Raw genomic sequence first — 144,179 nt, 5'->3', positions numbered from 1 at the left:
TTCATAAATTGATTGAGAAAAACAAATTCGGACTACAAACTAAAACTGAGGAAAACACATCAAATAAAAGAGGAAACTACGACACAATAGAAACACAAGTTAACATTAAACTTTAACACACACATTTGGCACAGGACATTTTAAGAAAAAATGGTGGGATGAACCCGGTTTTGTGGCATGCCAAACCTCCCACTTCTATGGCAATGGTAAATGTATCATTTAAAGACAACATTACATGACAGGACTACAATACAAATATATGAGAGAACATATAGGACAGAGAAACACGCCAATCATAGCTAACAAAAGGTACCAGGTAAAAAAAAAAACTTATACGTCAGACGCGTCTTTCGTCCACACAAGGCTTACCAGAGGTGCGCAGATGAAAAAAGTTCGAAAGCCAAGACAAGTACATTGAGGAACAAAAGTTCCAAAAAAGGTGTGCCTAATACGACTAGGGTTTCTGCCTGGAATAAGAACATCTTTGTTATTTCGAATAATTCATAATTTTGCAACCAGTGAAGTTTAAAAAAATGACTATATAATAGATATACATGATAAAATCGAAGTGGCGACTAACTACACAATAAAAACGGATACATAAAACAACCTAAACCAGCACAGCCAAGTTAGCCATACTATCAACGCACAAAGTGACGTCACATGTATTTCTTAAACAATATTCCAAAAATAGGACAGACAAAATTCAGGATTAGATTTGCAATACTGATATAACAATGAAAATTACAACATTAATTAATATCAAATTGTGGTGGTAAACTATACCGATTATTTGCCCAAATCTACGAATTTGGAGACATATTTGAAATTTATTGGTTAGATTTTTATTCATAAAAAGAAAACTTGGTGATTTATTGTTATTTCAAAATTCTATCTCATAATTTTTATTTATGCACACAAAGGAGTAGGTCCAGTAAGACCCCTTTTTGGCCCCGAAATAAAACAGTTTTACAAAATTGTTAAAATGTTAACTTATAGTTATTTATTGGATAGAAGAATGCTTCTGCTTCATGAATATGGGCTGTTTTTGACAATACAATGCACATGTATTGGGTAGTAACACCATTAAGTCATGCTAAATTACTGAAATCTCCACAATTCTAGCATTTTAGTTAAATTTTTGACGGTTTCCATGTAAAACGAAAGTGGCCGCATTCGGGTTTATCCTTAATATTGAAATGTAAGTTGTATTTGATGATAATACATAACATATATAAAGGTTGTGGATGAACACGGATGCGGCCACTTTCATTTTTCACCACAAACATCTGAAAAGTGACATTTTTCGGCATATTTGGTAGTTTTTCATATTTGAGCTTGAGTCGGATCGTTTCTTATGAATAAATCAGTTAAAATCCTTCACATTAACTAATTGAATCAAATGAAATAGACACTTAATAGTTTAAAAAGTGGTCAAAATCTTTCAAAAGATGAACCTGAAATTAGAGGCTAAAATAGGTCCTTACCGGACCTACTCCTTTGTTTTTTCATAAACAATCTAACCATATCAAGGCAACTTTCAACGACTGATAGCTTATATATAAAGATATAATTCCAAGTCCCCTCACGCATTCACGATGTCCTCAATCAGAACCGATCCCCTCACGCATGACAAAATGAAAATATGAGGTTTTTAGATTTATTAAGTTGTCTATCAACACAGGACAGCGTCCACGCCGCCTTAAACGACATTCATACCCATTGATCGACTAAATAGCAAATTTGAACTTGTAGGTCTGTTAATAGAACCATTTCAAAATCTAAATGTCACTTTTTTCGGCAAATTTTCGTGCGGCAACTGATTTTGTAGGAGTTCAACTCCACGTACAACAGTAAATGATACATGTATCTCTTCGTTCAAGTATTCACCACAGCATAGCATTCTCCGATTTTCAATATTTTGATCAGTCGAATAAGAAAATTGCGATTTAGAAATGTCTATACCCTTTGAAGCGGTGACAATTGATCCACTCAAGCACAACCGGAAAATCCTCTCACGGTTTTCATTGCAGAACCAAATATTCTGCGTGTGTAGATTACCAGCCGTGACTTCACTAAACTAATTGTAAACATGTTTACTCTACACGGCGTTTGGTGTGAACACGGCCTTAGTCTTCTGTGCACGAATTTATCATTTTTTTGTGTAAATTTCGTACAATCGTCATTTTTTTTTCAATCGGTCAGTGTTGTTGTGAAAATATGGAAGGTAATTAAAGTTCGTGTTTTGAAGCCGAAGTATAACGATGGTCACCTGTTTGTCAACAATCGACAAAAAATTAAAAAAAAGCATGGAAAGAGAGCACGTGTTTAACATGTAAATTCAGATAATAGTTTATTTTAAGGACATGCATGCGTATTGTGATCACCGGATTTTTACGAGATGGGTCACACTGAGGTCACTTTGCATACGGAAAATATGTCGGGGGAATTGCTTGCTGGAAGGAAGCAATTAAAATAAAGACTTCTTCTAAATACGAATATATTAAAGAATTTTCTTCAGAAAAAAGTATATGTACATAAGTTTTATAATGAAAACTATCCATTTAGATATAAAAAAAACATATGCATTATTTTTTTTTATTTGAGGTTTCTTATGACTTTAACCACATGGTGAATGTTATGTTTCCCCGCAGAAAAAACTAAGTCTATTTATAAGTAAAATATGGAAAAATGGAACTTTATTTTTACAAATTTTACCTCTGGATACTATCTTATGATCATATACAAGCTTCTGTCCAAGTTTGGTAGAAATCCAGTATAGTTTAAGAAAGTTATTAAAATTTCAAAAACTTTAACCACAGAGTGAATATTTGTGGACGACACCGACGACGACGGAATGTAGTATCGCTTAGTCTCGCTTTTTCGACTTAAGTCGAAGGCTCGACAAAAAAGGACAAGTAAAAATGATTTGACATTTTGTAATAGGCAAACTGAGTTCTATGAGTTTGCCCAAGCTGCTAATATAACACTATTTGGCGATGTGCTGTGATTCCCAATGTAACAAACCTAGTTCACCTAAGACTGATTCCCAAAGTGACAAACCCATTTCATCTGCTACTGATTCCCAATGTGACAAACCTAGTTCACCTGAGACTGATTCCCAATGTGACAACCTAGTCCACATGAGACTTGATTCCCAATGTGACAAACCCAGTTCACCTAAAACTGATTCCCAAAGTGACAAACCCAGTTCACCTGAGACTGATTCCCAATGTTACAAACCCAGTCTACCTGAGACTGATTCCATTGTGACAAACCCAGTTCACCTGAGACTGATTCCCAATGTTACAAACACATTTCACCTGAGACTGATTCCCAATGTTACAAACACAGTTCACCTAAGACTGATTCCCAATTTGACAAACCCAGATCACCTGAGACTGATTCCCAATGTGACAACCTAGTCCACGTGAGACTGATTCTCAATGTGCAAACCAGGTTAAACTGAGACTGATTCCCAATGTGACAAACCAAGTTCACCTGAGACTGATTCCAAATGTGGACAACCTAGTCCACTTGAGACTGATTCCCAATGTGACAAACCCAGTTCACCTGAGACTGATTCCAAATGTGACAACCTAGTCCACGTGAGACTGATTCCCAATGTGACAAACCCAGTTCACCTAAGACTGATTCCCTATGTGACAAACCCTGTTCACCTGATACTGATTCCCAATGTGACAAACCCAGTCTACCTGAGACTGATTCCCAATGTGACAACCTAGTCCACATGAGACTGATTCCCAATGTGACAAACCCAGTTCACCTGAGACTGATTCCCAATGTGACAACCTAGTCCACGTGAGACTGATTCCCAATGTGACAAACCCAGTTCACCTGAGACTGATTCCCAATGTGACAACCTAGTCCACATGAGACTGATTCCCAATGTGACAACCCCAGTTCACCTGAGACTAATTCCCAATGTGACAAACCCAGTTCACCTGAGACTGATTCCCAATGTGACAAACCCAGTCCACCTGAGACTGATTCCCAGTGTGACAGCCTAGTTCATCTGAGACAGCTGATTCCCAATTTGACAACCTAGTCTACCTGTTGCAAATTTTTGAATTTTTATCTCAGGCATAGATAACCTTGGCTGTATTTTGGGGAAAATTTTAGGAATTTTGGTTTTAAATCCTCTTCTACTTCGTACTTTATTTGGCCCTTTTAACTTTTTTCGATTCGAGCGTCACTGATGAGTCTTTTGTAGACGAAACGTGCATCTGGTGTATATACTAAATTTAGTCCGGGTATTTATGATGTGTTTATTTACTTAAGTACTCCTCAAGGATTTTGTTCACACAAAAGATTATTTAATTAATACATTATTAAATACTCTTTGAAAATTGTCTTTTTTACCCTTTACACAAGTATTCCCCATTCTTAAAGGCAAGTTGAAACAGTTTTTCCTAGTACATAACAACATAGTGGCAAATGAAAATACAAGTACCCTGTATTAGGGAGGAACAGAAAATTCTCTGTAGCTGTCATCATAAAGATTCTTGATTTCATGCATATGATTGAAAGCATATTTTTTACGTTTGGAGCACGTGTTCAACACGTTCCAAAATATAGATGATGTTCTCTCATTAAATAATTCAAGAGAGTTGCTGCTTACAAGGAAGCTATTGGACCAAGATTGCCAAAATGAAGAAATTCAAATAAAATAGGAAACCAATACCAGTTGGTTTACTGATAGGAGTTTACCACAGATGTCCACCATAATTCTGTGACCTTGGAACTAGATAGGTCAATTGTTAATACTTGCATGATCAGCACCCTGGGTACAACATGAAGAGCAGAATTTACTCACGAAATCACCCCTGGGTTTTGGTGATCATTTCCCCGAGTCTTTTGTTTTCTATGTTGTGTTTTGTGTACTGTTGTTTGTTTTTTCATCGTTTTTCGTTTTTGACCATGGCTCTGTCAGGTTTTTTTTTTATATCATCATGAGTTTTGAATATCCCCTTGGTATCTTTTCACTCTCTTTTAAGTTCTTATTCTTCTTTGGAAGAACTACTACTTTCACTTTCAATAATACATTTTGGTCCACTTTTACTTTTCAAGAATAATCAGCAAACCCACTACATAATTATACATGCATAAACCAGGATCAAAGGGAATAATAAATCATCTGATGCCACAACTTTTCAAGTTCACATACTTTAAGCAATGTGTCAAAAAATTATGCCTTATCACTTATTTTATTTGATACCACTGCTGATGGACAGTTGGTCTAGTGTCAAAGCTGATTTGTAAAACTCTTTTGATTCAAGATTTCCATCTTTTTTTTATTACTTTGATTGTTTCCAAACTTTTCTATATGTTTGTGTCAGAGAAATTTTGTTAGTTTGATTTGATCATGGAATGAATAACAAAATGTATCTGGAGAAATTTGGTTAATCTGCAATTTGTGTGTGTTTGATTTTGATCAGTGATATTCTAGATGGCATAAGAACAATAAAATATAAATAGTAAAAAACAAATTTATTAACATGTACTAACAATGCCAATAGTTAGGAGATACAATTATTAAAACTTAACAATACATAACAATTATGTTTTAAACAGAATTTACATTGAGTTCTTTGTGGTAAAGAATAAGACTTTTCAGAAATACACCTTTTACTGTAACAGTTTCTAAATATTGAAAGTTTAGACTCCGAAATCCATGTCACACTGACAAAATATAATCAATACTACACTGATTTTTATCTAAACTTTATATATTAATAAAATGAATAAAATAATGACTTTTTTTGCTGGATGTCATCCATACCTGAGAGAGAAAGATTTTATCAGTCTTTTATAATAAATGTGAAACATGTTCTATCACATATAAAATTTTGTTACTTATATATGGCTTAAAGTACACATCATCCTATGTATATATATATATATATATATGTACAGAAGAAACACATGTGGCAATATTTAATTATTTTTTTTTAATTTCTGCAAGTTTTGATCCAACTTATGATTTGTCCTTTTTCCGTCTAGTTTAATGTATATAAGAGTTTCTTATTCATTATCACTTTTTCAAAGTTTGTTCTTTCAATTTTTGTCCTTTGTCTTTTAATGTGAAACAAATTTTGCTTGATGTTATTTCAAAATTCCACACCATTCTACTTACAACTATCACTGAAAACTTGTAAATCCACTTTGGACCATTTGTCTTACATTTCATCATCTCAACATCCTTGTTAATGATGTCTGAACTGTTAAAACAACAATAGCCTTCCCATAATGCAACAGCATATCTGAACAAGTTTATTACCCAGTCTGTATTCAGACTTGTGTTACTTGAAAACAGTCCAATCTAATTAAGACATGAGATTACAATGTTCAAAGGCTCTGAATAGTCCAAGTCTAAAACAAATTTAAATTTGTTTTCTATACATCACAAACAGTCTGAAAACCTGTCTTCTACTTACTAGCTAAGATAATAACATGCTTTACCTGTCAAATGATCACTTGCTTTCTAACTTTTTTACATATTTATTTCTTTTTTTTTTCTTTTTTTTTCATCATTTGTAATTTTTTATATTTTTTTTTTTTATTTATTTTTTATATTTTTTTTTATATTTTTTTTTCTTTATTTTCAAAAAAAGAATTTTCAATTTTTCTTCAAAAGATCAATTATATATATAACTACCACTAAACATTTCTGATTTTTTTTAAGAATCGTAATTAAACATTCATGTTCTCAGAACACAAAGCTATACAGATTCTCCTATTCTATCTTTAGAACAAACCATTATACGAATTTTCAAATTAACTTTTTAATATTATTTTCTTTTCTGATAAGAGTTCATAATTAAAACCATAGACAATAGTAATAAAGAATGAAAACATTGTGTTAGACAGAAATAAAATGAACATTATGTTATGAAATAAAAAGATTACAATGATGACATGATGAAAATGAGACAAAAAATAATGAAACATAAATATTTTACATCAATGAAAATATAGACAAATAGATTATTTTATATACAATTAAACATTTAATATTCTTTGTTAAAAATTTAGGATACTTTCTTATACTTTCAATAGATAAATCTCCATGTTTTAGTATCTTTTTTGGTCACCTACAAATACCAAAAGAATAAATGAAAAAAAAACCTGACAGAATCTATTTAAAATATAAGATATCCTTAAACTGAGGGATAAAATATAACTCGATAAAAAATTTCTAAATAAATCTAGATGTCCATGATTTTGAAATGTAAAAATAAAAAAAAAATACCCGTATAATATATCATGTACATGTCAACTTTCTATTCCATAATACAAGAAATGAAATGACACTTTTATTTCATAATTTGTAAATGATTCGATCAAATCTTGTAAAGAAAAAAACCTACTGTTTAACTTCCTTTTTGGTAAAAAATTTCAAAAGGAAAAAAAATAGCTGTATACCATATATTTGAAAATTCAACTTGAAATTTATGGTTTTATAGGATTGTTTATTATTTATTACAAATACATAACCTTTCAATTATTAGGTTTGAACAAAGTGTAATTACGAACAGTTCACTAACTTCTGTCAAAAAGTACCTTTAAAGAATGTAATATGAACCAAGTTACTTTACAAGCATAACGCTAACTTATAAATTCACAATACATTACATTTATACAATATACTCCATAAAAGTTTTGGTAAATAGATTTTAACTATCAAATTTTCCCTAATTTCATGATAAAATAGATGAAAAAAATGTAAAACTGCTAAGAAGGAGTCAGATTTTTAAAGCAAAGTTAACAAAGCCCTATTAAACAGCCTAAAGTGAAATATTGAATATCCGTGGACGACAATTATGTACTGAAAAAAAGTAAAACTTAGACTGGCCTCTTTTTCAAAAATGTCAATAATGACTTAAGGTGAAAGGAACAAGTTCAAGGTTGTTAACCTTTACTAGCTTTTAGGCCAAATAAAATATATAGATCTTTTTCCTGCCTCTCAACTAATCTGAGGTTAATCTCAAGACCTCTAAAGATTTTATAAACATTTAAAAAATAACTTTCGAGTCAATTGAGTAGACTTTTGACTCATGAGCCCAAAGATTATGTAAAAGAAATTACGACCTATAGCTACAGTGTTTTTAATGACTGTGGGCAGGGAACAGAATATATATTTTGTTGGCCTTAGTATTGTTAACCTATTTTACAATCTGTTCATTATACAAAATAAACCATTGAATAGGAATGCCCATTGAAATATTAACCATGATAATGTCTGCTGCAGGTTATGATCAATGTATTAAACAGTTCTCATGATGTGGAATTCAATTTTTTCTGGGCATCTTCTAGAGACTTCTTTAACTGTGCGTTTTCTTTCTTGAGTTTTTGAACTTCTGCTGTCAGTGTATTATTACATTTCTCTAGGTAAGATGCTCGCATAGCTATTTGATTTTCCTTCACGCGTCGTGCATCTCTTGAGCGTTTTGCAGCTACATTGTTCTTCTTCCTTCGACACCAATATTTGTCGTCTTTTTGTTCATCAGGAACAAATACCTAAAATGTAAACAGAAATTGTCAATATTCAATAAGGACTTAGTATAAATCAGGCTATGGGCTACTCCTTTTGAATTGTTCATATCTAATATATTTTGCTATTTGAGGCTTTTATTAACCCACAATCATGCCAATAAAGTTTTGCCCATTATTGAATACAGTACTGTATCTAATACTTAACATCCACATACTTTGGTTTCTGGTGGCAAATGATCTCATTGAATATCAGAACATATTACTGTTTTAATATTCACGAAGTTATAAAAGTACCTAAACAAATCAATATCTGATTCATTTATTCCTCTGATGTAATTTAAACCTGATTTCTTAAAAATTCTTTAATCGCATCATTGAATATTTCATTAATGGTCTTTCAATAATGCTTTTACCATTCATATGTAAATGTTTATGTTATTTGTTATTTCATTTTAACAAATCATGTCACATGTTCGATAGACCTCTCTTACATGTATCATCATACATGGAGTATAATTATCTCAATGATGTAGAAGAAAGTTATACCTGTTGCAAGGTGTGAACAATATGTGTAATGATAAACAAATATCAGGTAGCGTATACCTTTTGTGTAGGTAAATAATTGTAGCACCTGAGTAAGGTGTTATATATTCACCTGTCAGACTAACTAACAGAGGAGAAGTTTGATTGTAATATATACCCACCACTCCCTGATTTGTGGTTCATGGATAATTATTTCAACCAAAATATTGATTACCGGAAGTATCTTAATAAACAGCTGCCACATAGATATAATCAATTCACCAAAGTTTCATGATAATTTGTTGAAGCGTTTTATAAGTTATTGTCTGACATGTTGATGGCAGACGGACAACGGTACGCCATAATATATCCTTTAAACATGCGTATAAAAATGTAATCAAATATTTCACCTGCCATCAGTAAGTAATGTATAAGTGATTAACTCTTCTGTTAAACAGGGATTTTTATTTGAAGTGAATTATCAAATTTCATAAACTCGTGAACTCATTTGTATTATCGAACCGCAGGTGAATAATCATGTTGTGATTGGTTTAATGCCGACATGTGGTGACCCCCTCTGAGACCGTAGGGGGTAGTAAATTTCATAGGTGTGGTTCACGACGCGTTAATGGTGACGTTATCTATTAATGTTGTTGTGTTTCATTGTTTATTTTCCCACAAAATGCAGCAGAAAGTCTAGTGTGCAATAAATTTGTTATATGGTTAACTTCTAACCCCCTACAGATCCATAGAGGGTGATTAAAATCCATAGGTGAATGCCTCTGGCCACACCCCCTATGGATTTTACTAACACTCTATGGATCTGTAGGTTGTCAGTAGCGAACCATATAACTTATATCTTATAGTGCCGATATCTTTGCTTCTTATTGAATATAGAATTGCTTATCCTTGATCTTTGGTTAAGGAACTTGATACATGTTACCAGAAAAAAACATATATGTCTCATTGTTATAAATGAAAGTCAAATGTTGGTCCATCATCACATGATTTTTTGAAAACTGTCTCCAATTGACACCACCAATTGTTGCATGACGTCCGAGGAGTGAAATTATCAATTTATCCATCATGATGTTATCAATCAATAGACAACTTTCCAGTTCGATGCATTTCTGTCAAAAACTTTGGTTTTAGTGAACATCACTTGTACATTTAGGTGAGTTGTGACTTCCATTCAATATTGAGGGAGTGGTTGAAAAACCATAAAGCTATATTGCACGAATTATTCGGCAAATTAAATTCTCATAATTAACAATCTGCACCGCTGTCATTAGGGAATTGTGATTAAGTACCTACTGAACAAAGTTTATTTCTAGTTTATCCTGCACAATGGCGATCACTAAAATGCTTGATGAACGTTTAAAGGGCAGGGATACAGGTGAGCCCTGTGTCTGGTTAATGACATCACAAAGGCGCTTATAATTGACGATTTTTTCAGTGACGGATGAACTCGAAAGTGGTCTATTAAAAGAAACCCGTAGCTATTATGAGTGGACATTAATCGTACGCTAGCTCACCTTTCTTGATTTCTTAATCATTGGCTGTGGTTTAAGTTCATCTTCTGAAAATTTTCTTTCTTTTGGATTAAATGTTTCTTCTCCTAAAATTAAACACCATTTGATTATAGCAACAGCTATTAATGTTTCACTACTGATGATAGTGTTACACATGTAAAATCATGTCAATAGTTATAAAGCTGGAAATCAAACCTTTAAAGTATTTTTTTACATGTGTGAACGAAATGAAGTCCTGCACAAAATATTTACATAACATGTAATATGAAGTTAGTATGATGCATTAGATATTTTAAAAGATATTGAAAGGACAAAGTAAAAGACAGTTAAAATACAATGATATCAAATTCTTTTTCATTTTTGTCACAAAATTTACAAATGTAATAGTTCATTTCTCATTTTCTTAAAAGATAAACATTTGCTCTTAAAATGCATATTATCGCATGTATAGTTATATTACGGGTCAAGTTATTTTTTAATCTAAAAAGATATGATTACAAAATGATATGTTAAATTTGTGTGGACAGCAGGAGGATGTCCAAGATGGACAAGGGGAAATTTCAAAATGATATGTTAAATTTGTTTGGACAGCATAAGGATGTCCAAGATGGACAAGGGGAAATTATAAAATGTAATGTTAAGTTGTGAATACTAGTGGGATACTTATTGTGGAAAAGGGGAAATTACAAAAATCTATCAATCTTGTAATGTTATGGACTCAAGTCTGAAGCCAATACTCTATTTGCCAATTAATTTATTGATCCTGTTATTATAGACACAGTTTAACAAGCTGTTTCACTTTGGATGGCCATATGCTTTAAAATCAATAACTGGTGACCTTCTGCTGTTGTCTGTTCTATAGTCGGGTTGTTGTCTCTTTGACACATTCCCCATTTCCATTCTCAGTTTTACTGAGAGAGCAAATTTGTCTGTATGCTGACCTTAAGTTGCTTATATTAACTTTGGTTGTTACATGTAGAAGTCTCATTGGCACTCATACCAAAAATATTATTCCGATTGTGTCCAGTTTAAAACCAATCAATGTTTAACAATAGGAAACAGCAAAGTCTGTAATAACAGAATCAAGTCAGTAATTAGCAAATAGACTATTGATGTCCTTTAGCTAAATGTTGTTGTATGGAAGTTATTTCATATCTATGCATATATATCTTAACTTCCTCTTTTACCAGGAAAAATATTTTGACCAGTATATATATTGGTCAATAATGTTTTTACCTGGGACATTGACCAATTCTTGTTCCCCCTCCTCAACGCTAAAATCTATTTCTACTACAGGGGAACGCCTTTCACTATTCTGTATGACTACAACAAAGGAATATCATTTGGTTAACATCATTCTATAGTTTAATAAATGTGCTGCCCTCCAACCAGACAAGATGTCAATTTAGGAATCATACATTTATTGTACAATTACACAGAATTAAACGACATCTTGCTTTGTGAAGTTACTCAAACAAAAAGAGAAACATGCCTGAATAAGAAATCTTTTTTAAATTGACTTTCTAACCTATATTTCTTTGTAAAATTCATTTTTAAAAAGGTCAGACACATGGCCACTTAAATTCCAACTGGTTAACATCAGCAATTTAAATAAGACATCATTGGTTAATCTCTATATATATATAGCTACATGTATTTTAGGATTAAAATTGAAATTAATCCATAAAATCATTTATAACCAAAATTAAAATTCTAAGGTAAAAAGATTTTAGTTCTTAAATATTTAAATCTTTTCCATATCTACATGTATCATAGATGTTGATCAGCCATTAAAGACCATTGTCCTTCCTAAAGACACCTAATGAGTAAATCAATACAAACATGGTGTACGTGAGTATATGAACGTTCAGGCGATTTCTTATTCAGGCATAGTCATGATTATATATATAATGAGACAATAATGAGAGGATCAAATTTGTTTAGTTTCGTCTCTGATAAGTAATCCTTCATTATTGCTAGCAAAATCAAAAGTGAAAGCTAAAACAATCCAACTCAGATTTAAAAGATTTGGTTAATATAACCATATCTGTAGGGCCATCAATGTACGTATGTAAAAATGTATTAATTAAAAGAAACTGTGTTCATTTTACAATGCAAAATATAGAAATTTGAAAAAAATGGAAATTTACAATAAACAAAACATATCCATGTATGTTATTTAACATGTTAAATAAGGTATGTATTTTGAGCTTTCTGCATCTTTAACCTTCGATGGACTGTTTTAGCTACATATAACCAATGTATAGGAATGAGATAAAGGTTCAGTATAAGACCGACCTGGTACCGTTGATAAGATCACATCTTGTTCAGCGACATTGAATTCAATGTTTATATCTAACGGACAACCACTTTCTACAACATCTTTCTTTTTCTCTGAAATGCATAGCAAATCAACTGTTACTATGGAAACAGATTTATAGATTTAATATATTGTTTGTTTTCTTCAGCCTGTAGACTTTTAATCATTTATATCAATAAATGTATATTTACCCGGTCATTGCCTGTGTAATGTTTATTGTTTGTGAAAAACACAAATGCCTCGGTTTGATAAGTGTGAAAAACATGGTGTCTCCTTCTGTTTGCATTTAAATACGCTATTCATGGGGTTTTTTCCCCACTAAAGTTAGTTTTATCTTTATATTTACAACTGAGATCAGTTTGTTTTCAGTTTGCATTTATCTTCCATACATGTAATATTACATTTCTGTATGTGTACAAATTTAAAATTCATGTGGATATGCATGTACATACAAATGTTACTTTGTATTTAGAAGTAAATATGTGTACCCTTTCATACTATATTGATGTGTAAACATTTTTTTTTAGTAACGTGATCAGCAAGACTAATTACTTATAAGAGTGTATGTCAAATGCTGAACTGCTCAATCACATGACCAGATCCATTCACAATATGCTTCCTTGTCACACAACGTTCACAAATGTTCCAGTCAGATGACATTTACAAATGTTCCAGTCACAGGACATTCAAAAATGTTCCTATCACATGACATTCACAAATGTTCCAGTCACATGACATTCACAAATGTTCCAGTCACATGACGTTCACAAATGTTCCAGTCACACGACAATAACAATTGTTCTAGTCACATGAAGTTCACAAATGTTCCAGTCACATGACATTCACAAATGTTCCAGTCACATGACGTTCACAAATGTTCCAGTCAAATGATGTTCACAAATGTAACTTATATAAATACCTTCTTCACAAGATTCATCATCTGAATCTGAATCCTCCATGTCATCTTCTTGAGGACTTTGAATTTCCTTGATATTGACTGTGGATGTAGGTGCACAGTCTGACTCCTTGGGAGAAGAGACTTGGCTGTCTTTAGACTTACTGCTTCCATTAGAGGCCTCATTGAGATCTACAGGGATGCCGTTCTCAGATAAAAACTCATCTAAGTCCATATACTCTAAACTTATGTCCCCATCAGTGTAGTCAGCACTGCTCCATAAATTTGGACCCAGAAAAGCTGACGTTGGGTCAAATGTAGGTGACATACTACCCTTATCCTTTGGCTTGAAACTTCCTCCATCTGAAATTACAAAAGTTATGTACTACATGCAACATTATGGCTAACATACAAATATCTGAATTGTTAAAAACTTGAAATATCTTGTTTTGTAACAAACATTTTGTATGTTAGCCATAATGATAGAATTAATATATTAGGTTACTGGAACCAAATTTGATAGCAGTTATTTATTAATCTATAAGGTACCACATTTGATATCTTATGTAGCAATTGTTTGTTAAATTCAGTGTTATTCAAGAGGTCTACCTGTCTTGACGTTATCATACTGTTTATCAGTGACCATTGGAAGTACATGTGTACTCAGGACTGATATGATAGACAGTGTATACAGTTCATGTGTATTACAATTTACTTATATACGGCCTAAAGCCCTATATATATTCACATGAGGGTAACAGGGGATTAAATATACATGTACATATAGGTAGCAAGTTAAAGCATTTTTTGAAGACAACATAGAGTCACTGCAGTTAAAAAATATTCACTCAATTGATATGCTGAATCAATGATCCTGAATAATACATTTTGAAACATGATAAATTCATCTTTTGGTATGATTTTTGTCCATAAAATAAAAATTTACTGCTGAAATGGTAATATCCACAAAACCCTACTGTTTGACCCAAAGAAACCATTAAAACTGCTCATCTACAGGGCATATATAGCATGTATAGACTAAGAGAGATGCTCATCCACATACACTAGTAAATTATAAGAGCTGTGCATGCTGATCGACAGAACCCATATGATCTGTATACCTACAGAACCATGAGAGCTGCTGGTTGACAGAACCCATCTGATTATCCTCAATCTAACATGTCTTGCATGTCTAATGTCAATGAATATGTTTAATATTAATCTGTAGAATTCCTATCATCTTAAAATAAAATCAGAAAAGCATGAAAAGCAGGAAATTGTAATTTGTTTAATTCTTAGTGAAGATATATACATGTACATGTATATAGTTTTCTTTACGGATTATTATTAATCCTAATTAATATGAACATGAGGGATTTTGATATCAATACTACATGTATTGGGTCAAAATTCAACTTTTATTATTTGCTATGAAATTAATGAAAAATGGTGATTTTTCTCCTTTCCAACAAAATGTACAACGTGGGTCAAAATTCAACTTTTATTATTTGCTATGAAATTAATGAAAAATGGTGATTTTTCTCCTCTCTCAACAAAATGTACAACGTATGTTAAAATCTTAAATTGTCTGATGTAGAGAATATTGTATAACTCAAGATACATGTACATGTATTATATACGCCCTCAGGTCATTTGGTCTAAATGGAGACAAATACATTATACTGGTAAAAGGATATTATTCACATCATTTCAAAACAATGAAAAAGCCAGAACAACTACACATCATTCACTGTACTTCTTTAACAATGAGCAAATCTAACACTTTGAAGTATTTAAGTCTTTTACTCAAAGACCATATTAAAAGATATAATTATTGTCAATGAAGAATGATAAGTTTTCAATAATTTTGGAGGGAAGTCATTCACTGATTTGATCAGATTTTTTTTGAAAAGCATGATAAATGAGGAGTAACCAATTTCATTTCACACGTCTTGGTGTCAGTGTAAAGATACGAAAATGTGAAATAAAATTATACCAGACTCATTTCTATAAGTATAAAATATAACTTCAATTTGAATTATCTTTTAGAATAAATATTTTTGTAGTTTATTTCATTCCAAAACATACAATTTTACAAGTTGTATTGATAGTGAAAAATTCTGAACTTAAAAAGTACTTGCCAAATGACATTAATCAATGGTAATTTTTGGTGCATGACTATAAAATATCCACTTTCTATTGAACATTAAAAAAAATTACCAGCTTATGGTGAATCATGCTCAGCCTAATATTTTCCAAAAAAAATAAAAGGAAACAATAATTATTTGAGACGGCTGCAGAATCTCAATATAGATATACATGATGTATATAGATTCTACTACTGCACGGAGTGTGATACATTATTTACCCACCCCAGACAGTTAAATATTTAAATTTGACTGTTGATAAAGGATAAATATTGTTTCACACAACATTTGCTGGTGGAATCAGTTTCTCTGCTGATTTTTTAAACAATACATGTATGAAGACAATCATTATCCTTCTTTTCGAATGATCTGCCAAAAAATGTGTTTCTTATATGCGACGTCATCAGACATAGTTGCCCTTTTGCATGTCGACACAATAGGAAATTCAGAGGAAAGCAAGAAAATTTCAACTTCATAATCTGATTTTGACCAATGAAGAACCGAGATCAAACAAATAACATGTTGATAAAATAAAAATAATCAGCATGTCATGCAAAGGATAATTTGTGTAGGAATAAGAGAAAAAAATCAACCAATTTGACATGTTTGACACTAAATATAAATGTAGCCGAAAATGATCATTTGAAGTCTGATGGTATATGGCGATCCTACTCTTTATCCCTATCTATTTCTATACTGGTTTAAAAACACACAATATATCATTTTTATATGTTCATGTATAATTATCTCGAAAAACAAAAATAACAATATTATTAAATAATTGTGTATTCCAGTGTGTTCACAAAACACAACAGATCTCAACTAAGTTATATTTCGCCACATGATGGCACATCCAATGCCAAGGTTTTTTTGTTGCCTAGTAAATCTATATCAAATGCGTAGTATTGGGAGACTTTCGTTGGTATTGGCAATTTCTTTGAGAGTGGTATTTATCTTTTCAATAAATTTCGATAAATGCAATTTGTGTTGCAATTTCTAAACATTAGTTTATTGATTTAGATATGTGCTTTTGTACTGTTCTTTGCTTGTGGAACCACCAAAATCAAAAATTGTTATACAACACATAATTTGACCTTCGCCTCTGAGACTGAAATCGATTTAATCTTACCTTTATTAAATTGTGGCGGATTTTGGAGAACAGGGTTTTCTAGAAGTTCCTTAAGACTGTAGCTAGTGTGCCCTAATCCAAAAAGTGACATCTTACTATCGTTTCAATTCTAAAACTGTTAAATCCAAATGTTAGAAACCTGTGTTTACGTTAGCCGACCACACAAGTTTGACACCATGCAATAAAATGACTTCAGCCAATCAAAAGACGGGCACTTGTCAATAAGTACTGGTTACCTGTATGTGAAAACGAATTTAATTCGGAGCAAAGGGTAGAAGGAATATGGATAGATTTAATGCGGTTTGGATCGGACTGAGGATTATTTGCTCCTCGGAATAGAATGGAAAATTTTATTAAAAGTCGGGTTACATGAAATATTATTAACAGAAGCTCCTATAATACATTGTTTGTAAAATGTTTTTAAAATTTGTAATTTCAAGTTTTTAAACAAAACGAACGGTTATTAAGAAATAAATTGGCTTCAAATTTCTTATTTCAATCGTCCTGTCCAGCTACTGTACAAATTAAACGGCAATTATTTAGGTTTTTTTTAATAATTTGTAATTTTTTTACTTCTGAAAGTTTTGTATAATTTTAAAACAAGAGAAAAGCAATGAGATATCATAACTAAACAAAAAATGGAAATTATTAACCATCAGAGGTTTGTGACGTTTTTCGGCTACATTTGTAAAATGTGTGCCGCTCGGCTTGTTTTTCCCCTAGATATAAGCCTCTTATATTCCTAGTTTGAAAATATAATTCCATGATTTTGACAATTATAATGTAAATAATATATGACATATTGCCAGTGGACCCAATTATTTAAGTTCTTTTTTTTTTAATTCAGAAGATATACATTTTTCAGTAAAAAATACTTTATAGCTTCTTTTTTTTTTATATGGAAACGGTTAGAATATAATAAGAGGGCATATAAAACATAAACAATATCATATGCTATGCTTGGGTGAATCCAATACAGTCATTTCTAAATAGTTTTTTTTTAACCATAGTGTCCCGATTCAAAAGCATTGATCTTTTAAAAAAAAGGGGGGGAGGGGTCCACTCTTGTCGCGGTTTTACCACCGTGACATATCTTGTGCAATTGTACATGTCCACCGGTCCCAAACATATCAGCTAGTGTTCTTAATGTTATGCTAGTTGCTATCGTAAGTGTCGTCCTTGTAATTAGGAGACAGATTTAATAAAAGCAACTGCATGCATCTGAATTGTTTACCGGTATAAAATTGAGAATGGAAATAGGGAATGTGTCAAAGAGACAACAACCCGACCAAAGAGCAGACACCGACGGTCGAAGGCCACCAATAGATCTTAACGCAGCGAGAAAATCCCGCACCCAGAGGTGTGCGTCAGCTGGCTCCAAAAACAAAAAGTCCGAATCCGACGTCAGAATAGGTAACATAAGAAACTAAGATAAATGACAATGATACATAAATTGATAAAGGGTCCGACTCCTAGCAGCCAGTTACTGATATGTCAGTTCCAAACCTCAATTAAACTGTTTGAAATATTATGTCTTCTTAATATGAATATCAAGCACTATTCCTCCCGTTACGGGTTTAAGAAGAATAAAACCCCTATCCTGCCAACCGGCAACTTGTTGTAGTAATGCATCAATATTTAAGTCAACCTATGCAATCTTTAATGACGTGCCAACAGTATCGTAACTATATTCCTTCATTAAAAAGTCTGTAAAAAAAAATGAGTTGAATGCCGACATTTTTTGTGCCGTTGTAAAGCCAATAATACCATAACAAATGGATGTGAATTACAGAAATACGTGAACGTATAAGATGTCTGAATGTTGAATTATATTTACGTATGATGTTCTTGTACAGATGATAACATTTAATAAATGTTTTGACTAGTTTGTGAGATCGAAAACCCTGGTGTAATATTTTTTCAGTAATACATAAATTTCTCTATGTATATATTGACTAATCTGAATAAAACTATTGATGAAATAAAAATAGTGTACAAATCGTGTTTTATTTTTCCGTATTAAAAAAAAAGAAAAATAGTCAAATAGACACCCACTCTCCCGAGTACATTTAGAATAAAATTATCAAAATCATGTATCATGATATTGGAAAGTCCGTAAACCGAATCATGATTTTTTTTCTGTACGTGGTGAGTTACCGCCTCGCGTATTTGTGGTGTCCAAATCTGATCAATTCTATAAATACTTCACGTTCTTCAACATGTGTTTATCTCAGTCCATAAAGGTTACCGAATCTATTTTTAAAACACTTGATGTCACGGAATTATGAACTCTAACTTTACAAAGCGAACATGAAAAACAGTCCTGTTTAAGTGTCGATTTGGTATATTGACTTAACAGTGAATACAAACATATCTTATTAAATCCATTGATACTCTAAAAGTTTTAAAACTTCAGTTTGCGCGATCTATAAATTGCATCTATGACCGGGTCACGTGAATCGAATATCTCCCACGTTATTGGACACGTTTACAACTCACGTGATACAAGTACGGTTGTACTCAACAAATCGTTGTCTCAAATAAACCATGCACATGTTATCAAAATATTAGGGTGAATGACCCAAGGACGTATATAAGCTTGTTAGTAATACGTCATTGGAATGACCGCAGAGAAATAAATTCATCCGACAATCAATTTCGAAAAATAAAAGAGACTTTCATTATTGAAAACTTTTATAAAACATTTGATAATAATAGATATTTGGAAAATATGGCAACGTCCTGATTATTATTGGTGATCTAAATCAAGAATTTGTACAGTAAGACTTTGTAAGAGTCTTATTAAAAAGTAAAATCATAAAAATAATATGAGGAAGGCGCTACCTTAAATGCCAGCTTTATAATGTCCTAGATATTGATTGGTTGTTGGTGGTTTAATGTTCAGTGGCAAATATTTCATGCATGTTCAGAACGAATGTCCAAGGCTACAATAACGTTTTGTTTATATCTAAAATAAAATTATAAGTTCAGATGGAAAATGCTATTTTTCTTGAAAAAAATATTCTGATTCCAAAATTGATGAATAAAAAAGCATAGGACAAAAAAATATTTTGAATCCAGATCTTTGCCAAAAATGATTTTATCTTTCAGATATGCAAATTAAATTTAACTTTTATATATCTAAAAACATAAAAACTTCCCAAACCGCACATGTCAGTCTGTACACAGTATTTTTTAGGTGATAATAAGACTGTATTTGCCAATTTGTTATGATAAACCTTAATACTAGTGTTAAATTTTGACTAAATAATTTTAAATGATAGCGCTGAAGGGCTTCGTTAAAAAAAAATCTGACTCGAATAAAAACATTTGTATTTCTGATCATCTTCAGTTTGCGAGTTCTACATCAATATCTGACATGTACTATTTAACTAACTCAGAGTCAGTTTTATGTCATTTCTTGCATATATTTTTTTTGTTACATGTACATAATGTAGCTTACTTTTCAAGTTCTTATATGATAGCAAAAAAAAATTGAGAATGGAAATGGGAAATACAAGCATGTTAAAAAAAACACATTTGGTTTCAGACAATAACTTGAGTTAAGTAAATGGAATTCCATGAAATTTTACCAGGAGGTTCATACACAAAACTCAAAAGGAAGATAAGAATTGATTTTGGGGTTATAGTACATTATTGGAGGTATTTTTATTTTTATATTTTGGGTTTTTCTTCCATAAATTACCTTATTTACATCAATTATACTCATCTAGTACAGATTTGGCAGGAGATGCACTCAAAATATGGTGTTTTAAACATTTTATCTGTAGTCTGTGCATTTTTCCTATGATGAAAATGTACTTCTTGATAATGTTGATGTGAGTATCATGATAAAGAAAATATATTTGGTAACCGTAAGTATATATTCACAATTGACATGCACCAGAGCGAGAAAAGGATCATCTTTCCCTTTAATTCCAGAAATTGAACATGATTTTTTTTCTCTCACAGAAACACATGAGTTATTTGGTAAATAAAACATTTGTCAATGTTTGAAACTTTCAGTAATAAAAATTCAGTTTAGCTTGTTTGAATGTTTCACTGATTGTGTGAAAATTTATATTAACAGCAATGTACAAAACACTTGAATAAATTTCATTATCTGCAGAATTATTGATAACTTTCCTCACAATAAATTCACAAGGACATAGAACTAACACATTGTCTATGCTATTCTGATCTGAGTTTTATACATACATATACTGGCATGGCTGTGCTGTTTCAAGTTGTCTTCTTTTTCTGTTTCCTAAGAAGTATTTGTTTAACCTGTTCAGTCACTATAAAGTGTTACAATTCTTATTTAGACGCAACACATAAATAGTGACCAAAAAGGTTCTGCTTTCACACGAGAGGAGCTAGAAAAAAATTAAATGTACACATTTTCAATTGTTAGTAGGACTTACTATCATATGGAATTAAGGAGATATGTACATGTAGTTCGAGACTTCTGCTGAATAGAAATATGTGGGTCTACCTGTGCCTGTTTTCAAATTAGTCCATATTGATCTAAAGGATCTAAAATTAAAATATGTTTGATTTCAACTGACATAAAAAAAAAAATGGTGTTATTTATATGCTCAATATACATCTGCAGTCGTATCAGGCTGTGCATGGCAAAGCATTTTATTGCCTTTAGGTTTGCACTTTTTTTTTTGGTCATGAAAATAAATTTGCTATTAAACATGAGAATACCCTAATTTTACCTAAATTGTCAGTTTTTTTTAACAAACTTTTTTTTATGTACCAGACAAAAGTTTATTCTGTGCTTATTTTGTAGACTTCCCTTGTTTACAATAGAGTTATACCAATTTAATTTTGAGTCCATGTAGTCATTGAAAAATTAGTTTGAAATAACATCCCAACAATCCATGATCCTGTAATGAGACAGGAACCCAAATTACATACATCTTTACATGTATGGTTAATTTCAAATCCTTTAAACTGGGATATAAAAAGAGATTTTGTTTTATTTCATGCTGTAACTATTATTGGAAGAAAAGGATGTTCATGGTAACACATTTAATTTGCTAATTTTATTGGAACCCAATTGAACCTTTCCATAGATTCACCTGGTAGTTACCTGTCCATTTAAACTTTTTGCAGTTCTTTTGTCCCATTGAACAAATACAACAGGTATTGTTCTCTGTATAGTTTATAGTCACTCAGACCTTTAAATTTCTTCTAAGAAAATCTATCACTTATTAATTAATGTACCAGAGTAAAAAGATGATAATAAGATAATTTCACATGGTGAAACAAAACTTGTAAGTTTTTTGCAGGTATTTTTTGTTGAATAGGTGCAATTTGGTTACTGAGTACAATTTTTGTACTGTGATGTTATATCATAAGTGTGTATTGCTAAATAGGTTGAAATGTGAACCTGATAGTGATATAGTCATAAAGTACTTGGTAGAGTGAAAATGTTTTGATCAGGGATAAACTGATGCATAAAATATGCAGGTGACTGCTGCAGCTTGAATTTTAAAGGATGTAGCCCACATTCTTCCAAGTAACATGCCCTATATACACATCATGGTTTATTCTCATGGGTTATCATAATAACTCCATTTTCCCATAAAATTCAATTTTGGACAATATTGAAGCATACAATATATACAGTAGTCAGTTATAAATGTACTACTCAGACTCAAGTCTCCTTTTATGATTAAACTTAGAGAGAGAAAACAAAACAGTTTCCATTTCCTGGGACTGTATAAGGTTTGACATAATCAATGAAAAGATGTCTTGAGAGTTTGCCATTTAGAAAGTACAGAATAAGAAGATTGTGAATTATTTGAATGTTTTAACTTTTGTTAAGTTTTGAATTAGTCTGTGGACTACCAAAGGATCCAGAGGGAGACCCTTTTCTTTAGGGAAAAAATGATGATTATATAGGGATTCCGAATAACTGAAGCATGACTGGAGCGCACCGTCAGACCCCCATCCCCCCCTTTTTATGAAAAATGCTGGATTCGCCATTGACTACATGAATAACCGTGATCACATTCAACTGTATAATTATCACTATTCCTTGGTGTGGGGAATAATGATATGTGGCAGATGAACATAAGGAGTCATGGTCAACCAGTGCACCGGAGTTTACCCCGCATGCCCGACATGGTCAAATTGTAAAAAGAAATGCGAAATATATTGCTTGCAGAGTTTTTTTTCTGTGTTCCCATGGCTGGACGGAACTTTTACGCTAAATATGTTTTCGTTAACTATGATTTTGTGACTTTTGAATGAAGTACCTGTGATTATTTAGGACAGTTAATTTGCTTTGACCTCACTGATAATGGAATGTTGAAGCAGACGAAACATGGCGTCGGATGTTGTTGTCATTACTTCGGTAATTTCCGTGGTACAATAAAATTTAAATAAGGTACACAAGTAGCCAACATTTCTGAATTCTTGTTTTTGCAAACAAATAAAAATTCATGTCGTATTTAACATCGAATTTGTTCCGTTCTGCCTGTTTTTACAAGATCGCGATTAAACGAGAATTTTGGCAGCCATTAATAAAAAATAATCGTACGAGATTTAACGAGAGTGACGAAACTTTTCAGGTGGGTCGTCTAGCAAGAGTTATCGTTCTTTGTCCCAAAACGATGCTTCTACCATAAGTGCCAGCTAAAGCTGGCATACTAAAACAAATCCATGTTTAAAATAAGTTGTTTAAAAAGAAAACTGTATTATACAGTAATTTCTAATAAATATGTGTGCTAGCCTATTTTTGATTTTACATAATATACATGTACACATTTTTCAATAATAAATGCTATTCTAAAGTATGAGATGGCACCAAATTCTTCCAAAATTCGTCTTTTTCTAATATTTTCGGGAAAAACTTCCCTTTTGATTTTAATAATGAAAAGGCACGAGACGTTTTGTGCGGTGAATACATTTTCTTCATGTGCATTATACCTCAGCATTATACTTTAAAATTTGTTCAATATTGAATTCATATAGTTTATTTTCAAGAATTAAACTCAAACAAACTATAGTTTAAATTGGAATATACGGGAATAAACGGGCTAGTATATGATTCCCTTTTATGGGGAATACACTGACAACACGGAAATATCGTAATTTTTCTTTATAAAGTTGCAGAAAAAAAAACACTTCCAAACACATACCAATTTCTCTGCTTGTGGAGATATTCTCATGGGAAATTTTGAAACGTTCATTGTTTTTCGTTAATTCAGAATTTCTATTCGACTTTTATACGAAACTTTCCACATTTACACAGATTTCATTCTGAGCTTGAACTATTTATCTTAAGAAACGAACACCGTTAATATTGCTGGTTTTATATTTTTGTCACATTATCATATAATCCTTTTTTTCTTCAACTGTTTTTGACACATATTTTTTTCTTCGTCTGTTTTTGGCACACAACAATTATTAATCGCCTGTTTTCCGTCACGTAACCATTTTTCTTCAACTTAATAATCAATTGTTTATAGTATATATGTCACATGTTAAAAAATCGTCGTGTGAATCTTATATATATAATGATGTTTTTCCCATTTTTCTAACTCTTAGAAAATTGTATATGAAGTTTGATTTAAAGTACATTTTTAATATGTCATATATTACGAAATTCGTCGTGTGAATGTTATATACAATGATGTATCACCACTTTTCTGTTGAGGGTTATGCAAAAGACTGGACAAAAAGAGAAAAGGTTGAGGTTGACACTCTTTCGGAGTGGGTAAAATCAGTGAGGTCATTGATTCAGATAAGAGTAAGTAAGCTTAAAGGGTCAATGAGCACCAAAGCTCCTTCCATCTTTTAAGATCCTGAAGTCGTAGAGGAGTTGTCTTGCCTCCATGACAAATATGTTGTCGTTCCAGCTGACAAAGCCTCAAACAATAATTTGTTTGTTTGTAAGAAACACTACATTGACTGCCTGATTAAAGAACTCGGGATAAATAACACACTTGGAAATCCTATACATACACTAAGTACGCTTACAAAGCAGGAGATACTGGGAAAACACAAATCGGTTTCTAATCTCCTTTGGTGTTAATCCAAAGGATGAAGACCAGGATCTTCCATCTTATTTGGATTCCAAAGCTTCACAAGAATCCTTATAAGGAAAGGTATATTGCAGGTTCTTCCAAGTGTTCAACTAAACCCCTTTCTAAAGTTCTTACTGCCATATTCACTGCAGTCAAAGAAGGACTTCAGAAATATTCCGAAACGGCATATTCAAGAAGTGGTGTTAATCAGATGTGGACACTGAAAACTTCAAAAGAGTTATTGGTAAATTTACAATCTGAATCATTAAAACATTGTACCAACATTAAAATATTTGATTTTTCAACTCTTTATACCACAATTTCACATACTAAACTGAAAGTTCGACTGAAAGAACTCGTCAGCTTGTTTCTTTAACAAAAAGGGCACTAGGCGTTTTAAATATCTAGTTTTTGGGCAGAAATTCAGCTTACTCTGTTAAAAATAATACAGAGTCAAGGAAATTGACAACATATTTGTTGAATTTGGAGGTTTGGTCTTCCAACAGACTATTGGAATCCCAATGGGTATCAATTGCGCTCCTCTTCTTGCAGATTTGTTTTTGTATTCCTATCATGAAGCAGAATTTATCCAAGGGCTTGTACAGAAAGGAGAAAAGAAATTAGCATGTAGTCTTTTCATTTCACCTTTCGGTATATTGATAATGTACTGTCTCTTAAAAATAGATTCAGTGATCACTTACATTTAATATATCCAAGTGAACTTGATACTACCGACACAGATAAATCTGCTTCACATTTAGACCTTTTTTTCGAAATGACTACTGATGATATAGGTTGAATACCAAAATGTATGACAAACGCGATGATTTTAATTTCCTATTGTCAACTTTCAATTTCTGTGTAACAACATCCCAGCAGCACCAGCATATGGAGTATATGTGTCTCAATTGATGCGTTACTCTAGAGCTAGCACAAAGTACGTTGATTTTGTTGAACGAGGAATATTGCTTTCTCAAAGTTGCTTAGACAGGGCTATGAATCAATCAAATTAAGGTCATCACTCAAGAAATTTTACGGTCGCCACCATGAGCTGATTGCCTATTAGGACAAAAGTGTGTCAGAAATCATATCTGATATTCTTCCTCAGTCATAATTACCTTCCATCATTACCGAACTGAACAAAGAAATAACACGACGGGTGCCGTTATATACGGTGCAGGAAATGCTTACCCTTCCGCAGCACCTGTTTTTACTCCCGGTTTTTAGTGGCGTTAGTGTTGTTTCTTATTTATTATTTATAACTGTTGATGTAAGTGTCCTTTGATTTTTTGAGTCTTTTTTTACTCCTTGGTTTTGATTGTTATTATCTTTTAACTCTTGGGAAATATAAGCTGAAGATTTTAACTACAAACAATGTTCTTTTAGAAATGTAAATGAGTTGGTCCCGGTGCGTTAATTCGTACATTGGTAATAAATGATAAAAAGTTTAATACATGTCCTTTTACATATCGACCCTGGTATCATCCCATGAACCATATCAAACCTCGACTGACGTCTCGGGTTGATAACTGGCCGATACGATAAGCACATGCTTTACTCTATATATTACTCAAATGAAGTGATAATATAGAACAATGCATCTCAGACAAACATTGGTAGAGTGTAGACATATCGTATTATAGTTTGTAATGTTGCACTTGGATATCAAAAAGTGGACCAATACATGTACCACTAGTAAGATTCACACGACGAAAATTTGACGATGACAAACCCAAGACTGTCAATTAAAATTATGATACGTATGTATCCTCATACAAGGTCAGATTCTGTCATCAAAAAGATCTAAGTCTTGGTAAAACTGGCCTTGGAAACAGCTATACACCCAACGTCTAAAAAAAAGTGCATTTTGATAACTAAGGTTCAATCTGACATCCTTAGTTTACAAATCTTAATGGAAGCAAAGTAAGTCGTATTGTCATTGCTTTTTCGCGTCCCTCTTTGGCCAGGAACAACTCTCCTTTGTTAGGCATGTGTGTTTGTGTGCGTGTTTTAATTTGGGTTTATTATGTTTTGGAGTTAAGTGTGGCGTCCAATTTGCTGAACTTGTGTTATACAGTATTGTTAAGGGGACAGCTGAATCCCGTCTCCGGGTGGGGATATTCTCATTGCGTTGAAGACCCATTGAGTGCCTTGTGCTATTTGTATGTTCCACCGCAGGCACTTATTTCTGTCAATGTTGGGTTTACTATCGATACCCGTAAAAAAAAAACAGTGTTTTTTTTATTGTAACTTGGTATGGATAGTAAACCCCACATTGACAGAAACAAGTGCGTATGTGTCCCACCTAAGGGGATTATGTTTTAGGTCTGTGTGTCTGTTCGTTCATTTTGTCCATCCGGTCGTTCGTCCATTTGCCTGTCTCGCTTCAGATAAAAAAAGTTTGGTCATTGTAGTGTTCGATAAAGTTGAAGTCCAATCAAACTTAGTTTTATATTATATGATCTTTCTAATTCTAGTTCAAATTAAAATGTTGATCCCAATTTCACGGTCACCTGAAAATAGAAAATGATAGTCCGAGTGGGGCATCCATGTACTATGGACACATTCCTGTTCCTCTTTGGGTTGGGATGTTGTCTCTTTGACACATTGCATTGACCGTTTCCATTCTCTATTTTGTGGCTATGATACATAAATAATGATAGAAGGTAAACAACTAAGACCTTTTACAATAATTTTATTTGAGTAAGATGCCATTTTCAGTGAATATTCCATTATTCGATCACAGTTCTATATAGTAGAATAAAATGTTGTTTTGAAGGTCATACAGTAGAGATCATCATTTGGCATTACCTAAGGTCATGCTTTATCTGAGCTGTGAATGACGTCCTTACACATACACTGTTGGGTGATGACTCATATTTAAGTCTGGGAAACATGGTTTATTTACCAGTTGCTATTGGTTTTGAACTAAGATGATACTCCATGATTTGTCTCTTATGTATTTTTATTAGGAAACAGCAATTAACTGTAGTCATATAACTACCAAAAGCTGATGTTGCAATTATCCTATGTATCAGATACATATATACGTACGTCTGAGTCGGTGACAACCCTACAACAGATGTATCCATCGGATCGCCATCAATGATATATATATAGTTGTTCGACCTGTTAGTCAAATGCGTTTTGTTTAAATATACTTTTTCACTTTTTTGGTCTTTTGGAAAATGTTGTTTGTGCTGTTTTATACCCTTCTATAACGAAATTTGTTTTACATGCACACGTATAAAAATTGCGGTTTTTATCCAACGCAATCATAGGTTTGAACGTAGTTTTCAATTTAGACTCGTTTATATATATATATATATATATATCACATACAAGTCTGCATTTTTCGATTAAATGATAGAATGACCGACTTCTTCAGAACTAAAGAGGGAGTCAAAAGTAAAATAACAAAAATACCGAACATTAAGGAAAATTCAGATGGGAAAGCCTTGTTCTTATCAAATGGTCAAACACTTCAAACAAATGTCATATATATTCCTGACTTGCTGCAGGCATAATTTCCTTGTTTAGAAAATGGTGGATTAAACCTGATTTTATAGCTGGATAAACTATTGTCAGTTTTTCAACCTCATCAAAATGATTTCATAGTAAATTTGATTGATTAAGTACTTATTGTAAAGGTTGATGTTTGAAAATTAATTAAAATAAAAGTAAGGTGTTTGCATTTAATAAGACAGACTGGCATATCAAACATATTTGTAAGTAAATGACATACTTAAATTTAAAACAAGAATGTGTCCATAGTACATTGTGGCCAACTTGCATTATCATTTTCTATGTTCAGTGGACCGCGAAATTTGGGTTAGAGCTCAAATTTTGCATTAGAATTAGGATAAGGAAATGTGTAATCGGTTTAAAGTTGATCAGACTTCAACTTCAGCAAAAACTACCTTGACCAAAAACTTTAACTGTAAGCAGGACAGACGGACACAAAGACCAAAAAATCATGACCATGAATTACGCATAAAACAACCTTCATGTATTTGACAATACAATTAAACCCTTTCCTTTATATAGTTCAGAAATTGTGGGATATTTTAACACTTTTAAAAACATTTAACAATCTAGGATTAGTATATTACATTTATTAATTATTTTTTTTAGTACTATGTATATTAGGGCATCTAGCATAGTCCCTATGTGTCTTACAATATGTATCCATCCCTCTGCATCAGACACAAGAATGCTATTTCAAGTTTGTTGCATCTGCTCATAATATTCAAACCAAATCTATATGTGTGTGCAGTTCATATATGTTCAAACTGTGTTTCTTTTTTTTTTAATCATTCTTGATTATTGTCTTTTGTTACCTAAATTAAAATTTGTCTTAAATTGTAATATGCTCTTTCTTTATGAGCCCATTTAATGGAAATAAACTTTTTCTGTTTCTATATATAAAATCCCTTATTTTTACTTCAAACACCTCAAATAACAATCTGCTGAAACAGGGATATGTCAATTACAACACAGACCCATTCACTAATACATGTAAACTAAGCAAAAGTTTCAAAGTCAATATACCATGACTGAGGGGCAGGCTAAGACAAAATCTCCATGTGCCAATGCTTATACAACTGGAGTCGATTTCACAAAAAAACTTACGACTAAGATTGATCGTAAGTATACTGAATTGTTCATGACTTACAACAAATCTTAGTCGTCAGGTTTTTTTTGTGAAATTGACTCCAGCACACCAAATACAATAGACAAACCTTATCACAAACTGAAATGTACCAGTAAAGAATTGATTTTTCAACTTCATATACAAAAGACCAGCCCTAAATATTTTCTCAATTTTTGCTGCAGAGCATGTCTGGATGGAAATCATCGAGCAAAAGGTACAATAAAAACTCAATCAGTGTGAAGTAATAGATCTACTAGTTAAATAGATTTAATTAATGTTTTTCATTTTTAAAATTAAATTTATACATTATTCTGAAAAGTCCCTTAAAGATCATAATTTGGCCATTCAAATCATTTAGGCTCTTAAATTGATTACTGATATTTTTTTTTTTTTCTTAATTTCTGGATGAAGGCTTAAAGAAAGAGAGCATGAAGTGCTATATGTACCTTTCATCTGATGTTTGCCTGAAATGCTATAATCCAATTAAAGTATACTGCTGATTCATTATTATTCGTTGGATACCAATTTTCGTGGTTACAGGTGAACCCAGTATTCAAATTTCAACGAACTGCAAATTTTCTTTAGGTTTTGTATGTATTAATAAGAAAAACCACGAAATCTAATATCCACGAAAATGCAAGTTTTCCTCAATCCACGAAAAATTGATACCCACGAAAATAAATGAATCCACAGTATATAATATTTGTTATAAGTAGGCATTAAAAAGTAATATTGAATAACAAAGTTGCATTATAATGTATCATTTGATATAAATATGAATCCTTATAATCTATCATTTAAACATATGGCATTATAATAAAAAGAAAACATGATGGATACTTCTGTTTTAATTACGAGATAATTAAAAAAATTCCATTTTATTAACACAATGAGTAAAGACTACAGAAAATAACTAAGTCACCCAATCATTACAAGAAACATCTCTCAAGTAAATCAGGTTTATTTCTCAAAATTATAAAGTAAAACAGGAATTGCACTAAATGATATACAAAACAAAGCTGTTTATGTTTTAGCACTAAATCAAAGGCTAAGTAATGTAATGTTAATATAACCAAAGAAATATCTGTCCAAATATATTCATGATCTTATTTGTTTCCCATCGTCTCAATAATTAAGTTATTTTATAACCTTGGCAGCAGTGAAACACCAAAATTGTCAAGGTCATCATTATCTTGTATGTTATAAACAATATTTATTTATCTTTTGTTATTTTTCATTTTTTTTTATTAAAATGTACCCAATTTGTCATATATATATCAACAGATTCAATTTCAATATGAAAGATAACAATTTTTAATGTAAAATTTACCATCAAGTTTTGTAATTTTTATATCAAATTTTAAAGTGCATTATACAAGAATGATAACAAAGAAATGAAAAGAAAAACAACAGACATGACAGACAGACAGTGAAGCCTTGGCAACTCTGCTGCATGAAATATGTATCAATCCCTCTGCATCAGACACAAGGTTGACATGTCAAGTGTGTCTTACAATATGTATCAATCCCTCTGCATTAGACACAATGATGACATGTCAAGTGTGTCTTACAATATGTACCAATCCCTCTGTATCAGACACAAGGACGACATGTCAAGTGTGTCTTACAATATGTATCAATCCCTCTGCATTAGACACAATGATGACATGTCAAGTGTGTCTTACAATATGTATCAATCCCTCTGCATTAGACACAATGATGACATGTCAAGTGTGTCTTACAATATGTATCAATCCCTCTGTATCAGACACAAGGATGACATGTCAAGTGTGTCTTACAATATGTATCAATCCCTCTGCATCAGACACAATGATGACATGTCAAGTGTGTCTTACAATATGTATCAATCCCTCTGCATCAGACACAAGGATGACATGTCAAGTGTGTCTTACAATATGTATCAATCCCTCTGCATCAGACACAAGGATGACATGTCAAGTGTGTCTTACAATATGTATCAATCCCTCTGTATCAGACACAAGGATGACATGTCAAGTGTGTCTTACAATATGTATCAATCCCTCTGTATCAGACACAAGGATGACATGTCAAGTGTGTCTTACAATATGTATCAATCCCTCTGCATCAGACACAAGGATGACATGTCAAGTGTGTCTTACAATATGTATCAATCCCTCTGCATCAGACACAAGGATGACATGTCAAGTGTGTCTTACAATATGTATCAATCCCTCTGCATCAGACAAAATGATGACATGTCAAGTGTGTCTTACAATATGTATCAATCACTCTGCATCAGACACAAGGATGACATGTCAAGTGTGTCTTACAATATGTATCAATCCCTCTGCATCAGACACAAGGATGACATGTCAAGTGTGTCTTACAATATGTATCAATCCCTCTGCGAATCCCTCTGTATCAGACACAATGATGACATGTCAAGTGTGTCTTACAATATGTATCAACCCCTCTGCATTAGACACAAGGACGACATGTCAAGTGTGTCTTACAATATGTATCAATCCCTCTGCATCAGACACAAGGATGACATGTCAAGTGTCTTACAATATGTATCAATCCCTCTGCGTCAGACACAAGGATGACATGTCAAGTGTGTCTTACAATATGTATCAATCCCTCTGTATCAGACACAATGATGACATGTCAAGTGTGTCTTACAATATGTATCAACCCCTCTGCATTAGACACAAGGACGACATGTCAAGTGTGTCTTACAATATGTATCAATCCCTCTGCGTCAGACACAAGGATGCAATGTCAAGTTTGTTGCATCTACTCATAATATTAAAACCAAATCTATATGTGTGGGCAGTTCATTCATGTTCAAACTGTGTTTCTTTATTTTTGGAATCATTCTGGATTATCGTCTTTTGTAGCCTAAATCATGTCTTAGAGTGTAATATGCTCTTTAAGATGAGTCCATTTAATGGAAATAAACTTTTTGTTTCTATATATAAAATCCCTTAGTTTTACTTCAAGCACCTCAAATAACAATCTGCTGACACAGGGATATGTCAATTACAACACAGACCCATTCACTAATACATGTAAACTAAGCAAAAGTTTCAAAGTCAATAGACCATGACTGAGGGGCAGGCTAAGACAAAATCTCCATGTGCCAATGCTTATACAACTGGAGTCAATTTCACAAAAAAACTTACGACTAAGATTGATCATAAGTATACTGAATTGTTCATGACTTACAACAAATCTTAGTCGTCAGGTTTTTTTGTGAAATTGACTCCAGCACACCAAATACAATAGACTAACCTTATCACAAACTGAAATGTACCAGTAAAGAATTGATTTTTCAACTTCATATACAAAAGACCAAAACCTAAATATTTTCTCAATTTTTGCTGCAGAGCATGTCTGGCTGGAAATCATCGAGCAAAAGGTACAATAAAAACTCAATCAGTGTGAAGTAATAGGTCTACTAGTTAAATAGATTTAATTAATGTTTTTCATTTTTAAAATTAAATTTATACATTATTCTGAAAAGTCCCTCATAGATCATAATTTGGCCATTCAAATTATTTAGACTCTAAAATTGATTACTGGTATTATTTTTTGTTTAATTATTTCTTGATGAAGCCTATATGAAAGAGAGCATGTAGTACTACACCTTTCATCTGATGTTTGCCTGAAAGCTATAATCCAATTAAAATATACTGTGGATTTATTATTATTCATTGGATACCAATTTTCGTGGGTTTCATGGTTACAGGTAAGCCCTGAATTCAAATGTTTAACGAATTGCAAATTTTCTATAGGTTTTGTATGCATAAATTAGCAAAACTACGAAATCTAATATCCACGAAAATAAATGAATCCACAGTATATACTTCTTATAAGGCGGCATTAAAAAGTAACATTGAGGTTAGCACTATAGAACCAGGTTTAATCAACCATTTTCTACATTTGAAAATGCCTTTACCAAGTCAGGAATATGACAGTTTTTGTCCATTTGTTTTTGATGCATTTTATTATTTGATTTTGCCATGTGATTATGGACTTTCCAAATTTATTTTCCTCTAAGTTAAGTATTTTTGTGATTTTACTTTTTACAAAATGGCATTATAATGTATCATTTGATAATACAAAGGCCTTATAATCTATCATTTAAATATATGGCATTATAATAAAAAGAAAACATGATGGATACTTCTGTTTTAATGACGAGATAATTAAATATTCCATTTTATTAACACAATGAGTAAAGACTACAGAAAACAGAAAATAACCAAGTCACCCAATCATTACAAGAAACATCTCTCAAGTAAATCAGGTTTATTTCTCAAAAGTAAAAAAGGAAATGCACTAAATGATCTACAAAACAAAGTTGTCTATGTTTTAGCACTAAATCAAAGGTTAAGTAATGTAATGTTAACATAACCAAAGAAATATCTGTCCAAATATATTCATGATCTTATTTGTTTCAAATTGTTTCAATAATTAAGTTATTTTATAACCTTGGCAGCAGTGAAACACCAACATTTTCAAGGTCATCATTATTTGGTTTGTTATAAACAATATTTATTTATCTTTTATTAAAATGTACTCAATTTGTAAATATATCAACAGATTCAATTTCAATATGAAAGATAACAATTTCTAAAATTTACCATCAAGTTTTGTAATTTTTATATCCAAATTTTAAATTTTAAAGTGCATTATACAAGAATGATAACAAAGAATTGAAAAGAAAAACAAAAGACATGACAGACAGACATTGAAGCCTTGGCAACTCTGCTGCACGAAATATGACAACTGATTGATTCTGTAACCATGGTTACATTAGAAAGAACCAAGGTTTTGAAAATGATATCGGTCCTTTAAATTGACTCACTTAAAACAAAAGAGTTCCCATAGTGTTTTGAGATGTTGATAATTTGATATTATACTGGTATACAATGGGACAAGGTACCAGTTTACTATAACTTTACAATAATTAAATACTATGTACATTATGAAGCACCACACTTTATATAAAGCATCAAGCTTTACAATGGTAATAAAAAGACATAAAAATAAAAATTAAATACAATCTAACTAAAAATTTATCACCATGACGAAGTGTAAAAACATTTGTTTATTTAGATAATCATAGGAATAATATAATTAATAGATTGTTTGTCATCAGTCTCCCTCCCTATGACCCTCCCAACTGTCAGAGGGGGTATAAAGAGGTTACCAGATTGTTTGGAGTCTGGTGGATAGATGTCTCATTGGAAATCATACCACATCTTGTTACTTTTGTATAAATTAAAAGTCTCGTTTCTGCATTTTATACACAACAAATCTGCCTATCTGCAACACCTAACCCCAACAAATACAAACCCAAAACATGGCCAATAAAACCCTTCCTATACACAAACATTTGACCTAAAATTAACAATCGTCTTCAAAACTAACAAATGTTTACGGCAATGCCAGATCAATTTTTTTTTAGAATTCAGAACTTTTTTGTTTTGCCAGAAAGAATCTTAAGAATTTACAGTGAGTATGTTTACATTTGATCATTAACACAGAAAACATGAACATATGTAAGCTGCAAATTTCACCAATTATTTACATTCAGATTAACAGATTAATTCATTTAACATGTACTGAAAGACAAATATTTGATTTCATCTTTAATAAGTTGTATGTTTGTTTCAAATTAACAACTGAAAACATTGTTGGGAAGAATATCTGCTACTTTATAAAAATGGCATTGATAAATCCAGAACCTCATAATTTAAAACCGCTTTAACTCTAAATACAGATATGGACATTCTGGTATTATTTGTGAAGTAGAACTGTACAATATCAATGAAGTTCATCCTCCTTTTATGTTGAACATTAATAAGCATATTAAAAGCACAAACAATACAATAACACCTGTTGATCACAAAACAACTGAGATTTGACCGAAGCATAATGTTAGTTGGTCTTGATAACATTCATGATGATAATAAACAATGGTTAAAACCAACGTTACGATAATTCTCGTTTGCAATCTAAAAATTTGTACACTGAGACTTATATACAAGTACAATCTAGTAGCTTGTTGGACATGTTTCATCACAGTACTCAACAATCACACCATCTACTGTCCAATGTCAGTTTACAGCAATTATAGTCCCGAGATCTATGGTTCACCATCATCAACTCTTCTTCTTAGAAGTACTTGGTTGATTTTGTGGTTTCCCATTCATTAATGTGCTTGCTAACAATGATTGTGATGACGAGGCTGATGATGATGTCGGTGGCTGGATGCCACTGAGTGGCATGTTCATGCCACGTCCTGGCGCTTGTTGTTGCATTCTCAATTGGTTCTGCTGCATCATGATACGATTCTGTAGCTGTTGTAACTGTTGTTGTTGCTGAAGTTCTCTATGCTCTAACTGTAAACATATAACATTATTTATGAACACAAATACAAATATTTATAAACTATAGACACATGTTGATGTTTTGCCTTTATGTATCCTTGACTTGTCATAAGTGGTTCCCCTCAAACTGACCTAATCACAAACATTAACAAATTGTTGGTGCTTATCCCAGAAATATTATTTTTTTACTCTGTCAAGGCTAGACAAAAATAAAGATGAGAAGGTCAATCAATGGACCTAATAATCTGTGGACAAAGTATAGCCATTTCAAGAGATGACTAAAGATAGTAAAATCAACATGGATTAGGAAAATAGCTAAACATCAATAAAACTTCACATGATTCCAATAAATAGCTGAAAATATTAGTGTAAAATAAATGTTTGATGAGGGCTATTCCATTTAAACATACATCAACCCCCAGGAAGGCACTATGACAATAGGGCAGCCACCCAGAGAAGCATTTTTACAAATTTTGAAGGATTGTCCTCATCAAAACTTTGAAAAGGGCACCCACTACTAGAAGTGGTTTCAAAATGCCTTCCTGGGGGTTGATCTATGTTTAAATGGAATAGCCCTGAGTCTATATTTACCTGTCTACGCTGTTCCCATTGTTGTTGTTGTATTTGTCGTGAGATCATGTTCCTTATCACATTCTGGACCTGCATTGTCAACTGTTCCTGGGGTAGGTGGGGGAACTACAAAACATAGAATATAAAACTTGTCAATTATGATTTATTATTACCCAGTAATTATCCCTGTGGCAAGTGGGGGACTACAAAATATACAATTTGTTAATTATGATTTATTATTGAAAGGCGACTATTCTTGTGGTAAGATTATCAACTGGTAACTGTGATATCAAGTATATAATTTGAAAATAATGATTGATTATGTGGTAAGTGTAGGAACTACAAAATATAATTGTTAATTATGATTGATCATTGAAAGGTAACTGCTCCTGTGGTAGATTTGGGAACTACAAAACAAACAGGTCTTGTAGATTACACATGAAGTCAATGATTTTATCAACAAGACTTATTTTTCCTTACCTTAGACTTCATTTCCTGGACAATTCTCAGTAGGTTTTCTTGGTTTAGCTGAGGAGACATTCCTCCCATACCAGGCATACCAGCAGCACCAAATTGATACCCAAAGTTTGGATTAGGCATTCCTACAAAAAAGAACAGATAGTACATTGATAGATAAATCTGACAAGTACCTGTTTATTACTCATTAGGGAAAAACCAGGGACATAAATATCATGGTATACCAATAATCTAAAAGGGTTCTAAGGCTAAACATAACATTGTATACAGAATTGGAGGTCTTTACAATGAATTCTTAGTCCATTAATTAATGTGTTGGTGAAACAAGTATTATAAACAAAGGGAGATAACTCCAATTTCAAATTTTACTTAAGAGCTATTTTACACTTCTTCCCTGAACAGAAGTTTAAATGGACGTTCAAGTGTTGCAATTAAGATTGACACAGGAAGAATACACCTGAAAGGTGTATTTATTGTCTATTTAATAATGTACAAGGATTTAATTGAACAGTGAACTGTTTAATATCAGACTTGTGGGTGAAACAGTTAGTCAGACAGCGAATAAAGAATTGCATTTTTTGTGTTAACTAGTGAACTGGCGCATTAAAACCCCAGCTCAATGTGTAGTAACAACGTAAAGAAGGGTTCATCTTCATATCACATTCTTTCCCTAAAAAATGCATTTAATTTGCCAATATTATATTGATTTTATAGAGCCATTCATCATCATCATCTTACTCAAGCTCAGATACTAGAAGTGTATTCAAATTTAAACAGACTTAACAACTTCCAAAGGTTAAATAAAGTATGTTTTGACCACAATTCTGGTGAACTATGTTTTAACCAGTTATAAGAATAAATTATAAGATGTATTACCCATGACTCTCTGTTGTACTGTGTTGATAAGACCTTTCTTTTCATTCTCAAACTCCTCCCAGGCAGCTTTCCTTTCCTCCTCTGATAATTCCTGATCAATCTTGTTCTCCAGCAAGGAATCATGCTCATGATAACCTACTATCCAATCTTTCTTATTGGTCAATAATTCGGCCAATAATGTGTCCTGAAAGGGAAAGAATTAATAGTAATATTTATATTAAACCTATAAAACACGAAAAGCTACTGTTCACAGGTCTTTGAAAAACATATAAACATCAAAGGAACACTTAATGTTGAAAAGAAAAGAAATTGATAGAGAATGGTCAAATATTTCTTGCTTAAAGCAATCATATTTATAATGAAGTGTTTGTCTGATCATATTCTTTACAGACTGAACATATATATAAAAACCTGCTTTGGAATTTAAATTTATTAAATGTATAAACTCCTCCAACACACATATGTTTTGTCCAGGCAAAAGATATTATTATGCATAACAGAATTTTTCTGTTTAATCAGCAGATAACGAAATCAAAGAATTTAAAAAATAGTTAAAACAGATACAGTTATTACTGCATCTACATTGAGGATTGTTTTTTAAACAATTACAAGAGAATTTGAAACACAAGACAACAATTTTTTACTTTAAAATGACCAAACTTAAGTAAAATTAAACTTTCATTAAACCTGTAGTTATATGATATATAATATATGATTTTACATAAGGAATGAAGTTTTGCCCTGGATGTTTACCTTTGGCAGTGCAGGTGTTGGTCTTTCTGTACGGTTAGGATCATCTAGCCTATCTGGTTTGAAGATGTATAACTCTCTCAGATCATTAGAATCAAAGTGTCTATCTATCTGATGTTCGTCTATCACACGCTGGGCTAATGACTGCTTTGTTACTTGTCTTTCATAGATCTTTTCCTCCATTGTACCCTGACATTTGCAAACACAAAATAGAAATTATTGAATTTATGGATACAAAATATGTAATTAATGTTTTGACATTACTCTATAAAATGTAAAACACAAATTTGAATGTAACAGTTCTCCATCGCCACTTTAAGCAATGAAGTCAATAAAATTTGAAAGTGAACAAAACTCTTATTTTAAATGAATTTGTATTTACTGACCTGTGCAAGGAATCTATAAACATAGACTGGTTTGGTCTGACCAAATCGGTAAACTCTAAATATAGACTGGACATCATGTGATGGATTCCAAGATGCATCGAAAATAATAACACGATTGGCAGCTACAAGATTAATACCAAGTCCTCCAGCTTTTGTAGATATCAAAAACAGTCTTAACCTACAACACAAACACTTTAAATTGAATATCAAAAACAGTCTTAACCTACAACACAAACACTTTAAATTGAATATCAAAAACAGTCTTAACCTACAACACAAACACTTTAAATTGAATATCAAAAACAGTCTTAACCTACAACACAAACACTTTAAATTGAATATCAAAAACAGTCTTAACCTACAACACAAACACTTTAAATTGAATATTAAAAACAGTCTTAACCTACAACACAAACACTTTAATTAAATTGAACAAGGAACAGAAATTTGTATATATCAGAAAAAGGTTTTTTTATGTTTTGTGTTGTTCTTAATTTTTGTACTGACTTAAACCTCTGGTTTTATTGTTGAATTCTGTTTAAAAGTGCCTGTTTTTTTTGATAGTTTTTCTGTGAACTTCCACAAGTTATTGGTATGGGAATGTAATTTTGTTTCTGTCTTCTACAATGTATATTCACCAATCAATACATACATGGATACGACCTTCGGAATAACAAGGGCACACTTACTGGAATGTCTTGCTTGAACTACAGATTATGATGTTTGTATTTTGAAAAACTTATGTGTAAAGGTGAATAGTGGAATTTCGTGGAATTTTGCATTGATGGATTAATTGAAAGTTTGGAATAAGAGCTTTTCAATAGATAAATGTTTTTTAGTGACCTTTTTATATCTATATATATTCATATATATGATAAAGTTGGCTTGCTGTCTTAATATCATTAAGTTCATTTTAAAATAATATTCTTACCTATAATTATCTGGATTATTAAAGTTTTTTGCCATATCAGCCCTCAGTGGAGCTGATGTTGACCCATCCATCCTCAGATAATCCTGACCTTTCAGCCAGGTCTTCCCAAACATCTCATCCTAAATATAGTAACAAAATTATAAATTGACAAGAAAATACAATAGGTCTGATCCAGAGATATGGGGTGTGGCAGGGCATAGTTTCTCCTACAATATCCCACTGTGCATAAATCTCAATTTATCTGTTTAGGCTATCTTTAACCATATATTTGAGCTATTCAGCTACTACAAGTTGTTCTAATTAGGAAGTATCATATTATTACATTTTTTTAATAGTTGGTTTCAACTGGTCCAGCCATCATCATTATAACTTTGAAGTTTCATACAGTAAATCCTTTTGTTTAAGGTAATGGCAGTAGTGTTTTTCTTATGCCAAGTTGACAATGGAACAAATATATCCGTCAAGGCTGGTTGAATTTAACATTGATTTGTTAGTTGTCACTTATGAGTTGTCAATTTCATAAAAAACCACCCCTAAAATCATAATCAAGTTTTGGCCAAGTTATAGAACTGAAAGCCAAGGAAACATTGACTTAAAATGAGGCCCTTAGTTTTTTCATTTGAATTGTTTTACATTGCCGTATCAGGGCCTTTTATAGCTGACTATGCGGTATGGGCTTTGCTCATTGTTAAAGGCCGTACGGTGACCTATAGTTGTAAAGGTCTGTGTAATTTTGGTCTTTTGTGGATAGTGAGTTGTCTCATTGGCAATCATGCCACATCTTCTTTTTTATATTAAACACTGTTTGGTTAAAACTCACGGTATTGGCAGTTTCAGGTTTATCCTTTTCTTCTTTCTTGTCTTCCTTATCTTTATCATCGTCTTTTTTATCTTTATCTTTATTATTGAGTAGTTCATCATACTGTGAGTCTACATGATCTAAATAGGCCTCTATAAGGTCTAAGGATAGCAGACTCTGGCTAAATATCAACCTATAATTATGAAAATAAGGCAGCTATAATGTCTACAAGTGGCAATTCAACTATTGGGAAATGCATGAGGACAGTCATGGTACTTAATAATTAATCAGCATAATAGTCATAATGGCAAAAATATATACTGGGGATTCATTTATTTTAGTGGGTACCAATTTTTGTGGATTGTGGAAAACTTACATATTCGTGGATATTTAATTTCATGGTTTTGACAAAATCTACAATCATTCCTTTAGAAAATATGAAATTCATTGAATATTTTAATTCGTGGTTCTTTTGTTCCCACGAAAATTGGTATCCAACGAATATAAATGAATCCACAGTATATTGACAAAAAAAGCAAATTTCTGCCTACCTAAAATCTATTCTATATAGTGTGGATTTATCGAAGCCTAAACCATTTTTCTTTTTATATTGAGTAACAAAGTTTGCACCTTTTTGAGGTCATTGGATCCTGAAAAAACATCATTTCCAATGCCTTATAAGAAAGAAGTTACAATATCTATCCAACACTTACACTTTATCACCAATCTCTTCACACATTCTCAGGATTTCAAATAACAACATAAGTTTGCCTCCCAGCTCCATTTTAAACTGGTCCTCCTCCTTAACGTAGTCAGCCCACCACCCAGTAGAAAATGGAGTCTCTATTTTGTCCATTCTCTCAAAATCTTCTACAAAGGGAAAAAATCTTTCAATATCTAAAATAGTAGCAAAAGTAACATTTCATCAAACAGAAAATAGCTGCAAAACAATCTTAAACTTGACATTACCGAGCTCAAGACATGATTATAACATATAGTTCAGTTTTCAGTTTGAATGTACAAGAAAGTTATAGTTACCATCAACTCTATTTCTGAAAGATGTACTATTAAACCCATGACTGATTATTTGAAGCGGAACATTTAGTAGGATGACACCTGTGAAAAGTGTCAAATACTTTGTTACACTGATGCATTTTTAAATTACTGTAAAAATGTATATTCTATAAGCTGTATTGCCAATGAATAAAGTATTATTATTGCAGGAGTTACTGCTACTTTTGTCAATAGAAGATATGACAAACTAGCTAGTCTGAGACTCTGTACAAACTTGTAATGGTAGAGATATCAGGATTTGTTTCTACTTTCTTACCCTTAATTAAAATATTTATTTTATAAGAAAAGATGTGTGGCATGTGTTTAGTTTATATATAAACCAAATAAAACAAACCATCATTGTATTCTCCTCTGGATCTTGTTTTCCACTTCTTCACAATTTCCCCAGCAAATGATTCTCTATAATAAAATGATTTATATGAGTATAAGTACAAACATGTATAGCATGGATCAAAATCAATAACATAAACACATTTATCACATATTTCTTGCGAATACAAAGGGTTTGCATATGTAATAACCTCAAAATTGACCTGGGCAAAAAAGAGGTAATGGGTTTTATTGTGCCCCGATTTTAAATGACACCATGTCATTGCATCCTTAAAGAAATTTATAAGATTTTTAGCTGTTATGTTTCACTTAAATATTATGATTTATTTATTTTGCTCTTTTCTGCAGAGCTTAAATATGTGATAAATAGATTATAACATGGCCTTTTTCATATTGGCCCTGGTATCATACCTCAACCCATATCGACCCGCTCCTGAAGCCTCGGGCTGATATGGGTGTCTCTGGATGATACAAGGCCCAATATATAAAAGGGCATGTTATAATCTATAGGTATATCATCAAAACTTGTTATATTTTAAAAGAAATACTGAAATGGATCCAGTGTTAAAACGATATTAAAATGTTACAATCATTCCATATACTGAAAAATAGTTGACCTAAGTATAAAACATGTACACTGAACCTTGAAATAAGTTTAAAAGGTCATACAAGGATTATGGTATGGGCTTGGTTCATTGTTAAAAGCCGTACGGTGACCTATAGTTGTCAATGTCTGTGTCATTTTGGTCTTTTGTGGATAGTTGTCTCATTGGCAATCATACCACATCTTCTTTTTTTATATTACACCAGGTAACTGTTTAATAAGAATCATACTTAGCAGGTTCTTCTTCACTCTCCTTCTTTCCTTTTTTCTTTTTCTTACTCTCCTCCTCACTGCCACTATTAAATGAGTTATCTGATGCTGACCCTGCAGCTGACGTGGACTTGGCCTCAGACTCAGACTGAGATGTGTCTGTGTCATCAATGAAAGAAGATTCATCATCAAACATGTTCTAAAAATAGACATCAAACATGTTCTACAAATAGACACAATATAATGTCAGTTTATTACGTTTTTTAAGAAAGGGAGAGGCAACAGGAGTTGTTACAATTTTTCTTGTTGAAATATCTTTTTTCTTTATTTATAATTTTATCATTCTAAGATAGTTTTATTAAAGATCTATGTAATCTAGACTTGAGGAGTTTAGCTACTATCGTTAAGAATCCATTTGTTGTAATAAATTTTTTTTACAAGATGACAATGTTGCCTTACTGTCTCTGTGTTCAAAAGCATGTTCTTTATAAGTGAAATGATATAATACAACATCTTGGCTGATAAATTTGCAACATAGTACACAAATTAACATAACCCTCTTTATCAATTTTTTTTTTTTAAATATCATGCATAGTTAAACTTCTTTTAAATAATACATAATCAATGTTTTTTTGTTGAACACATGTAAAACGTAAGGCTGCTGCATTTAAACATACATGGAACCCAGAGAAGGCTTTTACATTCTATACTATGAGTGGAACAGTGAAAGTGGAAGAAAATTCAAAAATTGCCTCTAGAGGTGATTACCCCTTTTTCAAAGTTTCTTCCCCGAGTACAATGTATGTTTTAATGGAACAGCCCTAATTAATTCTTCATCAATATGGAATAAAAAGTAATATCTTCAAAAATGTTGCAAGGTAGATTGAAAGGTGCTCTCACCCTTACAGACATCTCTTCAATTTTTAGGTACTTTTTTATTCAAACATTTAAATAATCCACATACATTTCTATATAACACCTTTCAATCCTATTATACAAATTCTTTTAGAAATCAGCCTGAACAATTTCAATACTTCACCTTTGGGTCTCCCTTCCTCTATTAAAACAGGCTATATTATGTTTTGATTTTAAAAACCATGCAAACTTTTGACAAACCACTATTTCATTTGGTTATCCCTTTGAGTGCACTGGACAACAATTATCTGTTAAGCTTTAAAATGTATATTTTTAAGAATATTCTGTAATGAGGAAAATTGAAGTTTGAAAGATTTATTAACCAATAAAATTGCAAAAACTTTCAACCATGTAAATTTATCTTTTGCATCCAATTTGGTCATGTGTATTAATTGCATTAGGATGTTTTTCTATTCTTTAATGGGATATTTCTCCCAATGACTATCCTTTTAGTTATGGATTTTTCTCCCTTTTATACATAAAGGCAATAAGACAAAGTAAACCATGCACAAAGAATTAGAAAGTCTAAATCATTTTCAAAAAGCATTAACATGCACATATTATCTATGTTCTACTTTTTAACTAAAAGAAGATTTTTGGGAACTATAACCATTACCCTGTATGTGGTCAGACAGACTGACAGGCATGAATTAATTTGCCCTTTACTTTTCTTTACTTGGGAGTACAAAAATACTGATTACTTATTTTACTGAACATCTAGCATACCTTCATTTCTTGTCTAACTTCAGCCATCTTAAGAACCCACGGATGTGTCCATATTCTCATCAGAGCCTGGTAATCAGAGAATAGTTTGGCTCCTTTAGATTTGCCCATGTCACCAGGTCCAGAGTAACCACCTATTTCTAGATATTTACTGTACAGATCACACTGAACGTTAGCTAATCTCACAGCTATCACATACTCTTGTTTCGGTGGCAAGTATTTTGTTAATGCAGAGTAATCTTTCCTCTGAAAGAAATAATCAAGTTCAATATGTAGGACATCAAAAGGGACAGAATTGTTTATATATCATTTTTTCATTTTCTTTGTAACAATACAGACCAAAATGTCAACCAGATGCTTCGCAGGGCGTAGCTTTATACGACCGCAGAGGTTGAACCCTGAACGGTTGGGGCAAGTATGGACACAACATTCAAGCTGGATTCAGCTCTAAATTTGGATTGTGATTAAATAGTTGACACAGCATAGGTTTCTGACACAGAATGAATGTGTTCTAATGAACTTAAAATTTTTGTTTTCTCTTAGAGCAATTCACTATGCTGTTCAATATTAATCCTCTCAAAATAATGTTTGAAGAAATTTTCTTTTTATTTATGAAATTTCAAATGAGAAAAATTGAACCCAATTTTTTAATCACATCCCCTTTCCCTTATTCCAAAACTAATCTCAATTAAAATATTCTAATGGAGTTTGCAACAATAACTACTCATTTAAATACATCATAAAATAAACTGTAAATAAAATGTAAAAAAACTGCTTGTTATCACTGAATGGTAAAGATTATTTAAATTTATCAGTTGGTAGTAAAAAGTGAATATACATTGTATATTGTATATAACAAAGATTTAAGTTGATTCTAGACAAAGAAAGATAACTCCAATTAAAAAAAATTCTTGCAATAAGATATTTCTTGCTTACTATTTTGGACAAAGAAAGATAACTCTAATTAAAAAAATAAATTGCTATTTCACAATATTGTGAAATTAGATATTTCTTGCCATTGCACAATACTGTGCAATTGAAAAGACTTGCTATTCCACAATACTTAATATAATTATTTTAGATCCTGATTTGGACCAACTTGAAAACTGGGCCCATAATCAAAAATCTAAGTACATGTTTAGATTCAGCATATCAAAGAGGCCTAAAAATTTAATTTTTGTTAAAATCAAACTTAGTTTAATTTTGGACTCTTTGGACCTTAATGTAGGCCAATTTGAAAACAGGACCAAAAATGAAGAATCTACATACACAGTTAGATTTGGCATATCAAAGAACCCCATTTATTCAATTTTTGATGAAATCAAAAAAGTTTAATTTTGGACCCCGATTAGGGCCAACTTGAAAACTGGGCCAATAATAAAAAATCTAAGTTCATTTTTAGATTCAGCATATCAAAGAACCCCAAGGATTCAATTTTTGTTAAAATCAAACTAAGTTTAATTTTGGACCCTCTGGACCTTAATGTAGACCAATTTGAAAACGGGACCAAAAGTTAAGAATCTACATAAACAGTTAGATTCGGCATATCAAAGAACCCCAATTATTCAATTTTGATGAAATCAAACAAAGTTTAATTTTGGACCCTTTGGGCCCCTTTTTCCTAAACTGTTGGGACCAAAACTCCCAAAATCAATACCAACTTTCCTTTTATGGTCATTAACCTTGTGTTTAAATTTCATAGATTTCTATTTACTTATACTAACGTTATGGTGCGAAAACCAAGAAAAATGCGTATTTGGGTCCCTTTTTGGCCCCTAATTCCTAAACTGTTGGGACCTAAACTCCCAAAATCAATACCAATCTTCCTTTTGTGGTCATAAACATTATGTTTAAATTTCATTGATTTCTATTTACTTAAACTAAAGTTATTGTGCGAAAACCCAGAATAATGCTTATTTGGGCCCTTTTTTGGCCCCTAATTCCTTAACTGTTAAAACCAAAACTCCCAAAATCAATCCCAACCTTTCTTTTGTGGTCATCAACCTTGTGTCAAAATTTCATAGATTTCTATTAACTTAAACTAAAGTTGTAGTGCGAAAACCAAGAAAATGCTTATTTGGGCCCTTTTTGGCCCCTAATTCCTAAAATAAAGGGACCAAAACTCCCAAAATCAATACCAACCTTCCTTTTAAGGCCATCAACCTTGTGTTAAAATTTCATAGATTTCTATTCACTTTTACTAAAGTTAGAGTGCGAAAACTAAAAGTATTCGGACGACGACGACGACGCCGCCAACGTGATAGCAATATACGACGAAAATTTTTTCAAAATTTGCGGTCGTATAAAAATATATATTCAGGTAAAATAAGACTTTTTCATTTTAGTTTTGTATTGAATTGATAAGTAATGCCCGTTGGACACAGGTGCCCAGCTTCTAAATATACGAAATATGCCAGAGTCAAACCTATTGACAATGTATCTGATCAGTTTAACCATTGTTAAGTTGTCTGTAGATAAATCACTAGGCATAAATTATGAGAGAAATATTCTACAGTGTAAAATTGGAATTCAAAAATTATTATTATACCAGAGGTATGAAAAATCTTTTCTTTTGTGTTTAATCCTTTTTAAAGAGGAAGTTGAACTAAAATGAAATTATTGCCAAAAATGTGACAATAATTGCAATAATTTAAACTCACATTTTAGTCTAAATTGACAAAATTTCTTTGTAAATACACACCAAAATTTCTGAATTTACAGTTATATGATAGAGATCTTTTACCTGTACACATCCAGCTAATTTTTCATGAAGAATATGAGCTCTTCTCTTCATGAGTCTAACATCATGTGAACTAGAATCTGTACACTGGCCGTTAGTGATAGGATTAACGAAACGATTCAGAAACTCTTTCCTCGTTCCCAATAAGTTAGGTTTGACAAAGTTTACCATACAATGGTCTGCAAATAAAAAATGATCAGGAAAATATAAACTGTGGAAGGTTGATCATAAAAAAGAAATAGTCATGGAAATATTTAAAGCTGTGAAAGAATTTACAATTCTATGGAAAAAGAAAAAAGTTTTTTTCCTTGGTGTAAATTTTAAAATGTATTATTACAGGTTTTATATATTACAGTAACAGTTCATAACTCATAGCACAGAAACTGTTGGCACACTGGATTTTACAATTTCAATAACCATACTATCCCCCCTCAAAACAATAATGGCTACATAAGTGTAAATAAATATACCGGTTTACTTACATTCCACCAGATTATTTTGGAGTGGAGTACCAGTCAGTACGATTCTTCTCCTGGTTTTTATCTGCATCATAGCTTTAGACAGAGCTGATGCATCATTCTTTAGGATATGTCCTTCATCACATACAACAAAATCTGGACCTGCAAATATTACACATGTTAAAACTTTCATCCATATATTTCAACCAATATCATATTTAAACACATAACTTATATATATATATAATTAAGACATACAGAAAATTTATTAACCTTACATGGTCAATGTATACCTGTTTTTCTTTTTTTGTGAATTGTATTTATCTGTTCAAAGGAAGAATGGAGCAACATTTGGATAAAATGTCATTTTGATCTTTAAATTGGCAAACAAATAGTGTAAAAACTTTTTTTTTATGAAAGTAAATTTTAAGATGATTAGGAGCAAAAGCTTTTAAGAATCAAAACAATTTTCTTCTCCTGTAAAATCAAATTAAGTGATAGAAAATATAACTTTATTACAAGATATGCTTTAATAGTTTTGATTACTTAGAGATTATTTTTATAGTACTATATATGAGGGGGGTTGTCTCTCTTCCAGCAGTATATCTTTGTAAATAGCACCCTGCTATATCCAATCAGAGCTTTGTTTCACCAACTATTTGTGATTACTGTATAAACATCTCACCTGGATCCATCAGACACTTTTTAAAGGATGCCTTTATTCTTTTGTTTTTACAGTTACTTCCTTGTGACAAGTTACGGAACATTTCGTAGCCAATGATCATGATTCCACCATCTTCATGCCAGTCCTCCAACATTCTAGCACGGCTCTCATTTACCTTAACACTGGCAAGTTCATAAACCTACAATAGTTAATTAATTTTCAATCATTTTAAAATAATTTGCATATTTACAAATGCATTTCATATCAGATATTGAACTAAAATTTTGTTCCTTGGTTTACACTTGGACTGTGTTACAAAATAATTATTGTAACCTATTGGGATTTCACTATGATATATCATGCACAATATACATGAATGAATTCATGGCGTTCTAAAACAGATGAAATTGAAAGTAAGATATAACAATTGTTTGGGTTGATAAATTCAAGGATTAAGAACATTTTTATTAATGTGAAAACCAATGACTATCATATATGTACTTTTTTTTATATAAAGTTTGTGTTTTTCTAAGATTTCAAGGATGGTAAGTAACTAACAGTGTTACATCTAAATATAGAGGATTTTTTAAATGTATGATTGCAATTTTAAAGTATCATTAATCCTACCAAGTATGCAAACTTTCATGTCAAACAGTAACTGTGTATTGATATGTTACAGATGGGTAAATAGTAATAAAAAATACCAGGCTTATAATTTAATACGCCAGATGCATGTTTTGTCTACATAGGACTCATCAGAGACGCTCATATCAAATTGGTTATAAAGCCAAACAAGTACGAAGTTGAAGTGCATATTTATGTTACAGATGGGTAGACAAAGACCATTACATTGTCTTTGACATAACTCTCTATAAATATAAAAAGTACCTGCTTTCAGTTCAACTCGATTCTGATGTGAACTCTCTCTATACTAATTACATACCTCCAGTTTACCTATCTATTCTGATGTGAACTCTCTCTATACTATAGTCGCCGTCAGCTAAAATTCGTAGCGGTTATTGGTAAAAATAATCTAAACTATCAACCGCGTTCTCTCGAGATATCGTTTTTCTCATTCCATTCATAAATCGCATAAAGAAAAACCACTACTGACCTACCTTTTAAGTGATCGCACTGTAATAATCCTGACCTTCACATTTTCCAGAATGTTTTCCATTGTAATTCCGCCATCTTCGTTTCTATGAGGATCATTTGTTTACATGTGAAATTCGTCATTTACGCAGTTTCCTGAAATGTTCTTTTCATTGATGTGATACGATTTCCCGCGCTTTATGCAAATGTTATGAAATTGAACTCCAGGGGAACACTTCCGGAAAAAACAATGGCGGATTCCACCATTGAAAATAGTCTTGGAAAATGTGAAGGTCAGGATTATCACAGTGCAATCACTTAAAAGGTAGGTCAGTAGTGGTTTTTCTTTTTGCGATTTATGAATGGAATGTGAAAAACTATACCTCGAGTGAACGTGGTTGATAGTTTAGATTATTTTAATTGATAACCGCTACGAATTTCAGCTGACGGCGACTATAGGTACCTACCTCCAGTTTACCTATCTAAATCTGATGTGAACTCTCTCTATACTAGATACATACCTCCAGTTGAACTTCATTTTTTTCCAGCCACATTTTCACCTCACTTTGCCAGTTTAACACAGTATTCAATGGACAGACAATGAGGGCTGTACTGAATTCTGTTGTCTCATAATTACCCATCATGGTATGTAGGAATGCTATCACCTAAAGTACACAAAAATACACTATGAAGCATGCTTCAGATTTCATACATTGTGTTTGCATATTTCAATTCAGGTCTAGAGCTACCAGAGGAAAAGTTGCATGGCAGGGTTTGAAGGTGCTCCAAATCAATAATAAATGATTAATATATTGTTTACATTGTCCTTTAGTTTCCATTGCCAATCAAACCACTAAAACAAATATTGTCAACCATACATAGGTAAACTATCTGAATGACCTGACAAACTGTTCTTGTAACTAATAACTATGTTATAAAGTTGTTGGAATCTAATTTTCATTAATTTAATATTAATGGGTATTAAAAGTAAAGACAAATTTAAATGTTTAAAGAAGTACACCAGGGGTCACCATCAAACATGAAGGTTATGAAAAAAACATTATAGGAAAGTTGATTAAGTTCAATCCCTCTCTTTGTTTTTACCTTTTAAAGCAAGACAATCATACGAATCTGAGATGTTCCTTAATGTTTAGAATAAAACTATTGACATGAGGGCATACAGCCCAAACCCTCCACCCCTTTGTAAAACTGAACTTACAGATAGAGTTTTACCCAGCCCCATACAATGAGCCAGTATACAGCCAGCCCCTTCAGTCTTGTCTTCTTTAAGCATCTTTAAACTTTCTACAGTACAGTTCCATAAAAACTCAACAGCTGGAAAATAGCAAAAATAGATTTTATTTATAAATATCGTCATCAATTTTTAGTTTTTGTTCAAGCATTTAAAATTGCTGTTGACTACAAACAATTGCATAATCCACATGATATGACCAATGAAAAAGACAAATTGAAAATCATATCATACATTTGACATCTGTAACCTGACACACATTTCAGCCCTCATGGCCATTTACAGTGAAGCAACACAACAGGTGCTTCTAGTTTAGTGAGTTATGCTTACTCTTTCCACTTCCTTTTTAATGGTGTATGTTTTTTCGTAGTATTTAATTAGTTTTATGTGTAGAGTCTTGTAGACTGTTGTTTGTAATCTGTCTTTTTTCATTTGGCCATTGAATTGGCAATACCTTCTATTAAATTTTTTGAATGCCACTTTCATATCTTTTCACCTTATTATTTTGACAGAGATTCTGACACTAAGTTCATTACCTTCCACCTGATGTGGTTTCAGTTTACACACAAGGTCCTGGTCAACTTCTAGTATAGGATCATTTGTTTTGTCCTCTCTCTCTAGAATCAGTTGTTTTGTGATTGGACATTTGGTTGGTGAAGACTCATCCACTTCCTGTATTACGTTGTTATACTGAAAATAATATCAGTATTTGTCAATAAACCATGGAATACATTTTTACAGTACTACTCAATACTGTTCAACAATGTTTATATTATTCTAGAAAATGTGACCAAAATGGTTAGGCAGATATTAAAATATGATATTAATTCTATGTTGAATTTTATATAATAGCAATTATTGTTCCCATACTAATGTTCACTTTTTAATAATTGCAAAAATATACAATGACATGTTTTTTTCTAAATTTACAGTATTATATTCTGCTAAGAATGACCTTAAGTACCTATAAATTCCTCTGTATGCTTAATTAATGAGTCTATTGACAATAACAGACATGTTTTGAAACGTAATTAATTTTTGGGTCCTTTATAGCTTGTAGATCAGTGTGAGCCAAGGCACTGTGTCGAAGATGAATTTTAACCTATGATTGTTTACTTTCTACACATTGTGACTTAAATAGAGTTGTCTCATTGCCACTTACACCACATCTTCTTATATCTATGTCTAACCTTTTTCTGTTTTTCTCTGATCCTCTCCCTCCTATCCTCCTCAGCCCTAGAAGCAGCCTTAGTCGTATCTTTGAGTTTTTTGTTAGTTATTAACTTCCTGATGTCCTTCCTCTTCGCTTTACTTGGTGATCCGTCATCGTCTTCATCTTGGTCTTCTTCAGAATCTTCCTCTCCTTTCTTCTTCCTTTTTCTTTTTTTCTACAAAATTAATTTATACCTAATTCAATGTCAGATATAATTGCTTAACATAAATATTTACAAAATATCAAATAACAAGAGGCTGTCAGAGTGACAGCAAACCAGATTTTTTACACTTAATAGTGTCCTGGCAATTTCTAATATTACAAGGACCATAACTCCTATATGTTACACCATATTTTATTTCAAAAAGCTTTGCTTGAACAGATCATGAGTTAAAGCACAGACACTGTTTGGCAGCTGTCTACAGTATATCCCCAAATCAATATTAAGTCAAAATCGTTCTGAAATCCAATTACAAATAGCAGATCATGGACCTTACTTTCTTGAACAATAACCCAACGTTTAGAAAAAGCTATACACCAACCTTATTTTTCATCTCTTCTAATTCATCACTATCAGCGTCTGTTTCATTGGCAGAGTCATCCCCTCCTTCTTCAGAGGAATCGACTTTCTTTATCCGTTTTCTTTTCTTTCCTGTACCATCTTTCTTTTTCTGATTTTTCTTGTTTTTCCCTTTTCCCTTTTTGCCCAGAGCAATAAATTCATTATCAGAATCAGAACTGTTATCCGATTTGTCCTCTGAAGAACTTGCCTTCCTCTTCTTTCTACAGACATATAATGTTATCCATCAACACAAATAAAATCAGACTTGTCTACTTTGTTCTGCCAAGAAATTGATTTGTTATTATTTTTCGAAACTTAACAGAATCACACTAAGCACAAAACATTGCAAAATGGGATATAACAAGTTTGGGGAGAAATATTCCAAATCAAATATAAAGTTACAATGAAAATATATAGTAAAATGTGTGTTTGTTTAGATCAATAATAGCAACTTAAAAGTTTATGACTTTCCAAAAAAATCTGCAGAAGATATTAAGACCAATTTCGAAGGCTGAAATAGTATTTAATATCATTCAAATCAGACCTTCTTTTCCTCTTGAGATAAGACAAATATCCTTCATTAAGGAATATGATAGATAAAAATTTCAACTTACCGTTTTTTGACAGGTTGAAAATCTGATTCGCTGTCAGATAATTTAGCATCCAAAAGACTACTTCTCAATCTCTTTTTCTTTGATGAAATTACTTCTTCTTCCTCTGTGTTACTGCCTGATTCTGTCTTTCCTTTCTTTTTATCACCTTTTTTCTGTTTCCTTGGTGACAAAACTATTTCTAATCATAAATAATATAAATTAGTAAGCTTCCTTTTACTGTATCACAACGGTTAAAGCTACAATTTTGAGGGTTTTCATTACTTTTGCAATCAAAGACAACTGACTTTCCTGAATAACAGCTCAACATGATAGGAGTAAGGTAGTTATTGCATAGGGTTAAATATAGGAAATAAATGGTACTGTGTCCATGGGACGCAAATGATGCCCCAGCTTGCATAACATAATAAATAGGCATACCTCAAAAATAGTAAAAGTAAAACCATCCAAATTCATACTTAATGTGTGTATTTTAAGTAAATATGCATATAGTATACTTTTACTGAGCATTTGATTTGAGGCAAAACTAAAGTAAGAGAATAGAACCTTATTTTGGGAATTACTGACAAGATTAACACTTAAAACCCCCATTGCATTGACTGGTCATGAAAAATTCTAATGTCAGAGAATAATACACAAAAAATATTTTTTCACCCTTAGAAAGATCTTTTTGTTTTCTAAAACAAAGAGGGGCAAGTCTATTTTCATATCTAATGACATTCTTCAATTATTACTGGTCCAATTTATATCATAGTCTGTATGTAAAGATCTATTCAATAGTTATTACCTGAGTCACTGCTGTCGTCCACTACATCTTCATTTTCTGCTGCACTGAGATCTTCTGTTGCATCATCATCATCTGCATCCATAGGGACCTTAAACATACAAAATACATGATCAAATTAGGTCAAAGTATTCAACAAAAACCACAAAACAGTGAATAAAGCGGTTTTACCACAGATATGTCTGTACCTAGTCTGGAACACTTTACAGTATCTTTAAAAGTTTATTTCAAATTTATTAATGAACCTTTTTTTCCTTTTATTTTTAAGTTTGATTGTTGAAGACATAAAACGACTACTAGATATGATGATGTCTTAGGTTTGCCTTTTCTTTGAAGTATACACCTCCTTTTATTAATACTAAATATTTAAATTTTTACATATGCTATTGACCTTGATGTCTACATTACTTCGTTTTGATCCAGAGTCCAAACCTATAAGTCTGTATTGCTATCATATGATCTAAATATACATTTAAATATCTACAATATGATTAGGACCACCATGTTCTAGTATGTACAATTTTCACTGGACCTACATCTGTCACAGGTCAGAAGCCTCTGGCCTTGTGTGTTTTATAATTTTAGTTCATTTGAATGTTTTTGAGTTTTGTATAACATCATTTTCACTGAACTAGTACATATTTTTATTTAAGGAGCCAGTTGAGGCCAACCTCAGGTTGCAGGATTTTTCTTGCTGCATTGAAGACCCATTGGTGGCCTTCAGCTGTTATCTGATCTTTGGTTAGGTTGTTGTCTCTTTGACAAACTTCCCAATTCCATTCTCAATGTTATCTCTACCAGCTCTTACCTCTTCATTTTCCTTGTCCTCTTCATCATCATCTTCCTCCACATTGTCTTCCTCTGTTGAACTCAGATCATCTAAATCTGTGCCTTTCTTCTTCTCTGATAAAATATGTATGGGAATGTTAAAATCATAACTTTAATAAAGTGTTTATTGTTATTACTGAACACTAAGGTCTTAAATTTACATTTTTGGTAAATTCAAGCTGTTTTGTTCTCTATTGGAGATTTTCAGATCAAAAGATAGATAGGTTCCTTCATGGGGTGCAAATTAAAACAAACAAGTCTTGACTTTATATATGGTTGGTATCTATGACGATACTTTCCATACATGTAATATCAAATTCTAAACATGATTGGTATGTAACATACATGTACTAAATTATGAGTTTAATTGATAGACTTTTTTTTAACCTGTTTGTGTTTGTTTTGTTGTATTCACTAAGGGGAGTCCATGATTCCTGAACTCATGAAAATCTAACAAGACAAATCATTTTCAAAACTGGTGAATACAAATATTAATCAAGATTCAAAAATGTTTCATCACATTTCATAGAAGCTTAAAAAAGAATCTAAATTTGATGGTGTTTTTTCTTGCTATATGGAGGGTGAAATAAAAATTAATTTAGCAATACAATTTTTTTTACTGTTGGCCTCGACATGGCCAAAATAGGAATCACTTTCAAAAATCCCAAGGGAGAATCCTGTTTACATAATAAATCTCAGTCTATAATTTTTTTAAGCAAAGACTGACAATTTTACCTTTTGTAGATTTTTCATCTTTCTTTTTTTCTGTCTTTTTCTCCTTTTTTGACTTTCCTTTGTCCTCTTCCTCATTTTCTTTTTTCCCTTTTCCTTTCTTTATCACAGGATCTTTTTCCAACTTGTCAATTTCATCTTCAAGTTCATCATCAAAGTCAGATTCATCAGACCTCTTTCTCCTTTTCTCTTCTTTTGCTTTTTTCTTAGCAGATCTTTCTTTTTCCTTTCTTTTATTTCTAAGATCCTGGAATTTCTTTTTCTCTGACGCTACAAAAATAAATACAACATTTTTTTATGTGAATTCTTAACATATATTTTGAAAGTTAAGGTATATCTTATACCATGCACAATTTAAATTTATATTTTTTGATTTATTTTATTTGTAACTTATGTTTTGCTCTTACTATTCACACTTAAACGATCCTTTGGGTCTTTAGCTACTTCTTATTTTTGGTTATAAGATGGCTAACAGGTAAACTAGTACATCATTCAAAATATATTTCCCATGTCTAACCTGGTTTGCAGCAAATATGATTTACTTTGTCAAAATAATATCTAAGCCGATAAAAGTTTGAGAGCAAAAATTATACAGAATCATTTACATACAAAAAAAACAACTTCAGGACAATCATGACAATTGACAAAAACATACACATATATATTATGTATTATACTCCATTGAAATTTACAAATCCATAATCAAGATGCAAAAAACATGTTTTGTTTTTTATACCAAAAGTGCAGTTTCAGTCAATGTGATATTGCATTAATGAGGTTTTCTGACTGTATCACACTTCTAGGAATTCTCCGTCTGTTAACTGTTCTAAGTATGCGATAATCACTTTCATGTTTTGTGACAAAATGCAATCAACCAATGCTTGCATTGATTGCTTGAATGCCTTTAGTAACAATTATAAATATGTCCCACTGTCTCCATTTTTTTTAAAACCAGTATATTATTACCTTTCATATCAGATCTTCTTGTTCTTTTTTCTGATTTAACATTAAAATCTGAATCTTTCGAGTTATCAGAATTTTCATCATCACTTTCACTTCCACTGCTGGAGGAATCATCACTACTTTCATTATCATCTTTCTTTTTTTCATTCTTCTCAGAGCTATCTTTTCTTGCCCTTGATTTTTCATCTTCCTTTTTCTGCTTGCCCTCTTTTTTGTCTTTTGATTTATCATCTTCCTTATTTTGCTTTCCTTCTTTTTTATCTTCCTTTTTTTGCTTGCCCTCTTTTTTCTCTTTTGATTTTTCATCTTCCTTTTTCTGCTTGCCTTCTTTCTTGTCCTTTGATTTTTCATCTTCCTTTTCATTTTTTTGCTTGCCCTCTTTCTTATCCTTCGACTTTTCCTCCTCCTTTTCGTCCTTTTTCTCCTCTACAGTGCCTGAAAGTTCTTGTAATTCCTGCAGTAATTCTAGATGTGCTGCATCATTTTCCGCTTCTGTTGACGACTCATAGTCAGATTCTTTATCATTTTTCTTTTCAGGTTTCTTTGAGACATCAGACTTGGACTCGTCTGATTTAGATTTTTTCGAGGCTTCAGACTTGGACTCGTCTGATTTAGATTTTTTCGAAACATCAGACTTGGACTCGTCTGATTTAGATTTTTTCGAGACATCAGACTTGGACTCGTCTGATTTAGATTTTTTCGAAACATCAGACTTGGACTCGTCTGATTTAGATTTTTTAGTGTCCTCTGAATCTTTTGCTTCTTCAGAGGTTTTGTCTTCTGATATTTCAACGTTCTTATCTCCATTTACCAAAGAGTCCTTTTTTCTCTCATTCTTGTCCTTCTCACTTATTTTGTCTTCTTTTACTAAAGAATCTTCCTCTTTTTTGTCTTTATCATTTGATTTGTCTTCTTTAACAAGTTTATTAATATCTTTACTTTCAATACTGATTATATCACAACTTGCTGTATCTTTTTCAGAGTTATTGCCCTTGTCACTATCGGTTACGTCCTCCACTTCCATTCTGCTGTCGTCTGAATCTAACACAATCAAATCTTTTTCTGATGTACTCATTAATGAGCTGTTACCTCCAGTTAATTTAACTCCAGTAGATTGTGATGGCTGAGAAGGGACTGTAGGGGCAAGCATTTTAGACGCATTGGCCTGTACAATGTCAGTTCCAACAATACTTGATAACTGTCCAAGAAATAAATCTACTCCACTTTTCATACAATTGAGAGCAGTCATTCTTCCCTCAAAGGCAATATTAGATAAAGAACTGCTATTACCCTGTACGTTCATTCTGACAGATTTTAACAAGCTGAGTAATTCATTAGTTGACTGCATCAGCTGGTCAGTGATAAATGGAACATTTTTAGCCGTTACATTGGTCCAGTTCAATGGATTTCTAGCCTGCTGACTGGGAGGTACAGAACTCATCATGGGTACATTGTGAGGTTTAGGCTGGACATATACCAGCTGTTTAGCAGAACCCTTGGTAGGCTCTACAAAAATGATGTTTTGTTTAGATGTGTTATTGTACATTGGTGTCAGGCTCTGTTTTGGATAAGTCGCCTGCCTTACAAAGTTAGTATTTGAAGCATTTATATTGATAGCCGGGTATTTAATCATACCTGGTGCTGATAGAGAATTGGTGGATGGAATTTTAACCATGCCTGCTACTGAAGTAGACTTTGGAGTTGATGTTTTTGGTCCCATACCTGGTAATTTGATTACCAGTGATTTATTTGTTGTAGTCTTACTTTTATCCTCTTCTTTTGTTTTATCTTTACTGTCTGATTTACTCGTTGATTTTTGTTTCTCAGCATCTTTTTTCTTCTTTAACGATTCGTTGAGCTTTTCATATTCTTTGCTGATCATATCCAGCACAGAATTACATTGTTCTACCATTGCAGCCAGTGGAGCAGGATCACACACATAACACTTGAACTTATCAGCTACAAAATAAAGGTAATAATCATTTGATTTTTGTAGAACTAAACTCTTAACAAAGAGATAAGCTTGCCTTTTTTGTAATTTAAATAATGCAAATGTTGAAATTAATATAGCAATACTTTTTTGTGATGTTTTGAATATCTGGAATAGCCAATGTTTTGAATGACTGTGATAGTTTGTTTGTAAATGGTAGGTGCTGAGAATTCTTTTATTTTATTCTATTAAACTTTCAGCCCTATGTTTTATTCAATATACATGACATTAATAAGCAAATAAAAAGTATTTTTCACTTTTATAGGGGGGAGGGATTCCGGGGTTGGAACCCCCCACTTTTTTTTTGACGATCAATGCATTTGAATGGGGACATGTAATTGGAACCCCCCACTTTTTTTTTGACGATCAATGCATTTGAATGGGGACATGTAATTGGAACCCCCCTTTTTAAAATGGCTGGATCCGCCCCGGACTTAGAACCGCTTCATTAAAATACTAATTGTTCCCTAGGGATGCCACTTATAGAGGCAACTATATACATAAGCAAATAATTCAGAGGAAAAGTGTTTGAAAACCTATCCCTAGTTCAGATTTCAAAGTGCCTTTTCTGTGTTTAAAATATATGTTTATGGATCAGTATAAAGAAAGGCGATGTTGTATGTTTGCCAATGAAAATATTTCAACCATAGTCCAAATGACTTATTCTAGGATCACCATCATATAAATGCCAAGCATTCTTTATATAGATTTCATACAATACTTACCCTCCTTGACTTTTGAAAATTCAGCACGTCCAAGATTTCGTTTGATACAAGCTTGACAGAATGCATTATGACAATAATCACAGCCAAACAAATTGCCACCTTCACTACACCAGCGACAATATTCATCAAGTCCGTCTTCATCTTGTTTTATTACACCACTTGTATGGAACTTGTAACATCTCTGTAATAACAACATATATATATGTTTATGTATCCCTAACATCACTGAAGAGACATTTATTGTCGAAATCAGGATATGGTGTACTAAAGAAATATTGACACCGAATGTTTGTGGCACAACATCCTGTCCACAAGTTAACAATTTTTTTTTCTATGACGTATTAAATTTATATTAAGATCCATTTTGTTACATCTTGTGATCAATTTTATTTGGCAATCGCCAATAGCAGTCAGCAGGGTTAAAGAACATCAGTTGTTCGATCTGTTGGTCAAATGCGTTTTGTTTAAATATACTTTTTCACTCTTTTGGTCTTTTGGAAAATGTTGTTTGTGCTGTTTTTAGACCCTTCTAAAACGAAATTTGTTTGACATGCACACGTATAAAAATTGCGGTTTTTATCCAATGCAGTCATAGGTTTGAACATAGTTTTCAATTTAGACTCTTTTATATTTATGTTTATATTCATTCAACTCTTTAAAGCATGTAAAGATTCCAATTTCACCGTTTCAGGTATTGGTTATTGACTATTTGAGTTCAAGTCAATAAATATTCAGGCTTTACAATAACAAACAGATTTTTTAATCTATTCTAACACGTGTTCTTTGCTTTTTAATGTACATTTGGTCCAATTAAGAATAAATATTGACATTAGCCATTGTCAGATTGAATTTTTAACAATGTGCTTTCTGGTTCATGTTTTAATCATGTATAAATATCAAAAACTTTGAAAGGGGATTGAATTGACTTGACAACATTCAATAATAATGAATCAACAGTAAATAAAATCATATGGTATATCTGGATACTGGAACCAGGATTTAGTTAATATTTATAGTAATCCTAACAATGAAATCCTTAAAGAGTGTGCTATTGACTTAAATGAACTATCTAATAGATATAGGAAGATGTGGTGTGAGTGCCAATGAGACAACTCTCCATCCAAATAACAATTAATAAAAGTAATGTTTTTTTATTTGACTCTTATGGAATTGTGAGTTCTTAACACAAGACATGTCTATTACAATACTGTTATGATCACTGAGGTCATGACTTCCAGAGTTTAAACATTTTCTCTGCTGAAAAGTCTTATTTACATTAGTAGATGTCTCTCCGACACATTCCCCATTTCCATTCTCAATTTTATAAAAACATGATTTATTTTGCATGTTTTTAAAACACAATGCAGGTATCTAAAACTGTCTGAGAAAACAAAACACATGTAATATTGTGTTCTTAATGGAACACAACCCACTTAATTGCAGAAATTTTTCGTTACATTGAAGACCTGTTGGTGACCTTCTGCTGTTGTCTTTTCTATGGTTGGGTTGTTGTCTCTTTGATACATTCCCCATTTTCATTCTTAATTTTATCACTTACTTTACAGATAAGCACACTGAGTTCTGGATGACGTCTTGCATCTCCTTTTTTACTCGTGTTGATCTGATCTCCACAAGCAGAACAATTAACTGTAGCTAAATATCCAGTAGCCTCTGTAACAGAAATATTGAACAGGCTAAAGCCAGAAGATAAATTTCTTTTGTAAGTATTAATCATGAATTCTTCTAAAGTACTTATTCATTGTCAAGAATGTGACATTGGTTTTTTAAATGATTTATTGGCAAATTGAGAATTTACAAACCTTGCAAAAGTCAGCTGTTTGTCAATTTTTAACAACATTTTCTTCATTAAACAATTACAGAAAATAAGGGGAGACTCATAAAATCAAGAGAGTCTGCAGTGTTCTCCCCAGGATTTTTGGATAGCGCTGTGGTAAGCGCGTGATTTTCCACAATTCTCAGTAATTTTGTCGCGTCGCGCGGTTGGTTTGTAATTGATTTTTTATATGTTTTTCCTATATTATGCTATTGATGTTTTCTCTTGTTATGATGTCCTCATCATGCTCATGGAAGTTACCCTTTGTTTGCTATATATATTAATGTTATTGTCTGGATATAGACATGATAGAAGAAAAGTCTTTTTCTCCATTGTAAATTCATACAATCCTCATATTATTATCTGTCTGTAAAACCCAAGGAGAAGTCTTTTCCATGGTGGGTCTATATACCAGACTGCCTATATATAGATGTGAAGATTTCTTATTACTAACAGGTGATGTTGCAGAACATAGTAGGACCAACAATAAAGTCATTGTCTGCTTCTGTGAGAAAGTTTTCAATGACAAGATTGGTATTTTTTACATTTACTTTTATAAACATTTCTAGCAAAGTGCAACTTTGCAATAAAAATGAGTATAGTATTTCAAAGGAAGAAATGAACTTGCCCTTTCGATGATATTCAAATGTTATCAAAATTTGCTTAAAAAAAGGCTAAAATATTCCAATTATGAATTATGAATATAACATGTATGAAAGAAATCCTATAAAAATATTTTAAAGATTTTTTTATTTTAAAGGTAAATTACCAATCAAATACATTATATATGCCAATTGAAGCAATTACCACCTTTAGAGGTTGTGTTTGATAATTCTATAAACATTTGAATATGTGCCACCAGATAAGTTTGTCAAGATTTGACAATACTTCTTTTAGGTCTTTCCCTCCCAAATTATCTCCCTTACTGGCTGACATAACTTCCTGTTTACACTTGTGGCCTTTTTAGCATTAAATACTATTCCTAATCCAAGCCATCCTCTGTTTACATTAAATTTAAAGCAATATTTAAATAATATATATTGATGATTGGTTGACAAATATCGATATTTCATATATATCTACACCAAATTTTCGTTTTGTCTTATTCCCTTATCCATTTGAAAAAGAGCCACGGATGGACAAGTAATCGTTATATATGGGCTTATAATGAATCCCTTGATAACAGGGTTGCCTCCTGCAAACAATTCAAGTTCGACAGTTCGGTAGTATTTAAAAAACGCGAAAAAGTAATGATATAATCGTAAATGGTCGAGACCACGTTGTCAGAGAAGGGGGTAACACTTCCCTTATATTTTTTTGAAATGAACTTTTCAGCACCCGAGACATGCATTAAATGTCTCTGTCCATTCCTTTCATAAGTTTCGGTATCTTTTTAAAGCGAAAAACTCGAGGAAGGAAAGGTTAATTTGGCAGTAAAAGTTTTGCAAATGGCGCCATTTTGATCATTTATTGAACTGGTCCCTACGATATTTGACATCGTTGAGTGAATTAACGATCTCTCGGATAAATAAACCAGTCGATCACGTGATCGGAATGTGTACAAAATAATACAGGATGTTTGAAATTCAAAAACAATAGCGCTGATTTTTGATTGGATAGCGCCGCGGTCTGCCCAAATACCACCGCGGTGAATTCAAATAGCGCTGAACATCGCGGCGCTAAAACGTCCTGGGGAGAACACACTGTCTGAATCGTATTTTGATGTTATTTGTAAAATTTACATTGTCAAAAGATAAAGTAGTAGTAGAATAACTATGTTGAAAGAAGTTTACTTTTTCATCAAGTTCTATTTTTTCATTTTTGGATATTTCACATTTTTCATTTATAGTCAATTTCTAACCATAAAGGTCTTTATCTTAAAATATATTTTACGGACAGATGGACAAAAGGATGCACAAACCAAAAACATAATGCCCCTAGGTGTGGCAAAAAATAATCCCCATAATTTCAAATTTACATGCTTATTCATGCCTATTCCCAACGAACTTACACACAACTGTACAGTAAGGAAAACATGCTATTTACACATAAGTGTGAGTTGACCAAATTTTTTTTCACTAATGAATTGAAGACAGCAGAACATATACATGATATAAAATTCAAACAAAACAATAATGTATAGTAGTTATTTACATGCCAGTTGTCTAATTTTAGTTTAAATCTGTCTGTATTAATTGATATGAACTTTCATTTTTCAGGGTTCCTACTGTGTAATATATTAACCATTATCATTTTTTTTTTATAGCTTAGGCCATACTTAAAAATATTTTGGTTTGCCCAAACCCTACCCAAAGGTTGAGACAGTGGGTAGGGAGGCATTTTCTTTTTTCTTTTTTTTTTTAAAGAAATTGAAGTTTCAGATGTTTATTAGTCTTCATGCCTATTTGATTAAAAAAAAACTTTTTCAAATCAGGACAATAAAAGAATTTTTGAGTAGGCAGCTTTTTTCTTGGTAGGTAGCGCTTGGGCAAACAAACCTATTATTTATTATGGCCTTAATATATCATTTTTTTATGTTTGGTTCTCTTTCAATTTTAAAATCAAAAAGAAATCTTAATTTAGTGGTGATCTTGTGAACATGATTTAGATTACATTTTTGAGATTAACTAACCTAAGACTTTTTTCTTGCTTGATGGGAATTCTGGACCTTTAAAGGCACTCTCTTCAACTGGTTCTGGTTCTACTACAACTGTACCTGAAAAAGGTCAAGATAATTCTTATGTCCTACCATACTCTCTATTTAATATCAATAATTCCTAATACTGCAGCATATTGTTCCATATATACATGTATTTATATATTCTACCAGTGTGTCTAGTCTGTTAAAATATTTCTCAACTAGAAACTCACAGAGCTTTTTAAATATTTCAAAAATTAAGTGAATTATTGTGGGCTTCACAAAGAAATTTTTAGGATAGTTACAATTACAGTTTGATTTTGATTTCCATCCCATCTTTTATTTAAACATTTTTTTCTACAGATATTTGTCTCACCTTTCTTTCACTGTAAACAGCACATCTAAGACCGGTTTTATTTTAATTTTGTTGAGATAAGACAAAAAATTTAACTGTTCATTACATCATTAAGAGTTTGATAAAAGAGTTGGATTATATGGCAATGTATGGGGAAAAAAACTGTTCAAATTCTTGGCACTGTTACAACTTTAAACTTTACTTTTATTAAGTCTGCTGATAATTTTCTTCTGTGTGCTTCACAGAACAAAAGAGAAGTGATTTTCTTGACAATTTACTTGTGCTTCAAAAAACATGAGATAATTAGTTTTCGTAACAATTTACCTTCCGGAAGGTCCTCTGGAATGTCCTCGTCTTTATTTTGACTGTCTCCACCATTGGTCATACGACTGTCCTCGTCATTTGTACTGTTAATATCATCTTCCTCGTCTGATAACACTTTTCTTGTTACCAGTGGTTTTCTATAATCATCACAATAGTCAACTTTATAACAAGGCATTAATTGATATTTCATAGACAACATTAGTATGTTTGTTTGACATTTCAATTCAAAAGAATTATTCTACATCATCAAATTTCAAATATTTTGAAACAGAATATATTATTTGTAAAATTGCCTGGAACCTTCAATGTATATTAATACAAGATGTGTTCACTGTCCACCTGACAGGTTAACTTTAATTCCGACATGACGTGCTTCAAACACTTGAGTACACAACCCCGAATCCACTGGGCATACACAGAAATATTTGCCACTGGTTTTTACTCAATCAATAATTTATGAATTACTAAAATGAGTGAGCAGGGAATTGTTTTGTTTAGCAAGTATGTAAGATCAGGTAAAATGCACTTAGAAATAAAAAAATCAATCATTTATTTGCAATGAACAAACTGTTATTTTATCTCAATCCTTCTTCGTCTGTGAGCACACTTCTGCAACCTTAATTTTTATGGCATAATTGAGACATCTTAAGGGAAGTCACCATTTGATTTTAATGTGTAGAAAAGGGTTGGGGTTGTGATGACAATTCTTATTAGTTTTGGATGCTGTCAGGTTTATTTTTAGCATTATATATTATGTATGTTCTAACTTTTATTTAAAACATATACATACCTTCTTCTTGAAGAAGACATCTGAAAATAATAAAGAACTGATAAGTAGTGTATAAATTATTTTTATTTGTTTTAACAACAATTGTTCTTTAATTCATGAAAGGAGTATTTGTCCTTATTTCAACATGTTGAGAAAGACCAATGTGTTTCAATTCAATGAAATGGTATTCATGTCAGGCCAAAAAAAAATATATGTCAGTTTCCTGCTGCCAAGGGAAATAAATCAGGGTCGGTAGGTCGGGATATTTTATTAATTTTTTTTAAAATTATTTTTGCACTCCCTGTCAGATTTGCAGTTAAATGTCATGTTAGGTTAGGGTCCTGTACCCCAAAATGATTTAATCTCTTTAAATAAGCTTTAATTGAATAACCCTCCAAGTGCCAACATTTTTTTAACTTTAAGTGTAGCACATTTGTGCTGGGAGCAGCCATTTTGATTGTTTGGGCACAGACAATGATAGAAAGATACAGGTCTGGATCGAACAGGAAACGTTTTTTTCCCCCAAAATTGAATAAAAAGATCTAGGGTCTGGTGGTTTGAGTAAGGGTGGGTTGGGAAACAGGAAACAAGACATATATTTTTTTTTGGCCTACTACAATATTTCTTTTATTTTGTTTGCAAATTCAGTATAAATCAAGGTAACATGCCGAAATGTTGTTGCAATCTAAAATACATTGTTTAATAATTTATAAAAATTTATAGTTTAAGTCCTCTTTTAATTCTTTGAGTGTGTTGTCTTTAAAGATGATCTGAATTTTCTTCTTAAACTGTCCTAGTGGAATTGGTCAGACTTGTCTCAGGGGCTAGTTGTCCTGCATTCGTAAGAAGTAGGTCCAATGGCAGATTAAGCTCTAAATGCTTACTAATACTTTATAAGCTGAACTCAAATTTGAATAAACTTAAAATGTTTTATGATTCTTCCAATACACCTTATCACTAATCCCAGCTGACCCAGCTGCTTAAACTATTGACGTATTAAACAATCACTTTTCCATTGTGGTGTTTGATCTTTGTATTATGACGTCAAAATTTTACAGGAACCTGTGTGAAATCCAGTAATGATGGACAAATAGCGATAAGTTGTATTCATATTACAAAAACGCACATATCTGCGAAACCATAGCTCTTAGATCCTTACATTTTTTTTAATATTTGAAAACCATAGATTTATTGTCAGCAAATTATAAAATAAATAACATAAGTACCTAAGAGCTATGGTTCTGCAGACAACACATCATTGAAGGCTTAAAAAGCTAAATTATCAAAAATATATATATAAAAAAGGTTTAAAAGGGAAAACGACCAGCTGCAATGATGTTGACTACTACATCTAGTTCAGAAGAGTTTAATATTGAGTGGGAATAAAGACTAAAGTGGAAATGTTATCATTCCCTCCCCCTTTTTGCAGTTTGTTTTTCATTGGCTCAGTTTGAAGTGCATGTTTCACTCAAATTTGTACATGTATAATGTAAATATTCTTTAATGAATGTGCAACTAAATATTGCTTATTTTAGTATAATTTATAAATGCAGAAATCATTTTCAATGCAGAACCAGAATTTTTGACTGGGTGGAACGATTTTGATTTTATCTTTTGTTTTTAATTGGTTCGAAAGAAGCTTCAGAAAGAATGTGAACTTTGCCAATTTTGTAATAAACATGTATTTTTAACAGTTTATTTATCATTACAATGACTATTAAAGATATTAAACAAAGAGCGACCACCGATTATAACAGGAAATTATATTATCGACGAAATTTGCGCATGCACCGGTTGGCATACGATAAGAAATAATATACATTCGGAAAACCCGCGGAGTACAAAATACCTACTTATGTTCATATGTTTCTACAAAACTTACCCTTCCAAAATATACGGTTATGATAAAAAAAATATTAGATTATAAATGTTATTCCATAACGATTTATTATTCTTTTCTGTACAAATGGCGGCAAACGGAAAGGACGTACAAGTCACATGACAACCTCGGTTTGGCCACCAAATTAGCATAATTTATGCATGACGTCACATTACTCATTTGCATATAATTTGCATAAATTTAAGGTCAAGGTCATATTTTCAAGGTCATTGAAAAAATGGTTCCTGCGACGTTTTTCGGACATTTCAACGTCAAAGTGATTTTTTTCAAAAGTGACGTTTCTTCATTTTGTGACGCGATTCCTCACGTTTAACGGAAATAAATCGCATAAATACCTTCATCACAATGAATACTTTCTCTTTTCATCAATAAAGCAATGCAATTTGACGTTTTGTTTAATTCTGTGAACGACGTTTTACAAATATTGAATCGAGTAGACGTCATGTAAAAAGTTCCTCGTAATATTAACGAACGTCCGTCATGAATTGTAACTATTATTCGTATGCCAATAAGTATTTATTTTTTTCACGTTGAAAATAATCGTTCTGTTGACGGTTTTTCGCTAACGTTTATTTGATCTAATCCTGATACATTGTTACATGAGATAACAATTTTTTTTTAAATAAGTCGCTCGAGTTATCTTCCCTAGAACAAGAAATATAAAACTCTGTGTTTCTTTTTGTCAAATGATTGGACTTAACCAAGGACGTATAACTAACATCTAATATACATCCTTGACTTAACCTAATAAATCATTTTATGCCTGCCCAAGTTGATATAGACACGTTTAACTCTCCTTACACCACTGATAAGAAAATTTCTCTCATCACTTACATTGATCATCAGTGAGAGGGGGTAGGAGGGGTCCTGATCCCGAAATCCCGGACTTAAAAACACAAAATCCCGAGGTCCTGAAATTCGAAAAAAGAATTCCCGGATCCCGAAAGAGTCAAGCCCTACATCCCGAGCTTAAAAACACTCAATCCCAGAGTCCCGATAAAGGTCCTATCCCCCCCCTTCATCAGTCGCCAGAAAAAATAATTGCCAAACTCAATGCACCTTTTTACAGACATATTTTTACCAAATTTAATAAAAAAAATCTTATTTCGTTTCGTAGTCCCGCTTCACTTATTCGTTTAATTGTCAAACTATGATTTTCATAATCTTCAAGTAAATTGGCCAAAACTTGGACAATGTACATCCGCAGACCAATAATGGATAGGCCTATATAAATAAAGGCAACAGTAGTATACCACTGTTCAAAACTCATAAATCCATGGACAAAAAACAAAATCGGGGTAGCAAACTTAAACCGAGGGAAACGCATTAAATATAAGAGGAGAACAACGACACAACACCGAAACGCAACACACACAGAAACGGACCAATCATCAGACAAAACCCCACGAGAATAACACATATAACATCTAAACCAAAAACATGAATTTGGGATAAACAAGTACCGTGCCACGTCTTATCTTAATGGCACAAAAATAAGAGAAAACAAACGACACAACATTAAAATGCAACACACACAGAAACGAACAATAATATAACAATGGCCATCTTCCTGACTTGGTACAGGACATTTCTAAAGGGGAATAAAAATGGTGGGTTAAACACATTTACCAGTTATATATACCATATATTTTTCCAATCATATTGTGTTGTAAAATGATGCCCTTTATGGGTTCTTGATTAGATTAATAACATTCTTATACCTCTTCTTTAATTGTTCAAGATAATTTCTATCTGGAACTACAAACTTAAGTCAGTCAATTAGGGAACAAATATTATAATAATAATTTTTAGTCATTTTTGTACAGTTTTTATAATATCTATTTCTGAGCTACTACCGGGTGGATTATCGTTGAATTATAATTAAAATGTTATATGAGATGGTCCCTCCTCCAATCTATAAGCGGATGAAATTCATGTTTAACTTAACAATGTTCGAGGTTGTCAAGGAATATCATAACCGATAAATCATATATTTACGTCATTTTCCGTTTCTCCCGATTTTATTCCAAGATTATTTATACAAGAGGTTTTTTTTATTGTCTCAAAGTTTTTTTTAACGTATTTGATGTATATGTTGCGTACAAGATGTAAGTCTGTACACGTTATAATTAGAACAAGGTTTTTGTACAAATTATACGTTTTTTGACACCTACCTTCTTGCAACAAGTGATACAAATGTATCTTCTAAAAAGCATCAGTTACCTAAATGGTTTGAATTCTAATTTTAATTTTCTCCTTATACCAAAATCATATCCATTATAAGTCTTTTTGTGTTCTTTTAATATGTTTTGTATCAATGCTTAGTACGAGATTGTATCGTGTATAGTTGTAGAAATATGACAGACTAAATACGGAAACAAAAGACGATACTTGCATCATCCATTAGTGTTAAGCGGTTCATAAAACCATGGAAGTATTAATTAAGGCGAAGTGTACGTAATTATACTACACAATGGATTTTTTTTAAATTTCACATACGAATTCTGCTTGTAAAATTACACCAGAAAATGAAATAAAAAAAGAGGGTAACCGTTTTCGTTTTTGAGATACGAGCCGTTGAAATTAACTATATGATACACCAAAATTACAAAGGATATATAGGGAAAATCATAAAAATTAGCAGATATTTTTACATTATCAAGATTTTCTTTTTTGATGGACAATGGATTTTTTTCTAAAATTGACATACGATTTAAAAATGAAAGACGAATCCATCGGTGCAAAGAAAGTCCTTAGCAACCGTATTAGTTTTTACGCTACTCTCTGTTGAAGTTTAGTTTTTTGGCCGGAACATTAAAATTATCTGGCGACGTCATTGTCTGCAGTAACGTCGCCACAACTTCTACGTCGAAACTCTATAATATTATACCGTACAATGTCGTAGCAATGGCGTGCGGGTGTATTACCCATCTTCCTATGTATAACAAATGATCTAAGGCTATAAATTGATAAGGAAATACACTAACTAATTTTAAAGAATATTTCTGTCGCAAAAGAAAATGCAAGTTTGTAAATTGATTTACCGCAAATGAAAGAAACCGTAGACTCTAATTTCATCTTGTCTGTATTAGAGTGATTTCCGAACCTGTTTCAATGCTGGCATGGATTGTTTAATTCTTTTATGAATCAAATATCGAGTTTGAACTTGTCCCGGTTAACACAGTATTGTCAGTTGAAATTAATTGATCGGCTTTAATACTAAGATCGGGTATACATGTACACCTCGTTTTCAATCTTACTTCTGCATGATTGTATTTAAAAAAGTAGACCTATTTTCTGCATATTTTTATATCTGCATGTTGTTAATCTGAGGATTTGCACAAAATATAGTCTACATCATAAACCTATTTCATTAGTCATGTTTACACACATGCTCAAGATGCATTTATTTTACAAAATTTCCAAGCTCGATCACTTTCCCTTTTCTTTAACTAAATGACAAAAAATGATGTAATGTTTGCTGAATGAGGTTTCAGTAACATAAGAAAATATTTGTTTGTTCCATGCATTATTTGTTAAAAATTTAAATTGATTGATTGATTGTTGGTTGCTTAACGTCCAGTGGCAAATATGTCATGCATGTTCAGGACGAAAACAAGTTAATAATAAATACAATAGGAAGTTTTGTTCATAACAGAGGCCATCCGGGATGATGGTCTGGGAAATTTGGAGTGCCACTAGAAAATGAGGGTATATTGGATAGGGACAGAAATTTTGCCGCGTGCAACAGTCCACATACTCAACCCTTAAATTATAGTTGTAAAGTTAAGTAAAGATAGTTTATTCTCATAAAACCATGCAAGTACAATGGTTTTAACGGGCATAGAGTGTGGCACTCTCTTTACATGACGCATCGGTTCTAACGTTCACATTCTGACCGGACGTGACTGGGAGCTTAATAAATCCTGCACAGCCAAACGGACCTTCCTCTTCGGCAAATGTTTTACTGCATGCCGGTCGGGAGAAGACCAAGCGACCATATTTTGTTTCCCCAGTCACCCTTGGGGTAACACGGATTTACACCTTATATGATCCTTTTGAGATCGACGTTCTTAGTCAGTTCAATAATGACCGAAACATACCCATGCAGTATTATGCAATAACATTTGTGTAGGGGAATGCTTTAAATAGTGATGAATAAAGAGTAATGCTTTAAATTGACTGGTGTAAAATTCATTATATAAGAATGAGACCTTATGAAAATTATCATGTTTTCGATGCTTTAAAAATTTACCTAATAAAATGTTACAAGAATGTACTCAGTGCAATGTACGGAGATTATTCATACTGTATTGCTACGCAAAAAGTAAACCATTATAGGTTAAGGTACGGCCTTCAACACGGAGCCTTGGCTCACACAGAACAACAAGCTATAAAGGGCCCCAAAATTTCTAGTGTAAACCATTCAAACCGGAAAACCAACGGTCTAATCTATATAAACAAAACGAGAAACGAGAAACACGTATATATTACATAAACAAACGACAACTACTGTACATCAGATTAAGCTAAATGTTTAGAGTGATCACTTTTTAGTTTATTAGTATTTTTATGGGGCCTAATTTGTTAATTTTCGTCTTTGTTCTTCCGACTTGTAAGTACGTGTTGCCCTAGACTAGTGGTCAAATTATATTCCCTTGGTATCGGCTTATTTTCTAAATGGATATAAAACATGTCCTTAAATTTTCATTTGCACAAAATACGAACATGTCAACGTTTTTTTTTATTCTAATAATTAATTTCACATGTCATTCATTAATTGTTCGATAACCTAAGACTTTATGTTGAGTACTGTGTGTTTTCGTTCAAAACTACGGCTTTTAAAACGATATTGTTGGTTCAATTCCGGTTTCATTTTAAGTTAATTTGATATCAATAGAAGTAGAGTCGTCGTATGTTTGTTTATTTATTATTCTATTGTGAGGCGTTTTTACAATCTGTTGATATCATAAGTTTTACACGAAATGCCTTTCATGTCCAATGCGTCTAAAACAAAACAAAATCAACTGGTATTAAAGTCAGGCTGCACAAAACAATAGAATGCTTTGATTTGTAACTTGAGTAATTCAGATAATTTCTCATGATAAGGTTTGTTAAGACAGCACGGGCGTGCTTGTTGGATTTAGGATAGACCGCACGAAGTATTTTCTCTTTTGTGTGTCTTTTCTTGGAGTAAGGGAGATAACTTGCGTAACTAACGTCGAACGTTATTAATCCCGTATTCCGCTAGGGGCGTGCAATTACGTACACTTCGCCTTAAATTGACAATATAATACTTCCATGATAAAACACTGATAACTTGTACAAAAACCGTACAAATTAATTTGTACATCATTACAACTTGTACACAACATATACATCGGCACGGGACGTTTGCGCTTTTTCATAGGACATTTGCGCTTTTTTTTGTGGACACTTGCGCTTCAAAACATAGGACATTTGCGCTTTTTTAAAATGGACTTTTGCGCTTTTTACATAGGACATTTGCGCTTTTTTATATCTATGACTTCCCAATTTTTTATCCGGGTTTGACCTGGCAGAGTTAAAGTCATTCTTTATTGTTAAAAAATTTAAAAATGATATATGTTTAAAAGTGTATGAAATATGAAAACTTAATTAAACGTCTATTTCTACATATACCATATGTATTCAATGGCGTTGTACATAAATGACATATAAAATACAAAAATACTAAACAAAAATACAATATGTATGTACAATACCAAAAATAGAAAATTTATACTGTGATACACAAGAAAAAAGTCAGAAAAGTTCAAAATAATTTTCGAAATATAATGTTTTCAACCGACATTTAAAAATATCCAAAGATTCAGAGTTTCTTACATTTGTACCTAGTTCATTCCACAATTTTGGCCCAATAGTACTAAAGCTTCTATCTGAAAAAGTTTTCTTTTTGTTATATGGGACTGCATAACAACCAATAGATGACTCTGACGACCTTAATGAACGTTTCGACACTTGAGGATTTAACAAATTGATCAAATATGACGGTGCATTACCTACATGACAGTTGTACATATATGTTAAGATTTTAAATGTAATTCTGGCTTTGATCGGAAGCCAGTGTAAGTCAAACAATGCCTGCTTGGCACTGTCATACTTAGAACGGGTTAACACAAGTTTGGCACACATATTCTGTATACGTTGCAATTTATATAAATCAGTTTCTGAAATTCCAAAAAGTATAACATTGCAATAATCTAAATGGAAAATAACCAAAGATAAGACCAAAGTTTCAGTTGCTTCTTTCGATAGATAGGATCTTATGCACTTTATTTTGTAGTAGTTCATCATTGCTGTCTTACATTTTTAGTAATATGGTCTTTGAAGTTTAGAGTCTCATCCAGAAAAGCTCCTAAGTACCGTATACATGTTTTTGATTTTATAACATCTCCACAAATGATTATTTCTTTTGTCTGACATTTAGAGAGTTGTTGTCGACTGCCAAAGAGAATAAACTCTGTTTTCGCATTGTTCATTTTTAGTTTGTTACTGTTCATCCAGGTGTTTATATGAACAGCGCAGTCCTGTAAGTCACGAATTGCATCCATCTCATTCGTTAATGTTGGCACGAAACGTTTATTAGCAGTATGGTCGTCGGCAAATCCGTACACAGTAATAGATGGTGGAATAATGTCGAATAGGGTTCCGGCGTAGACTAAATAAAGCCAGGGACCTAAGCAACTTCCCTGTGGTACGCTACACTCAAGTTGTCGCTCTGATGATGTTGTAGAGCTGACATTTACACGACAGCTTCGAGGTCTCAAATAGGAATCGATCCATTTGAGTGCGGTTCCATTTACACCGTACTGATATTCGAGTACATTTATCAAAATACTATGATCTACAGTATCGAATGCTGCACTTAAATCAACGGCGATCATAGCGGTGACTTCTTGATGCTCCATCCCATCGAGTATGTCATTAACGAGTCGTAGAAGGGCCGATTCGCACGAATGGAATTGACGATACGCAGATTGGTTTGTAGGAAGGAGATCATGATCTTTCACGTGTTCATTCAGTCTATATAGCGCACATTTTTCAATTAATTTAGACAGGAAAGACAAGTTGCTTACTGGTCTATAATTTGAGTAAATTAGTTCAAGACCAGCCTTTTTCAGCAGAGGCCTGACTACCGCTTGCTTCCATCTTAATGGGAAGACGCCTTGACTAAGAGACAAGTTAACTTACTTTGTGATAACAGGCAACAATTTCGTCAAAGTCTCTCAGAGAATCACGAATTGTTTTTATTTTGTTCATGAAGAAGTCCGCAAATTTATCGGGAAGTTTTTTTGGGTTTTTTTTTGCCTACGAAAGTTAAAAGTGTATGTACAGCCAAAATTAAATCAAGTACTGTCATCACAATTACAGGTCAGTTTTAGCTTGATATTTGAAGCCCAATGAATGAACAAATTTTGCTCTTGTTATGTCCTGATTGGAACTTAGTCCACAACTCAAATAAATGATCGAGTTTCTCATTCTCAATTCTTGTTTGGGGAGCCTGTTCATCAATGTACCGAATCTTAATATAATTTACTGACTGATGTTCAATAATGCACTTCAAAAATGTAAAAAATGGCAGGATGAATCATGTAAAACTGTGCATTGTAGTGAACATGGAAGGATTCTGGACCATTAGTTGTACGCTTACTGTATGATGGCTAGTGTTAAGCCCATAATATTCTTCTCATTAAGATTACAGGTAGTCGACTATAGGTATATATAAAAAGCGCAAATGTCCAGTCAGTTTAATACAGGTGAATCAAAATAAAAGCGCAAATGTCCATAGTATTTGAAGCGCAAATGTCCTATCATTTTACAGGTAAAAAAGCGCAAATGTCCTGTGCCCATATACATCTCTTGTCACGTTAGTGAAATTCTGATGTTTCTATATAAGTATATATGTAGTGTGTCAAATTTTTAACACAACAATCAGTTGGATAAAGACAAAGGTCGTATATTTATAAAACGATAGAAATGTTTTGTGTTGGTGTCTTTTCTTTTTGGCGTGAAACAATAAAATAAAAATAAATATACTTGTAAACAATAAGGAAGAAAACATGTAAACACTAACAGGACGGAACTCAGCACCATCTCTGGGAAAATCTTTTTTAATTTACAAACAAAAAACTTTCAATTAAAATGTATAAATAAATCATTTTAACAATAAACAGTTTAAGATTGTAAAGATTATAGTTGGAAATTTACGGGTGTGAGTGTTGTTAAGAAAACTTAGAAACAATCAACTCTAAAAATATAACAAACAAATCAGTGTTTCAATAGAACATAACACATAGACATCACATGCCCCTCCTACGTGAAAGGAACTGTATGAATAAAACAAATGGAGCTTTTATCATGTCAGGGGCGGATCCAGCCATTGTAAAAAAAGGGGGAGGGGGGGTCCCAACCCAGAGTAAAAAAGGGGGGGCAACTATATGCTCCTATTCAAATGCATTGATCCTCGGGCATTGATCGACCAAAAGAATGGGGGATTACCCCCCACCCCACCCCTTCTGAATCCGTCAATGACTTAATGTTAATTTATCAGCAATAGTTATTAAAAGGATGAAACACATTTTGTGCTAGAAATGTATCGTCCTATCAAAAGGAATGAATACACCCTCTGCGCCCCCTCGAATTTTCAATAGTTAATGTATTCATATGGTTATTGAGCAACGAATGGCAAGGCCGTGCCAACTCTGTACTTTATAAAATGCAAGAGTTGTCTCTCTTTTAGCGGTTTCTCCTACTATAAATCTATTTTCGTTCCAACTGGAGCTTTTCGTAAATGAATTAGTAAAAGGAGATGTGAGGGGTTGATCTATAATTCAATAACATAACGACACGAACAACAACATTTTAATGATTTTTTAATGCATGAAATTTCTACACGAAGGATATAGAAAGCAATGTTAAAATTTAGAGAAAAAAAACTTGGGAACTGACAGATTTAAAATGTTGTCTGACACGAATTATACTAGATGTTCGATTCACGGCTTCGCATGTATGCAACTCCTGTAGCTAAAGTTAATCTAAATGTGAATATGCATTTTTTTTTATAAGTGCGACTTCTAATCATAAGTACTGTCAGATGACAGACGATTGACAGATGGAATACTACATATGATGGACAAATGGTTAGACCAAGCGATGTAACATTGTTCGCAGTGTGACACTTATAATAATAGGGTAGCAATGAGATTAAAGCAGGTACTTGCATTTAGAAACCACGAGTACTTATAAATTGATGCCATACGTCATTTGTCTCTTTGTCACTAGTAGCTGTTTTCGTGATAAGTATAACATCAAATACAAATACACATTATTAATGATAATATCTCACCCACCCACCCTCGCTTATTTCTAACATTGTTTCATGTTGTAATGTCTTTTCTTCAGAAAATATAAATTCTTATTAAATCATTAATGTATTGGACTAAACTTACCATTCTTATGGGATTATAATAAATCTGTGGCGTTTAAGTTTTTTCATAAAGCTTTTATTTGTTTCTTATTTGTGTTAAAAATTAAAATAAAATCATTGTATTTGCTTAAATAGGATTAAAACAAAAATAGAGCAACGGATGGCATCCAGACAAGTGCGACCTTCCCGTTCTCTTGTTAAGTTGGATTAAGATCTTAATCTTTTGTCGATTCAACCATTGGAATAAATTCAATACCTGCCAATTTGGGGTTATAAAAAGATAAAAGTTGACGAATTTGATCATAACGAGAGCTCTTTGAACACAACCATTTCCCGCAAAGATGTCATTGACAGTAAAAGCCTTTTTGGTAAAGAAAGGAGAGAAACAGAGAGAAATAAGGAGATTTTCTGTGCCTGCTGAAGATTCAAACAGTTTCAGTCATCTTCAGGAGAAAGTTTTAGAAACTTATCCTAGTTTAGAACAAGGAAACTTTAATCTGTTTTGGACAGGTATGTCATCAAATCTTTAGAATGTTTAATAAACTTTAAACATTTGAATAACATTCGACAATATTGATAGACCATACCATGTTATTCTTATTATCAAATCTGTCATATAACTGCTAGTTAATAGGATCTTATCTTTAATTTAATAATCATTGAGTTCAGAGAAAGGGTGAATGACCATGACTATACCATTGAGTGATTACAAGGCTAATACTTTTTTTATGTTAAGATGTTAATTTTTTTATCAAGGCTGTCAGGAAGTTTCTTTGTTAAGTGTTAACTTAGTTATTCAGTTTTCGTCTTTTATGACAGTGTTTTAGTTCTGAAGGAGCAACAGTCTTAGAATATTTCGAAGACCAGTTTTTTATTTTCTGTTCGATTTGAAATTCCACCTCACCTGTTTTGTTCAAGGAACATTAGCTGTCAAGTTCATCTTCCCCGATTTGATTAAATTCTCGTATTTGATTTATATCATACTAAAAAATATATCAAAATAACAAAAAGTATAAAATAATCAATAAATTAAACATGGATTTGATAATAAATATCAGCATTTGGGGTGCACTTTAACATAGATGTCATCTAATGAACAATCGAATGACCCCAGAAATCATGTGGTCATGTAAACAACTAAAATATGAATAGATAGCGAGTACGTGCAATTGGATTATCGATAAGTCTGTTTGATTTCATGTTATGGGTTAACAAGATATATTAATCATTGTTTTAACTTTATGTGAATGATTTTTTTGCGGATCTTATCAGTCAACGAAACTGCAACGAAATGGCCGGTTCGCCCTTGTTTCACTTTCAATGTTGAAATAATTTCCTTTAATAGATGCACACGTAGAATATGCATACCCGTCTCAAGCTATGGGATTAATTGAAGTTCACAAAAATATCGATTCACTTGCAAGCCACTATAACATAAGCAATGTTGTTGAGCTCATTTTGACAAATTTTGACCCTGACAACTCAAGAACAACTGAAGAAGAACTTTTAACTTTGACAGAATAAGAGAATTGAGAATGGAAATGGAGAATGTATCAAAGAGACAACAACCCGACCATAGAAAAAAACAACAGCAGAAGGTCACCAAAAGGTTTTCAATGTAACGAGATATTCCCGCGCACCCGGAGGCGTCCTTTAGCTGGCCCCTAAACAAATGTATACTATTTATTCTGAAAATTAAAACATTAAACAAATTATATTGTTTTCCTTATATAAAAAATAGGAGATGTGGTATAATTCCCATTGAGATCCACCAAAAGTTAGATGAAGTGGATATAAGCAGTAGCAGTAACTGTTGTATGCAACTGTTCGTTCGTATGCCTATTAAGAAAAACTGATAAACAATAACGAAAAAGTTACTAAAATTAACATGATCCTGTTGAACTGTGTTTACTTTAATAATTCATATTGGAAAAGCAAAAACATCTGTTGTAGATTTAAGATTCCTTGGATTCTAAAACTGACTTTTTATTACAGATCCGGAGGGTGACCATATTGCATTTTCTACAGATAAAGAACTTACAGAGGCTCTGGGTTTCGTAGAAGATGGAGTTTTAAAGATAAAAATCAAAGGTAATTCCAATATTAATACTAGAACTATACATGCATTAGAAGTGACTTTATTGCCTTTTGATTATTCATAGGAGTCAAGGTTGTTAACCCCCTCTCCAAACTTCTTTCGTCGTATTAATAAATATTTGACATAAAAAAAATCATGACATAATGCACCATATGCTCAATATTTGAGTGTTAAAAAAATTAGATACTAATATGCAAGTATCCAGAAAATGAATAGAAGTACCTGCATGTGTACATTAAAGGAAGCATTCATAAATCGTTAAAACATGATATTTTGTCATAGATATAGGAAGATGTGGTGTGAGTGCCAATGAGACAACTCTCCATCCAAATAACAATTTAAAAATTAAACCATTATAGGTTAAAGTACGGCCTTCAACACGGAGCCTTGGCTCACACCGAACAACAAACTATAAAGGGCCCCAAAATTACTAGTGTAAAACCATTCAAACGGGAAAACCAACGGTCTAATCTATATAAACAAAACGAGAAACGAGAAACACGTATATATTACATAAACAAACGACAACTACTGTACATCAGATTCCTGACTTAGGACAGGTGCAAACATTTGCAGCGGGATTAAACGTTTTAATGGGCCCAAACCTTCTCCCTTTTTTCTGAAACAATAGCATAACATCACAACATAGAAAAACATACGATAAAATATCAATTGGCAGACTTAACTCAATCAAAAAACGTATGATTACACAATGAACGAATAAATTTGATCTGCGATATCTGAATACAAATGCACAGTTAATTAAATATTAGAGACAAACATTCATGACCAAAAGGCTAACAAACAAATTCAAACACACTGAGAAATATTTAACCAATCAATGTTCACTTTAGAAAAAAACCCGTTTTTTATAATCTTGAAGTTTATACAAATGTTGTAAGAATAAGTGAAAAATTGAAGATATTACAAATAATCCAAGCTGGTATACAGACAAGATCCATATAAATAAAAAATGACAAAAAAGCATTATAAACAGTATCAACAGGTCGAATTAACAAGAAAATACGATTTGAGAGTACTCGCAGTTACTGACAGCTAGTTAAAAGCCAAAACCAATTAATAGTAAAAAATCATGCATCAGAGACTAAAATCGACTAAAACACATCACAGGGATTTAGAATTTTAACGTCATTAATAGTCAAAGAAGACATGACTTGTGCAATGCCAAAAATAAATGTATCGACAGGTAGTAGTATAGTGAAGAGCGACTTCTATAGAAATAAAAGTTAACGTGGCTGTGTCCCCTATACATCTCGCCTCAAAAGATAATGAAATTTAGTTATGTTTTAATTTGCTAATGACAAAATCAATATTAGTGCCAATGTGAACTATATTCAGAGATCGAATTACAATATTGGTACGATAACCCTTACTTATAAGTTTGTTTAAAGGTTCGATGAGTTTACAAGGATCACATAGTGATTTCCTCGCTTTAAGTACAATATTATCATAAAATTTAGGATGAGAAATACCATTTTTAATAAGCTTTCTACAGGTATAGCCAAATTTACTAATCAAATCTTTGTATCTATGAAAGAATTTAGTAAAAGTTTTAAGTAATTTATGGTATCGAAATCCCTGACACAACAATTTACCAGTGATGCATTGATTACGTTCGTTAAAATCTATGACATCAGAACACACACGGGCAAACCGAACGAGTTGCGATAAATAAACACCGTATGATGGAGCCAAAGGCACATCGCCGTCTAAAAAAGGAAAATTAACAATAGGAAATGAAAAATCGTCTCTTTTGTCGTAAATTTTAGTGTGAAGTTTCCCGTTTGAAATTGAAATGTCTAAATCTAGAAAAGGACAACTGCTGCTGTTTATGTTAGATTTAGTTAAAGTAAGTTCGTTTGGGTAAATTTCTGAAGTATATTTAGAGAACTCTGGATTATTCAACGAAAAAATATCATCCAGATAACGGTAGGTATTTTTGAATGTATCAACCAAATATAACAATGATGGGTCTTTACTGAGTTTGGTCATAAACTGAGATTCATAGCAATATAGAAATAAATCTGCTATTAAAGGGGCACAGTTGGTGCCCATAGGAATACCTACTACCTGACGATACACTTTATCGCCGAAACGTACATAAATGTTATCAAGCAGAAAGTTTAAAGCTTCAATCATATCCTCACATTTCCAGTAAGTGTATCTAGCATACTTTCCTTTTTCGTTACAGAAAAAGGCCTTAATTTTAAACATATTTATTTATAGTGGATTGGGAAACAAGTTTTGCAACTTATATTAATCCCTTTCCACTTTGCGGGTGCGAGTGCTGCCTTGTAGCGGCATTAGCCTACTCTTTTTCGAAATCTACAAGGGTGTCTTTAACGTGCAAGAGATGTGGCTCTCTCTTAACACGGGCCAACCATTTATCGTCCCCGTCCGACGGACTATCATCGTTTCCTCAAGACCATACTTGCAAATGGTGTCAAGGGAGAGCCGAAAATTGGGTTCCTGAAATTTTCATCCCAAACGGGAATCGAACCAGGAACCTTTGTGTTAGTAGTCCGATGCACTAACCACTACACCACGGCTCTCAAAAAAGTTACATCAAATAAAATTACAATGAGATTTTTCGAAAGACCATTTTATCAAATACAAAAACTTTTTCTTTATAAGATTGTGTGGAAGTGTAGTGTACAGAGTAGAAAAATCATAACTGTCAACAGAATTGTAAGGACCATTGAAAGCATGTATTTTATCTAAAACCTCTAAAGAATTTTTAACACTCCAAAAATAATTAATACCATTATTTTCATAAGCTTTATTACAAAAGTTAATAACCAGTTCTTTGATAGTAGTAAGGGAGGTGGTTAGAAGCACTGATAGATTAGTAGTAGAACACTTACTCGAAGCGGAGATGAAACGGAATTTAAATGGTTTTTTGTTTAATTTCGGTAACCAGTACATGGTAGGGACTTTCAAATGTTCGGAAGATGCTTTAAGCTGGGCAGTGGCAGTGGTATGCTTGTTAACGATTTGACTCTCTGTGGTGCGCACTGACCTGAATGTAGAGGAATTGATAATTTCGTTTTGAAGAACTTTCGTATAGTATATGCGTCACACCACCACTACATTATTTGCTGCCTTGTCTGACGGTACGAATACAAACTGCTCTGCGAGTACCTTGAGTTTGTTTTTTATTCTAGAAATGGGTATATCATGGTTCCTATTATTAATTTCAGAATTGTTTTCTAAATGAGATATTCGAATATCAACAGTATTCATAATTTTATTCAAATAACTGTCTAAAGATTTTTTATCGGATTTTTCACGTTTGCACCAATTTTTACAATAGGCAGACAGAGCGTCTTTAATGACCTGACGACACTGTTTCCAATCTATTGTAGATGGATGACGGTATTTCGGTCCTTTCTTTAGAAAAGTTATGACTTCACGGTCATCGACTATGTTGAGGTCTCCTGTGATAACATGACCATAGGGAACATATTTAAAACTAGATGTTTCGCAATCTCAAGTGGAAGGAACATTATTTTCTATATTGACGTCTGTTGTAATTGACGTATAATTGAAAATCAAATTTCTGCTCGTTTTTTTTTATAAGAATACGAAATAATGGGTTGTTCTATATTATCAAAATATGGAGGTATTAAGCTATAGACAGAAGAGTCATTGAATATGCTAGACAAATTAATAAAATCAATACCTCTATTTATATATTTTAATTTGAGAAAATGTCGTTTACGATTTTCAGGTTTATCAATAATAGGAAAAAGCCTGTGATGACAAAAGGCTGTAATAATACGGGTGTATTCATAAAATGGGCTAAAAAAAGATTTTTTTTCACACTCAAGAAAAATAGCATATAATTTACTTATAGGTATCTGACCCAGTTTGCATAATACTTGATGTCTGCCATTACTCTTTATTATAGATAACAGATCAACAAGTGTATAATTTATACGATGTTTAATACGTAGATTGCGGTTCTTGCGTTTACCATGAGACCTATTATTTCTAAGTCGTTTATCAACAATATTAATGACATCGATATGAGTTTTAGATATGTTCCCCTGCCCTAATATTTTAAGATTTAGACCGAGAGGATAAGCTGTTTGAAGTCTTTTTATCCAAAACAATTCGCGAACTTCGCGTGATTTTTCAAATTGCTTGTGTGATTCTCCTGGTTGTTTTTGAACGGTTTCGAGCGGTTGGAATTTTATATATTTCAGATTATGATTATGCTTATCTAAATGCTGATATACTAAACTTTTGAATTTTTTGGGTCTACGAAAGCGGTACAGATGTTCTTGATTTCTTCTCGTCCCGTCTGTCCCACATATTGAATACCACACTTAGGTTGGGTTCAAGTTACCACATATATTAGGTTTTGAGTTTTTCAGGTAATATCACAGGAAAAGGAGAGCGAAAAGGTTCTCCCGTTCACTGTTGACCTTATAGTATTTTGAGAAGTTAATCTAAAACAAGTTAGTCATTTTTTGGCATTGCACGGGAAAATTTGTGGATATCCACGTGCAATTTTATTAAATAATCTGGCTGTAGTGGCATTACCAATACGTTTATTTATGCACGTAGATAACCTAGAAGTTGTGTTGTTGATAATATTTTTTCCATTCCGTAAAATCATGATTATTTAATAGGGGTATAGGATCAATACAAAAGACCGGAGGTTGTAACATTGAATGAGGATCACAGTTACGGAATAGGGAGTAATTAGGAGTGCAGTAAAGAACTCTTACAAAAACTGTAATAAAAGGCCCGACGTATGGACTTAAATATAACAAAACTGACATGTATAACAAACACAGGGCAAAAACAGTGGTTGTAAGAAATCTAATAAAAACCATAGCAGGGGGCAATAATAAAAAAATAGCAGGCGTGGATGAGTATCAATCCATCCCAACATCGTAAACAATAAAGATATAAACATGTGAAAGCTCTCTCACAGGCAAACAACCAATAACTGAAATATATAAGGGCATACACTACAAGCACGGGGACTCAAAGTGATTTTTTTTAAAACGAACAAATATATTGATAGATTTTTATAAAATTCTATAAAAAGATGTGAATCAATTTAATCAAGACTAATTTTGTTATACCAGTACTTGTTTAATCTATATTTTGAAATTTGGATTATTTAGCTCCTTTTGGGCTCCACGATTGTCAATGAAATGGTGTCTTCTGGCTATTCCTACATTTTGTATTTTACTATTCTGGCTATTCCTACATGGGAGATTAGTGGAAGAACAATACATGTTGTTATTGCAAGATATGTTATTTTAGTCATTAGACTCTCATTGGGTATCAGATAACTTTACATATGGAAACTGAATAAAAAGAATTATTTATATGAAATTAATATGTAAAAAATGCTGTTTTTTTTGTGTTGGAAAACATGTATCAAGTATTCTCATAAAGTTTCTAATAAAGATTTCTTGAAAAAAAAATTATTTAAAAGAAAAGGTTGTAAAAGCAACCAGTATACTGGAAATATGTTTTTTCAAGAAAAAAATTGTAAAAGCATTTAAAAGTCTAGGAAAAAGGAAAAGTAACTATAACATTTAATAGTACCAAACAATTTCAACTTTAGCTTGAAATATTTAATTGAATTCATTTTTTTAATAAATAATGATTTTTAAACGACAACAACATAAGGTCCACAACAAATTGTTTGAACGGTTGACATAGTAAACTAAAGAAGTCAGTCAATGCTCAACACCCCAACATCTTCAGTTGTCATAAGTTGTTGTTGATGTTGTACCAGTATAGAGGAAGTTATAGCATATACTAGTACTACATATAAACCATTATTATTTTACAGAAACTAAAAGTGAAGACTGCGAGCAGGAGAAATAGTTACCCCGCAAATCAATACGATTAACTCCAAGAGGAAATTTCCAAATGGAGGAAAAGCGGAAGAAATGAAATTGAAAAAAGGCTCCTTGAGAAACTCCCTCTCCCCCAAAATAAATATATGATGATGGATTATGATGGTCATCTTATCTATGGCAATAAGCGGTGTTCCAGTTTAAGATCACTTAAAATAAGAAAGGATTGTACTTTTGAAAAGGTCAACTGGTTTTGAACTCATTGTAACCTCACATGCAGTCATACGAATCAATGCGAAAATTATCCCGCTAAACAGAACATAGACACGAACAAAGCAATTTTATATAAAGACGATGATAAATATATATTTATAGATGACAAGTAACAACAATGTAATATATGCTCTGTCGAGATCATAAATTTAAGTCAAATGTTTTTCATTTTTATTTATTGAATGTGTAATCCGCTAGCTTATTGCAATCACCTGCATGTCCTATGATCCTCCTATGCGTGTCATTATGCGTAGGATTCAAACATATTTTATTTCAATTTGGGGTACACTTTGCATGACATAGTAGATGTAGATGCCATGTAAAATGCAGCTTTTAAACAAAACAGCATGATAGGGTGTTGTACACACCCATAAGTTTCGGATACCAAACCAAAGTTGACTAAGCTTAAAAAGGGTTAATTTCCTCATACAAGCTCTTTCGTATAGCTGCAAAATTGCAAAAAAGGAAAATCACAAAAATACTGTTCCGAGGAAAATTCAAAACGGAAAGTCCGTATTTTTTCTTTTGAAAGTAATTGTAGCTATTGTTTAGTTCTTGTCGTTTGTTGCTATCTGTCACCTCTCAGTCCGTTTAATTATAAATAGTTTGATTTGTTTGACTTTTTGTTACGTTGAAAAAGGGATGGTGGCTTTAATATATAGTGACTAAATACAGAATAGGGTTTTATCTTTCTTTGAATGCCGTACAGTGACATAAAATAGAAAATGGAAGTGGGGAATGTGTCAAAGAGACAAAAACCTGACCATAGAGCAGATAACAGCCGAATTTCACCAAATTGGCAATATAGGTCTTCAATGCAGCGAGAAACTCCCGTACCCGGAGGCGTGCTTCAGCTGGCTCCTAAATAAAATTGTATACTAGCTTGCTCCTAAACAAGAATATATACCAGTCCATATTATATGAACTCTGTTGAATTAATGTTTGTATTTGGAATAAAACCACACCTCCTTGTTCTATATTGTGGACCTATAAGTCCAGTCAAAACTATGTACTTATATTTCTATCTTTGCACACTGTGACGTTTTTAATCGACTTGATATTTTCGCTAAATCCGTTGGATTTGTATTGATAAAATTGAGAATGGGAATAGGGAATGTATCAAAGAGAAAAAACAACAACAGCAGAAGGTCACCAACAGGGCAATGTAACGAGAAATTCCCGCACCCGGAGGCGTCCTTCAGCTGGCCCCAATATATACTATAATATGATATAATTATTTCTTGTTTTTGTTTTATTTGCATGACTTTGAATAACAGTTACAGTTAGAGAAGTGTAGAGTACTCACACATATGTTTAACCCTGTCATATTATTTTACGTCATGCAGTTAGAGTGGTGTAGAGTACTCACACATATGTTTAACCCCGTTACATTATTTCACGTCTGTCATAATTCATGAATATAAAAAAGAAAATGTGGTATGATTGCCAATGAGACAACTATCCACAAAAGACCAAAATGACACAAACATTAACAATTATAGGTCACCGTACGGCCTTCAACAATGAGCAAAGCCCATACCGCATATAGTCAGCTATAACAGGCCCCGATAAGACTATGTAAAACAATTCAAGAGATAAAACTAACGACCTTATTTATGTAAACAAATGCACGAAAAACAAATATGTAACACATAAACAACGACAACCACTGAATTACAGGCTTGTTTTCTCGTTTGAATTGTTTTACATTTCGTCATATCAGGGGTTCTTATAGAGAATTATGCGATGTACGTTTTGTTAATTGTCATTGTTTGAGGCCGTTTCGTGACATATAGCTGCTCACATCCATGCAGTTTTGGACTCTGGTTGATAATTTAGAATCAACCCACATCTCATTATTCATTTTAACTGAAATTGCATTTTAACCTGCTTTCAGTAAATGAAAGTAAGTTTTTGCCATTTGTCTTTTTTTTTTTTAGTTTTTGTATGCTTCATGCTAATCTTATGAGTCATGTCATTTCCTACAGTTTTATACAGTTTGTTCTTACGCTGAAGTGTAATGTTGCGTGAGAAATGATAGAAAACACATGTCAGTGTTAAGAAAGGTTGAAAGTGGCGACCGTGGGAATTTAGATCAGTTAATTTATTGTTCAGAAACTAAACTGTAAACACATATTTATATATTGATTATTATAAAGAATTTAACTACCGGTATTTCAAGTTGAAATGTAATTAAAGGTGTAAGTTACCTTTATACCAGACTCACTTATATAGTCTTGGAAAACAAACGAACAAGTGTACGTCTTTAGTCAGCTAATACCCCATGTATACACATTGTTACTATATTATATATATGGCAGCAACCATTTGATTTTCGGGGGGGGGGGGGGGGGGGGGGGGCTATGTTTTTTTTTGGGAAAAAAAGTTTGTTTCCAGGTTTTGGTGAAAAAAATAATTTGTTTTGGACCCTGAGAAAAAAAATATGTTTGTTTCATCCTCAGCTGCCACCCACTATATGTAATGCTAAAATTGAAAGAAAAAAAATGTTCTTCGCTGGAGGCGAAAAAAAAAAGTTTGCACAGAAAAAAAAACCCATAGCCCCCCCCCCCCCCCCCCCCCCGAAAATCAAATGGTTGCTGCCTAACAACGAGGATTACAAGCGTATCGTATGTTACACCCTTTCTTAAATTAGTGTAGGGATGAGTGCTTACAAACATTTTTAAACCCACGACGCTAAAAGTCTTTCTATGTCACTCACTGAGTATGTGTCTGTCCCAAATCAGACGCTCTATATATATAGTTAAGTGTTTGTTGCTAGTTGCTGTTTGGTAAAAATGTTTGTTGCTCATCGTTTTGTTTACAAATACGCCTTTGCTCGTTCGTTTGAAACAGGCTCAAGCTAGCAGCCCCTCGCTAGCAGCCACTACGCTAGCAGCCAGTTTTCGTTTGACCTGTTTCCCCATTCTGCCATGTTGGGACCTTGTATCGCAGACTATTCGGCACAGTTTTTACTGAATATTAAATGATGTAAGATGACATATATATAGTTGGTTACATCCACATCATTTGGACTTTGTTTAATAGTTGCATCATTGCCAATCATACCACATCTCCTTTTGTTATATTGTAGGAATTTCTTTAAAAAGCTATTTGACACTACCGTCCCCAAGAAGTACATAAAAGAACATATTTAGAGTTTTTTTTACAAAGGAAAAACACCAGAAGTAGTTATAATGAACAATTTTAATGACTAATCTAATATTTTTCATTTTAAAATTACAGACGAATGATTCTTTAATCTACAATAATGTCACATAATATACAATTTGTCAAAGTTACACTGATCTCTCAAAACGTTCCTTCACTATTGAACATTTATCATAAAAAAAATTAAAAAAAACATTAATGGTTACATTATTATAATATTGTAGTGGTACTGAGAAGTTCACAAAGATGGTATCAACTTGTGTTTAGACTTTGTGTAGACAATCTATAGAGCCACCGGGAGTATGTCTACATCCATGATTCAGTTCAGATTGTACCAAATTCTTCTCCTCTTCAAGTTCTGACAGGTTGTTGAGAAGTCTCATTCGTCTTGGTATCCAGTAGTCCATGCCACGCCCATGACGGTTCCCTAACCCTCGTTGCTTCATCCTCCATGCATTTGGCATTTTCTTCTTTTCTTCACACATCTGTTGGAAATGGATTTTCTTTTCAAGATTTTCTAACCGACGACAACGACGCTTAGTTTTCATGTCATCGTTTATATAATCATCTGGTTTCTCTTGTAACTCGACGAACATCTTGCGTAAAATCTTTTTAAACGGACCATTTCTCAATTGTTTGTCACCGTGGTCACCATTTCGCCATTTACGATCATGACATTCCACGGTATGATGATGTGGACCAAATTTACCAAACCTTTTCCCTGCATTAAACCGACCAAATTGTACTGCTCTAGATATGGTCCCAGTGATACGACCTGGACAACTTCTTGCACGGTGATGATTTTTCAGTTTCAGTTTTATCACTGCATTGTCTACTTTATCTCTGCCAAATTTGCCCTGTTGACGTCCGAATTTTCCACCGCCCGCCTTGTCTTTTCTTGTAGACGGGGGTCCTGAATTCATACTTCTTTCCTGGTTAGTGGATTCTGGATTCAAATCTCCAATTTTAAAGTGTGCGAGTTTGTTCCTTATGCGCCAGATGCGTTTTTGCAGACGATCATTCTCGCCGTTTTGATTTTTGTTGCCCTCATTTTCAGTTTTTGAAGATTCTTTCATTTCTTGTTGTCGCTTCAACCATTTTTGTTGTCTTCTGTTAAACCAGGATTCCATTTCTTCATTAGATTTCCTCTGCATTTTGTTTCCATGACGACGATGATAGAATCTTAAAGATTCAAGCGCAGATTCATGGTTACCTGGTCTTACTTTGAATATAGGCCGCCCATTATTGTGGTCAACGTTGAAATCAGGAGACTTCTACAAATAATATACGAAAAAATAGGTCATTTTTATTTGTCCATCTGAGAATTTAATTTTAGGAATGCACGCAAGAGTAGTTCGTCTTTTTATTTATATGGATACTAAACAATTTAATGTCTATAAATTACTTTCAAAACATGATTTGTGTGGTGAAATAGGGTGTTTTCAGATGTATATGTGGCTATACACATTTATAAGACTACGAAGTCCGTATTTGAGTTTCTGTCTGTGTTTTTTTTTCATGGTTTACAAATTGGTTAATTGCTTCTAGTTGATCATTCAGTTTGTTTCGGTGAGGAAATAAGAAAGGTTGGAGTTCCTCTTATCTTAATTTTACTTACCATCATTTGAGCTTTGTGCAGCCTTCTCCCAGTTCCTTTGTGTTTATTGACTGTGTTACAATATTTAAGCTGGGGTACACTTTTCATATATTTCTGTTGGTCAACTGAAATAAATAAATGTAATTTTACATGCATTGAACTATACATTATAAACTTACCCTCATAAAATATTCATGAATCAAATATTTCACACAAAAATTACATTGTAAAATCGAGATTTCGATCTGTCTGAATAATGTCATTATCAATTCAGCAAAAATGTTCAGATTGCAGTTAAACCAGAAAAAGACAAGATAGTAGAGCGAGGCATATTGCAAAACAAAAGCAGTGATATAAACATATCAATTTAATGACTGTAGGCGTATTTAGGGGGAAGGAGTGGGGTATTCCCTTGAGTGGAAAACATGGTTGATTATACAGGGAACCACTGAAGCATGACTAAAGCGGCCCCCTATTAGGCAGACTTTATACCTCTTATATAAAAATGTATAGATTCGCCTATGATGACAGTGAAAAATAGACGCAATTAGGATGCCATTCCATGTCCATAGCTATGAACGATGTTCTATAAGAATTTATTTTAAGAATTTTATTAATCTAATCAAGAACCCATAAAAGGCATCATTTTACAACACAATATAATTGGAAAAAGCAAAGCAGAAAACTAATTCCATACTATATGGACAGTATCAGAGCCTAACATATCATGAAACTATTCCTGTATTATCAAAATCAATTGATCTTTCAAGAACAAGAGACATGATAAAATAATTATTTATTACTTCTATGTGATTTAGATGTAGATGGCCCAAGACCACAATTAATTCCTCTATCATTTCTTTATAACGTTTTGTCACATTAAACAAAATTTGCCTATTCTTTTTGTCTATTTTTTTGTGTGTGTAATGTACAGTACAAGTCCAAAAATATATGCAATTTTCAGAAAAATTGCACCATTACAGCATACAAATTTGGCCAATACACATCCATACCCCTATAGGCAAGTCAAGAGATGTTCCGAAAAGTGTAAATATAACCTTTTTGCTCCTGGCCTAATCACTCTTTCCTTATTAAAATCAGTTAGAATAAAACATCCAAAAGTTTATTTCAGCTCTCTCTTTTCATTTCCACCCCAGAAAAGCTAAGAAATGAATGACAAAGGGAAAGAAAAAAAATAAAGAAAAAATACACTATAATTGAGGGGAACTACGAAAAGCGGGGTCATTAATTGTGGTCTTGGGCCAGATGTCTCATATCTTCGGGGCTGACGGCCCTCGGCTACGAAAATCCTACATCTAATACATGTGCGATGATTTTATTTTCGGCACTGATATATTAAACTAGAAACCGAAGTGTTTAGCAATAGAATTTCTATAACGTGGAAATTTTCAACATATACAATTCATGCTTATAAAAATTTACGCAGTTAATAGGATTTTGTATCAACAGGATAAAGTTTGTATCAAGATTTTGGATTTTATGTCAATAAAAATCTCTAAGAGAATTCATAGTTCTTCAATCTATATTTTTATTAATTAAAATAAGTTATGTTTTATTTTTACCTTTTCAGGCACTAGACATGAACCACAATATGATAAATAAAATGTCTTTCACTTACCAGTGACGAACATTCTAAATATACCACCGGAGACACCGTCCAAAGCCTCTTGTAGTTCTTCGTCTGAAGAAAATGAGACAAGATCGCCATCAGCATCTACAATTGATATATAAACATGGTGATTAATTACTCCCTGTTTTTATTTTTTTTAATTAAGCGCATGTGGCCTCCGATGAAATGCAGACACTGACAACCCTAAGCTTGTACTGCTATAATTGATCACTTATTTCACACCAATACATATCAAATTAAGTTTGAAAAAGGGGTGTACATTCTCTTCTTTTATACGTTGAAGAGGTTCCCCATGTACAAAAGAAAAACCGGCATTTTTCACATTTTTTATTCGGATGTAACTGGCAAAAAGCAGGTTTCAAACAAAAGTTTCTTTTTTTCAGTACTTTAATTTAAAAGAGCAGCATATTTTATTTCATTCACGTTTCCTCCAATTTGTTTTTAACATTATACTATAGCTCTGACATTTTAAATTAATTAACAAACAGTTTCAATTTTATATTCATATTTTGTATTTATTTAAATAAATATTTTCTATATACATAACTTATATTTAGTAATCTTTCATCGATCTTTACATTTATGTGTATATTTACCTGAGTTAATTATAATATGTAAACTTACCTTTCCACATTAGTTCACATTCACATGTATCTGTGAAAATCTCTGTAATTTTCCTCTTCAGGAATTCATAGCTCAAATTTTCATCGACAGTAAATCGTCGGAATTCAGAGGTCTCATCTTCTTTAATAAAGGCTGCTTTAATTACGAGCGGCATTTTCACAGTTGCTTCTAACTTTATTTTCGTCGCTACAAATGCGCATTTAAACGAATCATCGCTTTTTATACCATTCATCTAACATGTCCCATGACCATGAGTCATAAACGAAAATAGACGAAAAGAATGTTCTAGAACAACGATGAAATACCTCGTGATGATGAGTCATATTTTTTTTTTTTTTTAAATTAGATGAAATCGAATAACGTCAGTCTATTTGTTCAACTTATTAAGGTTTACAATGAGTCACGCGGTAGATGAATAGACGAGAGAGGATTGTATTTGTTCAACTTATTAAAGGTTTACAATGAGCCATGCGGTAGATGAATAGACGAAAAAGGATTGTATTTGTTCAACTTATTAAAGGTTTACAATAAGTCACGCGGTAGAGGAATAGACGAAAGAGGATTGTAAAGAATCAAAGAGAAAAAATTGGCAATTTATCAAAGTAGCAATTAAACGATTTAAAACGTTTTATTTAAAAATAAGGTTAGAGAACGGTTGAGGGGCCTTGCTGGGTAACATAACATTTACATTATTAGTATGAACAAACATTCCTTTTAGTTATCTCCTGAAACAAGGAACATTCAAACATATTTTATTTATCAATATTAAATTCAAAACTGAAAGGTTAATAGTCATTCACATATAGGCTAGCCGAGGCCCGACACCAGACAGGAATGCTATGGATTTCCAAAAATATTAGAATAGGGTTTACTGTGATGAAGATTTTCGAAATACCATAACTAGTTTATAAGCAACTATTATCAAACTAGTGTACACGGCAGCGCCTTACTTAATTGAAAAGATACATATTAAATATGACATAGAACATGCAAAAAAAAAGATAATCACAAAATTCATTCATTCCTAGTCATGATCAAGATATGTACATGTATGTAAGTTTGTGTGTGTGTGAATGTGTGAACTTGGGGAGGGTGATTTTTTTTTTACATTTGGGTTGTTAAATAAACAGGAAGCCGTGAAATTGTACTATTTTAAGGTTCGTCCCCTATTAAAACAAAACTGTTTAGACTAACACAATAGTATATCACAAACAAACGAACAAATTTTAGTACACCACAAAAAAACTATTTTATAAGTTGTTTATAAGGAAAACGTAATAGTTGTGTCAGATTTTTTTTTAACGCATATGTTTATTTACAACTCTGGAGAAGGTGTGTACGTCACGGTACTATATATATTTTATTCTGAAGAACCTACGATAGACAGTTGTACTATTAAAATATTTTCTCCAAATATTAGAGCGACCCATATTATACGGAAACCAAGAGTACTTTGGGAGTTGCATATCATGATACTGTGGTTGGCCTGGTAGTAGGAACTGATATATTCAACATTGACAAATAAAAAAACAAAACTTTAACATAGAATGAAAATGAATAGCTTGTCAAGCAAAACGTAGAAAATGTAAAAGTGAAATAAATTAAGCAATACATGCAGTGTCTCAGAAGAGATGAAAATGAATATATGATTTACACTGGTGGATTTGGTGGTCGAAAGGGGGGTGGGGAGGGTCATATGCCTCTTATATGAGCTTAATTCTTCATAATCGTTGTCATCATCTGAATCGACACAAACAGATATCCTCCCATCTCCTCCTCCCCCAGATAATCGTTAATAATTTAATTTTCAATTTGTGACAAAAAAGATGAAATAAGCCCTAAAAAAGGAATTAGTTTTTTTTTGCAGCTTGATACAATGTGAAGAAAAAAATATTTGATATACATAGAAATTGTCATTGCTAATTGTTTGTATGTCAGAAATTTAAGAATAACGTATTCGTCATGGTCATAAGTTTCTTATTCTCTGTTCAATTCCGTCGTGTCATTTTGTGCTACATAAATAGGAAACATGTGTGTTACTAAAAATAGACATGACATCGTTGTTTGTTGATATTTTTCAGAACGGAACTTGCGCATTATACTCATATTTGAACAAATGTTTGTCATCATTACTTTCAATTACCTGGTCTAGTTGGTTCTGGAATTAAATCTTTCGTCGATTCATCGTCATTCATACCTGACAACTTGGGCTTATAAAAAGAGAAGAGTTGACGAATTTAGACATAACTCTATTTGGTAGCAAAGTGAACACAACGTCAACAATAACAATTTCCCGCGAAGATGTCATTGACAGTAAAAGCCTATTTGGTAAAGAAAGGAGAGGAAAAGAGAGAAATACGTAGATTTGCTGTGCCTGCTGATGTTTCAAGCAGCTTCAGCTATCTTCAGAAGAAAGTGGCGGATATTTATCCTACCCTAAAGCAAGGAAATTTTAATCTATATTGGACTGGTAAGTTGATTTTGATTATTTTAAAATTATTTACACTATTTACAAAAGCGATATACCTGTACATTTGTACACAAGATAAAAGGCAACCAAAAAATCAACTGTATACAGTTGTATGTAGCTGTTATAAAACTGATTGCTACATGTAGTTTATAGGATAGAACATAAAAACAATCTTGTCACACATACATTATATATAACACTAGCTGGTGGTTTCACGGATTTGATATATTCCATATTCAGATATTTACGATGCAGTATGTCAATTTATGCAATGAAAGGAAGCTTTTATAAATTGAATTGCTGACTGTAATAAGGTTTATTCGTTATTAAAGTCTAGGTATTTTGAATTTCCATTTTTCTTTTGGTAAAGTTTAAAATTAATTATGTAATTTATTATGTTCTGTTAAATGCCCTTGATGTTTATATAATGTTGTATACCTGTACAAAAATTACATCCTGTATAATTTGTCTAATAATAGTTGACCTGCTTTCAAACCAGGCTTATTGCAAAATTTTGAAAATGCTGCATAATTAGTTTGTTGAAATTAATGTGATCAGATGTTGAAATAAATATTATAACAATATTATAATTCTATTTCCGGTCATTGCCTTAATATTAATTGCAAGATATTTTTAAATGTGTTTGACCCTTTTCAATTAATCTTTATTATGTTTTTAAAATAAGATTGATGGAAACAAGAAACAAATACATGTACATGAAAATTTCCACAATAGATAATGAATGATCTTGTACATAAATATGAAGATTTCCTTATGTTACAAGGAAAAAACTATTGAAACTGAAAGCTACAAGGAAACAATTACTTATATCTGAGAATAGTATACTGACCATATATTATGTCCCTGATATAGTTTTAGGACACCCAACTTATTTGAAAAAAGTGGAAAATCCATTGCATATTTGTCTTGTGGAGACATTTAAAGTTTCTGTAGAAGTCTTAATCAAGAATTATTTATTTTATTTATTTTAGATCCGGAAGGTGACCAGATTGCCTTTTCTACAGATGATGAACTAACAGAGGCTCTGGGTTTCGTAGACGATGGAGTGTTTAGGATAAAAATCAAAGGTAATTATTATTTGAGAGCTAAACATGCTAAATGCACTTTAAAAGACAGTACATGTTCATATCATGTAACTTTTGTCTCTGAAACTGATTGAAATATAAATAAATATTTTTTTCCAATTGATTTTGATATGAAATAATAAAATTGTGCAACAGATGTTTGACTAATAGTTTAAGAAAGACAAAGTAGCTATTAATTTCCATTTTTCCTGAAAAGTATATATTAATACATATAAGAAGAATACTTGTACCTTAAAGGGTCTCATCAGAAATATTAAAATAACTCCATACATTGTACTAAAAACTTAAGAGGATACATATACATTTATTTATTGATTTGTTAAGTTTGAAGGTGAGTTATAATTGTGGATTGTTCAGAATATGCATGATATATTTACCACTGGACCTTAATCAACCAACAATCAACCAATCAATCAAATGGTGGAACAAACAGTTTAATTAAACATTACACACTTAGTAACTTATTATAGATAGTAACTTAAACAAATACAGTTCTTGAACATGTTGAAGGGATTGAAATGTTTAAAACCAGAACAAAAATCAACCATTGTAATATATTATAGAGAAATATGAAAAATTATTTAATGTACCTGTATTTTTCCTCAGAAACAAAGAAAGAGAAAGAGAGTTGTGATGATGAACAGAAGGAGAAAGTGATCCATCCTAGAATAGTGTGTGATGGGTGCGAGGGACCAGTGGTGGGTAACAGATTTAAGTGTGCCATCTGTCCAGACTATGATCTGTGTGAAACATGTGAGAAAAAGGGCCTACATCAGGAACATGATATGATGAAAATAACAACACCAGGTCAAGGACTCTTTGGAGCTTTTGGAGGTCCATCATTTGGAGGAGGACCTTGTGGACCTTTTGGAGGCCCTCCTTGTGGACCCCCTCCACCATTTGGTACAACAGGAAATCATGGAGGAGTAAGTCAATAGGCCTTGGATTTATTCGAAAAAGCTAATATCACTTATCTTTTTATATAATTACCATTTTAAATGATTTTATATTTTGTTATGGTATGTCTCTGCATTCTAATTGCAAAGCCTTCAATTCCAAATATGAAGTGAACAAATTTATAAATATAAGATACATGTAATGAAAGTGGGTACATGTACATGTACCACTTTGATACCTGTGAAAAATTATGATTAAAGTTCAAACAATTTGACACAAACTGTGGAGAAAATGATCATTTGATGTCTGTCAGAAAAGGTCATTCACACCCTCCTGTATTGTGTATGGTTTAAGATCCTCACTTTATTATAATTAATTATTTAATTTATTACAGTTTGTTCCTCCACCACACTTTCGTCGTTGGATGCAGAGATTTATGAAACGCTGGCAGAAGAACCAACAAGGATGTGGTGACCAGAATGAGTCTCCAATGGAAGAAGATCCTAAACAAGGAGAGGCAAATGAAGAAGATGGACAAGCTGATGATTATCTTCGTAATGTTGGAGAAAGTGTCCAGGCAATGCTTGATCCTTTCGGTAAGATATTATTTTTCATGGAAGCTATCAAAGTGTTAATATGCATTTGAAAAAATGCTATTTATTAAACGTTTATTATTACTTCATCAAGGTATTAAAAATTTTAAATAGGTCAATATATGGAATAGACTTTTGAACTTTGTTTTGTAGGAAAAAGTAAATAATTGGCAATGGTTATTAAAGAAATTGAAAGAGTTGCTTTTATAGATTTATTAAAATTCAGGAAAATAGTCCTTAATTCTTAAAATCCTTTAATTTAAAATGTATCAGTTTAAAGTTTTATTATGAATGTGATAAAAAAAGTAAACATTCATTTTAAATATTATCTCCGATTGCAGGAATAGATGTTGAAATTGATGTTGAACACCATGGGCAGAGAAAAAGATGTGGACGTGGGGCTGGTAGAGGGCGCTGTGGACGAGGTGGTGGTTGGTCAAGACCACAAAGCTGCCCAGGACGTCAAGGACAGTTTCCTGGACAATTTCCTGGACAGTTTCCAGGGTGTCCATTTGGATTTGGTGGACCAGCACCTCAACAGTCAAAAGATAAAAAAAGTGAAACAAAGAAAGATGATGTTCCAATGAAAGAGTCTGAGCCTGCCAAGGAGGTTCCAATGAACACTGAGGGAAACAAAGAGGCATCTCTTAAGGTAATGCTGCAATAATACATAGAACTCATAAGGGTGAACAATATTAAACAGGATATTGTTAAAAATAGATTTATTTCAAGTTGTGAACTTATTTAATTGAATTGAAAAAAATATTCAGCTATCAAGCAAATTCCAAAGATTATAAATTAAAAGGATAATACTTAATTCAAAAGTGAAATAAATGTATAAAGACATTTTCTAAAATTTTTGTTTCTGATAAAAGTACAAAAACTTATTTCAAACTTATCTCTTCTTCAGGACTCAACAAAGAAGCCAAATGAGGCAGAAGATTGGACTATTTTGACAGAAGCCACTGAATCAAGTGGACCCAAACCAGGACCTTCAGAAGTGCCTGAACCTTCTGTTCCAAGTACAACCAGTCTCTACCCTTCTTTAGGTAGGTTTAATTCTCAGATTTAACAAGCTATGGTACCATACTTAACCAAATTAAAAAGTGTTTTTCTTTTTTGAGAAACATGTTTCTTTTTATATATTTTCTGAAAAAAAATAAGTTATATTTTTTTCAGACAAACATGTACTAAATGAGACTTATTATGGAATCAATCCTAAATGCATATGTATATTAGACGAGATATAGTTTAATAGTTTAACAATGAATAAAAAAAAACATTTTTAAGAAAGTTTGATAATCTCCCTTGAATAATGGATAAAGCATCAAGAGTTGTCTCCCATGTTTTAAATCAATGTTTTTTTAATTACAGATCCTAAGATAAGAGAGGCTTTGGATACCATGATGGGCATGGGATTTCATAACGAAGGAGGCTGGTTGACCTCTCTCCTGAACGAGAAGGAGGGAGACATTGGGAAAGCTCTAGATTCCATTCAGCAGAGACGTAACAGGACCACTGATGGTGGATACATGGCCTGAGATTCAAATACAATCATGTGGTTTTGGGACTAATAATTGGATGCTTTGTTATTGATATACATATACAAATCTAATGACATTTTTGTAGTTTTAATTAATATTATTTTAATATTGTAAATGTCAGCTTTATTATTTTAATGTTGTAACTTGTTATTTTAGTGGTTGCTACGAAATTAAGACTTTGGCTTTGTTGTGGTATTTCATGTTATAAGATAATCATGTTTGTTATAGCTTTTAAAAAACAAAAATGGAAAGAAATTTTAAGAAAATTTTTAATATCTTATTGGTGTCTGTTTCAGTTGTTGTATTTTTAGGTACAAAAAACGTCAAGAATCTGATTATGATTAATATTTTTGTTCAGAAAATTGTATGAAACAGAAAGTGATTTAATACCGTTTATATTTATTTAAACTTTTACTTGCAAAACAATTGTTTCTGTGATTTTGTTATGAAATAAATAATTAAATGTTACAGTTTATTGACTGAATGAATTATCTTGCCATCATCATACCTAAATACAATTATGCCATTCAAGTGGTGGAGTGGCATGATAAATGTGTCACAAAATACCAAAACAGCTAAACGTAAAATGACTAAAAAATACTAAAAAAACACATCAGAGGAAATGAAAACAACTTTCATATTCCTGACAGGTATAGGCATTTCAACACAGGAACTTAATGACCTGGTTTCTGTTTCATTGTCCTCTATTCTTCATCCAATTAGTGATATTATTGTCTGTCCTCAATACTGCTAGTTCGGATTCTAGTTATCGTATTGTCTGGCCTCGATATTGCTAGTTCCTATTCTAGTAATCTTATTGTCCGGCAGTCGACTTATTGTCTTGCCTCAATAATGCTAGTTCCGATTTTAGCGGTCTTATGGTCATGCCTCAAAATGCTAGTTCAGATTCGACTGGTCTTATGGTCTTGCCTCAAAACGTAGTTCAGATTCGACTGGTCTTATTGTATTGCCTCCAAAATGCTACTTCAGATTCTAGTGATTTATGTCTTGCTTCAACATTGCCAGTTAAAATTTTAGCAATGAACATGTTCAAAGTTTTAAGAGAAGCTTCTAATGATAAGTCAATAGTATTTGATATGCATGTCTCATTTCCAAAGAGATTATATTGTCTGCTACCTCGTTCACGGTTCATTAATTTTGAATGATTTACGTTTGAAATTTAATGTTTTGGTCATCAGTTAATGTGACAAATGTATGATTTAGGTATATCTGGTATGCAGTTGCGTTAGGATTGGCACGGTCTAAGATAATTGACTTTATACGTTTTGCATAGTTAAGACCATACAGTATTTAGTGGTATCTGGTTTGCAGTTGTATTAGGATTGGCACTGTATAAGTTCATCGACTGAACGGTTTGCATAGTTTACACATCTTAGTTTCAACATTTGCATTATACTATCGAAATTACATACTAGCGATACATGCGTATATAATGAGGTTGTTTATTATGACATACTGTAAAACATGGTATGGTACGATGGTATGGTATGTGGTATGGTATGATGGTATGGTACAAATACCATCATACCATGGTATGCATGAATGGTACCATGGTATGGTATGATGGTATGGTACAAATTACTATACCATGGTACAAATTTGTATACCATGGTATAAATTGATGGTATGAAGCATTATGTATGGTTTTTCGAAGTAGGAAATTTAGAAAAGTCTTTATTCTTTAGCTATTCTTAAACAGGATTTTATTAATTATCTGTTTGCTTATCTTTCTTTTTTTACCTATTCCAAAACAAACTCTTTTTTTTTCAATAAGAAACAGGAACAAGAGTATTTGTTGAAAAAGCAATGTAAACAAAATATTCATTGCTTAAATTGTTTCAAGACATTTAGAATCAAAACAATTAATTTAGTAAAACTATCATGCTGAAGAAAAACAGTCAAAGTGTGGTTGGTGATTAGTTGTAGTTATTAAGAGTATAATCTGCTGTGACTAAAACTTTTGTTCAATTAAAGGACTTTTTTATTGCTACTTTTTTATTGCTATACAAGTGTTATTTTGTCCACTGTAATTAATTTTGTCATATTAACATTTTGGTTATCGTCTGTTAAAGTCATTAAGTCAAATGGCTATCCTGCTATAAGATTAACATAGCATGTTCTCTAGGTCTTGTAGTAAATACTTTTATATGATTTATATGTTTTATTTTTGTAAACAAAGAGTTGGAGAATAACTATGAAAAAAATATATATAAAATTAAATTAAATTAAAACCTTAATTTTCATAAACCATAGATGTAATTACATCTATGCATAAACTAATTCAGCAAGTCTATATTAAAAATATTCTATCATGGCAGATATAGCATGTATAGGGACAATATGGATTCATAATATTCGATGGAACATCAGATGAAATTATATATTGTTTTCGACTAGCAAATGATTATAGCCCTTTATTAAAGTCTCAACTAAGAAATTTCAAACTCGTTCTTAGATGTTGATGTAATTAAAGGTAAAAGATTTACAATACATGGCATTATTGACATTGAAATACATTTTATGGAAACCTATTCTTATCTCTATCTGCACAGAAATAGCTGTCACTCACAGCATGCATTTCGAGTGTTATTAAAGGTGAAGCAATACAGCAAATAAGAAACACAAGTGACTATAACAAATTAATAAAAATAATAACTAGAACTGTTGATGGAGAATTGAAATATGAATATAATCAATTTACACATAAATCATTTTCATATTTGATTATATTAAAATAAAGCATCTTAAAATGACCATCTCAAGCTTAATTGCCGAAACACTAAAATAGAATGGTTGGATCCTATGGGATGCGTTGTTGCATGGGTGTTTTATAATAACACAATTTTCTTTGTTGTTGTTTATCCTGAATTTCAAGATATAACTTGATGTGATTATATTATTATTATTACATATAGTATACAAAATATTCAAATTTTGCAATTAATAAAAAAAATGAAATAAAGTTGTTTAATAAAATCTCACATAACAACAAAAGACACATTCCTTGGTTGATATTGTGTATATACTTCCTTAATGCACATTGTTTTTACATATAAATGAAGAAAACCAAAATACACTCTACAACATGTGCTATCTATCCATGTATCAACCAACATAGTATTATATTTAGTGACAGTTTAATTTGAAAGTATGCTGTTTTTTTATCGGCACAGGAGATGCATTCACCTTTTATTCACATTTTTAGTGGAATTTCTTGGCCATAGATGTAGACAGAATATGCAACTGTTTAAAGTGTCATATTTCAAAACAATATAAAAGTTGACCATTGACAGAAGATTATGAAAAACTTTAACTGCATTATCTAGATTATGATCATAAGATATGCAGTGCTTCCCAAAATTTCAAAGAATAATTGACAGCTATTCCACTGCCAGCAAAGCGTCAGAATGGGACATTATATCTATCTATCTTATCTTAACTTAATAGTTATCTGATATGTTTAAATTGAGTTTTTTTTCTTGTTTTCTGTTCACAGCATAAGGTAAGGGATAGTCTAACTGGTTTGTCTTCATCTATTTATTTTGTAAAATTTTATTTTCATAAATAAAACAGATATATGTACATAATGTCAACAAATAAAAAAAAAATCATATTTTAGATTTTTCAAAATTTCCTACTTCAAAAAACCATACCATGCTTCATACCATCAAATTATACCATGTACCATGGTATAGTAATTCGTACCATGGTATAGTAATTTGTACCATACCATCATACCATACCATGGTACCAATCATGCATACCATGGTATGATGGTATTCGTACCATACCATCATACCATACCACATACCATACCATCGTACCATACCATGTTTTACAGTATGTCGTTTATTATGTATTTGAGGATCATATTAGCCTTGGCGTTTTATACATCAATGTTTGCTGAACATCTGATCTGCACATGGTTGGATTCGAGTCGGAACTAATTGGTTATTGGTACTTTTTCATTTACACGGAGCAATGGTGCTTTTAAGATTATGTTATAATAATATTCCTGAATTTCAACACAAGTTGATCATGATGTGTAAAGCAGGCAAGACATTTTAGCGTGTGAACTTTTGATTTAATAAGAATTGGGATTTCTAAGCTGTTGATTTTTCTTAGAAAAGATTCTCACGCCCATCAATTTTCCCATTAAGCTTCCTTTTGTCTGTTAGACGAATCACATATTTAACAATAACTCTAGTTGTTGAATTCCCCGTTTGCGTTGTTATATGTTCATTGTGTCTGAATGGTTAACTACATTTATTTAAGTGCAGTACACACAACAGTCGACTTCCTTCATATTATAATTTACGATGAAAAGGAAGAGGCGTAGATGTACATGATAAGTTAAGGAAGAAATTTCAAGTATCAACATTATAACGAATTATAGGATATTCCGTGAACAGGTCGAGACAAAACACTTCTCATACATAAACTAAGGTTGTTAAATACAGTTAAAACACTATCTAAGGTAGAAACATTTTGAAAATATGATCAGAAAGCAAAGAAAGCATTGTGAAGATTGGACGAAGACAAATTAAAATTTGTAAAAGAGAAGCGAAATATACCAAAGTGACTCCTAAATCCATGAGTCATAAAATAAATTTACAAATTAATGTCTAGAAAAGAAAAGCCCACAAACAATAATACTACAAAAAACTACTTAAAAAATTGGAGACTGAGCAACAAGAAACACACAATAACTGGGGGGGGGGGGGGGGGGGGGTGATTACATGTGCTCTGATAGGGTAAAACGATCCTGTTTCACATGTGGCAGCCGTTGTGTTGCTCATGTTCGTACAAACAAGGTAGTAAGTAGCAGTACCGAGGAGAATGTTCATCATGAGATTGCATTTACATGGCCAACATGGAACCATTGATTTATTAAATGGTAATATGTTTATAGGTCGGAGAAATTGGAAAATCGTTCTCATTTTCTCTGAAAAAAACCCAAGGTTTTATGCATAGTTATGCTAAGGCAAAAACGCGAGAAAATTATTTTATTTTCTGAAGCAAACGCTACACAAACATACGTATCTTGACAGTTCGTAGCTGTAAGATTGGTGTTTTAATGGTAGGGTTCGTGTTACAGTCTTTAGTTTTATATATGTGTGTTTTGGTTCTTTGTGTATCTTTTAAAGCAATAACATTCCATCTTTGTGGGGCATCTCATCTTGTGTGTCTTATAAGACCAGAAATATTCATTTTGTGTGGTTTGTCGAGAAAGTGAAGGAGGAGAGGGCATTGTTTTAAAAAATAAATAGATTGTTTGTTTAAATCTCCGAAAAAACTTGGTCCGCTAAGAAAGCAAATTTCATAAATACGTGTGGAGCTTGTCCCTGATTGTTATTGAAAACATAGTTGTGATTGGATATACATTTCCCAATTAATAAAACCTGTTATCACAGTGTTCTATATTAGAGGGAACCTTGAATTTTCAATAACACGTTTAACCTCACCACGTTCTGCGTATGCTGTTCCAAGTCAATAGTCTTAACTACAGTAGTCGTCGTTTTTTGTTGTCTGATCTGCTTTTTTTGTGTTTTTTTTTTAATCACATATCAGGCTCTTTAAAAAAAAGTTTTATATTTTGTCATTTTGTCATTACTGGACCTTTTATAGGCTTACTTCCGTATATGGTTTGTCGAAAAATTTTCCACTTTTCTTTGTCTTTATCATTATAGACGTTGTGAGGATAGTCATTACTTCAAATATGTAGTTTTTCTTTTAAAAGACCACAGTCGTAAAACTTAGCTATAGATGGTTAATAAATATGAATGAAAATAGAGTTATCCCTCTTTAAGCAGCGGACTGGCTATCAATGAATATCTGGATGGAATGGAAATTTCACCAATTGATTTACATAATCTTATGTGTTCATAAATATACCAACCACAATAATTTTTCGTTCATTTCTAATACAATGTATTCTGGACCAGATGGTATAGATAAACATTTGGAGATTTGATAAATCACAAGCAGTTTTAAGAAGCTGTTAAAATTGCTTCATTTTAAGAATCACTAAATAATTGCTATTCTCCAATTAGTTGTTTAAACCATATAATTGTCGTAATACTAGTATATAGAAAAACCCATATAATATGATACTTTTTAAGAGATATCATGGCTTGATGTTTAAAAAATATATATTGATGATGTGTGAAAGGCATTTTTACCGTTACAAAGGTTACAAAATACCACAATATTGTTTGCAATTTTAGAAATAAATGTTATCCTCTTCAAACAACTACCCTGAACGTACGTTTAGCCAACGCCATAGTGGCTCCCCTAGAACAACGATATGTTATATGCTTTTTGAAAATAATCATTGAACAAAACAAACGGGTGATAGTTTAGCTGCGGGTCTAAAATATTTGAGTTATATACTAGTAAATCAACCTGCACCAAGGAATTTATAAATTTATTTTTAACATTCTAATATTGTAGATCTTTGCATGCATGCATGCTTTTTTTCTCTTGATGAAATTTTATTCAAATATGTACAATGAAACATTCACCAGACAGTACCTGGTGTCACAAACAGACAATTACATATAGTAAGTTACAAACATAATATATAAATTCAATGTAAGTTCAGATACTAGTATGTTTATAATTAATAGAATAGTCCTGCATGGTTATCTGTTACTTTAATAACGGGATTGTCCAATATATACACATGGAAAAAAGTATTGCAACACCTTGATTTTTTAAAACTTGAAAAATCAGTCTCTTTGTTTGGATGAAATATAATAAAATATTTGTATAATATTATTGAAACATAGTTTATGATAACATTGGCATTTGAACGAACAAAAATGTTTGAAAAAAAAAGATTTATATAACCACAATTTTAATAACAAAATGAAGTTTTTTTTGTACAAAAAAATTAATTTTACAACTTTTACTGTAGTCGAACTTTACAATGTCAGACATTTAAAAATTTATCTTCAGATGACTGTTCACATCATGGTTGATCATTATACGCTAAAGAATTAGTACTTTATGCGCAGCCTCCATTCAAACGGATAACCGCATCTTAACGTCTTCTGATTCCTGCCATAAATCGACTAATTTGTTGCTAATGTAGCAGCAACCATTTCTGATGAAGGACTTGTTTATTTCATGATGTGTTTTAACTGGGGTGTCCTTTCGAGCACTTTCCGCCCAATAGTGTCCCATATATGTTCGATATGGTTTCAAATCTGGGGTACAATCAGGCCAAGAAAGATGAACCGAATTCCATTGGAACAATGAATCTTCCTACACGAAGCTAATTTCCAACTTTTGCAAGTGTCTGTTCGTAAGCAAAGGTATCCGAAATGGTCTTATCGCACGATAACCAGTAGCGATGAGTCGATCTCGAACAGTTCTTGTTAAAAGGCTCCTGTATGCCCACCACTCTTTCTTTATGATTGTATTGTATGCAATGGGTTTCCTTCTGACCAACATTCATCACGCTTGATTTTCCGTATCAGATGGTATAGAGGGTCTTCTTTATCTCGAAAGGTCTTTTACATCGTTTATTCCCTGATTTTTATTCTCCAAACGACTTATAGTGGAATGGTGATGACCAACTATACGTGCGGTTGTTACAGTGACATCCCTGCTTCTTTCATGCTGACACTCTGCCATCTTGCTGCACTTATCGAGTCGATATGTATTGATTAAACTCAGGTGATACTTAAATAATGCTTAACTAGTTCTATTTAACCAAATGATATCACAAAAAAATAAAGTGTTTTTTTTTAATTTCAATTTCAATTTGGTGTTGCAATACTTTTTTCCATGTGTATAAAATATTTTTCTATTAAGATTTTTTTTCCCCTCTGATTTAAAAGATAAAAATAGTGAGAGGTGTATTTTTCTAATAATGTTTTAAAATAGTCTACTAAGTTGAGTTTAGCTTGAGGATTCAACAATATGAAACTTCTTCTTTTATAGATACTAAATCTTGCTATACTCATAATAAAATAGCGAAATAAAAATTAAACCCTTTACTTCTCTTCAAAAAACCCATAAGCATCGCTTGGTCAAGATCAAGCGTATTTACAAAGTTATCATCAACATTACACTTAAAATTTATTAAAAAAATCCTTCAAAAAAATCAGTAAATTGTGACAAATTGACACAATTAATAAACATGAGTTCTAAATCTTCTCTAGATTGTGCACACACTGACCATGCTCATTCATTTGTTTAAATTACTGTGACCTACAATCTAATTATATTAAATATATACAAATATTGGAGATTTATGAAGTATCTGGTAATCTTTTGTGCGTCCTCGAATTCAAAAAGCTTCAAATACAAAAGTATCCAATATATAAGCAAAATAAGTGAGAGAAGAATTTACTTTATCTATGCAGTTTAAAACTTAAAAGACCACAGTTGTAGAGCTTAGAAATTATAGTTTGATAACTATAAAGAGGAATAGAGTTATTTCTCTTTATACAGCGGACTGACTCTCAATGCATACTATGAATGGAATTTAAATGTCACATACAGATTCCTCATAATTTTAATGAGTCTCATTCGTTCATAAAAATACACCGCACGACAATTTTTCTTTCATTAATAACATAAACGGTACCACTTTTTTTATTTCCACCAGATACGAATTTGACAATCAATGTCTCTTAAGTAATGCTCGAAGCCATTATACTTGAGAAAAAAGCAAATGAACTCACCTTAATGACGTTATATGGTTATAGACATAACTTTTATGCATGAAATTCTTTGATGAACATAACCTTCATGAGACATTTTTTCATACGAATACCCATTATGAGAGTGCTTTGTTCAAACATATCATCCATTAGAAACGTAGTCAATAAACAAACCTTACACAAAAGGTGTTCGTATTTTATTAACAGCCCTTTTAGAAAAGTAACTATTTCAGTAACATACCCTTAATGCGAGTCAAACGTTCATAAACTTATCCTTTGGGGTTCGTGTTGTTTATTCTTTAGTTTTCTATGTTGTATCATGTGTACTATTGTTTTTCTGTTTTTCTTTTTCATTTTTAGCCATGGCGTTGTCAGTTTGATGTAGGTTTATGAGTTTGGCTGTTCCTTTGGTATCTTTCGTCCCTCTTTTATGAGAGATTTCAGTTCAATAGCGCACCCTTAATGAGATTTAATCGTTCATCTACAAATACATTAGAAGTATACAATCATAAACATTACCCTGAAAATAATGAAAACAGAATTTATTATAAACATGAAAAGCTTGAAAGTCGTTCTTTGACATACCTAGTCTGAGATTGCTATAACATCAGACCGACTCAAGCAAATCTTTACATAAACGTCAAACGTTAAAGCGGTCGCGGACTAAATAAAACGTCATGTTTTTGTATCGGTTTATGATTAAAAACATTAAATTATAGCATCAGGCCTTGTTAAATATTTGTTTGTTTTTGTTGTGAATAAGCTGATTGTGATACTTGTAAGTCCTGTCATTCTTGTTATTAGTATTTCAAAAAAAATCATACTTTTGCTAACAGTTAATCTATATTGAAGTGCTGAGTACTAGGATGGTGATACCCTCGGGAATCAACCAATAGGGGCTTCCACCTAGTGGTGTAAATAATTATCAAAGGTACCAGATCTATAATTTGATACACCAGACTCGCGTTTCGTCTACGTAAGACTGAACAAACACATCAAAGTAATGACAAACAACTGTCATATTCCTGACTTGGTACAACCTAGATAAGCTTCTTCCTTGTATAAAAGACTTAAATGCCCAATTTCACATATTATATTTTTTTTTAAATTAGAAGCAAGACAAGTTATATTGTCACTGTTGACCTTGGCTTTTATTTAATTCATTGTTGCTGTGTCCATGTCTACTCTTATCTTTTCCATATCATTTGCAAGTTTTGTATGAATGAACTTTGCCATTTATCATCATAAGAATATTCATTATTGATCATATTGGTTTGCTGATGTTTTAAGGCCGTATAGTGCTTTATAGTTGCCAATCTTTTAAGCTTAAATGACCCACTAGAAAGACTGTTTGCCAGCACATGTTTATATAATTTGTACGAAACAATAAGTGTTAATATCGTGTAGGAAAACTGATGGTGTTAATTATCACAACTGTGTACCAAGATATGAAAGTACACCCTATGTGATAGAATCGGGGTCATATTTTTCATTAATACCACAGTTTCAAAAAAGTATGACATGCTACAAATATTTATGAATTCTAAAATTTAGCGAATTGTAAAGTGCTTATCATTTGAATATTGAAGATACAATGAAACGGTCTGTTGTCTATCTTCTTGCACCATTGATGCACCTCACTCGAAGGACGCGCGCTTCTAAATCTCTATATTATGAGGTTGTATCTTTGATGAATGTTAATTATGTTATAGGTCGTGTTCAAGTAACTACCTAGATTATAATGATCATGAATAAATTGAGTTTATCCTATAAATACGTGTCATAAACTGAAATTTCCTCCTACGAGTACGTGTCACAAACTCTGAAACAGTTGTAAATCTATGAGTGGAGCGCTAAGTATTTTGAAAACCGCTTTTGCACGATGGTACCATATGCAATATAGACAGGGCTCTGTGTTTGCATTAGTATATGTATTAAGTTGATACATTACTCTTTCTATTAACACCAAACATGTAACTGATATCTTAATTTTGCTATCGATGATAACTGTGTCAATGTTTGGTGAATAGAAAGATTTTGTTTTCGGAAAGTCACACATTGAATAGCGCAGTTTGACCAAAAAAAACCTGAAACATGGGAAAACTATTACGACAGGGTATGCTGTTAATTTCTGTGTAGGAAGTGAGAAGGTCACAATTGGGAAGATAAAATTATGTCAGTTCGTATCGTGACTAAAACCCTTGTGAAAAAGTGTGTTAAAATGCAATTTTGATCAGCTTGTCTAGTAATTTGTCAAATATATTTTAGTTGTACTGCCACTTGAAGCTTGTAGAAAAGTTCACAGTAGGTAACTATTTATTCTAAAAACATATATTTTCTCGAAACATTAAAAGTCATATGAAACCTCAAATTAAAAAAAAAATATGCATACATTTTTTTATAACAAAATGGATAGTTGTCATTATTTATCTTATGTTCATGTACTTTATTTTGAAGAAAATTCTCGTCCACATTTAGATGAATTTAACTTTTATAATTGCTTGCTTCCAGGGAGCAATTCGCCGACATATTTTCCGTATTCAAAGTGACCTTAGCGTTGCCATCCTCGTAAAAATCCGATGATCGCAATACGCATGAATCTGTCATTTAAATAAACTATTATATGATTGTACAAGCTATACACGTGCCAAAAAAATGTGGATAAACATTATGTATTACCAGTCACTCGTTGCATATGACTTTGGCGAATTTTTTATCTTTTTTTAATTTGTATTTTGACATATACATCTACACAATATAATATTCTACCTGCAATCCAACATAAAAACAGGATGTGAATCTGTAGGATGCGAACGTACCCAGAGGAGAACGTGTCTGGTGCGAATGTGTTTTAAAAGTACGAAAGTTTAAGATGTGAACAAGTAGGATGCGAAAGAGTAAGGTATCAAACGAACTCGATTCCGACCAGAGCGAGTTAACCAATTAATAAATTAAACAAGAAGCTCACAAAAGCCTGAATCGCTCATCTATAAGTCTTTGCTTAAATCTTTCATCAATGAGTATTTTTGCCATTTACACTACCTCTCTATCTATTATTGTATTATAGATAATAACTAAACAGTGAAATTTAATACAAAATAAACTAATTCGGACAGTAACCCTACAAAAATTTCATAGCAGATAGATTTTTTCTTCTAAAACGCTTTCATCCCATGGTAAATTTGCTATAAATGCTACAGTTTTTGAGACAATAAGGCAAACATTTTACACTTGTGTTCTTTTTTGGAAATGGCAACCATGTTTGTGGATAGACTAAAACTTCGGATACACTTAAGGAACAAAATATCACATGGAACAATCAGTTAAAATTTGAAAATGTTTAGCCCAGTACTTTTTAAGATGAAGTTTTTATTAAATAGTTTACGACGACAGCAGACGTTAAGTATTGTGTGGCAAAAGCTACAAACATTATTTAAACAAATTAACACAGAAAACCAATGCTTCAAACAAAGAAATTGAAAATCTGACCAACAATATTATATGTACGGAAATGAGTTCTATATATTTGTGATAGAATAGTATGTTTTTTTAAATTTTATGATCATATACATTATATAATAGACTGTTATTGGTATCATTAAGCATTTCGGTTATACAATCTAGTTTGTTACATTTGCTAGTACTACATGTGTTACATATAGAAAATTAATCTGGATTTACGATTTGGGCGTACCAAATTCAAAAATGTTATTTCTATTTTATAGACATTGTAAAACGACATTTGTCAAGGGTAAGTGCTCCAAATATTGTAAAACAAATCCCTGTTAATGATAGGTGTTACTAGTATCATAATTATAAGACAAGGAATAAGTTGAAATTAGAATCTTTGCACATGTTTCACAATTTTCCGATCCCTAGTTTTATAATGACTTAAAAGTAATATCATTCCCCTACACCTGTCCTGAAAATCAGTTTGTGGATGAGTGTAAACGTGTAAATGTTTAATACATTATAGTGAGTTTCACACAACCGTTCCCATTATCACAACCCGATGAACAAAATCATGTTTATACAACCTTCTCCAGATAAAAAAAACATATCTAATCAACCGCAAACATGAAAGAGTATAACTTTATGCTATCAATTTTTCTTTAATTTTTGGTAAATTATCTCTGTGTCCTTACGTTTGATGAATAGCCCGGTCTTCAGTATTTTTTTTGGACCTTTTATAGATTGGAAAGATCTGAAGTCAGTAATAAAGATACTTATAACAATACAGATAAGTTAGATTTGGAACAACAATAAAAAAAATCCTATCAGCCTGAAATCGACATTAAGCATTTGCTGGAACTTATTTAATTACTTTTCTGTCATAGAATTGATATAAGTTAAAACCATAGACGGGAATAACGTACTAACTCTCTGAAATAAAAAAAAATTAACTGTGGAGATTGGTTTTCATAAATGTTCAAGACTGTGACTCTTATGTCAGGGGTACTATCACATAAGCTATAATTAAACTCGTCACATATACCAGGACTAAATTTAATATATACGCCAAACGCGCGTTTCGTCTACAAAAGACTCATCATAACGCTCGAATCCAAAAAAAAGTTAAAAAGGCCAAAATAAAGTACGAAGTTGAAGAGCATTGAGGATAATGACTATGTATACCGAAAAGAACCCACATAAAAAGAAAATCTTCAAAAAATAAAAGAATACAAAATTGAAAAACAACCAGTAAAGTAAGGACCCCCCTTTTTTATTGTTATATAATATAATTTGGGTCGTAGAACGTGTATTAATTTCCCAATAATAGCCTTAGCTGTCCCAGTACATTACTTGTCTGTTCATCTATGAAAATGTGAATACTTGGTAATTGGATATTGTAAACGAAAAGTTAAAAATAAAAAAAACCCAAAGTCATGAACTGGCACAAAGAGAGCACAAAATTGTAATTGTACTGCAAAATGATACAATAATAAAAAGCTGTATTTCATTGGGTCTTACAACGTTATGAATCAAAGTCGTTTTGTATTAATCATACACATAAATTTGATAAAACTGTGATTGTTTTAAAATTGGGTTGGATGATTAAAAATATTCTTACACCGTGTTCATTCATTTTAGCAATGAATAAACAAAAATTAAGAAATAGTTTGATTTAAACAAAACTAATTGAACTAGGGTATCATTAACCCAGTAGTCAGCACTTAATATCAATACTATGGTCATTTTTAAAAGTTTACTGTTTGCAAAAGTATATTATTTTTTGAAATACTAAGGATTTTCTTATCTGAGGAATGGATTACCGCAGCCGTATTTGGCACGACTTGTTTTAGTTCGCGATGCTCTTTAACTTTATACATGTTTAGATTTCTAACTATTTGGAGCTCAGCGTCACTGATGAGTCTGGTGTAGAGAAAACGCGCGTCTGGCGTATCAAATTGTAAACCTGGTACCTTTGATAACTATTTACGACACTTTCGGGGTATTTCAATCTAAAGAAAAAAACAGAAGGAAATATAATAAAAAAGGTTTGGTAAGAATAAACGATTTCTTTGAAACAAACTAAATGTTTTTACTCAATTTAACCTTGGAAAAAATACCTTACACAGGTAACTATGGTATGTCTCTTTTAACACACATTCCCTTCAATCGTGGTACCAAGGTTTTATCGTCAACAGAGAGACCGATGGAAATAACTCCATATATGCAGGTGGTGTTGATATAATACATGGTACTGTAAAGAAAATTGCTATATTAAAACATAACCTGGTGATAAAATAATTTCTTAAAATAATTTTACTGTTTTTGTCTTTAAGAACTAACATTACCTTTTATGGATGAAGAGAGATTTTAATTGTTTATCATCATTTGAAGATCATATTGTGAAAGCGAGAAGTGTGCATGTACATTTGCATATAAGGGAGTTGATTTACGCGACTTGTTTCTGTAGAACCACTGAACAAAGAACCTTTAATATAATATGACGTTAATTTTTTATTTACAAATCTGACAAGCTTATCAGTTGAAATCAGAACAATCTCTATCATTTCATGATTTGTAGATTTATTTATTCTTATTTTTGAAATTCGGTTATATTTCAAAATCAGGGAAAAAGCATCACTTTTAGAAATTAAATTACAGTAAAATAAATTGTATTAAACGAACAACACGACCATGATCAATGGATGAAACATAAGCTGTACACTTCAGTTTTGTAATTGAAATTTTTATGAGAGCCATCACGAGTTGTTATTGAATATCGATGTCTCAGAACCGAAGACCACGGACATGTTCCAATTGTCGTTATTACAATTCTGTCTTTTAACGCGATCTTAAATAAACGTGATCACCAAAACGTGAACAACATATACAGAAATAATTGCTTACTTTCCAGAGCACCAGAAATCAACCGGTGTCAATGAGATTAGTTAAGCTCATTTTAAAGTTTAATATGGTGTAAGAATATTTTTAATAATGCAAAATACTTTTTAAACACGAGTTGTTATTGAATATCGATGTCACAGAACCAAAGACTACGAACATGTTTCAATTGTCCTTATTACAATTCTGTCTTTTATCGCGATCTTAAATAAACGTGAGCACCATATCGTGAACATTATATGGAAAAAAAAGATTTTCGTTCCGGAGTACCAGAAATCACCCAGCAGTCAATGATATTCTTGTTGCTCAATTTTAAGTTTTATATGTAGTGTTTTGGGTTTGTTTGTATTTTCGTTCGTTTTCTGTCATGGTTTTGCCAACTGCTTCTTCGACTTACTAGTTTCTGAATGTCCCCTTGGTATCATTAACATTTGTTTTGTTGTTGCCTTGAATAAAGACAACAGAAGTATACTGCTTTTCAAAAGTTATAAATCGATAGAGAGAAAACGAACCGGAGTTACAAACTAAAACCGAGAGAAACCTATCATCTATAAGAGGATATGAACGAAACAACAAACATAGTGACATGCAACAAAAACAACAAAGATTAAACAAGATTGAAGTATATGACAAGTCTCCGATCGTTTTTATAAAAGTGTTTTGTCTTGATATCAGTTGTTTTTTGTGGATGAACTGAGCAATCAAGAAAATGTTTATATTTCATAATTATGAATGTGTTACCTGAGGAAGTTTACTCCAAAATAGTGATAGAGGTCCAAAATTCTATAATTTCTATAATGAATAGAATGGAAATATGTGAGTATTTTTTTTTTTATATGTTTTAACGAAACACTCCACGAAGGAGCCAAAAAAACTCGACCTGCATCCAGATATAAGAAGAAAGACAATATGACATGTATATCATAAGAAAAAATGTTATCAATTTCAGAATGAAAAATCTAACAAATATTTGCCATCCTTTGTGTGTAATTAAGTCTTTCCACTTTTCTGTGGAAAGACTTATTAAGTCTTTCCACTTTTCTGTGGAAAGACTTATTGTTTTTCTTCTGATTATTATTATTATTTTTTTTTTTTTTTTCTTCCGCCAAATTTTGTTCTTGCGATAAATGTTTGTTTCGCAAGATGTCGCTTAGATTTTTTTCACATTGTATCGTATAGGTTATGCGCTTTTAAATTTCACCCTGCTAAGGCGAACCATTTTCTATGTAAGAGTTATCTCCCTTTTCACTGTTTATCCTCTGTGTGCATCTCCTTCGTAACAAAACAAGATAGCGACAAAATTCTTTTTACAAATTGTTCGTTACATCCTCAGGAATTTTTGGCGTATTGGATCGAAGCGATTCAATGAAATTTTATAGGAGTTATCTACCTTTACGGAATAAATTTGTTCGTATGTTTTTTTAACTCATAAACCGTTAACCGTATAACCCTGGAATGTTTTTATTTGAGTCCTCTGGGTCCTCACTTAGAAAATTAGGTCAAGGTCAAAGGTCAAGGTCAAGTTCTCAATTGTGACTTTTGCTTGTTTTTGCATTTTCTCTGACACTGTGGGAGATACATACAAAAGAACAAGTGGAAAATGTCTGCTTTATTGTAATGAAGATATGCTACATTTAGTCTTATACAATTAAATGGTATCTTATAGGAGTTGTTGCCCCTGAAATGTCTTGATATGAGGTTATTTGATTATTACTTCAATTAAGTTCATTATAAAGACATTTGACTTGATACAAAAGGTTGGGTGACAAATGACCTTGAAAAATGGATACCGGAAGTGACCTTTGGAAAACCGGAAGTAGCTTTTTTTGCAATTTTTTCACATAAAAGTACTCAGAATCCATTTATTTTGTCATATAGATACATGCACAGATTACTGAATACTAAAAATGACTTCCTACAAACCGGAAGTGGCCAATTATCTCCCATTCTACATACAAAAGTACATAGAAACTATATATTTTTGGAATCAGTGTGAAAGAAGTTATCATATGAGACTGGATGTGACATTCATTTGACCGGAAGTAGCATATTATCTCCCTTATATCACTCAAAGAGATAATTAAACCATCATTTATCGCATCAGTATGAAGAAACTACCTTCTTATCCAAATTCCTGTGGTGTGGAAAGACTTTCAATTGTTCTCTGAACAATTGGTTTTTAATTGTTTTTCTTCTTCTGATTATTATTTTTTTTTTCCGCCAAATTTTATTCTTGCGATAAATGTTTGTTTCGCAATATGTCGCTTAGATATTTCTCATATGGTATCGTATAAATAATGCGCTTTTAAATTTCACCCTGCTAAGGCGAACCATTTTCTTTGTAAGAGTTATCTCCCTATTCACTGTTTATCATCTGTGTGCATCTCCTTCGTAACAAAAAAAGATAGCGTCAAAATTCTTTTTACAAATTGTTCGTTACATCCTCAGTAATTTTTGGCGTATTTGGATCGAAGCGATTCGATGAAATTTTATAGGAGTTATCTACCTTTACAAAATAAATTTGTCGGTATGTTTATTTAACTCATAAACAGTTAACTGTATAACCCTGGAATGTTTTTATTTGAGTCCCCTAGGTCCTTACTTAGAAAATGAGGTCAAGGTTAAAGGTCAAGGTCAAGTTCTCAATTGTGACTTTTGCTTGTTTTTGCATTTTCTCTGACACTTCGAGAGATACATATAAATGAACAAGTGCAAAATGTCAGCTTTATTGTAGTCAAGATATGCTACATTTAGTCTTATACAATTAAATGGCATCTTATAGGAGTTGATGCCCATGAAATGTCTTGATATGAGGTTATTTGATAATAACTTCAATTAAGTTCATTATAAAGACATTTGACCTTATACAAAAGGTTAAGTGACAAATGACCTTGAAAAATGGCTACCGGAAGTGACCTTGGGAAAACCGGAAGTAGCTTTTTTTGCAATTTTTTCCCATAAAAGTACTCAGAATCCATATATTTTGTCATAAAGATACATGAACAGATAACTGAAGACTAAAAATGACTTCCAACAAACCGGAAGTGGCCAATTATCTCCCATTCTACATTCAAAAGTATATAGAAACTATATATTTTTGGAATCAGTGTGAAAGAAGCTATCATATGAGACCGGATGTGACATTCATTTCACCGGAAGTAGCATATTATCTCCCTTATATCACTGAAAAAGATAATTAAACCATTATTTATCGCATCAGTATGAAGAAACTACCTTCTTATTCAAATTTCTTTGGTGTGGAAAGACTTTCAATTGTTCTCTGAACAATTGGTTTTTAATTGTTATTGATTTGATTGTAAACTAACACTGATTTGTTACTTTTAGCTTACTGTCGTTCTTGGTTGTTACTTAAATTGTGCAGTAAATTTAAAAAAAAAGATACGAAAGGCCTCGGCATGACAAAATGAGAGAAATAAACCCGAACGGAAACAATATAGAAAAAATCATCTGACAAGCCAAATCCGACAAAAACTCAGGAATAAAAAAATCAACTTTGTTTCAATTGTTAGTTTGATACGTGTTACAAATATTATAAAACAAACTTACGTCCGCTTGTATTTTTTGTCTATCTGATGAGTTAAGCCTTTTTCAATTGATTTTTATAGTTCGTTCTTATGTTGTACTGTTATAGCAGTTACCCAGGTTAGGGGAGGGTTGGGATCCCGCTAACATGTTTACCCCCCCCCCCACCCATTATTTATCTATGTGCCTGTCCCAAGTCAGGAGCCTGTAATTCAGTGGTTGTCGTTTGTTTATGTGTTTCATATTTGTTTTTCGTTCATTTTTTTTTTACATAAATTAGGCCGTTAGTTTTCTCGTTTGAATTGTTTTACATTGTCTTATCGGGGCCTTTTATAGGTCACTATGCGATATGGACTTTGCTCATTGTTGAAGGCCGTACGGTGATCTATAGTTGTTAATGTTTGTTTCATTTTGGTCTTTTGTGGATAGTTGTCTCATTGGCAATCATACCACGTCTTCTTTTTTTTTATATTATGTGCTACAAGTATCATAATATGAATAGGAGTCAGCTGGAATTAAAATCTTTATACATGTTTCACAATTTTCCGATCCCTAGTTTTATAATGACTTAAAAATAATATCATTCCCCTACACCTGTATTACAATATCAGTTTGTGGATGAGTGTAAATGTGTAAATGTTTAATATCTTATAGTAAGTTTCACACAAAGGATCTAATTATCATGACCTGATGACCGTAGATTAGAACAAATACCATATTTATACAACCTACTCCCAGTATGACATCAGAAAATACATAATAATCAACTGCAGATATAAAGGAGTATAACTATATGCTATCAAACATTTTTTTTTATATCCCTGTGTTCTTACTTCAGTATATTTTTTATGGCGTTATATAGATTAGGAAAATCTGAAACTCATGTATAAAGATATGAATAGCTATACAAATAAGGTAGATATGCTACAACAATAAAACCATTCACATCACCCATAATGTGACTCGTATGTCTGAAGTACAACCTCAGAGGCTATAAATGACACTGTCGCGAAAAAAACATATAAAAAGAAAACAAATATTGAATAAAAAACAAGCAACGTTAAAATAGTATGACATGTCCAAGTTTGTGAAATTGACATTGTCACCGGTTCATCACAGTCTAGGCCTTATTTTGTAGTATTATATAACTAAGATACTATAACTTTTATAAGGTAAAACAAAATAGCCCTGTTCCAGTATAAACTTGTTCATCTATGTATGGCGAACATTTGGTAACTTGATAGTGTTGACGAAAATTCATATAATAAAGAAAGGAAAACATCATGATCTGTCACGAAAAGAGCACAATAGGGTTATGTTAAACGAAAAACAGGAGATTCATTGCCCATAGAACGCTGTTAATCAGCAAGATCGTTTTTATATATCTGTTGTAAAAACTCTACATAGAAGTTTGATAAAATTATGCTTGTTTTAAAATAGTTATTGTGAGTCTTGCATTATCAAATAGCATTGTTGTACAATTTTCATTTATTTAAGCAACATAAAATATTTTAACGATTTATAAAGGTGGAATTGCATCCTTATAAACGTAATAGCCAAGAGAGGATATTATTTTCTAAAACCTCAAAGCAATACAATCAAGCTTTGAAAATTATTCAATAAAATCAATGCTGGTAAGAAGTTGCGAGTTCTTATAAACATTATTTTATGTATCAAACTTAATTGCGGAATTTATAATAGAAAAAAAAATTCACCTTACACATTAAATTATAGTATGCCTTCGTTCTTATATCATCAAAATGTGGTACCAAGGTCTTTATCATCAACAGAATGACCGATTGAGTCAAATATCAACTGTTAAGAACTAAACATCTGCTTTCTTAATGAATATAAAACATTCCAGGCTGAAATAATGACGATCTATTTTTCTTACCTTTTATGGAGTAAAACAAATTTTAACTGAACTTCAGCATTTAAAAATCATTTTATGAAAGCGTGACTTGTGAATATACTTTAAGCTAGTGACATTTGTATGCGAGAAAGTTGATTTACGCAAACTTGATTTTGTAGAACCAAAGAACACAAACCCTTTTATATAACTTGATGTTTATGTTTTGATTATAAATTTGACGCGCTTATCAGTTGAAGACAGAAAACACTTGATTATTCAAGATAATTATATTTAAATGATGATAGTTTATCCATGCATGTTCCGTAATTTTCGAATTTATTTTGATATTGTTCATTTCATATTGTATGTTAGTCGGTTATAAACATTTCAAAACTGACTGTGGTGATGACAAAAAGTTATAACTTTTGGAAATCGATAGCAGCAAAATAAATTATTTCAGCAAACAACATTGGCATGGTTAATAGGTGAAACACGATGAGCTGTATACTTTAGTTTTTCAATTAAAATGTTCAAGAAAGCGTTCACGAGTTGTTATTGAATATCGATGTCACAGAACTGAAGATCACGCACATGTTCCAATTGTCGTTATTACAACCCTGTTTTTATGGCGATCTAAAATAAACGTGAGCACCAAAACGTGAACGACATATATAAAATATTTGCTTTCTTTCCTGACACCTGGTGTCAATGATGTTCGTGTTGCTCAATTTTGCAGTTATATGTAGTGTACTAACTTTAGGCTTGTTTGTCTTTTTCTTCTTTTTTAGTCATGGCTTTGTCAGTTTTTTCGTCGACAAACTAGTTTTGAATGTCCCTTTAATATCATTCACTTTTGTTATTTTCTTTCATTTTAATAAAGGCAAAAGAAGAATACCGCTGCTCAGAAATTAGACATTGATGGAGAGTAATCAAATTCGGGTTACAAAATTAAACCAAGGGACAAAAACGAAACAACAGAAACACTGAAGTGCAAAAAAAAACCAACAATATTTAAGTAAATGACAATACTCTCAGATCGTTATCATAAAAGTATTTTGTCTTTCTGATAGTGGTTGTTTGTGTGCTTTGTACGATTCTAAAGAATTGAGCGATGTCCAACAAATTTTACAGTATGTTCCTTTATTGTGTTGTTCCACGACTGTGTCGTTTCAGCTAGAGTGAATTGAGAGTTCACAAAATTTCGATATTTCATAATTGTAACATGTGTATTCCAAAGCAGTTTCATCCTGAATATAGACGTACCAAATTCATAATATAATTTTCGTTTGGTAGACATTATAAGGCGACATGTGTATTTCGTCATCTTGTTCTGGTATCTTAAATATCATTCGTTTATCAAAACTAATATGTGTTAAAAAATGAGACGTGATAAAATTATATGTGCAAATTTCTATTGTTTCTCATGATAAGAATGTGAACTTTTGGATTCGAGCGTCACTGATGAGTCTTTTGTAGTCAAAACGCGCGTCTGGCGTATATACAAATTTTAGTCCTGGTATCTATAATGAGTTATTTAATGACTTTGTAATATCCGTTCCTTTCCTCTGTTCTAATGAATAGAATGCAGATATGTGATTAGTTTTAAACATGTTTAATTATACAATCTACGAAAGACCTAAATAACTGGACTTGCATCCTACGATAAAAACAAAGACATTATGAGATATTTATCATAAGAATATAAAATATAATCAATTTCAGTGTAAAAAAAATTACAAACATTTATTATCCTTTCGTGTGTAGATGTTATTAATTTGTTTGTAAAACTAACATTGATTTGTTACTTTTGAGGAAAAATTGACAATACCCAAGGCCACATAATTTTCCCTTTTGATGATCGTTTAAATTGTGAAGATCTTAAACTCAACTGTAGAGCGTCTATGATGAATAATATGTGGACGAAAAGCGCGTCTGGCGAAAATAATAATAAGTTTGGTAGGATCGTAAATGGAAATTATACTAGCTCTTTGAAATTATTAAATTGAATTGGGTTACTGCCGTTTTGGTTGTGACTTAAATTTTGCAGTATATTTAATAAGATAAGAAAGACATCGGCATGACAAAATGAGAGAAAAAACACTCCAGCTGAAACAATATATGACAAGCAAAACCGACAGAATCAGCTGAATTAAAGAAAAAATCACTTTGTTACAATTGTAAGTATGCTACGTGTTAAAACTATTGTGAAACAACTTCTGTAAATGATATAGTGTAAACGAAAAGGTATATATCAAAGAAAAAAAATAATGACAGGCACGAAGAGAGTACAACATTGTTATTGTAATGTTAGAGGATACAAGACATTGGTCATACAATGCTGTGAATAAAAATAAACTCATCATAGATACCAGGACTAAATTTAGTATATACGCCAAACGCGCGTTTCGTTTACAAGAGACTCATCAGTGACGCTCGAATCCGAAAAAAAATAAAAGGCCAAATGAAGTACGAAGTTGAAGAGCAATGAGGACCAAAAAAAGATAGTTTACTTTGATCTTTTCTTATTAATGATACAAATACATGTGATAAAATTATGCTAGTTTAAAAAGTATTTTGCATTATTAAGAAATATTAGAAAGTATCCCCGCTAACATGTTTAACCCCGCCGCATTATTCATTTACATGTCTGTGCCTGTCCCAAGTCTGGAGCCTGTAATTTTGTAGTTGTCGTTTGTTTATGTGTTACATATTTGTTTTTTGTTCATTTTTTATAAAAATAAGACCGTTAGTTTTCTTATTTGAATTGTTTTACATTGTTATATTGGCATTTTTCATAGCTGACTATGCAGTATTGGCTTTTGCCATTGTTGAAGGGCTGAAGATGACATATAGTTGTTAAAATGTTTGTGTCATTTTGGTTTCTTGTGGACAGTTGTCTGATTGGCAATCATACCACATCTTCTTTTTTGTATATATATATATTTAACCCTTATCAAACTTTAAAATGAGCAACACGAAGCTCATTGACACCGGGTGATTTATGGTGTTCTGGAAAGTAAGCGAATATTTCTTCATATGTCGTTTATGTTTTGGTGCTCACGTTTATTTACGATCGAGTTAAAAGACAAGATTGTAATAACGACAATTTGAACATGTGCGTGGTCTTCATTTCTGAGACATCGATATTCAATAACAACTCGTGATGGCCTCTTAAACATTTTAATTAAAAAAACAGAAGTATACAGCTCATGTTTCATTTATTAAGAATTCCAATGTTGTTTGCTTAAAAAAATTATTTTACTGACATTGAATTTCCAAACGTGGTAATTTTTCCCTGAACGCTGGAAGTTTTGAAATGTTTATAACTGACTTGCATACGCATGAGAAGTACGTAATCCTTTTAATTCATTTAAAAATAATTAAACATATCATGAATAAGCATTTATTTTCTGTCTTCAGCTGATAAGCTTGTCAAATATGTAATCAAAACATAAATATGACGTTATATGAAAGGGTTTTTGTTCTTTGGTTCTACAGAAACAAGTTGCGTAAATCAACTCCCTCATATACATATGTCACTAGATTATATTCACACTTCTGAAGTACAATTGAAATCTCTCTACATCCATAAAAGGTAAGAGAAATAGATTGTCATTATCACAGCTTGATGACTGTCAATTTAAAAGAAAATTTCGTTGTCGAAGACAAAAACTGTAATTTTTTTCAAAAAACAACGTGTCACGAGGTCAGTCTATCAAAATAATGCTCCTCTTTGAATTACAAGTGGTTATATCAACCACTCTTTGACCTACAGTCATATTGTTGTTCATCTGGTTTTGTTTGAAGTTGTTCATGTTCTATCAATTTTAAAATTTAAGATAAGTCATTAATAATACAAAATACCAAAATAAATCAACTTAAAAAAAGGACTTATAGGTGATAATATGCGTCCGTATAAAACAATTTACAAACAATGTATATTCATTGATTTAGTTCCAAACAATTGCAATTTTACTCATTATATACAAATATGGAATTATTTTCATTCTCAACTATAGGTCTTTCTGCTGACGATTAAACCTTGATTCCAAGTTTTAATGAAATGTTTTTAAGGAATATAATAATAACCTGTGTAAGGTTCAGATAAAAATATCTTTTTTTTTACTTATGTTATTAATTTACTGTTTTTTTTTTATATTTAACATTGCATTAAAAGCACGAGGTTTAGCTAGCCGCAAAAACAGGTTCGACCCACCATTTTATTCTGAAATTGTGCTTTACAAATTTTTGTTTTTTGCACTTTAGTGTTTCTATTGTTGCCTTTTTTCCTTTTATAGTTGATGTGTTTTCCTAGGTTTAAGTTTGTAACCAAGATTTTTGCTCTCAATCGATTAATGACTTTCGAACAGCGGTATATTACTGTTGTCCAAATTTTCCTCATCTTTTAACTTTCAAGTTGCAAAGGCATTATTCAAATAAACTATAGTTTAATGATATATTTTCAAGCAAAGGAGTTAATAAACACCGACTGTTTCTGTAGGATCTAATAACAGAGACACATTAAACATACTATTACATTAATATTTTGATTAAAAATAAGAAGACAATGATCAGTTGAAGGCAGAATAAATCTCTAGCTTTAATGATTTCGACATAATGATAATTCAAACATGAATTTCATGTAGTTTTAGACGATATGGTTTATTAAGTACCCTTTTTTTTACCTAGCTACACATATGCACATTTCAGAGCAACGTTCAAACAAGAAAATATTGTATTGTAATGAAGTGTTTTTGCAAAATAGTATGATAATAGTGTCATTAGGGAAAGACAATGGAATGCCTTTTGCTAGTTAAAAATAACATCATTTTTACGGAAATGTTTTTAACCGTGCCCGGAAAATAAGAAATGATCTTGGTAAACTTATAGCTCCTATACATAAAGTTATTCTAAAAGGTTTACCAATTCAACATTGTTATAAGATCATTGAGTATTGTTTTATTGGTATAAATATTGATTTTGTTATCAGTAAATTTAAAGCAAACTAAATATTACTAGTATGTTATACACATATGCACATTCATGGATCTACAATATGTCGATACCTGTATCTTGGTATTGTACAAGGTCGTGTTTTTGTCTGACTGTTTACGACGTCTTTACGCTAAATCTATTGGATGTTGGATGTGTACGGATGGATAATTTAGTCTTAGATGCATTATTTTTTATTAGTTGTTAGTGGCTTTAAACTGGCTGCTGTCAGTTAACTGTGAGTAATCTCAAATCTGTTCCTTGTGTCTTTTTGTTGTTGGGATATACAAGTACCTGGCAACGTCCACTTGTATTTTTGTCGATCTGATGAGTTGAGCCTTTTTCAATTATTTTTTATAGTTCGTTCATATGTTGTTATACCACTGTTCCAGGTTAGGGGAGGGTTGGGATACAGCTTACATGTTTAACTCCGCCACACTATTTATGGATGTGCCTGTTGCAAGTCAGGTGCCAGTTATTCAGTGGTTGTTGTTTGTGTATGTGTTACATATTTGTTTTTAGTTCATTTTTTATATTAATAAGGCCGTTAGTTTCCTACAATTCATCTATATTGTTATCTGTTTTTGTTCGAATTATGGTTTATGTAACCAATCTTATATGTCTCGTTCTCCTTTTTACCAACCGAGAATTCACAAGCCTCGTACATATCAGATTATCCGTCTTTTATTTCTTTTCATATTCTCGCCTTCTTTTTATCACTATATACAGTGACATCCTTTATCGTACTCCTTTTATTTAAGAGATTGTCAATGTATGATTAGTAACATTAGATGGCGAGGGAGTTATTTTACACCACATGTTACATCAGATGCAAATCAAGATGATAGAAGCATGCCCCTAGTATTTATGAAACTGCGTTAATTATTTGATTACGAAACTAACACAATTTATCAGTTGATCACAGAAAAGGTCAAAATATTTTTGAATTCAATATTATTACATTTTGAACATGCATTGTGCATTGTTGGGCGTTAGAGTCTTTAACGCAAAAGTAACAAGCGTCTTATATGTATATAGTCACACAAATATTATAACGAAATTAACGGTTTATATATACAATCGAACTAGGGAATATCACTTTTATTGAATTGCTTAAAAAAAACAAGTCTTTGCAAAAAACACAAACAATGTCGAATCGATGTTTAACAAGTTGTATACTTTTATGTTCTACTCGTACTTAGATAATACTGTATGTTTACGAGACAACCTACAAACAATATCTACATATGCAATAGATGTATCCTAGTTGATACGATATTTTGTTATCCATTCGTTTGATGTGTTTGGACTTTTGATTTTGCCTTTTGATTTTTGATTTTCCTTTTTGAATTTCCCCGGAGTTCGGTATTTTTGTGTTTTTACTTTTTGTTACGATTTCGTTTAATAGAAGCCTTGTGTTTTGTAAGTATATAATTATTTTTTTAAATTTGTATATTTGAAACGAGGAAATATATTGATATATGCCTCCATAATTTTATATTAAAGAACAGCAGACACGGCTTCCTCTGTCTAATTTGTAGACCTTTTCCTCGAACTTGACACACACAGTCATTTCATTACCAGAATCTATGACACAAGAGACGATTTCATTTTGAAATTATCAATTCCCCCCCACCTTAGTAGCAATGTACCAACTTCACCCAACGTTTCAAATTATAAACCTGGTAGCTTTTGATAGCTATTATTTGTGTGTTTCGCTGTCCTATACGTTCTACCATTTATTTGTATTGAGTCCTGTCATGAAATGTTGTCATTTAAGATTGGTGATTGTGCGTTACCCTATGCTTAATTCCGTGCACATCATTGTCTTGTTATGATATTTGAAATGGATCGACATAAAGAGTTTCTTCACCCTTATTCTGTAAATGTCAAGGATATGTACTAATCCTTTGTTTACAATTACTTAAAGTCAAAATAAAGAAACAAACCATCTTAAGGTTAACGAAACGAATACCTATATCCTTACAAAATCTTTGAAAAAAGTAAATATTTCAGATTGATGATGCATATGACCGGATTCCGCAATGAACAAACACCGTTGCTGTAACTTCATAGAAGATCTGTTTTTTTTATGTTTCTTTGTGATAATCCAACAGTTAATGGACAATAAAATTCATAATAATTGCAGATATATCAACTTTGTTGGATTTTGATATACAAGAACTTAGAGGAAAATCAATTCGGAAAGTCCATAATCACATGGCAAAATCATATCACAATACGCATAAAAAACGAATGGACAAGAACTGTCATATTCCTGACTTGGTACAGGCATTTTCAAATGTAGAAAACGGTGGATTAAACCTGGTTTTATAGCGCTAACCCTCTCACTTTGATGACAGTCTCATCAAATTCTGTTTTATTTACATTGATGCGTTAACTAAACAGACACAATAAATAAAAAGTCAAAATATGGGTACATCAGTCATCATTGAATAACAATTTTAAAAGGAACAATTTAAAAGAACACAGAAACATCTATTTACAAACACATTCATTGATTTGTGTATCTGACGTCGGAAAATCTTATACGTCAAATAGATCTGTCGTTCAATGTGCATACAAACAATTTTTAAATTTTCATGAGCAATGTTAGTATACAGGGTTAAAAAGATCAAAAGTATGTAAGAATAAATTTCAGAAATAGACCGAGATTTGAAATAGTCCAAAAGTTCTATATAGAATTTACAAGAATCCACAAATAGTTATTTCCACTACGCGATTGAATGATTTTGACGGTTGTGGTTCAACGTATTTTGTAACTAGACAAAATCGAGAAGCAGGAAACGAATGGGATCTCGAAACACTAAGGATCAAATTTCAATAAGGTACCAAAATTGCATATTTCATGTTTTTTCCAAACTATGTGTTTTATAAAATTGAGAATGGGGAATGTGTTATAGAGACAACAACCCGATCAAAGATAAAACACAAACAGCCGATGGGTCTTCAACAAAACGAGAACATCCCGCATTCGCAAGCTTGCTTTACCTGGCCTCTAAATAAAAATATATACTAGTTCAGTAATAATGGAGGTTATACGAAACTCTACAATAAACAAAAGAAACTAAAATTAAAAATAATACAAGACTAAAAAAGGCGAGAGGCTCCTTAATTGCAAAAATGCAACAGGGTTAAACGTATTTTGCAAATTCTCAACCCTCCTCTAAACATATAGCCAATGTAGAATAAGAAACACACAGCAATGCGCACAGTAAAATTCAGTTTAAAAGAAGTGCGAGTCCTATGTTAGAATAAGTTTAAAAAAGAAACTAAACAAAATGACAATGATACATAAATTTTCAAAGGACATTAAGCAGATACTGACATGCGAGCTCCAGACTCCACGTAAACGGATTGAAAGATTATTCAATTTTAGGTTGATCGTCAACTTCCACATGTTCACGACATCACAGTGATATACTTAGTGGTATATTTTTATAAAAAAAGGGACAATTTTCCTACAGATTTTAAATAAAGTCGAACAAAGCAATTATGCATCAACACTCAGCAATCAACAACAAGACAAAATCATATCGTATATAGTCTCCGTCACGTAAAATTGGCATCACGTTTTTTTTGTCAAAAAAAAAATCAAATATCAGCCGTGTTTACTCAGGATGATGTTTTTCATTTACCGGAAGTTAAATCCTGTTCAAATATCCACTTATGTCCTACCTTTTATTGTGTTTGCACTGTATAATCACGCCCTTCACATTTTTCAAGATAATTTACATTGTTAAAGCCCCATCTTGGTTTCTACGAGGATCCCTTATTCCATAACATTCGTTACTCTCCGGTAATATCATTGTCATTGATGATACAATTTCCCGCTCTTTTAACGTAAAGAAGACGAAAAAATACAAAAGAATCTTAAATTATGTGAAGGGCATGATTATACAGTGCAAACACAATAAAAAGTAGGACAGTAGTGGAAATTTGGACAGGATTTTCCTTCCGCTAATTAAAAAACATGATCTTTAGTAAACGCGGTTGATATTTAAGAAAATTTTGACAAAAACATAGTGCCAATTTTACGTGACGGCGACCAAACGTCCAAACTTATAAATTTGAAACAATTCAATTGAGAAAACTAAGAGCATATTTTATAACAATACAAGAGTTAGGAAATGTATCTTGTATGTAAAAAAAAAAGAACTGCTGAACTTTTGAAAAACAAAACAACACATGGGGATATCCAAAACGCTTTGGAGAATTTTAATGTAGTTTGCAATGAAGGTCTTATCAATGACATTTGATTGTTCTTTTAAAAGCTAAATTAAAATAAAAAAAAAACCTGATACGTTTCTGAAACAAACTTAAAGATTGTGAGCTCTTGTTTATGAACTCAGATTTCAAAATCAATAAAAAAACAACAACATGCTTTTCATAACAAGTTCTCTGTCACATCATCTTTACTGTACCATATGTTATTCTCATGGTCCATATTACGATTAGAAAGATCAAAATCTAACTTGTTGTTGCATTGTAACCGGTTGATTCTAGCACCATCGTTAACCAAATGCGCATTTAGTGTGTCTAATGATAACAGAACATTGAAATATAATGCTATATTTATTCACTACTGTATCAGTGTTCGGACATCAACAAAGAGAACAACCCACCTGTAAATTTAATTGGTGTGAGTTTATTGGTATATCTATATTCACCATTATATTTCAGTCTCCTTTTTCTGGAATGATAAAAGCAAGTATTATAGTCTGTGTGAACGTAACCAACATTTCACTATGAAACAATGACATTCAATGATAAAAATTAATTGAAATGAGGATCATCATTATTGCAGCCCGTACGATGACCTACAGGTGTTTGGTGTAGGTTTGGTAGGTGATGGCATTATACTATACCACCAATCCTTATCTCTATAAACAAACATTCAGTAAAAAAACTAAAATAAACAGACGGCATTGGAAATGAAAAGAGAACAAAGCAAAACTATCACCAATAGTGAAAAAAATCGTTTCCTAGGTGATATTTGCAACACACGCGTTTCCATACTAAAATCACATTTATTATCCGTTCGTTTGATGTGTTTTAGCTTATGAGTTTGTCATTTGACTAGGGACTTTCTGAATTTTACTCGGAGTTCAGTATTTTGTTTATTTTACTTTTTACAACTGATCCTAATCGTTTTTTAAAACCCGACAGATACGAGTATCAAGAAATAGATAGAAATATCTCCAGGGAATATTTTTATAGTCATGTGTGTCATACAAATAACTAAACTTATTTATTTAATTAATGAACTCATCACAGATACAAGAATTCATTATTTTGTTTTACAAGCTTGTACTAAAATGTTCCTAATTGTACTTAATGCAGTGTATGCGCTTTAGTGTATGTTCCTTATTGTATCATTAGGTCCGAGTACACAGTTATTTCGTAGTGCATTTCTGTTAGACAATAAATGAAAATTAAAAATATCCCACCTGCGCTTTCTCAATAATATTTTCACAGTGTGTTGCACTTCTTTTGGGACAAATTATATCAAAATTATAGAAAACTTCATCAGCTCTAACTCAAAGTATGGACAAATTTATGTTAAGGAGGTCTTGAAATCTTTTGACAGCTTCCGAAGTGCTATTTTTTTTACCTTTTTCAACTGGACCTTATCACTAATTTCAGGCAAAGTTGGCTTTAGATGAATTTGGCTATTTATTTTAGGTATTTTTGACATACAGCTCTTCAACGGTTTCGGTAATATACATCTTCGGATTTCAAATGTTTGGCTTTGAGCGTTCCTGATGAAGGTAAATCCAGAAAAGCGCTTCGGACGCAAGAAATTATTAACGTGTTGTTTTCAATATTTTACATTAATATTTATGACCCAAATTTTTTTACAGTGTCATTTCACCCCCCAACTTGCTATATGAGGCATAAAACATGGAGAAATAAATTTGGAAGGGGTATAACAAAAATTGACAAGTAACACACTTTCCACACTAAAGACTATATTCGTGGACAACGGAAATCAAAGGACGATAACTGTGTACTCGGACCATTAGTCATTCTTATGGTCGAGATTTGCATTAGATGGATTTAGATTTTACTTTTTATTGCCTTGCGGATGGTTGATTCCAACTGTCTTGGATGAGTTGACTAAATGAGCACAGAGTGTGCTTTATCATAAACATTATATCTTTGATAAGATGGTTTTGTATTGCCAGTTATTTTGTCTTTTACAAGTGTAAAAGTTAGTCATAGGTTTCCTAATGTTCATGTTTAAGGGACCAGTCTTGTATTACAACTCCAGTTTCCGGTGCATGTCAAAACATGGAGGGAAACAAAATAATCCATTTTTTCTGAATTTTTTACTGTTTGATTATAGGTTTATGCTGAATTGAAACATATGTATAGATTTTAAAAAAATCTTGCCTCTTTGTGGGGATATCAATCCAGGAAAGTGGTAGGATATCATGTGTATTGGAAGTGGTGCGGCCTAGTAAAAACAGCAAACAGAAAGTAGAAAAAAGAAATGTTTTGACTTCAGGGTTACGTAACTTTTTATTCTTCGTGGCAAGACCCACTGTTTTTTCGATTAAATCACAATTTCACATTAGTACATACATGATATGAACATGAATTTTTTCTATGTAGCATTTTTATTGTTTTATTTTCAAAGATCAGCTAGTTTAGCATGTAAGCCTATGGAGCAGTCAATTACAAGACCACAACCTTAAGGATTGTTGTTGCTTGCATAATTTTGACGATAGAACATTTATATTTCAAGTAATGTTATTATCTACTATGTCAGCGGACGGCCCTCAACAATGAGAACAACCCCATAAATATATTTTGTATTAATGGAAGATCATTGTTATATCTCTATTTATCATTCTATTTCAATCGCTGATTTATGGAATGATAAAAGCAATACGTATAATATGTATGAATTGGGGAGAACATTTTCCATAAAGCAATGCCTGTCAATCATAAAGCTGACAATTTGATCGTTGCAAGAACTCCAACAAAATTATGTCATGTTTGCTCATTTCGAATCACAGTGAGACAACAAGTGTTATGTAGTTTTTGGTAAGATTTTCAATTATGCACATGAGTTTAAATGACGAATAAATGGGTGAATTAATCTCACCTTATGGCTTTCAACAATTAGAAAAAAAAACACACCGTATAGTCAGTTAAAGAAGGCCCAACATGACAAATGAAAAGAGCTTTAAACGAAACGACAACTCTAAGAACCCATTTCATAACTAGACAGGTAACGGGATACATCTGGTTTGTAGAATAAAGGTAACAGTTTGATAAAGATGTTACAAATAATAGGAAAAGTAAAAAAAACCAACACATAGTTATATTCAAAACACCGTGACGAATCACATAGCAGTTTGAAAGAAATGCGTTATCAATGACATTTCATTATCCCTATTTTAAACTCATTTAAAAAAAAAAAAAAACAGGTACGATTTAAAGACCAATTGAAAGACTATGAACTTTATTGTAATCTGATATTAAGTACAATAGAAAAACATCATACACTATATTGTTAGTGCTTATTTCTAAATTATCATATCGTTTGTTTAATTTTGTCGAATAAACCAATATGCTCTTTATTGTGTGATCTTCATTGGATGTGTATTACCTCAAACTAACATATTTTTACGGATACTTTATTTCGCGTTTAACCCTTTCTAGTCCACTTCGCGCGGCGATTTAATTTCGCTATTTTTCAATTTACTTGGCGTAGTTATGTATACATCCAAGTTTTACATATTCCCGACGATTTATATTCGCGATATTTTTTCACTCGCAAAAGTCGGGAATATAAGTAGCCCGCAAAAGTTAGTTGGTTTAAAGTATTATATGATTTCCGTTGTTCTTTATTGCATGTTCTTTATTGCATGTTCTTCATTTGTTCTTCATTTGCTCTTTATTGTATGTTATGTGTTTTCTCCCTATTTTCTCATTATTGTATGTTCTTTATTTGTTCTTTACTGTATGGTTTTAATTTGTTATTTATTTGATGATCTTTTATTTCTTCTTTATTGTGTGTTATTTATTGTACAATCGCGATTGAAATTTGAATTTGTTGACAGATGAGGTCAAATAATTCGCGTATGGAGTACTTAATTAGATATAAGCATTCGATCTTTGAAAAGTGTATTATTGTAATTTAGCAATTTATTCTTCCAAATTCTGAAACCCGTCATTGGTTTTCCTTTGTCATAAAAAAGTTTTAATGATAGAACATTGATATTTCATGTTATAATATTAACTACTATGTCAGCCTTCAACAATGTGAAAAACCCACATAACATTTTAATTGATGGAATTCTCTTTCAGTCCAGTTTTTGTAGGATTATGAGAACAATCATAATAGAATGTGTGAACGTAATGACTGTCAATTATAAAAATAGGATTACAATAGGGTCGTCATTGTCGAATCCCGTATGGTGACCTATATATGACGGTCACCGATGGCATGGCATTAATATAACATATCCTTATCTTAATATACTAAGGCAAATTTAACATACGGCTGTTCAAAAATTTAAACAAATCATGTTGAACGGCAACACGAATGTATAAAGAGATAAATGGAAAACAAAACAAACAATAAAAAAAAGGAACTTAAGAAAACAATTTGCCCCGATTTCTCTAATTAAATCACACGGTACAACTGATCCGAATAATTTTGTTTGTACAGATACGAGCAGGCAACATATAAAGTAAATATTATCATCAGGAAACACAATCACATTTTAAAGTTTGTCCACAAAGGAATTGTTTAATCCAATAAACATAGTACATTATATTACGTCACATCCACTTGCATACCAAAAAATGGTCGAACAAATATGTTTTGGAGTCAATTTTTCACAGAACTAGTACACTTTTTTGATTTCCAGTCCCGCATCCAGATGCCTAATTTTATCGCTGCGTTAAAGACCCATTAGTGGCTTTTGGTTGTTTTCGGCTCTTTGGTCGGGTCGTTATCTCGTTGCCATATTCCCAATTACTATTCTCAATTTTCTTCTTCGAATTTGACAGTGAAAGGAAATTAATCCTAAATTTTATTGTGGTAAAATATATCTGAGTCTTGAACATATATCTTTGGTGTTTTAAAGCAAAATTATAATGTTCTCATAGAATATTCTTAAGGTTACATTGTTACTAAAGCTTGTGCACAAAGAAAAAGGGTGAATATTTGATTGGTTAACCTCCAGTAATTATTATTTACTTATATGCAATGGAATGGTATGTAAAATTTTGTTTATAGTACAGGACAGGTTAACGAGAAACGAGTTTATTAATGTAGTATTAGGTAAAACAAATTAAAATATGGACCAAATCAAGTACACCTTTTAGAGTGCACTCGACTTAGTGACTCAGCACGAGGTATTTTAAAATTTACAAGTTTTTAGAACTTTTTGCAAAAAATAAACACAAGACATGTTTCAAATTTTTCAAACGGAAATCTCTGTATTAAAGGCTGTGGATTTTCTATAAAAAATCTTGGTTTATTTGCCACAAAGTACTCTTTTGCAATTAAATGCAATGAAACAGTATATAATAATGCTTTGCATTAAATTTCCCCTGGGTATATGTACAAAATGGCCTATCTCTTTTAGTCATTACATCTGTAGTTTTGATACAATTGAATTTTGAAAAATTCGTAAAAAAATGGCTACAGAAGGGGTCATAAAACTAAAGAAACACTAAAGAGATTACACCATAAAGACTTTGTAAAGTCTTAAAGTGCATTTTACATTTCTGCAGTACGAATATTTCATGTCAAGTAACAAAACATGCATGTCGTACTTCAACTAAATCCTGTTTTTATTTAACAAGTTATTGACATAAAGACGTTTGATTCATTCACTATCACAAAAGAATTAACCAATACGATCAATTACCGATAAAACTATGGAACACCTTACTTTATACAACAATAGATAAATATTGTCTTACAATTAATCTGATTGCGGAAGGAAGTTGTTTGATACCCTGCCATAGTGATGTTGAGTGGTTAGCAATAGTACTACGTAAGTTAATTGTTCACGAGCAACTCTAATTGATTGTCATAGTAATATTGAGTGGTTATTAATAGTTGATGTTCACAAGCAACTTTAAGGGTGCTTAAAATGATTCAAGAAAATGATAGAACACATGAATTCAGTTATTAATAGAAATGATAACTTTAATCATTGGTACAATAGATCACATGAAATATCAACATCCGAATCATTTGACAAAACATACGTCACAAATGACATAAACAGACATAATGACACCACTTGGTTAACATGCACACAAGATAAGCACAAAATAGTGCAAGGATTAAAATGTGAAAAATCAGCACGTTGAACAGACAATTACACACAATTCCTCCAAACTTTACCATACGGACTTCAGATAAAGCATCGGGAAGGGATCACGATGCTTTATCTGAAGTCCGTAAGGTCAAGTTTCGAGGAATTGTTTTACAAGAATGCCTTCTCTCTTTTTCGTGTAAATAATGTGAATTCGTTTTTGGTGTCTTTTTCATTATTATTATGTTAATAAATATTCGTTAATGGTATCTATGTGCCCTTTTTAAAAAAAATTAAAACAACCCTTACAAATTCTGACTTGTATGGAAATTTGTCTCATTGGCACTCATACCAAATATTCTTATTTGTATTTTTAACAAATATTTCAACACCAGGAATATATGACGATTTCTTATCTTTCTAATCACCAATTCCCAAGCAATGCGGTTGACAAAAAAAGCTATACTTTATTGAATTCAATGGGATGTATACAACCTTTTCCTTTTTTATTGTTCTTTGTTGAAAAAGTTGTATGATGTTATAGATAGTGATTGTGATTATAACACAACATTGACTGCTGTACCCCCTGTTTTGTCAATTTACTTGTCTGTTTGTTTTGCTGGCATATTGATTTCAGTTTAATAGATAAAAAAATGTATTTCGGTAAACCAAATCAGTTGATCTTAGATCAATAATATAATTGTTAGTATATAGCCTATATTTTGTTGGTTTTATTCTGGTCATTCTTTTCAAATTCACAAGCTGAGTTTGCGTCAGAAATCACTGTTCAATAAACGAAATATTATTTACAAACATTTTAATTACTTTATTTTCATCAGTCTTAAAATATCCCGATTTCGAGATTGAAATAGCTTTAACATGTACTGAAATTATATATTTGGATAAACATGGCTGTCAAAGAAAGCTTATCAATTAAGACAAATATGATATAGATTGAATTTGAATGAATTATGTACTGCTTTAATTTAAAGTTTACTATAAATATCTAAAATTTGGTACTTAATAAATGGCTATAATGAAGAATGTGTTTGATTTAATTACATTGTAGGATTATGTTTTTAAAAACTCAGTACAATAATTATTTACCGCTGTTTTCCAGATTGCTTTCGATGTTTACATATCATCTTCTATGTTGTTTTTGATTTTAAAAGTTTGGGAAATGAGGAATTTCCCGGAGAATTTATAAATAGCAGGTAAAAAAATACTGAGCAAAGTTGAGCTAGTTTGTTAAAGAGAAGCAAATATACTATGATTTTATAGATATTTTAAAAAAAATTCGTGTAATAAAACATCTTGCCAGTTCATCCAACGTAGTTATTTTATATATAAAAAGAAGATGTGGTATGATTGCAAATTAGACAACTGTCCACAAGAGAATAAAATGACACAGACATTAACAACTATAGGTCACCCTACGGGCTTTAACAATAAGCAAAGCCCATACCGCATAACGGTCATATTGTCGCTGGGCTTCTAAAATGTTGTACATTACACATTTTTCAAGAAAAAAATATCTCACAAACAGGCTTTGCAAATTTTGGCAAAATGCATGCTTCTTAAATGTCGTATGTGAACTTGAACATTTTTGAAAAAAGCAGTGAAATAAAAACTTTATCCAAGAACTTAAATTATTTTCACAGAAATAAAGAAATGTACAATTAATTATTACTCAAAGCCATTCTACACCGATTTTCAAGTTTTCATGCAATATTTTGGTAGCAAACTTTACAAACAACTGACATTGGCAAGTTTGTAATATGTCTTATTTCACACATTTTGATTGGTCTAACTGTATGCTATTTAGTTATACCAAAGATTTCCTCCCGCCCAGACCATTGGTGTCAAAAAGTGTTTTTAGCCCAAAAAGTCTTATACGACATTTTAGAAGCCCAGCGACGATATATTAAAGGCCCCGAAATGATGAATGTAAAACAATTCAAACGAGAAAACTAATAATAAATTTTGGTTACTGAACAGTATTACTCTTAATAGTCAAACGTACGACCATCTTTGTAAAAAATAATGTTAATGTGTTAGATGTGTTACATTGTCGTTTGTTTTTTTTGCTGCACTTGAGTTTGTCTGTTCTTTCGTTGATTTCCTTCCAAAGTGATGTGTTTCCCTCAGTTTAAGTTTGTAACCCGGATTTGTCTTCTCTCAATTGGTTTAATAATTCTAACCAACGGCATACTACTGTTGCCAACTGGTTACTCTTTGAAAAAAACAGTGCAGTTTGGCAAATTCAAACATATCTATTGTTACCATTCAAATCATGCAACTGAAACTGAAAAATAAAATTCATTATTTCCATTATTATTTTTACTCAATCAATTTTGCAGTCATAGTGATACGTCTCTTTTGGAAACGAAAATATAAGATTAAGGACTTTTAATCTGATTTTAAGTCGAAAAATTGAGTACGTTTGCAGGAACACTCGACTTTTCAACATACCATATCAACCATTAACACCATTTCCCACCAAATGAAAGGGCATATACAAACGAATTTCAACACCAACGCACAACAGATATTTGAGAGACCCTGGCTAAGTACAGGCACAGCATGTTGAGGTGGTCAGAGTTAAGGAATCAGTCATAACTTTAAATCAAAGACAATAATTTTAACACTACCAAAAAAAATAAATGAAAAGAATATGGTAAAAAAACCCAAATTATAACGGTTAAAATCTTAACAAATTTTGAACACAGCTTGATATAAAATATTTACAATCAACACCAACATTCGTAGACTACAAAAAAAGTTCATTAAGATCATTTTTAAGGAAACGTACGTATGTACTTTAGAGTTGACTGTTGATATCACGGGATTATTATAACAGTTTATTTATATACAATGCATTATACAATCGTTTACCGTTGACGTAAAATATTTATAGTTTCATAAATAAACAATTTCAATGCTTAATGGTTCATATGGAAAAGGTTTATTTACATTTGCTTTTTGATCAGTTTTGTAAATGCTATTACCTCCTCAAGACGTATCACATCGTTACTAAACTGGCATACACTACTTTGCCAGAACAGCTCCAGACAAAGATTCAAGTAAATTGTTGCTATACTTAAGGTATTTGTAAGCAATTGAGCCGTTATAAATGTGTACTTTAATAATGTATAAAACGAGCAAGATGAAAAATAATATAACTATTAAATCAAGAGAAACATGTTTCGTCAAAAATCGTATTATTGCATTTTACTCTTTATTAAACGATCAGAGATTTTGAGAATTATATCGTTCATACCAGTTTATGCTACACCAGTAATTATTTTTTAATATTTAATTGTTGGTCTTGAAGCACCTTGGTTATTCAGTTTAGTCAAAAAGTGTCTCTTCGTTCTCAAACATTTCAACTTTTGGTTTCGAGCTAGGATACCACAATACGACCAATTGCTTGTTTCTTCCTATTTCTGTATATGCTGATGTTTTCAGAGATACTCGAGGTCAATTTATTTGATAATTTAAAAGGTCCCTATATAATAAAAAAGTATCTGATTCAAATATCGACGTTGTTTATTTACTTCTTTTAAATAAACAGTTAATGCATTGCTATGAAATAACAAGCTTATGAGATCAACAAGTTTAAAGTGCATTTTACATGCTGCAAATATTTCGTGTCCAATGACAACACATGCATGTCTAACGCATAACAAAATCCTGTTCAATTTATGGTTTAAAAGGACATATGTCTATCACCATCCCCTAATTATTTACCAATACGATCAATTATTGACAAAACTATGTATCACTTGACCGAATTAAAATAATAATTCACGAATCTTGTTACACAATTGCGGAAGGAAGTTGTTTAAAATATACAGCAATATCATATTGTTCATGAGAGTGCAGTGATAGGTCTACGCTAGATAAGGCACACGAGCAATACTAGAGTACTTTTAATGGTGTAAAAAATATACATTTCCAGAACACATGAATTTCTCATACATAAAATGTTAACAAAAAATGATAGGTGTAAAAAAAAACCGACACAACAGACCACAAAAATGACGAATTTCCAACAAAACTAATGTACCGTCAAAAGTTATCAAGAGAACTTTAATATGGCCAATTTAAGATACAGTACTACACTATAGCCAAAAATCATAATTTTAAACCATAACAAATTCTTTTTACCTTAGAGTACTAAATTTAATCTTAATCCTACTTGGTATATCAATAATAATTAGATTAAATAGCTTATGAGTGTTCTAAAAATATAGGTTTTCATAATCAAGGCTGTCAATGAAAGTTTGTTAGTTATAACAAACATGATATAGATTGATTTTTAATAGATTGATTACTACTTTTAACTTAAAAGTAACTATAAATAGCTAAAGTTTGATAATGAATGAGGAGCTATTAGGAAACATGAGTGTGTTTTGATCATATTGAAGGATTTTGTCATTAAAAACCATTTAAAAGAATTGTTTACCGCTGTTTGTCAAATTACTTTCCATGTTTAGATCTTAAATTGGATTGCTGGTTGATTTTAGATATTTGGCAAAATACGTCTTTAGAAAAATTAGAAGATGTGGTATAATTACAAACAAGACATGTCTCCACCATAGAAATTGAATTTATATTTACTGATTTGATTTTAATATAGTTTTAAAACAAGGAATTAAATTGTGAAGAAGGTTGAAAGTTAATAGTTGTTATTAAAATTACTAGTAATATTGCGACTGATTCAGTTGTAAATTTTGATTAATATATGAAGTGCATCTATCTAAGAAAAAATATTATCTGCTGGATCTGCTCACCCTTCTTACGGAGCACCTGAGATCACACTTAGTTGTTTTTTTTGGGGGGGGGGGGGGGTTGTGTTGTTTATTCTTTATGTTTCTATGTTGCGTCATGTGTACTAGTAATTGTCTATTTTAACCATGGCGTTGTAGGTTTATTTTCGATTTTGGGTTTGACTGTCAATCTTGTATCTTTCGTCCCCTTTCAATGTTGTGATTTCAATAATACAATTACACACTATTATAGTTGAGCTGTGGACGACACGGTTTAAGCAATATCAAATCGACAAATTAAAACGAAAGCAAGAAATCTTGACTTAAGATAAGAATATGAACCTTGAAAAATTATTAAACAAAAAACAAACAGACAAGTCAACCCAAAACAAAACTATAATAAAATAAAAAAAAAATTAGTAAATAAACTCAAGAAATATTGCCTTCAAGTCAATATCAATGTTTTGCAAACAACACCGAAATTCATAAAATAACATATATAAAATTTTGGTAACACAACTAGTTGATTGCGACATAAATTGTTATTATTTATGGTATGAAATACAAACAATTCAAAGGCTTGATGGTCCAAACTTATTTATTTTTAGCTTGTATGAACAATTGAAGTTCTGCATTTTTGATTATCAATTTATTACTTTTAGAAGAAAGAAATCTCTACAAATCTTTATTAAATGTTAAATCAAGAGTATTTTTCACCTTAATTATTTTCTTAAAAATAAATTGTTTAGATACAACATAATGTCGTTTTCATAGTCAAAGGAACCAGGATTATATTTAGCAGATCAAAATAGTTAAAAAAAACCCAAAAAAGTACAAGGTTAAAAAGCCTTGAGGTTCCAAAATTCCAAAAAAGTAGTGCCAAATACGACTAAGGTAAACTTTTACTGGGACAAGAAACTCCTTAGTTTTCGAAAAATTAAAAATTTTGTAACAGGAAATTTATAAAAAAGGCCATATAATTGATATTCATGTCAACACCGAAGTGCTGACTGTTGGGCTTGTGATACCATCGGAACGAAACATCCACCAGCAGTTACATCTAACCAGTGGTGTAAATAGTATAATTCGGTATCAACTTTACTGTGTATAGTGATCTTATGAACTAATGTTTTAGTGACGTTTTGGCACAACTTTTTGGAATTTTGGGTCCTCAATGCTCTTCAACTTTGTATTTGTTTGGCTTTTTAACTATTTTGATCTGAGCGTCACTGATGAGTCTTATGTAGACGAAACGCGCGTCTGGCGTATACAATTATAATCCTGGTACTTTTGATAACTATTTACACCACTGGGTCGATGCCACTGCTGGTGGACGTTTCGTCCCCGAGGGTATCACCAGCCCAGTAGTCAGCACTTCGGTGTTGACATGAATATCAATTATATGGTCATTTTTATAAATTTTCTGTATACAAAATTTTGAATTTTTCAAAAAACTTAGGATTTTCTTACCCCAGGAGTAGATTACCTTAGCCGTATTTGGCACAACTTTTTGGAATTTTGGGTCCTCAATGCTCTTCAACTTTGTATTTGTTTGGCTTTTTAACTATTTTGATCTGAGCGTCACTGATGAGTCTTATGTAGACGAAACGCGCGTCTGGCGTATAAAATTATAATCCTGGTACTTTTGATAACTATTTACACCACTGGGTCGATGCCACTGCTGGTGGACGTTTCGTCCCCGAGGGTATCACCAGCCCAGTAGTCAGCACTTCGGTGTTGACATGAATATCAATTATATGGTCATTTTTATAAATTTTCTGTATACAAAATTTTGAATTTTTCAAAAAACTTAGGATTTTCTTACCCCAGGAGTAGATTACCTTAGCCGTATTTGGCACAACTTTTTGGAATTTTGGGTCCTCAATGCTCTTCAACTTTGTATTTGTTTGGCTTTTTAACTATTTTGATCTGAGCGTCACTGATGAGTCTTATGTAGACGAAACGCGCGTCTGGCGTATAAAATTATAATCCTGGTACTTTTGATAACTATTGAGTTCGACATATTTTGCAATTCACAAACATTCACACGACTGATGATACAACTAACGACATTCCAAATTATTACTCCTCAATAAATACGTAATAAATAACTATGCAATAACCAATTTATGACTAAATCAATTAAATTAAAGTTTAAAAAGGATTTTTCATTTTTAAGTGCAAATATTTAGTGTACAATGACAAAATATGCATGTTTTACAAAGTAATAAAATCCTTTTTTTTTTTATCTGTAGCCTAGTAACGATATTAAGACACAATATGTCATCATTTTACTCATGATAAACGATAAATTGTTGACATACCTATATAACACTTAACCGATATTCGTATCTTATTACACATTTACGGAAGGACGTTCTTAAATATAGTGCAACATTAATGATTATTAGTTGTCTTTCTTTCGTCGTTTTAAAATGATAAATGGCCAACATAAGATGCCGATTTTTTGTAAATACACTCATCATAGATACCAATATTAATTGTTTTAACGCCAGACTTAGTGACGCTCGAATTAAAAAAAGTTAAAAAAGACAACTAAAGTACAAAGTTGAAGATCTAGAGCATTGAGGACCAAAATTCTTAAGAGTTTTGCAAAAATTAACGTCAAAATGTATTCCTTAATCTTATTTGCTTTACAGGTTGACTCGCTTTACAAATTCCATAAACTTTGATGTACACATGATATCCATTTTACATCTAAAGTCAGGTTTCTTGTCGTACTTCTTTAAACATAACATAGTTATTGTACCTTGTAATTACAGTTCTGGTTTTATATCAATTTCAAAGTACACCACGAAGTTAAATAATTTAAACCAAAATCATATGTACAAACTTAATCGATTTCACATTATTTCTTATCACTCAATTGTTTCTAGAAACATATAGATCTCCGTATAAAAAATTCGCATAACTAATATTACTCAGCGTCAGTATGTTCCAAGAAGAAATGGGATTTGATGACCGTGCGGCAAAGCAGGGAACACAACAATGTTATATAAATAAGACAAAAAGGAGTAAGAAAAAAGAACAAAGAGAAACTAGGGGTCATTTATCCCATATACATATTATCCACATGAAGAGCAGGATCTGCTCACCCTTCAGGAGCACCTGAGATCAACCCAGTTTTAGGGGGGTTCGTGTTGCTTAGTATTTAGTTTTCTATGTTGTGTCTTGTGTAGTATGATTTGTCTGGCATTGTCAGTTGATTTTCGATTCTATGAGTTGGCTGTGCCTATGGTATCTTTCGTCACTCTTTTATGAGTAAACTCGATATGAATTACAATAACTGGATTACATTTGAGTGCACAAGATTGAAGGAGCGTTTCAGTAATAACCACAAAAGTACTGAACTCAGAGGAAAATCATATCGGAAAGTCCATAATCACATGGCAAAATCAAATGACAAAACACATAAAAACGAATGATCAAGAACTGTCATATTCCTGACTTGGTACAGGCATTTTCAAGTGTAGGAAATGGTGGATTAAACCTGGTTTTATAGCGGTCAACCTCTGACTTTGTTGACAGTCTCATTAAATTCCGTTATTTTACAATGATGAGTGAACTAAACAGATGTAATAAAAAATAGTCAAAATATGGATACAGCAGTCATCGTTGTGTAACAATTTTAAAAGAATATCAAAATGACTTCCTTTGACTGTGATCGAAAATCCTTACTGTTTTGCGAGTTTACATGCTTTGTGTGATTGCAAAGTGATTGATGACACATATTTTAATACCCAGTATATTTGACTATTCGTTATCCCTTATAACCCTGCAATACCACCAATATACAAATTATGTAGTACTAAACCGAGCGATTTAACTGAAAGTCCCTAACTAAATGGCAATATCTAAAGCTCAAACACATCAAACGAATGGATACCAACTGTCATATTCCTGACTTGGTACAGGCATTTTCGCATGTGAAGATTTTGGAAAAAAAACATAGTTTTATGGCTTGATAAACCTCTCCTTTGTATGACAGACGCATAAAATTCCATTATATTGGCAAAAATATAGACATGAAAGTTATAACCAATAGCTTAGGCTTGATAGATAATGAATAGATATAACTTTAGAATGTTCAATGCGTTTTTAACAATTATTTGTTTTGAAGGATTTTAATTTGAAGGAATGAATAATCGAAGTTTGCCAGAAAAGTTTCATGTTTAACTTTGAAGTTGAGTTTTGATTTATGAATATAAACTGTAGAAAAGACAACGCCTTATTCCATGTTGAATGTAATTAAGAGGGGCGGACGACACCCGATGGGCAGTCAAGCGCATAGATCGAAAATAAACTGACAACACCATGTCTTAAAAAGAAAAAGACAAACAAACAAATCATAGTACACAATACATAACATAGAACACAAAAGACGTAGCAACATCTAAGTATCATAACAGGGAAAGGAGTTATGAGCGCCGTTACTTACATGTAATTGTATATAAAAAGAAACACAATTTGTTGTATGATGTATCGTTTTATAACACCTTGAAATAAATGTTTTGGAACCCTACAAATGGCTGATTTTTATGATGTTGGAATGTAAAACAGGGATTAAAATTAAAGGCCAAAAAAAAATGACACTCATATCAAATATTTCAATGTTTATTATTAAAAATCAGTACTTGATAATTTTAATAAGCTTACATAGATACACATAACATACTTGTAAAATTGAGGGATTTCATTCATTTTTCTCAGGCCAGATAATATCCGTTCATGGTCTTCAGACAACATCGTATCCTGTGCTACTATATATAAATGTTATTGACAAATAGACAATTTAAATTGTTTCATATCCGAAATACTTGACTTTATCGTAGTGATATCAGCTTCCCTTTCCGTGTATGTTATTTTTAGTGTCCAATAAGACATGTCTTAAGGACTACTATACACATGTATTAGTTTATATGTATGGTTGGGGAACCGTGGGACTACATGTATTTCCCCCATGTATAGCCAATCATATCATGTAATAGATGACAAGTGGGTGCAGTATGAAATAGATCGATTTATGTATGTAATATCAGGGACCTTGATCCACACGTTTTGGATATAGGATTTCAGG

The 144,179-nt window shown here is 32.0% G+C and overlaps 6 protein-coding genes across 9 annotated transcripts; 3 read left to right on the top strand and 3 right to left on the bottom strand.

Annotated features, from left to right (window-relative positions):
- The first annotated feature begins 2,999 nt into the window (after window positions 1-2,999).
- On the top strand, window positions 3,000-3,425 carry LOC134697490 (clumping factor B-like). The gene has a single exon (XM_063559771.1). The coding sequence runs from the start codon at window positions 3,000-3,002 to the stop codon at window positions 3,423-3,425; it is 426 nt and encodes a 141-aa protein (XP_063415841.1).
- Window positions 3,426-5,492: 2,067 nt separating this feature from the next.
- LOC134696433 (thyrotroph embryonic factor-like) lies at window positions 5,493-17,316 on the bottom strand. 4 transcript variants are annotated; one of them, XM_063558242.1, is made up of 6 exons: window positions 17,063-17,316; window positions 13,811-14,149; window positions 12,870-12,965; window positions 11,808-11,894; window positions 10,575-10,657; window positions 5,493-8,541 (listed from the first exon to the last, which is right to left on the bottom strand). In XM_063558242.1, the coding sequence occupies exons 1-6, from the start codon at window positions 17,151-17,153 to the stop codon at window positions 8,299-8,301; spliced, it is 939 nt and encodes a 312-aa protein (XP_063414312.1). In that variant the 5' UTR covers window positions 17,154-17,316; the 3' UTR covers window positions 5,493-8,298. The 4 variants fall into 4 exon arrangements, with proteins under 4 accessions (XP_063414312.1, XP_063414313.1, XP_063414314.1 ...); XM_063558243.1 differs by lacking the exon at window positions 11,808-11,894; XM_063558244.1 differs by lacking the exon at window positions 12,870-12,965.
- Window positions 17,317-33,922: 16,606 nt separating this feature from the next.
- Window positions 33,923-67,339, bottom strand: LOC134697303 (transcriptional regulator ATRX homolog). The gene is made up of 31 exons (XM_063559494.1): window positions 67,206-67,339; window positions 65,345-65,364; window positions 64,555-64,691; window positions 63,870-63,953; window positions 60,962-61,074; window positions 59,404-59,584; window positions 56,692-58,647; window positions 55,729-55,995; window positions 54,974-55,068; window positions 54,169-54,256; window positions 53,385-53,562; window positions 52,751-52,991; window positions 52,186-52,383; window positions 51,532-51,685; window positions 50,963-51,078; window positions 50,265-50,408; window positions 48,673-48,850; window positions 48,012-48,149; window positions 47,533-47,708; window positions 44,793-45,035; window positions 43,172-43,350; window positions 42,342-42,406; window positions 41,647-41,803; window positions 40,955-41,126; window positions 40,135-40,253; window positions 39,204-39,381; window positions 38,821-39,006; window positions 38,068-38,251; window positions 37,195-37,316; window positions 36,736-36,840; window positions 33,923-36,156 (listed from the first exon to the last, which is right to left on the bottom strand). Exons 2-31 carry the CDS (start codon window positions 65,362-65,364, stop codon window positions 35,917-35,919), a joined length of 6,414 nt encoding a protein of 2,137 aa, XP_063415564.1. The 5' UTR covers window positions 67,206-67,339; the 3' UTR covers window positions 33,923-35,916.
- A 9,499-nt stretch (window positions 67,340-76,838) lies between these two features.
- Window positions 76,839-85,075, top strand: LOC134696524 (sequestosome-1-like). The gene is made up of 3 exons (XM_063558362.1): window positions 76,839-77,202; window positions 78,688-78,783; window positions 84,633-85,075. Exons 1-3 carry the CDS (start codon window positions 77,034-77,036, stop codon window positions 84,665-84,667), a joined length of 300 nt encoding a protein of 99 aa, XP_063414432.1. The 5' UTR covers window positions 76,839-77,033; the 3' UTR covers window positions 84,668-85,075.
- A 3,069-nt stretch (window positions 85,076-88,144) lies between these two features.
- LOC134696082 (uncharacterized) lies at window positions 88,145-92,261 on the bottom strand. Its single transcript, XM_063557674.1, has 4 exons — window positions 91,953-92,261; window positions 91,317-91,412; window positions 89,699-89,802; window positions 88,145-89,354 (listed from the first exon to the last, which is right to left on the bottom strand). Exons 1-4 carry the CDS (start codon window positions 92,182-92,184, stop codon window positions 88,344-88,346), a joined length of 1,443 nt encoding a protein of 480 aa, XP_063413744.1. The 5' UTR covers window positions 92,185-92,261; the 3' UTR covers window positions 88,145-88,343.
- A 1,793-nt stretch (window positions 92,262-94,054) lies between these two features.
- LOC134697218 (sequestosome-1-like) lies at window positions 94,055-98,662 on the top strand. The gene is made up of 7 exons (XM_063559348.1): window positions 94,055-94,422; window positions 95,415-95,510; window positions 96,135-96,454; window positions 96,820-97,021; window positions 97,360-97,670; window positions 97,929-98,067; window positions 98,393-98,662. The coding sequence occupies exons 1-7, from the start codon at window positions 94,254-94,256 to the stop codon at window positions 98,557-98,559; spliced, it is 1,404 nt and encodes a 467-aa protein (XP_063415418.1). The 5' UTR covers window positions 94,055-94,253; the 3' UTR covers window positions 98,560-98,662.
- Window positions 98,663-144,179: the final 45,517 nt, after the last annotated feature.

Source organism: Mytilus trossulus, chromosome 14 (genome assembly GCF_036588685.1).
Source record: "Mytilus trossulus isolate FHL-02 chromosome 14, PNRI_Mtr1.1.1.hap1, whole genome shotgun sequence".
Classification (NCBI taxonomy): Eukaryota; Metazoa; Mollusca; class Bivalvia; order Mytilida; family Mytilidae; genus Mytilus; species Mytilus trossulus.
Note: the sequence above shows the minus strand (reverse complement) of the source record. Positions and strands in the feature narration are given on the sequence as shown.

Bases quoted from the DNA above. Each gene is read 5' to 3' on its own strand.
- LOC134697490 (XM_063559771.1), top strand. From the start codon at position 3,000: ATGTGCTGTGATTCCCAATGTAACAAACCTAGTTCACCTAAGACTGAT.
- LOC134696433 (XM_063558242.1), bottom strand. From the start codon at position 17,153: ATGTCACTTTTTGGATTAGGGCACACTAGCTACAGTCTTAAGGAACTT. The intron at 14,150-17,062 runs GTAAGATTAAAT...TTGTAATTTCAG, and splicing joins TCCGCCACAATTTAATAAAG to ATGGAGGAAGTTTCAAGCCA. The intron at 12,966-13,810 runs GTATTTATATAA...TATGCATTTCAG, and splicing joins TGATGAATCTTGTGAAGAAG to AGAAAAAGAAAGATGTTGTA.
- LOC134697303 (XM_063559494.1), bottom strand. From the start codon at position 65,364: ATGTCTTCTTCAAGAAGAAG. The intron at 52,384-52,750 runs GTTGGTGTATAG...TTAATTTTGTAG, and splicing joins TAGAAGAGATGAAAAATAAG to AAAAAAAGAAAAAGGAAGAA. The intron at 40,254-40,954 runs GTGAGTTTTAAC...TACTATATTTAG, and splicing joins AACCTGAAACTGCCAATACC to GATGAGATGTTTGGGAAGAC.
- LOC134696524 (XM_063558362.1), top strand. From the start codon at position 77,034: ATGTCATTGACAGTAAAAGCCTTTTTGGTAAAGAAAGGAGAGAAACAG. The intron at 77,203-78,687 runs GTATGTCATCAA...TTTTTATTACAG, and splicing joins CTTTAATCTGTTTTGGACAG to ATCCGGAGGGTGACCATATT. The intron at 78,784-84,632 runs GTAATTCCAATA...ATTATTTTACAG, and splicing joins TTTAAAGATAAAAATCAAAG to AAACTAAAAGTGAAGACTGC.
- LOC134696082 (XM_063557674.1), bottom strand. From the start codon at position 92,184: ATGAATGGTATAAAAAGCGATGATTCGTTTAAATGCGCATTTGTAGCG. The intron at 91,413-91,952 runs GTAAGTTTACAT...TATCAATTGTAG, and splicing joins ATGTGAACTAATGTGGAAAG to ATGCTGATGGCGATCTTGTC. The intron at 89,355-89,698 runs GTAAGTAAAATT...TATTATTTGTAG, and splicing joins TGCACAAAGCTCAAATGATG to AAGTCTCCTGATTTCAACGT.
- LOC134697218 (XM_063559348.1), top strand. From the start codon at position 94,254: ATGTCATTGACAGTAAAAGCCTATTTGGTAAAGAAAGGAGAGGAAAAG. The intron at 94,423-95,414 runs GTAAGTTGATTT...TATTTATTTTAG, and splicing joins TTTTAATCTATATTGGACTG to ATCCGGAAGGTGACCAGATT. The intron at 97,671-97,928 runs GTAATGCTGCAA...TCTCTTCTTCAG, and splicing joins ACAAAGAGGCATCTCTTAAG to GACTCAACAAAGAAGCCAAA.